The sequence below is a fragment of the Mesoplodon mirus genome (assembly GCF_964341445.2).
Source record: "Mesoplodon mirus genome assembly, chromosome: 2".
In the NCBI taxonomy this organism is placed as follows: Eukaryota; Metazoa; Chordata; class Mammalia; order Artiodactyla; family Ziphiidae; genus Mesoplodon; species Mesoplodon mirus.
The window spans coordinates 203,361,302-203,505,480 of NC_138977.1; the positions used below are offsets into that span (position 1 = coordinate 203,361,302).

General features: G+C 45.7%; 3 protein-coding genes across 7 annotated transcripts; 1 reads left to right on the forward strand and 2 right to left on the reverse strand.

Moving 5' to 3' along the window:
* Window positions 1-314: 314 nt before the first annotated feature.
* POLL (DNA polymerase lambda) lies at window positions 315-8,769 on the reverse strand. Of its 4 annotated transcripts, none has more exons than XM_082644779.1 (9): window positions 8,727-8,769; window positions 7,734-7,874; window positions 6,702-6,996; window positions 6,376-6,538; window positions 5,700-6,017; window positions 4,566-4,739; window positions 3,876-4,004; window positions 1,630-1,798; window positions 315-1,198 (listed from the first exon to the last, which is right to left on the reverse strand). In XM_082644779.1, the coding sequence occupies exons 2-9, from the start codon at window positions 7,846-7,848 to the stop codon at window positions 834-836; spliced, it is 1,728 nt and encodes a 575-aa protein (XP_082500905.1). In that variant the 5' UTR covers window positions 7,849-7,874; window positions 8,727-8,769; the 3' UTR covers window positions 315-833. The 4 variants fall into 4 exon arrangements, with proteins under 4 accessions (XP_082500905.1, XP_082500908.1, XP_082500906.1 ...); XM_082644782.1 differs by lacking the exon at window positions 8,727-8,769 and adding an exon at window positions 8,417-8,572; XM_082644780.1 differs by lacking the exon at window positions 8,727-8,769 and adding an exon at window positions 8,400-8,455.
* Window positions 8,770-8,809: 40 nt separating this feature from the next.
* On the forward strand, window positions 8,810-28,228 carry DPCD (deleted in primary ciliary dyskinesia homolog (mouse)). The gene is made up of 6 exons (XM_082635947.1): window positions 8,810-8,941; window positions 13,429-13,509; window positions 19,167-19,291; window positions 19,634-19,767; window positions 26,355-26,457; window positions 27,918-28,228. Exons 1-6 carry the CDS (start codon window positions 8,878-8,880, stop codon window positions 28,020-28,022), a joined length of 612 nt encoding a protein of 203 aa, XP_082492073.1. The 5' UTR covers window positions 8,810-8,877; the 3' UTR covers window positions 28,023-28,228.
* A 649-nt stretch (window positions 28,229-28,877) lies between these two features.
* FBXW4 (F-box and WD repeat domain containing 4) lies at window positions 28,878-113,639 on the reverse strand. Of its 2 annotated transcripts, none has more exons than XM_082635928.1 (9): window positions 112,640-113,639; window positions 96,265-96,360; window positions 92,803-92,988; window positions 92,234-92,366; window positions 85,779-85,873; window positions 39,687-39,752; window positions 30,489-30,629; window positions 29,828-29,969; window positions 28,878-29,627 (listed from the first exon to the last, which is right to left on the reverse strand). In XM_082635928.1, the coding sequence occupies exons 1-9, from the start codon at window positions 113,599-113,601 to the stop codon at window positions 29,508-29,510; spliced, it is 1,941 nt and encodes a 646-aa protein (XP_082492054.1). In that variant the 5' UTR covers window positions 113,602-113,639; the 3' UTR covers window positions 28,878-29,507. The 2 variants fall into 2 exon arrangements, with proteins under 2 accessions (XP_082492054.1, XP_082492055.1); XM_082635929.1 differs by having other exon boundaries at window positions 113,104-113,153.
* Between the last annotated feature and the right edge of the window lie 30,540 nt (window positions 113,640-144,179).

The following is a 144,179-nucleotide window of genomic DNA, read 5'->3' on the forward strand; positions in this document are numbered from 1 at the left end:
TTTAGTTCTTCCTAATGAGCCTTGCCACCTTTGTACATGTCCTCAGATAACCTGTTCTAGGGCAGGGTCCACAGGATATGCTGATGGGTAGACAGGTGTTCCTAATTCCCGACTCCATGAATTCTCCCTTTTAATGTCTACCCCTGCCCCCTTCTGAGTTGTTCAGAAGCTGACTCAGGCCCGGCCTGTTTGGAGAACAGTTAACTGGCCTCTCTGGGTTCCCATTCACCTCCTATCTCTGTCCCCACCCGGGAGAAGAAAGGCAGGCAGAGGCTGCAGCAGCTCACAGACACACCAGGCAGGTTGAATGTCAAGTGCACTTTACTGGGTCCCTGGGCCTTCCAATGCTATCCTCATTGCGCCTGGGGTGCCCCTTCCCTACACAGCCAGCTGCACAGGAAGTGGGGTGGGCGGAGGGAGCACACGTGGAGTGGCTCATTCTCCTGCTCTGAAGGGTCTTGGGTGATGTTGGGCCTCAGCTGTGCGCCTCTCCCCTGCAGCCCCCATCCCATGCTAGACCCTCCTTGGGGTAGAGAAGGGGGATGCCTGGGCCTTCAGCACAGGAAGCTGGCCTCAAACCAGGCACCAGTTCCTGCTTAAAATGGGGCAGGGGGCCATGTGCGAAACTCTCCCAGGGGCGATGGTGAGGCAGAAGGGGCAGCACCCTGTTCCTGTCAGGGAGAGGGCTGGGTAGCCCTGGGAGCCAGGCTGGCCTTTTCCATCAGGCCCAGAGGAGCTGTTGGTTGAAAGAGTGAGGTTCAGCCAGCTGAGGCTGGAGGAATGTCCAGGAGGGGCAGCCGGTCCAGCTTGGCACCCCCTCCCCCAGCCGTGGGTCACCAGTCCCGCTCAGCTGGTTCTCGGTAGGGCAGGCCTAAGAACCTGAAGACATCCTTCTCAGTGGGGGTGGGCAGTACTCGGCCAAGCCCCAACTTGAGGCCTCGGGTGTCCCGGACCACAGCTGTGCTGAGCGCATGCTCCGACAAGCTCATGCCCTTGGTCTTGGCCAGAGCCCGCATGGAGCGGTTGAAGTGGGCAGAGCCAGTAAAGTAGAGCAGGGCACAGGCAAACTCGCTGTAGGGAACTACAATGATGTCCAGTCGTCGGTGCCGCCGCCCTGGCCCTGGGAGCTGGCATACACCCAAGTACTTCTGCTGCTGGCCGTTCTCCTCCTGGCTCACCAAGTCATCCGTCAGGAACCCTGGCCCAATACAGGAGGGCTGTTGGGAGGGCAGGGAGCCAGGCCCTGGGCTGCCCAGCCCAGGGCCTCTCCTGATTATCCTTGGGTCCTCTATTCCCAGCTCATCTACTTATTTGCTGGGCGACCTTGCCCTCTCCAGGTCTGTGTCCTTTTCTGTAAAACATGCATAGTAATTCCTCTCCAAGTCCTCCACAGGGGCACAGAATGATCAGAAGAGGCACTCAAATTGCAGCTATTACTGAGCACCTCTTGGGAGGTAGGGGAAGCTGATTCATCTCTTCCCTGAAGTGGCTCTGGCCACGGGAGAGAGGTGGAATTTTCATGAAGCAGCCTTCCCCTGCTTCCTGCCTAGAGATTGCCACTTTGAGGTTCTCCCTCCTGGGGGCCACTCCTCCCCTGCCCCCCTGCTCACCCAGGGGTGGGGCTTATACCTCGCTGCCGGAGGCTGTCCAGGAGGCGGCTGAAGATGCCCTGGTGAGACCGGCCATCCGGGTGGGTGACCAGCACGTCCACATCACCGCAGGTTGCCTTCCCCCGTCGGTACGAACCACATGCCATGCACAACAGCCCAGGGTTGAAGGCCTGAGCTGCTTTCCGGACCTGAGAAAGGACAGCGAAGGGGGTGAGGGCTGTGGGCCTCAAGCCCTGCCAGGAATTCATCTCCACAGCAGCGCAAGGGCCTTCCCTGACCCAGGAGCCCACACGCCCCCTCGTGCCCCAAGCCAATCCCTGGATGCATGATCCAGCCTGAGGGAGAGAGCCCCAAGGAACAGAGGCAGAACTCCACCCTGGAGAGTGGCAGTTCTCCAGCTTGGCTAGGACAGAAGAGAAGAAAACGTGTTCACATCACCGGGGGTGGCCTGAGGAGATGAGAAGATGAGAAGATGTGCTCGGATTCTGAGCGAAGGCACCGCTCTTCAAAAGCAGAGAGACATATCTTCTCTGGGCTTCTGTCCCAACCCATGCACCCAGGTCTGTGAAACCCCACTGAGGACAAAGGGCCAGGTGCCGAGAAGCCCTCAGCCAGGTCTCCACAGCCCCAGGTATCTTTGGATTTGGAGCTAAAGGCAGAGTGTGTGAGTTGGAGCTTGAGGCCTGACAGGTGGCTGGCAGGGTACCCCGGGCCCAGGCCTCGGGGGAGATGGAGCCTAGAAATACAGCTGCATGTGTAACAAAGGCAAGGAGGGAAAGCAAAAGGGAAGCACTTCTGAGCCAATGCCCACATCCTTACTTGGAGGAATGGGGCTCGGTGGGGAGGGAGCTGAGACAGAGGGAACTGTCAGCTGAAGGATCATCCCTCACTGAGAGGGGATAAGCCCATTAGCCTCCACCCCAGAAACACTGAGGTCTTTCTTATGCGGATCTCTCTCTCTCTCTCTCTCTCTCTCTCACACACACACACACACACACACACACACACACACACGCACGCACGCACACACACACACACACACACACACATGCGCGCGCCCGCTTCCACCCCAGGACACTGAGATTTCTGGGGCCCTGGATACCTCAATTCACCTGACAGGCAGGCTTCGCTAATCCCCTCAATTCCCTTCTTGAGCCTCCCAAGAGGATGGAGGAGGCCTAGGATGAGTAATCCCATCAAAACCTCCTAAGTCTGGAGACCTTAAATGGGGAGAGTGGGCCAGGTGGGGAGCCACTTCTGTTCCAGTGGGTCAGGGCTGGAGGCTCGCTGGGGCATTCTCTATGCCCAGATACCGTGGCTGAGTGACAGGTCATCACTAGCACCAAGGCCTGGTGATGGGTGGACAAAGGGGCTTGCCTGTCCCTCCCACACTAGCCTCAGAGTCCTGTGGCTGGAAGTAGAGCTGGAGGCTAATTTCAACTAAGCTGGGCCAGAGTCTCCAGGGATTCCTACCCTATCAGAATCATAGACCAAAGTAGGAGCAAATCAGCCCCTACTCCTAATGCCAACTGAACGAATGTACCCTAGTCTCCCTCTAATCTAGGTTTTATATGAACTGAATCCCTAACCCAACTCTACACCAAACACTAATCTTGGCCGAACCTTATTTCCAGGACAATCACATATTTTAACTAAAAGCATCCAACACTAAGAAAACCCTACTCCTAATTCAGGCCTAACCTTAACTCAGCTCTTGATCTAGCTTTCCTCTAACCCCACCAACCCTAACCCAAACCCTGAACCAGCCTTGGGTGACCTGCAGAAGGTGTGTACTTCTGGAGATATAAAGCTTTGTACATTTAAAAAAAATTGTGGAGAGAAAGAGTCCATGGTTTTCATTAGGTTCTCAAAGAAGTTTGTGAATTAAAAAATGTTAAGAACCTCTGCCCTGATCACCCTAACATAGCCCAGTTCAGATCCCAATATCCTTGAGTAGTTCTGACCATAATCCATCTCTAATCTAATCTAGCCGTAACATTAACCCAGTCCTAACACCATTCTAGCACCTAAACCGGTGCTAACTCTGCCCGATACTGAGAACCCTACCGCAGAGAGCTAGTGTTGCAGCCCTTCCCTGCATAAGCCAATTGCTCTTTCCCCACTAGTCCCAATCTCTGGCCCCCCATAGCTTCCTCTGCCTGCTGGGCTCCCCTGCTGAGGGAATCAGGAGTTCTTGGCTTTGAGCCAGGCCCTGACGTTATAGTAGGACCCGGCTCTCCTTACTGGTCTGGGACACCTGCTTACTGTCTGCTCAATCTCTGCAGCCTCCTCCCTGGGCATTCGGTCCAGGAAGTCATCGTAATGCTTCAGGCCAATGGCCTGCTGGGTAGTCAGAGAGGCCTGGTTTCGGATGTCTTCTAGGCTCCGGAAACCCTGAAAAAAAAAGCCAGAAGGGAAGGCTATGAGGATCCAGGACCAATGAAGAGGCAGTGAATAAGCACACACACAAGGCTTCCATCACCCCCAGACTCCAAGGAAAGCCTGAGGCAGGACCAACCCCAGGAGCGGTTGGGTCTGTAATCAGTGGGACTTGGGAAAGGCAGGGGGCATGGAAGACACACCTCAGTCCAGCCCTGCCACAATCCTAAAACACTGGTTCATGACTCCATCGATCTGGGCATGGCTGGGTTTGGGAACCACTGTTCTGGATACTCAGCCCAGAGGCCTGGTCTCCTCAGGAAGGCCCTTGCTGGTCTGGGGGACAGAGAAATATACTTCTTGTCTCTGCCTACACCACAGATTAAGCCTCAATGATACCAAGCAACAGGGCAGTTCTGAGAGCCAAGAGAGGGATCTGCATGGGCCCTGCTCCCTTTGAGAAGTGGTCTCTCTATAGTCTGGGTTCATTCTCATCAAAGCACAGCGTAACAGGACTGTGGGACAGGAGCTCTAAGATACAGTAAAACTGAAGTGGGGGCTGGGACAGGGTGTGACCTGGTGGTACCACATCTGGGCAGTCTTGGTTCCAGCTCCCCAGATGTTGGAGAAGAGCTCTAAGACAGGCACGCTTTCACTGATGTGGTCCAGCTTCCGCAGATGCCCGCTCTCCAGGATCTCTACGATCTTTTCAGCCATCCGCTTTCCGATTCCAGAGATACTGAAGGCCTCCTAGAGGAAGGGGAGGCAGAGGCAGGAAGGAAACTGACTCCTTTAGCAGATGTCTGAGTAAAAGCCAGTACGGCCGGTGGGCAACTGATAGCTGTATAAAGCTTGGGCAGAGTTGAAGATGAGAAGTTTGGATGGAATGGGCTGGGAAACTTATCTGCTGGTTCCCAGGGGGATGGAGATCAGCACAGGAAGCAGAGGAAAGGCAATAATGACGATACTAGTCACCACTGCCATCATAACAGTGGAGCTAATATTTATGAGGCTTTACCCTGTATCAGGTCCTGCATTACAGGGGTCATCTCATTAAGTCCTCATGGGAATACTGTGTCTGTTACTATTCTTAGTCCGTTTTTACTTTTGAGGAAACTGATGCTCAGAGGGTTTAAGTAACTTACTTTAGGCAAGTTACAGTTAGTGAACGATGGGAACCAGAATTCAAACTCTCGTCTGTTGACCTTCAGAGCCTGAACTTTTTTTTTTTTTTGCGGTATGCGGGCCTCTCACTGTTGGGGCCTCTCCTGTTGCGGAGCACAGGCTCCGGACGTGCAGGCTTAGCGGCCATGACTCACGGGCCCAGCCGCTCCGCAGCATGTGGGATCTTCCCGGACCGGGGCACGAACCCGTGTCCCCTGCATCGGCAGGCGGACGTTCAACCACTGCGCCATCAGGGAAGCCCAGAGCCTGAACTTTTAAAAAACCTTTTATTATGGAAAAAATTCCAAAGTAGAGAGAACAGTGTACTGGACCCCAAGTACCCATCACCCAGCTTTTATAATTATCAAGATTTTGACAAGCCGCTTTCATTAATCTCCCTGTTTTTTTGTGTGCAAGTCCCAAACATCAGAGAATCTTAATCACTCCACCTGATCCCCACTTGTGACTGGTGCTTCCACTGACCTCTGGCCAGTAAAGAGAAGACCCCCCCAGCCCCCCACATACCCTCCCCTGACCCCCAGGTACCTGGTAGGAGGTGACAGGCTTGTGGAAGCTCTTGAGGGCATTAATGGCCTTGGCATAGCCCAGGGCCCTCCACTTGTCCCCCTGAACACTGTAGGCTTTGGCCAGCACTTCCAACTTCTCTGTGATGTGGCGGTTGTAGTTGGTTGCCTTCTGGCTCGAAGGCTGTGCACAGACCCACTTATCCAGGCCCTCAGGGGCTGGGCTAGGCTCACCATCTCCCTCAAGGGGGGTTGGGTAGCGGCCGCTGATCAGGGCTTCCAGATCAGCTGCGCTAACCTGGGTCTCTTCCCCATCACTGGTTTCACCACCAGAGCCGGGCTTGACATAGGGAAGGAGAAGAGACAATAAGTTCATGCCCCCCATAAGGAGGGCTCCTCAGAGGTGGGGGCTGAGTTTCCTAGTCAGACCCAAGAAGGACGCTGGGTCTTCTGCAGCAGATTTGGGTTCCATGTGGCTTCCCCGAGGGCCCAGCCCTAGGATCCCCAGTGATATGTGGTGGATATGGCCTGGGCAAATGCAGGAGTGATGAGTGTTGAGAAGAGTTAAATGGCTTCACAGTAAAGAGAGCCCTCCTCTCTCAGAGGCCTGGGACATTCTGAACAACCACCAGGCTCTCCCTGTTTCTGTGATCTAGTTCCCAGGAGAAGAGAGCTGTGGGGCCTGGGAGGCTCCTCACCTGTGCTTGGAGGCTTGCAACTTCCTCTGCCCTCCAGGAAGGAGATACAGGTCTGGTGGGAGGAGGGGAAGGAGAGAGGGCTGTCCTGAGCTGAGCCTCAGTAGTTCCAGGACGAGCAGAAGAGTCTTGGTCTGCTTTGCTGAGCTGTGCTTGATCCAGGTACCTGCAGGATGGTGATGGGAGGTTAAGACACCAAAGTCTCACGCTATCTCTGTTCCCAATCCTTCTCTACTCTGAAATCGTGGTTTTTTAATGTGTCCAGTTAAGACGATGAGAGTTTAATAGCTCAAGAAAACATCTGAGGAAAGACTATAGGACCAGCCTACCTCTTGGGGATGAAGATGCTGAATCCTGCTGTGTCCACGAGCCTTCTCTCCTGTAGGCACGAGCTCAGCCAGGCTGACTTCACCAGCTGAGCACCTGGGGGCAGCCAGGGCAGTCTAAGGAGGCGGAGGGCTCGCTCACAGTCCATGCCTTCATCCACCACAATGTGAGTGACCCCTGGGGCCTGGGCAGGGCATATCTGGCCACCATGCTGGACAATCTGCTTCTCAAAGAGTTCTGCCCGGGCTCGCCCAATGCCAGTGGGTACAACATGCGCCCGCACGGAGCTCAGCCACTCTGTGGAGGGGACATCCAGATACCTACTGTCATACTTTCAGACATGATCCCAATGAACCCTTCACAGTCCCCTCTCCCCAATCGTTTTCCTCCACCCAGACAGCCTGCCTTCTGGGGATTCCACCACAGGCATACAGTTAATTTCCTATGGGCCATCACTTGATGTAAGGGGCAAGGATTCTGATACGTCCTGTTTTCTGATATAACCTAGAACAGTGTCTGGCATCTTGTAGTTACCCTGTAAATCTCTTCATTTGATCATTTATTCTTTCAACACATATTAGTAGACACTTATTATGTATCAGGCACAAAGCACATGTTTTGCCATTATAAGCCTCACAGTCTATTAGATTCCCCTCCCCCAACCCAGCCCACCATGTAAGCTTTTGCCATCTATTTGTGAATTTGGCTGCAAAATAACTTATAAGTCTGGGGACCTGAGAAGGACCCCCTCCCCGCAGCAGCAGGCAGCCTCCTAGAGAGCAAAGGATTCTGCCAGTCATTTCCTTAGGGGCCAGGGAGTATTTTCTGATTTATGGAGGTCTCAGGGTGGGGTAAAAGATAAAACAGCAAGTCTCCTGTCAAAGACTGGGGACCAAGCCTAGGACAAGGCAGGTAAAAACAAACCTGCAGGCTCTGGGTGGGCAGAGTCAACTGCAATATCTGATTCTGGGCATGAACGATGTAAGAAGCCTCAGGCTCAAACACATGAGGGTTCTGAGGCTGGGTCCACTCACCTTCTGCTTCTTCTCCGTCTTCCCTCTTGGGAATCTTTGCAAGTGCTTTTGATGATGGATTGGTAAGAATTTTCTTCCGCTTGGGAAATGCCTTCAAGATGCCCCTGGGGTCCATTGAGGTATGGCTGGAGCCTGGCCTTTCTGTTGGAGGGTTGATCAGGGCAGCTGTCATATGGAAACCCAGAACTGAGGCCCCCCAACCCCTTTGACTATGAAGGTGGGGTCTCTATTGACCAGGCCTTGGGGACAGTAGCCAAGTTCCCAGGAGTCTCCCAAAACCCAACTGAACTTGGGTGGTTTAGCCTAGCTCTACACTCACCACTTTCAAAGTCAGAGTACTGGGGAAAATAAGGGGAAGAGTGGAACTATTGGGGGAACTTTTGATGGGTACCAAACGATATCATTCCTCAGGGAGTTGCTCTGAAGATTAAGTGTGCAGTGTCTGCTCCTGCTGCATCCCACTTCCAAAAGGCTTTACCAAAACGAGATGCCAGGCTAGGAATGGAACTCCATCTTTAGGAAGGACTTGGGCTCCCAAAATGAGTGGAAACTGGTGGGGACCTGTATATAATCTTTCTCTACCCCCATCACACACCCACAGAGGAAAACCGGGGTAGGGGGATGGCAGGTGGAGATTAGGAGGCGGGGTGGAGGAACGCCCTGCACCTGCCCTGGTCTCGGACCTCTCAGCACGGGGGGCGCGCAGGCCCGCAGCTGCAGGGAGATGCACGACTGCAGCAGGTGTGGGGCTCCTTCCCGGATTGGGGGAGTCTCGGCCTCACAGCTGGGGGTGAAGAAGACGCTGGCAGGTGTGAGGCACCCGCCGCGAACGCAGCTGGCGCGCGCCCGGGACTCCTAGCTGGGGGCCAGGCGAGGGCTGGACTGTCTGGATCCTGCCCTGAGGGCTCCTCCCCACTCCCCAGGTTCGGTGCCGGATGGGGTCAACTTCAGGCCGGACGGGTCACCGGGGGTGGGCAGGAGTAAATTACTTACCAGAGCAGCCAATGAGAGCAGACGAAGGGCGTGAGGGGTTGCGGGGTGGGAACAAACAAATGTCCAAAACTTCTTCCGGGTCATCCGGAAGTGACCCTAGGCGGAACGGTTGCCATGGCAGCGGCCGGGCACGCGGCTGGGCTGAGTGAAGATGGCGGGGACGGGTTGGCTGGAGAGTCTTCGGGCGGCAGAGAAGACGGCGCTGCTGCAGGACGGTAACTCGAGGCACCCCGCGAGCACCCTCGTCCTTTCCCCCAGCGTCCGGCCCTCCGCTCTGGCGCCTCCGGAAAGGGCCTCAGCCCAGGACGGCAGGGCTGGAAGGTCGCGGCCTCCGCCTAGGGCAGTTACTGCATTTGCAGATGAGGAAACTGAGGCCCAGAGAGATGAGGTGACTGGAACACACGTCTCTGGACACCCTAGTTTCCTGACTCCGCTCTGAGTTCTGTTACTAATAAATAATAATTCTTTTCACGTTCACCGTCATTTGCTTCTCACCGCTGCCTGAGAGGTGGTTGGTTTTGACCCCATTTTACAGAAGAGGAAACTGAAATCCAGGATTTTAGATCGGCCCCAGCTCCCCCAGTCAGTCATCTGTTGCTGAAAGCAGGCTGGTATCATAGAGAGGCAGGACACCTGGGTTCTAGTTAACGACTCTGCTTTTAATTTACCGTGGGCTTCCCAGTCGGCCTCTTTACTTGTTTGAACCTCATTTTCCTCATCTGTAAAATGAGGTGGATGGATTACCTGTGTTGTCTCTGAGGTCCTTTCCAGCTGTAATGTTATGTTTGTAAGTGAACCTCTAAATGTTCCCTGGGTCTTTAGAGGAGACAAAGCAACCCCCTACCCCCACCTCGTGCTGGTCCTGGAAGAGGTGGGCACAGAAGTATGGATGGAGTTCTGACTTTCTTCCACCCTAGGACTGGCCAGTGCTTCAGGGTCCCTTCCTGGACTCACTTGGCAGCCAGAATGAATTCGGTCTGAATTCCTGTAGCTTTCAGGAAACCAGCAGGGACTGACATCCACAGGCAGAGGCCAGTCAAGAAAGCATGGAAATTGAAGTCAGCTGGTCATTTGCTCATTTATTCATGCAGTATTTAGGGATGCTTTTTACTGTGTGTCAGGTTGTGTGCTAGAGCAGATAGAAAGAAAAAGACATGTCCCAGGAGTTCACATAGTGGTCAGGAAAAAAATGTAAATAAACAAAAGCGTGTGTGTTAAATAGAGGTTGGACTCTTCTATAAAATACTATGAGAGCACAGAGGTGAAAATGATTATCTCTTTGAAGGAGGACCTGACAGAAGAGGTGATGTTTATGGGTCCTAAAGGATGAATAGGTGTTTGCTAAGTGGAGAAGAGAGGATAGTTATTCCAGAAAGAATGACTCACGTGTAAAGGCACAGAGGTGTGAAAGTATATGGCTGATTACTAGGGGCATAACAAAACATTTAGTGAGGCCGAAGCATTCACCCAGTCATAATATCTCCCTACACTGTGTCAGGTACTTGGTGCTAGGATGCAAGAGTGAATAAAAGGACGCTTTTCTCAAGCGATGAGGGTAAATGGTGGAAAATGAGGAGAGATTGCAGATAAATTGAGGTATGTTGTGATGGATCTCCTATGCCAAACCAAAGATTCTGAACATTATCTCATAGGACAGTGGGGTTTTGTTTTTACTGTAAGAAGTACATAACATAAATTTACCATTTTAGCCTTTTTTAAGTGTACAGTTTTGTGGCATTAAGTACATTCACATTGTTATGCCACCATCACCACCATCCATCTCCAAAACGTTTTCATCTTCAGCTGAAACTCTATACTCATTAAACACTAACTCCCCAGCCTCCTTATCCTCAGCCCCTGGTAATCATCATTCTACTTTCTGCCTTTATGAATTTGATTACAGCAGGAACCTCATATAAGTGGAGTATACAATATTTATTCTTTTGTGACTGGCTTATTTCACTTAGCATAATGTCTTCAAACTTCATCCATGTTGTCACATGTGGAAATGAGGAAATGTCACATGTCGCTTGAGGAAATTTTGATTTCCTCCCTTTTTAAGGTCTGAATAACATTCTTCCATTGTATTTATATACCATATTTTGTTTATCCACCAGTGTGTCGATGGACACTTGGGTTGCTTCCACTTTTTTTATTGTGAATAATTACTGCTGTGAACATGGGAGTACAAAATATCTATTCTAGTCCCTGCTTTCGCTTCCTTTGGTCAAAGGACAGTGTTTAAACAAATATTTCATCAGTCAGGACTTCGTTAAGCTTTTTTGTGAGTAACATCACAAAACAACATTGTTAGTCCCCCCACCAAACCAAAATCAAAAGAAAGAAAACAAACAAAAAAAGCCAAAGGTGTGTATATGCCTTGTCAAACCTCTCCTGTAGACTTACCCTCCTAATGTGTATGTGAGTGGGCGTAGGATGCTACTAACTTCCCGCCAAGAATCACTTCTGTTGCTAATGAGAACCCAATACACTTCTTCATAAATAGTTTATGTTCATTGTGGAAATAAGAAAAATAAATAAACAAGTCACTGGTAATCCTACCATGCAGAGATAAGCACAATTGACATTTCCATACAGAAACTTCCATATTTTTTCCATGCATACAAACTCATACATATATATTTTTTTCTTTCACCAAAATATCATAGTAATAAACTTAAAATTTTTTATATTCACATACATATGTACACATAGAATATGTACACATTCTATGTGTACATATGTACACATATGTACACATAGAATCTTGGGTACAGGAAGATATTCTAAGCACAACTTCTGGATAATAACCACAAAGGAAAAAACAATTGACTATATAAAAATTAAACACTTGTTTGGGAAAACCCACCTTAAACATAGTTAAAGGGCAATTAAAACTGAGAACATTTGCAACATATATGACACGTGCTTAATATATACAAAGTTCAATCAGATTAGTAAGAAAAAGATGAATACCCAAATAAAATAGGCTAAGGCCTAAACAGGTAATTCACTAGAAACATGAACAATAAACCCTTGGAACATTGTTCATCCTTATAACCTTAAAGCCATACAGATATCCTAGTATGGTTATTACAGGATCAACTTTGGCCTCAAATGAGTTTAAGCCTGGGCTGTCATTTCCTAGCTTTATGACCTTGGACAAGTTACATGACCTTTAATCCTCAATTTTCCTTACTTGTGAAATACAAGTACTGGAGGCACATAGGATTATTGTGAGAATAAATGCAATAAAACGTGTAAAGTGCCTGGCCCATAGTAAGCACTGCATCCTGCCTGCACTTAAGACTGGACTCCAGGGGAGAAGAGAGTCAGGCCAGACACCCTCAGCTACTCACAGGGAGCACCTTATACCCTCAGCTACTCACAGGGAGCACCTTATACCCCTGTCCTGTCAGGTTGTCCTGACAGGACAACCTCTTACAGCTCTATGAGCCAAACAAATGAGTAAGGGTGGTGTAACCTAGGGGCCTACTGAGAGGCCCTGCAAATTTGGGGGTGAGTTTCCCCAGAATACAAATTCGGAATGACTCAAGGGAACTATGTCTCAGAGGAGTGAATGGACAGTGAAAAGCCTTGGTAGATCAGATAACAGTTGCAAGTTTTGGCTAGTGACTCCTTTAGCTGGTTAAGGGCCTTGGGACTCTATTCATCAAGCATACGTTAGGTACCTGTCTACTGCACATTGGTATTGTTATTAGTCTCACTGAGGAGCCTACCTATATCTACTTACCTATCTGTAAAAATAGGGGAGATTATATAGCCACTTTTAAGAAAATGCTTAGTATTATATTACATAGGTGGAAGAGCTGGTCTAAGAGACGCCATTGGGTTCTTCTGTTCTTTCAATGAAAGGTGAAGCAATGTTCATTCACTCTCTCAATCAGTATTTAGTTGAGCTCCTAAAATATGCCAAATACTATACTAAGTGATAGGGAAACCATAGGTAGGGGGGATAAAACCCCTCTTACCTTAGTAGAAGAGACAGGCAATAATCCAAAAATCACACAAATACATGTAAAAGTCATACCAAGGTAAACGCTGTAAGGAAAACACACGGGGACTAACATTGTATGGCTGTGTGATAGGGATGGCCTAGAGATGTACAGAAGAAGGCAGAGCGAGGGCACGGCTGGAGGGAGGCCTTGGTCGGGAAACCCAGTTCAGTATCCTGAGCACATAGGCTTGGTTTAAGGAACTGGGGAGAGAAAGATAAATATGATATCATTCTTGAAACAGATGCTTTTAAAAGTATAGTATGTGATAAATGCTCCACTGTAGATATGAATAAAGCACCAGGGAGGCATAAACAAACAAGTGATGAATTTTGCCAAGGTGGTTAGGGGTGATAGTTTAGGAAGATTTCACAGTGGAAGTGGCATTTGAGCTGGATTTTGAAGGGCAAGGAGGAGTTCAGCAGTTGGGAAGAAGTTTGGAGCTATTGCTGGTAGAAGAATCAGCAGAGTAAAGACATGTTCAGAGAAAGCTTAGAAAGGAAGTGAGTCCCAGGACATGTCCTAAAGTGGTGGTGGGCGATGGTTGGCAAGGAGTTCGTGGGAGGCTCTGGGAAGGTTTTTTAACATGCCCAAGGCTGTTAGTGTTTCCCAGGTAGATCTCTTGACCTGCAAGGCCCAAGGCAAGAGGAGGCTCAGGGGTAAGACACCCTCTGTTTTGTGCCTAGGGAGAAGGAAGGTGCACTATTTGTTCCCAGATGGGAAGGAAATGGCCGAAGAATATGATGAGAAGACAAGTGAACTACTTGGTAAGTGACGGGGCCCCCAGCGGGCCCTTAGGAACACTTGGGGTGACCTAAGCACAGGTAAACACGCATAGCTGAGGCTTCAGGGAGGATCCCAGCACCACATATGGAAGCTCAGGGAGACTGAAGCCCTTGAGGCAAGACTGTTCCTGAAAATAATCTGAGGTCAGGGCTGGACACCAGAGATGGAGTGGGCGTCCGCTTGACCAGTAAACCTCACTCCACCCCCAGACAAATGAGAGCGTGAGTAATTCTTCTAAGGTGGGAATGGGCATGTAAAGAAACCATTGGGAAAAAGCTTTACAGAGAAGGTGGAATTGGAAGTAAGCCTTGAAGGCTGAGTAGTGGTAAGGGCAGGCTTTCCCTGCAGTTTTTTTGCCTATTTTTTGTTTTGTTTTCTGAAGCCACATCGGGAACAAACAAGTATCAGTGGCGCAGCTTTTGACCTTGCCTCAGCAGTGGCTCTATTAAATATGTCCCTCGTTTTGGAGAAGGTCTGAATCAAAGGGAGTAGGAGGTAGAAATGGTGATTTTGCAGCATTGTCACTTTCATTCCTGCAGCCCTTTTCCTCTAAGAATACGCTCATGAATAGGGGCCGTAGCTCAGATTTCTGGGAATTATTTGATTTGTTCATTCTCTGTTCTCAGGTAAGCACATCAGCATTAACCAACTTCCCACAGCTAGGTGGCTGGTTCTCTGACCCAGGGCCTGAGGCTGTCAGCAGTGGGAGTTGGTCTCTTTATTAAATTTCACCTGAAACGCTAAGACCAATGATGGAATCATGGGCTGGGTTATTTTCGTGTCATTATTCTTGACTTTAATTTCTTCCTGGGCCTGATCGACAGGTAGTATTGGCGAGGGAATTTCTTTTTCCCTTTTTCTGACAGCTCATAAATGTGTAGAACCGACAACACGGATTACACTGGTTTGCATTCTCTTAGTCTCCAGTCTTAAAATATGTGTCCTGTGCATGTTCAGCCGCAGAGTGAAGTGTTGATCCCTTCTTATTATGAGCTGCTTGGGTTCCAGTCCCAATTGGTTTAGTCTGGTGCTATTAAAAATCTTGATGTGTTTAGCATATGACACTGATTTGGTGGAAACCAGTACAGTAGTAATATCCTCACAAACCATTGTAATTTATAGCGCTCCCAGGGGGTGACAGCCTTGGAATGCCTAACCGGTGAGCTTATGAAAGCAGAGGTCATGTAGGCTGACCACCACCATCACCAGGCCGGGGACTAGCGGCAGCTCTTCTCCCCCAGCCCCCAGCATCACCTCTCTTCTCCACACAGAGCAAATAATACAGCTGTCGGGGCTGTGGCTGTAAAAACAAACAAATAAAACCCAAGGCCTCTTAGTTGTGCTTGGACATGAAATTAAAATGAAAAAAAGTCCAGGTCCCTTCATTTGTAGCATCCCACATGAACTTGTCATTTTCCCTCTTGGCAGGTGGAGAATAGACAGTGGCCTCCAAACTCCTTTTTCTTAAAAGTAGAAATGGAGGTTCATAGGAAAACGTTGTCTGACTAAAGTTTACCTAATGATAGCAATACCGTAACTTTTATTGGGCGTCATGCTAAGTGGTTTACACGAACCAACCACATTACAGCCCAGTGTGGTAGGTTACTGCTGTCTTCATTGAACAGTCGGGAAAAATGGAAGCTTCAAGAGGACAAGCACCTTGCTCAGAATCACACAGCTGGTTAGGTACAGAGCTAGGATTTAAGCCTAGGTCTATCTGATGAAGAACCCATGCTTTAATCCACAAGAACATTCTGTTGGGAGTTGAGGTTATTTAATCCTGTTTTCTTTTCTTACTAAATCTTGTTCTCCCCAGAATGACCCGGGTAGGGGCTGGAGGGAGCAGGACAGAGATGGGCGGCAGGGAACACCCCACTCAAACCACTGGGCCCTTTGAACAGCTGATCCTTTTCTTACCCATCTCCAACCACCCCACCCCACCTCCACCAGCTTGCAAAATACTGTTTGTTTTTCATTTTTAAGTATAAATAATCCCAGGACCTGAACTGACTTTCATTTGCGCATTCTTTGAAGCAAAATATGGACGGGGTTTTTGTGGGTGTAAATGGGAATAGTTTCCATTTTTTCAGCTAATTGTACAAATTGGATAATTGGCCAAACTGGTTTTCTGTCCGAAAAACCCAGAAAGTAATTTACAGAGAGAATTACCTATAGTACATCTGTCTGGGTCGGAGCTCTTCCGGTCGGTGTTAATAAGCATAGTAGTGTCATATTTTTTTTCTACCCTCTCAATGCTATTCATTCCCACCCCCCACAGTGAATGCTGTATGTGTATTCATAGAGGAAAAAACTGAAGGGCCCCATAACAATGATCGGAACATCAAACCAGCCCTAGAAGAACACAGCATGTCCAGGGGGGCAGAGGCTGAAGGGCAGGCTGTCCCCCAGCGATTACATTCGGATTACCGGCTTAATCTGCTTTGGTATTTGACCGCCAGCCTAACCACCCCAGGCTGCATTTGGAGGATATTGAGCACTTTCATCCCCAAGCACTTCACCGGCTTTATAAATGACCCACTCGATTCCCTTCAGCCTCCTCAGGGATGGGACGTGGCAGCTGTTTAATAGCCACATAGCAATGTTGCAGTGTTTTAGGGCAGAAAAGAAGAATCCTGCATCCAGTTTAAGCTGCAGGGAGTACTTAGGAAAGGGGAATGTAATTATCCACATTGGAAGTGGGCCAGGGCTTGGAGCTCTGGGGAAAGAGGCCTTTAGGACCTCCACTTTCTAGCCCACCTGAAAGATGGGGCCTCCTTTCAGCAGTCTGGGACATCAGCCTGCTTCCTGCTGACTTAGGAAAAAGGCCCCAGGCGCTGCCTCCTTCATATATTCCCCATCAGACCCTTTACAGGGTCATTGAAAGTCTCCTTTCCAAGGACTGGCCCTGGCTCAGCCGGGAAGATATGACAGCGTCCCAGGGAGCTGCCTTGCACACACCAGTTTGGGTTTAACGTATAATCACATCAGAGTGACAGCAGGTGGAAACAGTCTTCTGTTGCCGCAGGAGCTGCCCTTGAGTTCAGGAACAAAGACGGGGCAAGAAAGACGAGACAAAATGTATTTGCATATGTGCAGTCATGCCCACGTCCATGGGAGAAATAACAAGGGCGTCACCGATTCATTTGTTGGATCTTACCTCACAAGGGAATGAATATGGAGACTTTCTTCATATTCTAACAAAGAATTTAATTCCAAGGTGTTAAAAAAAAAAAAAAAAGGCAAAACAGCCAAGGGGCCAAATTTCTGTGACCTGAGTGGCTTTCAAGGTCAGCAGTAAGGAAACCAGTAGCTGACTTTCCTCCTCCTTAGGGTACTCCTTGGGAAGGTTTCTGTTCCAAACCCAGTATTCCATGGATAAAAGAGTAGACAGGAAATCCTGGTATCAGAATTGCCTCTCCTGGCCACACTGGCATCGTGCCTCTGGACACATGATTTAACAGGGTCCATGATTACAGGACGCCTCACTTATCCAGCCCCAGATAGTTAGGTGTTTTTCATAAATTATCAATACATTTTCAAATAATTGAAGTTTTTCCTTTAAATGCTAAAATATAAAAAAGAAATAGAGCTACTTTTTTTAAAAAAGTGAACCTTTTAAAATATCATATACGCTTATTGAATGTTTATAGAATACAAGTTAGCCTTTTACTAATGATTCAAATTCTGGTCTTGAAGTTAGGAGACCTGAATTTTAGTTGTGGTTTTTGCAAGTTAGTGTATCTCTCTGAGCCTTGATAATTCTTCATACTCTCCCCTGGAGAGCGGTGGCAAGGGAGCAGGCAGGGAGGAAATGCTGTTTCCCATTTGAAAAATACAGGTATTGGACTAGATGCTTTCTAAAGGAACCTCACCTTTAAACTCTGTGATGACTGTGTTCTGTTATATCGTGGTCCCGTCAGGGTCTAAGGGTGTTTGTTTGTCCTCACACCAAAGGGTCCCACATCCTTTTTAGTTCTGTCGCTGCCCTTGATGTGAGCTATACCATCATGCTGTTGTCAGTATGCCTGGGAAAAAAATAATTTCCTGCCTTATTCTACACATAGCATTTTATACATGTCTGAGTGAGAATCTGGGAGTGATCTTTCCTACAATAAAGAGTGAGATACATGGGCCTTGTCACAGGAAACCGCCACTTAGAGGCATTTGTTGCTTCTGAATTTGCAACTGTGAACACTGCAACCCAGAAGGCTGGCTTCCAGTTAAGCGAAGTATTACATGAACAGATTTGGATATACTTCTGGTCACAGTCCATTCACTTAAGAGAGAAGAAGTATTTGTGAGAAAAAGAAAAAAGTTGCCTTTAAAGCATATTTCCAAGTTTTACTCTTCCTTATTAATTTGCATTGTAAGCTTGGAAATGTGTTTCTAGGGAGAGATTTTGGCCCTGAGACGTAATAAAATCACACTGCAGAAGGCACCAGACCTTATAAAAGCACATATTAAAGGGAAAATTCGAATTGTGCAGCATACTGTTGTGTTCAGCTTGTGTGCCTTACTTAGAGCAGTGAGGGTGTTTGGGTTTGGCACAGCTGCCCAGAAGGTCTCAAAGAAACCCATCCTGAGAATCGCATTGCAGCTCTCACCCCCCGGCCCAGAAAAAGGAGCAACTGCGACAGGACGCCAGGCACTTTCTGAGTTGTTTAGCTCCTCACAGCAGCTTCAGGAAGGCTGCTGGCCTGGAGCAACGCTGGGACTGCCACCTGGAAGACCCCCATTGCTGCGGGCAGGGAAGGAACGGAGGGGTCGCACTCGAGAAAACCCCCTGTGGCCGTGGGCGTGCTGACAGCAGTCACTGTGACAGGGCTGAGCAGGGTTCCTGAGCATCCCAGCAGGGGCTTTCAGTTAGTGTCTACTGAATTAGTCTTTTCACTTAGAATTTCCATAAAGTGTGTGGCTTAATTGAAAAAAAAAATCTTATGCAAACATCTGGGTTGTAAAATAGAGATGATTATTTGCATTATAAGAGGATGATTCCACTCTACAAAAAAATGTACATTAGATCTTTTATAAATAATGCATTTAAAATATGGTGTGTACCTAAAATTTCCTGTAAATACAACTCTGGGGCTTTTGTTTTAAGCCATGTGCACCTGAGATGAGTGAATTTCTATATTTGGGCTTTCTGAATCATGAGACAAGTCTGCCTATCAGCTTTCACCCTCTTAATTCATTTTTCCTCTGCCCATTTTTAGAGGGAAAAATGCATGTCACATTTTTGGGGATCCACATTTTCCCTGTTACTCGTAGCTACCCTTTTCCTAACATTCACATCTTCCCTTTGCATGAAGTCACACCTGGGGATTGTAGCTACCCTTTTCCTAACATTCACATCTTCCCTTTGCATGAAGTCACACCTGGGGGTTTCTAAACTCCACTTGGTGCCTTTCAGAGCTTTGTTCTAATTCCTTTTGTCTGGGTACTCAGTTGTCTAATACTGAAATACTCTCCTGAGATTTCAGAGGTTGTGAGGTCCCTGCTCAGATGGATAAAGCCAATGTAAAAGCCTGTAGCTCCCACTTTTATCCCGTTCAGTTACCTAATGTGATATCGATGATTCAGCAGAAAGAAGCAGAGTGCCTTTCTTCCCCATAATCCCACTGCTTCCTTCTCTCCTCAGTGAGGAAGTGGCGTGTGAAGAGTGCCCTGGGCGCCTTGGGCCAGTGGCGGATTGAGGTGGGAGAGCCAGCACTCCCAGGAGCAGGGAGCCTGGGGCCTGAACTCATCGCGGAAAGCAATTCCAATGTATGTCTGTCTGTCAGGTGTCTTGGGGAGGCCGGGGGAGTGGGCTGCTGGCCCTCGGGGGCAGGTGCCATGTTGTACACCTCCTCATCTCCAGTGTACCCACCTGGACACAGTGCTCCAGAAATGTTTGCTTGAATGAGTACCCGAAGGGTTTTGGCTTAGTCATCCCAGGGCGAGGGCTCCAGGCCTAGAATGTCACAGCAATGGCAGTATCAGAGGGGAGCTGTGGGGAAGAGCTGAGGGTCTCCCATTGTGTCCCTTGATAGAGCTTTGTGGGGGGGGGAGCCATCCTTTCCCAACCCCCTCCAAGAATAGTCCTCAAGTTGGCTTTGCCTTCTGCAGCCCATCTTCATGCGCAAGGACACCAAGCTGAGTTTCCGGTGGCGAATTCGAAACCTCCCGTACCCTAAGGATATCTACAGTGTCTGTGTGGACCAGAAGGAGCGCTGTGTTGTCGTCAGAACAACCAACAAAAAGTAAGTGGCATGGTGGGCACCTGCCTGCTTGTGTATGAGCAAGGTGGGGGTGGGGTTTGACCTGAGGTTAGGGCTCAGATGGCTCCCCACCTCAGAGGGCAGAGAAGCCTGCTGTCCAGCTCTGAGGGAGGCAGGAGGGCTTCACTAAAGCCCTGTAGGAGGTGCTAAAAGCTGCAGGGCTTTCTCTCTGCAGGACCAGCTTGAATATTGTAATCAGTTCCACCAGGGCAGGGAAATTTGAACAATGAGTATCTGGCCCAGTACTTGGCACAGACTGGGGCTCAATAAATATTTGTTGGATGAATGAGGATGAGGGAATCACCCGGCCATTGCCTTGTGATCTTAAGTGGTTCTGCTGTAAGGTTATTGTGCCTTGACCTCTGGCTGGATCCAGTCCATGATGAACTTGGCCTGGTAACATCACTGTTGGAGCTGGCAGGGAGCCATGACCTGGAAGGTGCACCTGTCTGAGGTGGCAGTTACCGAACTTTAAAGTACTGGTCTGGGAGCAGCAAACCTATCCCTCCCTGAACTGAGGGACAGTGAGCTGGTGCTTTGGCCTCTTGGAAGTCTCTTGCGTGAAGTCTCTTGCATTACGTTTCAAAGGGGTTACGAGGCTTCCTTTTGCTCCTCTTCTCATGGTCTGCTAGGGGAAGGCAAAATGTGCGGTTGAGGGGACAGAAGGTGACCAAAGTGGAGATCTGATCCTGGCAGGGCTGCTTCTGGGCTGATCATCTTGGAAATGCATTGAGCTCGTTTGGGTTTCTAGAGCTCGGACTGATCACAGGTGAAGAGAAGAGCCCTGTGATGACTCGGCCGTGACCTGAGTCAGAGGGATTGCAGAATAGGACCGACTCCCATGAAATAGATTTGGGGCATTGAGATGGGAGGTTTTATGAGTTACTGGTCCACAGACTGTGAAGCCACCCAACATGTCTCATGGGGTGCTAAGCTTAGGCCAGAGGTGTCCCCATCCATCCACTGGTTTACAAGCAGTAAGGAGGACCCAGCTATTTGTCCATCTCCTCAGGTGGTGTGGTGCCAGCCTCCCGTCCCATCTCCCTCAAGGTCCATGATGCCCATGGGGAAGCAGCGTGCCTCCCAGGCTCCCCTGGTGCAGCCCTGGGTTCTGCCCTCCTCTGTGGCCCCCACACCCTCTCACTTTGGCAGGGTTAAGTGGTGGGGAAGGGGTAGAGATGAATGAATTAATTTCAGGATTATTGCTGTACACGCAGCCAGCAGCCCCTGAAGTGGGCCTTGTCTATAAATACAAAGTCATAATAATAAGGATTTGCATTTATAAAGCACTTTGAAGCCCTCAGATAAAAGACAGTTTATTCCTGTTATTGTTCTCATCATTAACAGGAGTCAGTGCCTAAAGTGGAATTTAGCAATTTCAGACAACAGAGAAATTGCCTTTAGGAAAACAAACTCCGTGCTTCAGCAAACATTCCCAGGCGTAAGAGGCCCTGGGTCCAAACTAGGAACAAAAGTGCTTCTGATAACACTTGAATCTGCAGCCCAGCGGTTTGTGGGGCTGGCTCCTGCCTCCCTTTTGTCCCCAGAGGTCACTGTCGAATACAGATATCCAGCAGAAATGTGATTACCAGGGAGTGAGAAAAGAGAGGCTAGCTAGCTCACCAAAAAATTCATCTGCAGGCAGATCCTCTGGGTCCCATCTCCTGTGCGTATTCAGCCATAGGTGGCGCTCTTGGCCAGGCGCTCCGTGGCCAGAGGCCCACTCCGGCGCCCAGGGCAGGGGGAGACTTCTTTGAATTGATGGGTAAGGCCAGGTGGGATGGGGGTAGTGCCCCAGAGGGAGCAGGGCCGGGATTGGATTCCCAAAGAGGGGAGAGGAGTATGTGAGTGCCCACGTCAGAGCCTACAATGAGATCTCAGGTTCAGTGGCCCAGCCTGGCTCAGCACAGCCTTCCTCAGGATCCTCTGCTGGGAGGAAGGTGAGAGAGGCTGCTAAACCCCTAACAGGCTCTTCCTGAGCCTAGTGGCATTTTCATCTTCTACCTGGAGTAGATGTCCTATACCTTTACTACCCCTAAATATACAGAACTCAATAGCTATTCCTTTGAGCAGTGTTCAACTTTTTCAAGATACTTTAAAAACCTGTTTTCTGATCATCACACCATCCAGTGGTGGACAGGGTATGTATTTTTATTCTTGTGCTATATATGAATGATTATGTATCTATAAAGTCAACATGATGAACTGACTTACTGAAGGGATAGTTAGTGATGGTTTCAGTGCCCAGGCGTCTTCAGTTTCCATCACACTGTGGCTTTTCTGATTTGACTTCCTTCATCTGGAGGTTCCATGCCTGCCCCGATTCTGATATTCTGGATTATGGTTACCAGTAAAAGCCAGAGTTCCTCTGTCTATACCTGCCTTGTCTCTGAATAACTGGGTTGGCCATTTCTCTTGAAGGAACTGATTCCAGTGTATTATGTCCTTGGCCCCAGGTAATAGCAAGGGATCAATCAGGAAAGGAAGAAAGTGCTTTTCCAGGATCCCATTGTGGCACCATCTATTCCCAATAAGAGTGTTTGTGCAGAAAGAAGGTTCTTAGCCTCAGCCTAGAAGCTGGCAGCTATAAGTGGAATGAGCTAGGATGTGGAGTAGGAAGATGTCCTCTTGAATCTGGCCTCTGCCACGTATTACCCATAGCATTTGGGGCAAGGGTTCCTCATATATCATAGGAGAATACTCATACGTATGTCACAGATTATTTGGGAATTATGAAATCGTATATGTATACTCAGCCCCATGCCCGGTCTGAAGCAGGCCCTCAACAATTCTTTGAAAATTAGAACCTGAGGAGAGCTTGGCTGATTTGACATCGGTAATACTAACACTGTGGGAGTGTTAATAGGCATCTCTAGAAAAGAGGATTCTGTGGTCAAATAACTTTAGGAAACTCACTTTGGTAGGACTTCTGAGTGCCTTTAGTATGTGAATGTGCTCTGTGACTCTCTACGAGGGGCTACTGTAGGCAGGGGTGACCAGTTTGCCTGGAGTGTTGATGTTTAAGAAAGAAGGGGAGATTTGCCGACTGATTCTCTAAGGGACGGACTGGCTAGAGGCTTCTCTCGACCACTCTGGCCGAGCCTGTGTGCAGGTGTGCACAGCACCCACCGGAGGTGTGAGGGGCGTGGCCCATGTGACTCCACAGCCATCCTGCTTCTACTTTCAGCCTCCTCCAGAGTCTCTCTCTAAAGGCCTGGCCTCTTGTGCCCTTTCTCAGTTCACTAAAAGGGAGAATGGGTTGGGAAAGGACTGGGAATTGGGAAGGGGAGACAGCAGAGAGAGAGCAATAGGGTGCAGTGGATCATTTCTGAAATCGCCAAAGTGAAGGAGCTGTCCTTTCGGCACAGTCTTGAGAGAGGTAGAGTTGGCCTGTTCCGGTCCCTTTGACAGTGACTTAAAGTTCATCTAGGGCAGCTCCTTTATTTTTAGAAAGGAATTTGGAGGAAGAAACTGAGGCCCAGAAGTTAAGTGGCCTGTCCAGAGTCACAGGACAGGGCCAGGAGTCCTCCTGAGAGCCTTTGCTTCCACATCCATCTTTTGGACACTTTTACATTCAGAAAGGAAGCCCACTCTGTGTTAGAGGGAGTGCCCAGGAGACCTGCAGGGTGGCTGGGTTCTGGGGGAGACCACCCCCGCATATCTGCCCCCTCCTTGGACAGACGCAGGGAACCCAGACAAGGTAGTCTGTTACTTTGAGGTGAGAATATAGAGCGATGGGGGGGGGGGCGTCAGGAGATTGGGGGGATTATCACTGTAATAAGGGTATCTCCCTTTACCAGTTTTATGACTTGGGCAAGATACCTAACTTTCCTGTGCCTCAGTTTACTCTTCTGTAAAAGAGGATAACAGAAGCAACCAACCTGGGAGGGTTGTTTTGAGGATTCAATATGTGTTGAACAGGGCCTGGCACAGATTTAGCATTCATAAATGTCACCTTTCACTGTGTGGCTGAGACCAAGGACAGTGAAGGCAGGTGAGAATGGGGGTTGTTGTGCATCAGCGAAAAGTCCACCACACTATAAAGGCTTAGCTTTCAGCAGAAACACAGGGTCTCCTCGGGCAGCGATATGGCCTGTTTCTTCTTCATCCTTAAATCCCCAGCTCATAGCTCAAGGTCTGGGACACAGTTGACGCCTAAGAAATGTTTGCTGCCTACCTAGGGCTGCCTGAGGCTGAGCATTTGGACTTTTCCAGAAGCACAGTGGGTCCCTCTCTAGTCCAGGTGCTGGTGAGAAAGTGAAGCATGGTTCTTCTCAGGGCAAACCCCAAGGCCAGGGATGGAGATAAGGGAGTGTGGGCTGCTCCCTGAGGAGAGAAAGCAGATGCCCCATACTCCCTTGAAGACTGCCCATCAGAAGCCCCTGAGGAAAATGGTTTAACCTCAGCCAATAAACTAAATCCACTAGAATAGACTCATAACAGAGCTGAGCCTCCAGGCCTATTCTGCCTCCATCCCCCCACCTCGTGAGAGGTGATGGGAGTAGAACAGGGAAGCTGGGGTAAGTCATGCAACTCAAGTTCCCTTTGATCTTGTCATTGCTGTTGAGACCAAGCCCTGGGACTCTTTTTCCAGTCCTACTACCCCTGCCTGGGGAATGTGCCTTGACAGTGCCCCTCTGAGAGTACACAGGTGTGTCCCTGTCCCCCCTCCCCGGCACATAGCCAGGTAGGCAGAAAGGATGTCCCCACGTTCTGCGCGCAGCAAGGCCTTACACGGGCCCCCTGGGTTCGGCTGAGCTGTGTGTGCCCGGCTGCTTCTCTCCCGGTTCTGCTTCTTGTGTATGTTTGCAGGGAAGATGTTAACACTTCCTAACAAGCCTTTGTGTTCATCTAATCTCTGCTGTTTAACCTTTGACTCCCTCCCTATTATCAGTGTCTGCCACCTTTGCTGGCCAGACCAGAGGCCCCAGAAAGAGCCCTCAGCCTGGGCTGGCTAGGAAGAGGATGAAGCCGACATTCCACCCCGGTTTGTAGGCAGATGGATCACCTTTCCCTGGGGCAGAGTTTGGAAAATAAAGCAAACTTGTGGTGCCATTAGGATCCCCCAGCCCCCACTCCTTTTGAACTGTCAGGCTTTAAGTAAACATTCTTTTCCTGCCACGGGTCCCAGCACCTTGGCGGAGAGTGAGGAACCTGGAGGATAGGGGCCCTGAGAGCCTTCACTAAACTGAGGGATTTGGGCAGGGAGAGCAGGGCAGAGTGCTTGCATTGATGTCAACTCTCTTGAGTCCCCAGGGCATCAGGGCTTTTGAAGTGGACTGGGGGTACCTGCCACAACGACCAGGCCCCTCTGACATATTAAAAGCCCTATCCTCTCCAGGCCCCTCACTTGGGTTTGTACCTGTCTGCAGCGCTTCCCTGCCCAGCCCACATACCCTAGCAGCAGCAGCAGTGATGCCATGCCCAGGTGATAGGCCTGGTAGCCACTGGCCAGAGCCTAGGTCATACTTCCACCAAGGAAAATGCCAAACAAACAGTCCTATTGCTAGAGGTGAGGAGGCCATTGTTTGTGCTCCAGTGTAATAAGCACCAGACCAGGATCAGGGAACTTTAATCCTGACTCTACTGACAACTGGCTGTGAAGCCCGGCGAGATACTTCACCTCTCTGAGCCTGAGTTTCCTCTTTGGCAAAGGAGGTCAAATTACAGACATTATGGGTTGGATGTTGCTATCTGCGTTTGTTTTTTGTTTTGTTTTGTTTTTTAGTTTTTTGGCTGTGCCGCGCGGCATGTGGGATCTTAGTCCCCTGACCAGGGATCGAACCCGCGCCCCCTGTATTGGAAGCGGGCAGTATAACCACTGGACTGCCAGGGAAGTCCCAGGGTTGTTTTGTTTTTTTACTAAAAGGGATCATTAACTTCTGGACTGTCACCTGCCGATGAGGGGGACCGAGTGTGGTATGTGAAAATGGAGGAGTGGGGTCTCAGGCCCAGCAAAGTAGTCCAGAGCCCCAGAGATCCAGCTTCCTTGATGAGTCACATGGCTTGTTCTCTTAGGGATATTTCTCCTTCTGGATGTACTCCCCTCTCTGGCCTACAAGTAGAGTCAGGCTAACAAGGCCTTGAAAGACCCCAAAGGAGGAAAAGGTAGCTGAGGTCCTCAGTAAAGTGCCATGTAAGTGCCAACTGTCAGTCCCCAGCTTTCAAGGACAGCCCTAGATGCCCTTATTCTGTTTCTTGTTAGCACACACGTCCCATTTTCTTCGGGTGCTGAGGAGGTAGGGCCCGCCTGAGCCAATTGTATGTTCCAGGAGGCTTCCTCCACGTGTCTTTGGGAGGACTGAACCTGAAGTATGAGTCACTCTGACCCCTGGTCTAATCAAGGAATTACGACTGGCCCTGTTCCATTGCTGGACTGGCCATAAGGCCTTTCATTCTTTTTCTTCCAGGACCACTAAGCTTTAAAGTACTGGCGTTCTAACTGGCTTCCCTTCTTCCTCTTTGGCTGTGTGGGGAGAATTGTATAGAAGTTTGCGTCAGAAGGCCTGATGCCCAACTGTTGGGGTCACTTTGTTGGGTGTTCTCATGGCCTCTTGGTGTCCCCACAGGTACTACAAGAAGTTCTCAATACCTGACCTAGACAGGTATCAGCTACCTCTGGATGATTCCTCGCTGAGCTTCGCTCATGCCAACTGCACCCTCGTCATCTCCGTAAGAGTCATTCAGGCTTCTTGGCCACTATGTCAGGGAAGGGCTCCTTCTTCCCCTGCCCACTTCCCATCCTACGGGAGTCCTCAGTTCCAGCCCCAGCTACTCCTGGGCTGTGCTTGCTAGAAAACAGGCCTGTCTGCCTCAGCATGGCGTGAGCCGGTGAGGGCTCAGGAGGAGGCTGATTTTAAAATCATCGCTGGAAAAGGACAGAGGGTGATGGGGAGGGGTAAATCCACAGAACTGGGGTTCTAGATGATCCAAAGGCCTACCCCTACCCAGCCATGTGACCTTGAGCAAATCATTCAACCTTGTAGGCCTCAATTTCCTCATCTTAGAATAAAGCGGGTAGAAGGGGCCGAGAGAGAGAGAGAGAGAGAGAGAGAGAGAGTAGAGAGAGAGAGAGAGTAGGGGGAGAGAGGGAGTAGGGGGAGAGAGAGAGAGAGGGAGAGAGAGAGAAGGGAGAGAGAGAGAGTACGGGGAGAGAGGGAGAGAGAGAGAGTAGGGAGAGAGAGTACGGGGAGAGAGGGAGAGAGAGAGTAGGGAGAGAGAGAGAGAGAGCAGGGAGAGAGAGAGAAGGGAGAGAGAGAGAAGGGAGAGAGAGAGAAGAGTAGGCAGACAGAGTAGGGGGAGAGAGAGAAGGGAGAGAGAGTCGGGAGAGAGAGAAGGGAGAGAGAGAGTCGGGGGAGAGAGAGAGTAGGGGGAGAGAGGCGGGGGAGAGAGAGAGAGTAGGGGGAGAGAGTAAGGAGAGAGTATGGGGAGAGAGAGTAGGGAGAGAGAAGGGAGAGAGAGAGAGAAGGGAGAGAGAGAGTGGGGGAGAGGGAGGGAGGGAGGGAGAGAGTCGAGGGAGAGAGAGAGTGTAGGGAGAGAGAGAGTTGGGGGGAGAGAGAGAGATTAGGGAGAGGGAGAGAAGGGAGAGAGAGTAGAGAGAGTAGGGAGCGAGAAGGGAGGGAGAGAGTAGGGAGAGAGTTGGGGGAGAGAGAGAGTGGGGGGGAGAGAGTCGGGGGAGAGAGAGAGTCGGGGGAGAGAGTAGGGAGGCCGGGAGAGAGAGTAGGGAGAGAGAAGGGAGAGAGTCGGGGGGGGAGAGAGAGAGGAGAGAGAGAGTAGGGGGAGAGAGAGAGAGAGTAGGGAGAGAGAGGGGAGAGAGAGGGGAGAGAGAGGGAGAGTAGGGAGAGAGAGAGTCGGGGGAGAGAGAGAGAAGGGAGATAGGAGAGAGAAGGAGAAGGAGAGAGAAGGGAGAGAGAAGCGAGAGAGGGAGAGCGAGAGAGGGAGAGAGGGGAGAGAGAGAGATTGTAGGGAGAAAGAGAAGGGAGAGAGAGAGAGAAGAGAGAGAGAAGGGAGAGAGAGTAGGGAGAGAAAGTGAGTAGGGAGAGAGTAGGGAGAGAGTAGGGGGAGAGAGAGAGAGGGAGAGAAGGGAGGGGTGATGTGACTGAATCATGTCCTGTCCTTGGGTCCACCCACAGTACCAGAAGCCAAAGGAGGTCCTAGTAGCCGAGTCAGAGCTCCAGAAGGAGCTGAAGAAGGTGAAGACAGCACACAGCAGTGACGGGGACTGCAAGACTCAGTAGCGGACCCCCGAGGCCTGCACTTCCAGCGCTGAGTGTGGGTGAGGCTCTTCCCGTAGAGGCCTCTGAGGCTTCAAGGCTTGGGCCTTTCCGGCACAGAGGCAGCCCCTTTTCTCCCAGGAGCTGCCCAGGCTCTGTAAGAACTGGGCCTCAGGGCACTCCTAGCCCGAGTCGTGGTCTTCTCTCCTGAGTAAAGTAATTCTGAGTCACTGTGGGTGCCCTGCCCTCTTGTCCACCTCTGATGCTTCTGCCCCCAGGGAGGGTGCTGGTGATGACATTTCCTTCTCCTCTAGCCTAGGGACCTTCAATATAGAACCTTCCACATAAAGGGAGGTATGGTTCTTAGATGGAGAAGTGGATCAGGGAGCCTGACCCCAGCAGGACAGGGCATCTTCCCCAACCTGTTTGCATAAACTCAGAGGAAAACCAGGCTGGAAGGGCCCCGTGCTACCTTACCTTGTAGACCCTAAGTGAAGGGTGAGTGAGGAAGAAGTTTTTAAACTGCAGAAAACCTGGAAACAGCCCAGGATATTAAGACGCCGTGGGTGTAAAGCCAGCCTAAGGGTTGCAGCATTGTGGAGCGCTGGGTAGGGTGAAGGAGGTCACTGCAGGCGGACAGCAGCTTAGCAGCCAGGAGCCTTTCCACAGTCCCCTTCCATACCCCACAGGCGACACCCGCCCAACCACCAGGGCCAAAGGGGTGGAGGGGTTAATGAGAGGTTTTCCTGAAGAAAAGAAACGTTTGTTCTTTGAGACACTGAGCCACGAGATCTTACCCTTCCCTAGCATGCCCAACCCCAAGTTTAAATCTGTTGTTCCTTTTCCCTGGGGTCTTGCCAGCCAGTGAGGAACCAGATCTGTGAACAATCAAGCTTTATTTCTACAAAATGAACATTTTAGCATGTCTCAACAGCTAGCCTGAGGTTGGGCTGGCTCAGAACTCATTCAAAATTTCGGGGTTCCCTTTGTCCTTTCTTGATTTCAAAGCAAGACCAGGCCACACAACACCCCAGGAATGAGTCCCCAGCCCAAGAGCCTGGTCAGGGGTGGGGTCTGACTGAGGTGGAGGCTGGTGTCACAGCATATTGGCAGCCTCCCCTCTCCTTCCAGGGAAGGGGCAGGAAGGGACCAACTGGGAAGGCTGGAGCACCTCACCTCACTCTTGTGGTGAGCTGGCCCGGCTCTAAGAAGGGGTGGCCCTCTCTCCCCAGGCCAGATCCTTGCTCTGGCCAACAGGGAAGCGAGGCCCGGCTAAGTTCAGCTGAGCAGCAGCAGGTCCCTTCTTTCCACCTGGTTCCTGAGAGGGATTGCACCCCTGGGTAACCCCAGTGCCCAGGAGTCAGCAGCCTTTATCTTAAGGTGCCTGAGTACCATGGTCACAGGTCTAGGAACACAGGCGGGGCCGGGGAGGAGGTATCACTGCACCCTGCAGGCAGCAGAGGTCCCTGAGTAGCTGGCTTCTCTGGCCCACAGGCTGGGGTGGCCCTGTCACGGCGTTTGAAAGTCCAGGCCATGGAGGTTATAAGACAGCGCAGCGTAGAGGTGCCTGGTGGTGAAGCGCAGGCAGTACACAGGACTGCTGAGGGGCGTCGACGTCAGAGGGAAGGCCTGCACGGGAGGGACAGGAGTGGCGAGAGTGTCCCCACCGGGAGCTGGGGGAGCCCAAACCCAGGATTCCCAGGCCCAGTGCCGGGGGACAGGGGCCACTGTAGGCTTCCTCCCACCCCCTCCAGGCACATCCGCTCCCAGCGCAGCCCCCAATAACAAGTCCTGGCATCCAGGAGGCCTGCGGTGGGCAGGATGCTTACGTGTAGGCACGCCCTTTGGCGCCGGTCCCACAGTCGCACGACACCGTAGTAGGAGGAGCCAGTGGCCAGCAGGTGGTTCCCGTCCGTCTGCAGGCAGTACAGCGTGCTGTCGTGGGGCTCTTCCCACTCCATGACACACTTCCTGTCCGGGAGGAGGTAATGCAGGGGGAGGTTTGGGGGTGCCCTCCACCTCCACCCCGGCTTCCCCAGAGGCCTTAGCGAGCCACTCTGCCTGGGAGAAAGAGATGCCGAATCACCAAATTCCTTTAAAACCAGACTTAATGGGGGAAAGCCTCCTCAGTAAAGATCTCTTTCTCAGCAAGTCCCTGGCCCCAGGCAGGTTTATGTCTCGTTTGCGCATCACATGGCTGATGTGTGTCACCAGACTTAAGAGGCAAGAAAGGCCTCGAGAAAGCTGGGACAGAATGCTGAGGGACAGCACCCTGATGGCTCCCGAGGCCCTGGTGGCTATGGTCTCCTGGGTCACAAGGCCAGGGCCGCCAAGGTGGGGAGTCTAAGCTTGATCTGACCTTGTCAGCTGCTCTCTACCAGCCCCTGATACAGAGTCTCTGTCCCTCTCCTTTGGGCCCGCCAGGACTGGAGGGAGGGCCAGGACTGGCGTGGGGTTCTCACCACCTGTCCTCCTGCCCGGCACACTCACCGGACACTGGCTCGGAGGTCCCAGTAGCGAACGTAGGTGTCGTAACCACAGGACAGGAGTGTGGAAGGGGACTCGTACATGACGTCCAGCACCCCCGCCCCTGGGGGAAAGTCACCGCCCAGGTGCGTCATCAGCTGCCCACTGGGAAGAGAGGCAGAGCAGAGGATGCGAGCCTGTCCCACCCCGGCCCATCAAATGGCATCAGTTCCTGGGGAAATGCAGCTCTCCTTCCTGAGCTAGAATTAGATTCCCTTAGGAGGGAGGCCAAAGGAGGAGATGCCCTAGACTCCCACCCCTCTCCCCGCTTCCCAGTGCCTGCCTCTCCCCCAGCTGAAGGCCTTAGTCAGCCACCAGCAGCCCCTCCATCACACCTGCACGCTGGCTGCTTGCCGCCCAGCCACTCCTCCTCGGGACGATGAATGGGCCTTGCTGAAGGGGTCGGCCCCCCTCACACACACACACACACACACACACACACACACACTTGGTTACTTTATACGCCTTGATCCCACAGGTCATGCGGTTCTGCGCTGCCTGAGTCCAATGCCTTAATTCCTGCCTGTAATCTGGGGCTCAAACCTCACTGGGGATAAAGACCACACAAAGGGAGAAGGGGAGTCCCAAGAGATGTTAAAACAAGTAAACACCTTTGTGTCTGGGGAGAGAAATCGCTGAGAAAGCAGCTTAGCAGGCTGGTCCCTGGTGTTCCTGGCCCGGCTGGCCCCCGGCCCGGGGCTAGCACGCCTCTGTGATCACAGCCACCAGCCTGCTGGGCTCCAGCTTGCTCCCCCCACCCTTGCCCCTCTCGGTGGCCGAGAGCAGATTACCGAGAAGAACAATTTCTTTGTGACTGTGTAATTCCCTCCGTGACCGCGGCAGTGGGCAGACCCCTCGCCCCGATGCCAGACCCCTAGCAACCACGTAGGGGGGCCTCCTGGCCCTAGCAACTACCCCTCAACATCAAGTGTACCCGCTAATTCCTGTGGCTAGGGGACGGGTAGAAGCGGTGAGTTTCTGCAGAATAACGGGGGAATGAAGAAGGGGACACGCTCCAGGCCAAATCCCTCAGCTTCACCCAAGAGATGCTGGGCTCTCCCCCGTGACGTGACAGGAGAAACTGGGCTGTGGACACTTCACAGGGACACCCAGGTGAGAGGCCCCGGCACGGGTTAGGGAGGACTTTGTGGTCTCACCAGCCCAGCTTCGGCCCAGGCCAGTTTCACCAGAGAGCTTGAGGCAGATGAGGCCACCAGCCACATGTATGAACGTGGACCTTAGCTCCAGTCCTACCTCACACAGACTCCGACCCTCAACCTCCCTTCTCCTCATTGGAGCCGCCATCTTCCCTGAAGGAGTAAAGGAGGAGGCTGTGGGTTCTTTTCTGCCCAACTCTGCCCACGAGTCCTGGGCAGTGCGGTGACCCCCAGCGAGAGTACTGTTGTTCTCCAGTCAGGGCGGGGGGCGGGGGGTAGGCCTTAAGTCAGGACCCGTGTCCCCAGCCTCCTTCCAAGAGAAGCGCTTCCTCCTCTGTGTGCTGAGGGATCAGACAGAAAGCCTTCTCCCCAGATCAGCATCTCCTAGAGATCACTAACCTCAGCTCCCAAGAAGGCCCACCTTTCCAGATGGGCCACCAGCCATGATTCACCACCCCTGGGCAAGCCAGAGCCCTGAGAGGGCCTGGGGTCATATTCTTTCTGTCTCTGTCTGTCTCGTCCACTGGGTCAGGGCTATTTTGCTCCACAGTTCTCCCTCCTTCCAGATTTAGGGGCCCTGCCCCCTCCATTAGTGAGGCCTTCAGGAATGACTGAGGAGCTCTCCCCTTTAATCTGTAGAAGTAATTTCATGTTTGTCTGTTTGAAATAGAAGATGAAAGGCAGTGGAGATTGGGGGGCGTGAAGCCCAGCATGGCTCTACCTGCCCACCCCTGGTCCCAGGGTTCAGAAGGAAGGAGAGCTGGGCACCCATGGACTGAGGGTCGGCAGCAGAAGGGCCACACCCAGACCGAGTTGCCACCCTGGGCCCCTGCCCAGGCAGGGGGACATCTGAGCCACTGCTGGAAAGTGTCATGCCAGCGTGTGCAATAAGAAACACAGAACTCTACCCTCTGGGGAGACCCAACGGCCGAGCGAGCACCAGCCCCTGGAGGCCAGGACAAGTCCCCAAAGCCCCCTGTCTGCCAGCCCAGCCTGGCCCGGGCCTGAGGAGTTTCTGCCATGTTAGTTCTCTGATTCTCTGAAAGGGCCACACACACTTTAAATGGGCCAATAAAAAGATACAGTTTCTTTTGCCTCTGGGCCTGGGACCCTCGAGGCTCTGTTGTGCAGTGCCTGTGAGGTTAAGTTCAGAGCATAAACTGACACACCAGGCTCTGGGAAATGGCCCGTCTCTTCAAATAGCAGCCCAGCGGTGCCATAGGAGCCCCGCTGGGGCTTTGATTTGGGAAAACAAACAGAAATGGCACCGTGGGCCCTTCGTGGCCCCCACCACAGGACCAATTTAACTAGAAAACTCTAGCTCAACTGCTTTGGTGGAGGAAGCAAGATGAGCTCAACAATAGCCCCAAACTTTGGGGGGAAGGGGGACAAAACAAGCTGTTTGTCTCCTCAGCCCCTCCTCCGGGTTCCTTTTCTAACTGCAAGTGTGTTCTTGTAAAAACGATTAGATTGCAATTTGTATAACGTGGTGACCCCCAAATTCAGACGTTTCACCCCTTTTCTCTGGAAAGAATGTTAAGAATGCCTCTCGGCCTCTCACGGTGGGGGGCGCAAGGGGGGCGTGCAGAGCCTTGGCTGTCGGACAACTTGTGTGGGAAAGGGGCTGCCGCTTAGAGCCTCAGGCCAAGACAGGAGCAAGGGCCAGCTCTGTCACTATAGAGGGCCAGACAAAAAGTCCATTCCCTTCCAACTCCTGCGCACAAAGCCGGGGCCTCCAGGAGCCACTGAGGGCTGGGGGGCCTCCACCCCAGCCTCCCCGCAGCCTGACTCCAGCAATTCTCTCTTGACCCAGGGAAAGATAAAGACAGATGGGGCTGCCCCTGTGAGCCTGATGAATGAGACACAGGCCGGGGAGGCCCGGCTGTGTGTGGCTTCCCCCAGGAGTCCCCAGAGTACCTGGGTAGGAAAAGCAAGCGGAATGTGGCCTCATCCCAGGGACCCTTGAGGAGGGGATCAGGTGAGGGAATCGGCGCTCCCTGGCCCATCCCAACCTGCTGCCCAGGCAACTCCACTGAAGCTGGAGGGAAGTGGGATGACAAGAACTTCGTGACAGGGAGGAAGAAATTTAAATAAGATACTTATACCCACCCCCCATCACCATCTTTGCGGGGACAGCTAACTGGAGGTAGGCACTGGCCTTGAAGACCCAGATGCCCTGTCTGGGAGAGGCCCTAAGCACCAGGCTGAAGTTAGGCACAGAGGGGCAGTCCCTGGAAGCCTCCCTCCACCCTACCCCCAGTCTGGGTCCTGCAGGCCAGGGAAGCCGGGTGACCTGAGCCACTGCCTTCCTCCGAGTTCCCTCATCCCGGCCTCCACACGCCTCCCTTGCCTGGCCCGCCTGAGCTCCCAGCACAAGCCGTGGCCCATGGAAAGTCCTCCTGTGCTACACTGCCCTGAGGTCAGAGAACCCTGGCTCCACCTCCTCACCCACATCTAAGAGTGCCCGTGGCCCTCACACCATTTACAGCCACTGTGAACACACTGGGTTCCTGATGACGCTCCTTGGAGACTCTATGGGTGTTCATTCCTGCGTCTGTTTGGGTGTGAGGATACCCCATCTGGCACGTGCAACTGCAAAAGTGCAACGATGGCTTTTGGTGAGAGGGTGGAAGGGTGGCAAACACTCCACCTTCCTACATCTTCTCTGCCCCCAGGGGACAGATGGCCTGAAGGTATAAGCTGGACCCAACATGGTCACTAAGAAAATAGGAGGGTTTTGCTCCCTTCTTCCTTTCCACCCTCCCCTTCCCTTTCTTCCTTTCTTTGATCAATAACCATTTACTGAGCACCTTCTGTATACGAGGCATTGTGCCTAATAGATACTGCAGGGAGATGTGAGATGAGACTTTGAGGGAGACAGTGTCCCTTCTTCAAGGAGTTTTCAGTCCAGGGAGGGAGAGAAGTCTGTCATCTATCCAACTAACAATACAAGGGGTGGCTCAGTGGGTACCAGAAGAGAGATGAAAGAGAGTTTTATAAGGGGACAGATAAAAGAACATCTCTTCAGTGAGTGACAGGATTGTGACAGGCAGTGACAGGAGATGGGGGACCGCTCAGGTGAAGGGCCAGCAACAACAGAGGTGCAGGGCTGGGGCACCTGGCTTGGCTGGAGGCGTGGGTATGTGAGGGGCACAAGCTGGTGGGATCTGGCTTCCCGACCACGATGGGCCTCCGGGTGCTCACTGCTCAGCTGGCATGAGAGGAGGGAGTGGTTGTCCTCGTCCAGCCCCCTGGTGGGGAGGGGGAGGGAATCAAGGAGGCAGACAAGTCCCACATATAACCACAGAGTCCGTGAAGACCAGGAGAAGCCCACCGAAGCTTCGCCTGCCCCAGTCCCATCAGGTGAGCGGGAAGGGCCCTTCCCAAGCACAGGCCTCTTACATGCATGCGTGTGCGCGTGCACAGCCCCAGCACCTGCCCATGCACACGTGTTCAGACACAGTGGCTCAAAGGCCAGGCAGCCGGGCAGCCCACTTTGTACTGCTAACAAGAGGACCGTAATTACAGGAAGGGGCAGCCGGGCAGATAAAAGGATACAAAATTTCAACATCTGTTGCCATAAAGGGATAAGGAGAAGTGAAACGCAAAGTATCAGTTTGGTGTCAGCAGGCAGAGAGCCAATTTCAAAGAGTTGCGGGGGGGGACGACAGAGGGGACAAGAAAGAAAAAGGGAAGGGGTGGGGGGAGAAAGAAAGAAAGAAAAAGAAATTACAGGGTTCCTCAAAGAGGTAAAGAAAAAAGAAAATGAGAAAAGCTGTCAATAATACTTTCAAAGGAGAAGGCAGGTACTTTAAAGAGGGGCAATTCCCATAATCACCCCGACTGAGGGCCAGGCCCCCTGCCCCAGGTGGAGGTGGAGGGCGGGGGCAGAGACAAAGCCACACCTGGGTGGGATGGGCACTAATGGTGCCCTCAGAGTGGCCCAGCCTGCGCTCAGGACACCAGTTCTTTCTGCAGACAGTTAGAAAGGGTTGCATCCAGGCGCCCCTTGTCAGTCCAAACACCATCAGATGCCGTGACATATGTCTCCCATGTTCAGTCCAGGGTTCCAAGATAAGTTCCCAGCCTGAAGGGAAGCTATACCAGGCCACATGGTGGCCATCAAGGGGGCCCTATGAATACTCTAAGGGTCACCAGCTCCAGCCACAGGGGTGAGGATCAGGGAGGGCTTCATGGTGGAGGTGCTATTTATGCTGAAGAATGAGCAGGGTTTCAGTAGGTAGAGGGGGGGTATCCCAGGCACAGGGGTCAGCTAGAGCAAAAGCTCAGAGGGGAAAAATATAGGGTGTCTGTCAGAATATGTGAGAAGCTTCTTTGCCCCTGCCTTTGCTGAGAAAGAGGAGATTTAAGGGCTAAGGATGGAAATGGAGGAGTCATGGGGAACTGGGGATGATGCGGTCCTGAAGGGGAAGGGGAGATGAGGTGGGATTATGCAGGGGCCATGAACATGGTCACACACATACAGAGCAGCGCAGTACCTAGCCAAGGACTCAAACCCTCAATGCCCTAGGAGTAGCCAAGTCGCCAAAACCCACCCCTACTGACTTCCTTACCCAACAGTCCCCAGGCTGCCTTAGGACCACAGCTGGACCCACTGTGACATCTCCAACGCTGAGATCACAGGCCTCTCCATACTGGTGCCTGCCTTCCCACTGCCACTGGGGTTGCCCGTTGTGCCCTGGACTCAGGGCACCAATGGTAGATCCAGCTCAAACGTACCTTGGCAGAAAAGGTAAAATCCACAGCAAGGGCAAACCCAGGAGAAGATCACTGGCTTGATGTGTTGTGAAGCCAGTCAGAACCGCCACCCACCCCCGGGGTCTTCCAGCAGCGGGAGGCGTGCCCCACACAGATAACACCTTCCCTGGGGGTTGAGCCAAGGGCCCTGATCAAATGCAGATGGAGAACACAAGTTGGGCCTTAATTCCTCCAGACCCAAACTCAGGAACAGGATGGCTTTGGCACAGTTCCTCAGGGCCTAGCTAGGGATACTTCAGTGGTTGGCTATCTGCACAGTCTCTCAGGATAGAGCCCTTGGGGGCCAGGGACTGGACCTGAATGCCATCTATCCTCGGAAGCAGGAACACTCTAGCACATCCAAATTGGGTGAAGGACTCCATCTTTCTTCCCATCTGATTTAGACAGGTTAGAAACCCCCTGTCCTTTGGCCTGTCCCCAGCTCTAGGAGAGACGGGCAGGAAAGGAGGAAGGGAGAGGGGGACAGCCAAGTTCCTTACCATCTAGGCAATGGCTTTGTGCCCACGGCTGCTCTCAGACCTGTGTGCTCCAGCTAGCACCTCCCCATCCCTAGCCCAGAGGGAGAACAGAGTCTCTAGGAATCCTGATGAACAAAGGGCTGAGGGAGCCATGGTGACCTTGAAAGAGGTCTCCAGGCACTGTGAAAAGCAGCCTGAGGACCAGTACCCGGAGAGACACAGATGAGGGTGTGCTGGTGCCCAGCAGGCTGCCTGCACCTCTGAGCCGCGTCCCAGCCCCCACCATCATCCCGAGGGCAGCTCCTGGAGGGGCGATGATGCTCTGAGCAAAACTGCCCCTCCAGTACTCCTCCCCCTCAAGTTGTAGCACACACATAAAAGAGAAAATCCCAGAACTCCTCAAGTTTCAGCGGTGACAGGTTAAAAGCAAAGAATCCACACAGCACCAAACACCGCCCCGCAACTGAGTCCTGCCGACCATGTTGCTCCACCTTCCAGATTGGCCTGTCAGTCAGGCTTTGGCGTTATTGAAAGATCAAACTCTGTCCTGCCTGTTCATTACCTTAATCCTATTTTCTACATGGCTTTATTATCTGCTTGGGCTTCTCTGGGAAAGACAGCTACAGACGGTCGTCCTGTCCATCCGTTTCCTCCCACCGAAAGCAGATGCCTCCACCAGGGCATCTTTCCCTCAGTCCCTGCACCACTGGTCCTCCAGGCTTCCCTGGGAATGGAAGAGATGTTTAAGCAAGGCCTGGCTCCTCAGTGGTGAGGAGGGGAGTCTGGCAGCTAGAGAGAAGGGAAAGCCAAGTGAGGCCCAGGGCGGCCTTGCCTCAGGCTGGCGTAAGGGTGCAATGGCTATTTGTTGTCTGGCTTCAGTGAGAACTGAGGCCATAGCTGTCTTGTGCCCATTTTCATTTGGGTCCTTTCTGGGTTCTGTAAAGACCCAGTGTTTAGGGTTAGTGAGGTCTAGGGATTTCATAAGAGAATGCTGTTGAGGCAGCTGGTGCCTTAGGACGCTATCCTGACCATAAATCTGTGCCCAGAAGCATCCCTACCAAGGCAACCACGGGCAGAAGAGGCCAAAGACTACTCAACCTTCAAGATAAAGCTGGGTCACGGTGGGGTGGTGTACACCCTCCCTGCCCCAGCCTGTCCGCCATCCCAGGCCCAGATCAATATTGATGCCAAGCATAAGGTCCAGCTATGTGACTAAATAAAACTGACTTTCAGCAGAAATGCCCATCTCTGCAACCTCAACGGTGACAAAGCAAACAATCCAGTTAGAAATGGGCAAAAAACATGAGCAGACATTTCACCAAAGAGAATATACAGAAGGCAAATAAGCACAAGAAAACTTGTTCAACATCACTAGCTATTAGGGAAATTCAAATTAAAACCACAATTAAATAACACATCCATTAACATAGCTAAAATAAAAAATAGTGACACTACCAGATGCTGTTGAAAATGTGAAGAAACTAGATCTCTCAGACACTGGGGTCAATATAAAGTGGTAAAGGTACTCAAAAGAGTCTGGCAGGTAAAAAACTAAACACACACTTACCAATGACTCAGCAATTGTATTCCCCCACATTAATCCCAGAAAACTGAAAACATATGCCCACACAAAAGCCTATACGCAAATGTTCATAATAGCTTGATCTGCAATAGTCAGAAAATTGAGAACAACCCAAACGTCCTTCAGTGGGTGAATGCTGGTCGATGGGGAAAGAAACTTTGGTACATCCATACCAGGGAATACTACTGAGCAATAAGAAATAAAGCACGATTGACACATGAAACAACTTCTGTGAATCTCGAGGTAATTACGCTCAGTTAAAAAAAAAAAAAAGCAGCAAATCTCCAAATGTTAGATATATTATTTCGTTTATATAATACTTTCAAAATGACAGAGATGAAAAACACCTAAGTGGTTGCCAGGGGTTAGGGGCAAGGAGGAGTGGAGGAGGGGAGGAGCATGGGTGCAACTATAAAGGGGTACATGAGGGGTCTCTGTGATGGAACAAACAGTTCTTTATCTTGACTGTGGTAGCAGTTACATGACTCTACACATGGGATAAAACTGCAAAGAAATACGTACACACACGCACACCACACACAAATAAGTACAATCAGATAAAGGTCTGTGGACTGTACCAACATCAACTTCCTAGACTTGAAATTATGTAAGATGTTACACAGGTACCTTGCCTTCCTACTTTTGTAACTTCCTGTGAATCTATAATTATGTCAAAATGAAAGATTAAAAAAACCCCAACAGAATGGCAGGTAATCAGATGGGAATGTGTCAAGCCTGCCAAGGCAGAGAATTGTGAATAAAAACTGGATATATTTTAACTGTTCTGTATTGTTGTTCTTACGGATCTGTAGGCCACTTCCAAAATTTCTTTATTTTAGAAAAATCATCTCTGAGGATAGACGGGATTTTATATAGCCACATAGTCAGACACTCCTTAGAGAAGAAGTATCATACGTCCAGACTGTTGTTGTTATCATAAATTCTACATGAAATTATTTACCTATTATAAATTACTTCAACAGTCTCCTCAAGCTAACAAATGATTCCATGTGTGAAGGTGCCACAGCGGAGGCTGTCAGTGGGTTTGGGGGCAGGGTCCTTCCAGCATCCTCCTGGACCACTCGGCCAACTGAACCAGGGGCTGGCTCAGCCAGCTTTCCTCTGCTTCCCAGCCGCTCCAGCCCCACCCACCCTGGAAGCCATGGTGGGCTCAGGAATCTCTTACCTGTTGAGGTCCCAGATTCTTAGGGGTGAGAAGTGCCCACAACAGGCTGTCCCTGTCACAAAGGAGCTGTCAAACAAAAGGAGAGCAGTTAGGTCTGGCTTGTCAGAACTTGTGGCGGAAATGGCTATACAATTGGAAGTGCTGTGCTCATTCTCCAGGGGATCATGGGGTTAAGCCAGGATGAGAGAAGCAGCCAAGAGAGCCATCAGAGAAGTTGTGGGAAAACCATATGGAAGCACAGTGAGGGCTGTAACCTCCCAGAGCTGCTTGGTCAGAGGACCCATGGATTCAATAGCTGAGTTTGCTGCTTAGACCTGGTTGGGTGGTCTCTGCCCACCATAAAAATGGATCTCTAGATGTGCAACTGAGGCCAAGGGAGAGCAAGCCTGTTGGGCTTTGGTTGTATGAACACCAAGTTCACGACGCCACACCACAGAAATGGTCTCCTGGGAATAGGTCGCTGGGCGCCAGAAGGGGATGCCTTGGTCAGAGGTGAGGGAGGCTGTGGGGCTTTACCGAAGGTTTTAAGAACTGGGGGAATATGGTAACACAGTACAAGCACCAGGCAGGTATAAAGGCACCAACCTGAGAAAAGGTGAACTATGAAAGATGGGTAACAACGTGAAAAGGTGAGGGTGGGCAAGTAGGGAATGTTAGGGGCCAGGCAGCCAGGACTGCTGTGGAGTGGGATAGGAGTCAGACAGAGTTTAAAGGATAATGACAGACACTGCCAAGAGGCAGGAGAGAAGGAACACTCAGCATTTCCCAGAGTCTCTCTTAACCCCTAAAAAGTTCAACATATACAATCTGCAGAGTTTCATTTTAAGTGGAGGCCCAAACCCAGTGAGAAGAAATCTGTGCAATGAGCCAGGCTGGCCATAGTGCTAGGACTAGAACTTGAACCCACATGCCAGACCACTCCTTTGTTAGAGGATTTGGAAGGGGTTGGGAGGGGGAGCCTGCAGGAACCCTGGGCTTGAAAATCTAAACTGGAACAAGAGAGCTGAAAGCAGTTATGTCACTCAGGAGCCCTGGGGCAGGGAAGGGCCATGTCCCTACACGTCTGGGCATGGGGGGAGGAACTGGACATACTAATGACATGTTAGCAATGTGGGACAGCAGTCCATTGGCCCTGGCCTTGCCCAGCACCTGTGGCTCTCTGATCCCAAGCACGTCAGTGGGGAGGTGGATTTCCGCAGTCAGGGCTCTGAGAAGTCGATGGCTTTGGCTTGGCGGGGGGTTGGCCTGCTAGTTGCGGATGGGGAGATGTTAGGGCAGGCATTGGCCAAGCCACTGATTTACAATCAAAATTGCAGGGCAGGGATCTATGTTTCAACCCCAGGCTGACAAAAAGGCCACATGAACCACCCTGGAGCATCCATGCCTCAAGTCAAGACTTCTCTAGGGACATGCTCGGTCTTCCCAGCTTCCTCTCAACCCATAGGCATGCCAGCAGCCACTAAACTAGAGTGACATGCTAAAACAGCCATTCCATCATGCCCCAAGTGACTCCCAGCCTGGGAAGCAGCCACTGGACACTGAAGCCCCAAACTACAAAGCCAGGTGTTATCCTCACTTCCCTCCCCCACCAACATTTTTCTCTTGAGGGTAATCCATTAATAACTGGTAAAGCCAATTACTTTGGGTTGGAAACATAATAGCCACTTAGAAATCATTCGAGCGGGCAATCGGGCTCTCCAGACTTTTGAGGAGTAGGGGGCCAGGTGAGGGGCGCCAGAACAGACATACAGACAACTCTTAAGGAGGCCTATGGCAGGCCTCTGACAGGCAACAGGCCTAACTTAGCGTCAAGGTAAGTCAATGGAGAGAGATGGGAGGCACCTGGAAGCTGAATCCCTGCCACTCCCACAGCTCTGACCCCCAGCAGGCCGGGCCGGGGATGGGAACACCTGGCCCTGGACTCCTGCCCTCTGTCCCTGCCCACCCGGCCCGGCCCCGGCCCTCTGCCTCCAGGAGGAGGGGCTTTCTTGATTGCCTGGACATGACGGCCATGAATATTTCTTTCCAGAAGCTGCCCTTTTCCCTTGCTTAACCATGTGAAGCAGGGAGGAGGAGCAGGAGGGAGAGTAGAGAGTCTCCCTGGCATTTATGAGGGCTTAAGAGTTTAATCAAATATAACACTCAGTAAAAAAAAAAAAAAAGGAAAAAAAAAACCACGTATGCAACAGTCAAGCAGGTTTGGAGTCAGGTCCTGCTTGGAACGTTCACCAAGTCTCACATCCAAACCACAGGGACTGTCCAGGGACAGGGATGACAAACCTGAGCTAAACAGGCAGAGGCAGGAGCTGCTGGCTGCTTGGTGGCTTGACTGGCCTTCCTCTTAAGTCCTGCCACACCCTGATCTCACCTTCATGAGACAAATGGTATTTGGGGGGTTATCTTCCCATCTTCATTTTGAAATCATGGACTGTCTGGTGGCTCTTGTGTACTCCAGTGCCCAGCACGGCTCCTGGTCCCAAAGAGGTGCCCCAAACAAACCTGTGGGCCTCAATTGAAAGGACCTTCCAGAGCTCACAGCCAACAAGGCTGGGCAAGCTAGTCACACGAGCTGCGGTGGCGGAGGTGGGGGGGGGGTCCCTCTACTTCTTAGAGGAGTAATTCCCAAATCACCAGACTCAGACCTGAATGACACATGACACAGTCATACATCGTTGGAATAGTGAAGTCCCTCATAAGCAGTACAACCAGATAACAGATGAGAAGTACCAGCAATACCTAAAAATGTCAACACACGCATAGACACACATGCTCTCACACAAGTGCATGCACTCTCTCACCCTGAGGGTCTAAAAGTCATTCTGACTCCACAAACTCTACTCTTTTTGGACCAGAAAGCCCTTACCAGAAGCCAGCCTTCTACAATTTCTGGTCTGGGATCTAGTCCCAGACCTGCCCAGATCCCCAACCTCCCGTACTGGCCTCCTGGCCCCAACTCAGGCAAACCTGGCATCACAGAGATCATCATCAGGCCCAAGAAGTAGACATAGGAGCCCTCACATCAGAGAGACCAGGAGAGTTAGGGGTTCTGGTACTCAAGTTGAGGAACAGAAAATAGCAAGATACAGAACAGAGGAGAGGAAGGTATGAAGGAAACTTAGTTGGGTGTGGGCAGGGCAAATAGAAGGTAGATCCTGCTGCCTCTGCCTTAGTTTAGACCCTCTTAATTACATTAGGAATTGACTGAGCACTTGCTGCGTGCCAGGTTCTTTTTTTTTTTTTTAATAGGCTCTCAGCCATTTTACTTAAAAAAAAATTTTTTTTAACTTATTTATTTTTGGCTGCGTTGGGTCTTCGTTGCTGCACGCGGGCTTTCTCTAGTTGCGGCAAGCAGGGACTACTCTTCCTGGTGGTGAGCAGGCTTCTCACTGCGGTGGCTTCTCTTGTCGCGGAGCACGGGGTCTAGGCACGCGGGCTTCAGTAATTGTAGCACGCAGGCTCAGTAGTTGTGGCTCGCGGGCTCTAGAGCACAGGCTCAGTAGTTGTGGCACACGGACTTAGTTGCTCCTCGGCATGTGGGATCTTCCTGGACCAGGGCTCGAACCCATGTCCCCTGCATTGGCAGGTGGATTCTTAACCACTGAGCCACCAGGGAAGCCCGCGTGCTAGGTTCTGAGCAAGTGTTTCAAAAGCGTTTCCCTGTCTAATCCTTGTAACTCTATGTAGCAGGTAGCACTTTCCCTATTTGACAGACGAGGACACTGAGACACAGAGAGGTAACGTAACTTGCTCTAGCTCACATAGGGACCAACTAGTAGGACTAGAATTTGAACCCAGTTAGTCTGAATTCCAGAGCCCAGGGGATTTTACACCCCGTGCCCCGTAAGTTCTCTCCCTAGCACCTAGCATCATGCCTGACACATACTGAAAACTCAAATGCTTACTGAATGAACAAATGGACAAGTGAACAAACGACTCCACCTGGAAGAAGAAAGGAGCGACTGTGGGGCTCTGAGGAGGGGCAGCAGAAGGGGCGTGCTCGGCAGCTGTGCCCCGTGGCTGGCCTGGAGCTGCCCAGCTGGCCCAGGCCCCAGCCGCCTCTGAGCTGGGGCTGACACACTTTGGCAAGGGAGGCCACCAGAGCTGTCACATCATTCACCAACATGCCCATCAAGGGTATTCAGTTCTCTTCAACCCGCATTGGCATTTTAATTACTGTTGGGTAAACTAATTTGTACAAATGAAGGCCGGGCTGCCTAATAGAATATGCAAGCTCTCTGACCTCTGACAGGCACTGACACGAGATACAAAGGCCGCCGAGGAAGGCTTTTTATCTGAGCCTTATTACTCTCTATTACTCCAATTAGTCAGGCTCCAGTGCTCCTAATTGGAGGAAAAATTGCAATTAAATCAATTTTTGATGGGCTGCAAGTGGGCTCCCGAACCGCCCTGCTTGTGAAACACTGATATTATAGCAGCAAAGGTCACAGGCTTCATCGGCACCTGGGGACCCCCGAATTCCCTCGGCCCCCTCCTAAAATGCCTCAAGGAAACCTCTGCCCCTCCATCGGCTCGGCCAGCAAGGGTGGGAAGGAGAGAGTCATTAGAACATGTCAGGTCTCATCGCTGTTGCCGCCATCTGCTAACCTGTGCCACTGACATCATTATAGCGGCTAAGTCCCAAAGCATGAATGCAGTGCGAAGGTCACACAAACTCACTGGGTGAGAAGAGGCCAGGAGCAGAAGTGCAAGTGACAGCACTGTGAGGGAGGGACCAGTGGAGTGGGAACAGGAGGTCAACAGAAGTCAGGAAGAGGAGAGACATAGTCCAGGGCAGGTGAAGGGTGAGGCAGCCAGTTCCTAACATCCAGCCAACAGGGCACCCCAGGCCACCCAAGGGGAAGGGAAATAGATGTACTTGGGAAGGAAAAAAAGAAAGACAAAGGAATCTTGTTCTTACCGGCAAACATCCTACCTCGCAGTGGGGAAATATACACCTGAATGCTGTCCACAGACCAGAAGGCCGAGAGTCACATCCGTGATGGGGGCAGGAGCACACTGCGGGGCCTACCATCTATAGCAGTGCCTGCCTGTGACGGCTGGGGAGGGAGTGCATAGAACTAAAGCTTAAGAGCAGGGAGGGGAAGGTAAACACAACTTCATTCATCAAACTAAAGGATAATAAGACCAAGAAGCCTATCTGAAGCTTGAATGAGTAAAGTTTAAGGCAAATGAAAAGAAGTTCCATTTCACATAGCAACTGGCATACCACTACCTCAAAGAGATGGTGCAGACAGAAAATATAAATTCAAAAGAAGGTTAGCCAACTTCATGGGTGATTGAATCGAAATGGATTAAAAGGGAAAGAAGGATGTGCCTTGTCTTCAAGCGGTCAAGACCAAAAACTTGTTGAATAAATGATGGTCCATCTACTTAATGGAATATTACACAAATATTTAAAGTGACGTTCCCAAAGAATACAGACAAGATGTTTATGATACTATTATAAGAAAAAAAAGTAGGGTACAAACAGCATTAACAGAACTATTTTAAGAATAGCTTGTGAGGGGAAGGTAAACACAACTTTGTTCATAAAACTAAAGAATAATAAGACCAATTTTTTTTAATTACAAAGGAGGCAAGAATATAAAATGGGGGAAAGGACAGTCTCTTCAATAAATGGTGTTGAGAAAACTGGACAGCTACTTGCAAAAGAATGAAACTAGACTATCCTATACTATACACAAAAATTAACTCAAAATGGATTAAAGACTTGAATGTGAGATCTGAAACCATAAAACTCCTAGAAAAAAACATAGGCCATAAGCTCCTTGACACCAGTCTTAGCAATGATTTTTTGGATCTGACTCCACAATAAAAGCAAAAATAAACAAGTGGGACCACATCACACTAACAAGCTTCTGCACAGCAAAGGAAAACAAAATGAAAAGGCAACCTACTGAATAGGAGAAAATATTTGCAAAGCATACATCCAATAAGGGGTTAATATCCCAAATATATAATTTTGGATATATATTTATATTATACATATTACATATATATAAAGTTGCAATTTTGGATTTGGATATATATATATATATATATATATAGTCGCAATTTTACAACTCAATTGCAAAAAAACCAAACAATCTGATTAGAAAATGGGCAGAGGACCTGAACAGACATTTTTCCAAAGCAGACATAGAGATGGCCAACAGGCACATGAAAAGATGCTAAACATCGCTAATCATCAGGGAAATGCAAATCCAAACCACAAAGAGATATCACCTCACACCTGCTAGAATGGCGATTATCAAAAAGACAAGAGATAACCAGTGCTGGTGAGGGTATGGAGAAAAGGGAACCCTCGTGCACTGTTCATGGGAATGTAAACTGGTGCAGCCACTATGGAAAACAGTGTGGAGTTTTCTCAAAAAAATGAAAAATAGAACTACTATATGATCAAGTAATTCCCTTCTGAGTATTTATTTTTAAAAAACCCAAAAATACTAATTTGAAAAGATATATGCACCCCCATGTTCACTGCAGCCTTATTTACAATAGCCAAGACATAGAAACAACCTAAGTGTGCCTTGGTGCATAAATGGATAAAGAAGATGTGGTATCCATATATACAATGGAATACTACTCAGCCATAAAAAAATATGGAATCTTGCCATTTGTGACATGGATGGGTCTTGAGGTATTATGTTAAGTGACATAAGTCAGGCAGAGAAAGACAAATACTATATGATTTCACTTATATGTGGAATGTATAAAAAACAAGCAAACAAACAAATCAAATCAAAACAAAACAAAATGAAAAACCAAGTTCACAGATACAAGGAACAGACTGGTAGTTGCCAAAGGGCTCCGAGGAGGTAGGGGATGGGAGAAATGGGTGTAGGGGGCCAAAAGGTACAAACTTCCAGTTATAAAATAAGTCATGGGGAGGTAATGTGCAGCATGGTGACTATAGTTAATAACACTGTGTTGCATATCTGAAAGTTGCTAAGAGAGTAAACCTTAAAAGTTCTCATCAAGAAAAAAATTCTTGTAACTATGTGAGATGACGGATGGTAACTAGACTTATTGTAGCGATCATTTTGCACTGTATACTAATATCAAATCATTGTGTTGTACATGTGAAACTAATATAATGTTATACCTCAATTAAAAAAATAGCCTGGGTGTAGAAAAGGAAAGAGTGGAAGGAAACACACTAACATGCTTTAAGCGACTGTGTTTGGGCAACAGAGTGATTAGCAATTCTTTCTTCTTTTAAATTTTATTTTCCAAATCTTTAATGAGCATGTGCCACTTTTTAAAGGGAAAAGCATATTATTTACATCTCGTGAGAGAAAACACAACATAACCAGACATTCCTGCCCACTGACTCACGGCCAAGAACAAGTGGACTCGATAATGAGCTGCCTGCTGGAGCAGGTGTCAGCAATGGTGGTCCTGGCACACCTTGGGCTGAAGCTTTGAGATGGACCAGTAGCCTAAGGTTAGGACAGGAAGCCCCAGATCAGAAGGGAGGGATCTTTCTCCCAATTAGGTGCCGGCCAGTAGACAGCAAGACTGACTCCTGATTCCCACAGCGGGCAGAGGCCTGGAACACCTGTCCCAGTGTCCGTCTGTCTGCCTGCCTGTTTTGTCTATCTGTCTGTCTGTCTCTCTCTCTCTCTCTCTCACACACACACACACACACACGCCACCCCACCCCCAGGCCCCTCTCAGCCCATGTGCATCTGCACAGGATGGTGCAAGTAAGCCACCTAAAAGGTCAGGCTCTGCAAAGAGTGTCCAGAGGCTGGGCCTCCCGAGGCTCACCCTCCCACAGCAACTCTAACAAACAAGGGCAACAAAGCAGGCTTTCTGCTGCCCCACAGAGGAGTACAGTTCAACAGCTGGGAAATTCCTCTATAGAAACACAAAATGTTCATTTTCCATTTTAACCAGTGGTAAAAGGGCAGCCTGGCCAAGCATATAAGACCCTGGCCCAGGCTAAACAAGTGGAGGCTTGAGGTAGCGGCTGCTCTTCCCAAATAAACCAATTCCACTCAAGAAGCAGAAACTTAAGGACCTCCCTGCTGGTTCAGTGGTTAAGAATCTGCCTTCCAATGCAGGGGATGCAGGTTCGATCCCTGGTTGGGGAAATAAGATCCCACATGCCGCGGGGCAACTAAGCCCACACGCCACAACTAGAGAAGCCGACGCACTGCAACTAGAGAAGCCCGCATGCCAAAACAAAGACCCAGCCCAGCCAAAAATAAATAAATAAAAATAAATAAATCATTTTAAAAAAAATCAGAAACTTAGAAACTTGAGCAATGGAAGGGCAGAGTTAATAAAGAGAAAAAATTAACTACTTTAATTAAAAACAAAGACTCACAGTACAATGGAGTAACATATGTTCATTCAATCTATTGAATTTAACAAGATATGTTGGAGAAGAGTTTCTACACTCTATTTTCCATCTATATGGCCTCTAAACACAAACTTCATCCACTCCCAAGAAAAAGAAATGGCAATATGTTCCAGTGCTAAAGGAAAAACTGACCGGGTCAGACTTCCTGAGAAATGATGAACATCGATTCACAAAACTATGTACCTAACAAGAGGCATGGAAAAAGTAGAAATACATATGGTCTTTATTTGCAGACACTATTAACTGTCTACCTAGAAAATCCAAAAGACTCAACTAAAACTATTGCAACAAATTCCAGAGTAGGATGAGGTGGAGGGCATGCTGTGGATGATAGTGGAAAGGAGTGCAGCCTCAGGGCTGCTGTCCCTGCCACCCAGTAGCCATGTGATCTTGCACGAGCAATTTAACTGGGCTCTAAAGCCCAGTTTCTTTATCTATAAAACAGAAATAATATTAGGATCTAGGCACAGGCTTACTGTGAAAATTATATGAGATAAGATGCTTAAAGCAGTGTATGGCACACAGCAAATACCCACAGATGTGAGCTACTATACACCAGCAATCACCAACCAAAATGAAATTAGAAATCCATTCACAAAAAAGAATTACTTCTGGGCTTCCCTGGTGGCGCAGTGGTTGAGAGTCCGCCTACCGACACAGGGGACACAGGCTCATGCCCCGGTCCGGGAGGATCCCACATGCCGCAGAGCGGCTGGGCCCGTGAGACATGGCCGCTGAGCCTGCGCGTCCGGAGCCTGTGCTCCACAATGGGAGAGGCCACAACAGTGAGAAACCCGCGTACCGCAAAAAAAAAGAAAAAAAGAATTACTTCTTTACAATTTCTTTGTAAAATAGCCAAGAATAAATCTAACAAAACACAACAAAAAACCAAGACAGCCCCATATGAAAATACTCTGCTATATCCTTTACTAATGGACACAGAATTGCTGCATAAGTGGAGAGATATATCATGTTCCTGGATGGGAAGCCTCAAGATTATAACTGTCAGTTCTCTCCTAATTAATCTATAAATTCAATACAGTCCCATCCAAACAAGATTTTTTACTTAATCAGTTGATTCTAAAATTCATCTGGAAGAGAAAATGCACAAGAAGAGCCAAGAAATATTTTTACAAGAACAATGAGAATCAAGTCACTTGACCATGATATCAGTGCTAGAATAGACAAATAGATCAATGGATCAGAATAAAGAATCCAGAGTCATACCCATATATTTGTAGGGTATCAGCAGATCCTAAATGTGGCATTTAAAGACAGTGGATGAAGGGACTTCCCTGGTGGTCCAGTGGTTAAGATTCCATGCTCCCAATGCAGAGGGCGGGGGTTCGATCCCTGGTCAGGGAACTAGGTCCCACATGCCACAACGAAGAGCCAACACGCCGCAGCTAAAGATCTCACATGCTGCAACTAAGACCCAGCACAGCCAAATAAATAAATATCTATTAAAAAAAATAAAGACAGTGGATGAAAGATGAACTAATCAATAAATGGTATAAAACCATAGGACACACATTTGGAAAAATTAAAATTAGAGCCCTATCTCAGAGCAGACATCAATTCCAGATGAATTAAGGACATAAACATTTTTTAAACTACATAGAAAACCAATAAATGTGTTAGAAGAAAATACAGGAAAACAGTTTTACAATCTTGAAGTAGGATAGACATTCATAAGACAAAACAAAACTCTGAAGCCATAGGGCAAAGATAACAGAATTAACCTCCAAATTACAAAAACTTCTACACAACAGCAGACACTGTAAACAACAGGCTGAAAGGAATTACCAAATACATGCAGTAGTCAAAAGATTAATACCCAGAACATATAAAGATATCCTATAAATCGCAGGGGAAAAAAATAGATGAATGAGCAAAAATTTTCAGTGAGTAATTTATAGAAAAAAATATATACCTGGCCAAAAAAAACACATGAAGTAATGTTAAACCTCCTAGTAATCAAAAAATTGCAAATCAGAAAACAATGGCTGGATCCCGGGACCCCGGCAGTGGCGGGCTGTACAGGCTCCCCGGAAGTGATCCTAAAAACCTTCCACATCCTTTCTTTTGATACGAAGACCAGAGATCAAGTGGTGGACAATGTGTCTACCCTATCTTCCCAGACAGTCTGCCAGCAAACCATCACTAAAGCTTCAGCTTAGAAGACATGATCCAGTGAAGAATTGGGAGGGAACTTGTTATTGCAAGGAGAAGTAAAACCAGATTATGGACATTTTGTTTTCCTCGCATCACCTTGAATTAGTGTGCCGATGATGCAATTTACTTAAGATATTTTAAAAAGGAAGACTGAATTATCTCTTCGAAGAAAATGATTACACCCATTCTTTTAATTCTGAGATCCAGAAATTTACCTATTAGTCGTACTAAGCTATTAATAATTTGAACCACTATTTTTATTACTGCCTACTATTCTTTACATGGGGTCTACGATACATTTGGAAATCTGTTGTACAGAAAGTGTGATAAGAAGCCAATATTAATATGCAAATCAATCAATGTGATAAACCATATTAACAAATTGAAGGAGAAAAACCATATGATCATCTCAATAGATGCAGAAAAAGCTTCCAACAAAATTCAACACCCATTTATGATAAAAACCCTCCAGAAAGTAGGCATAGAGGGAAGTTACCTCAACATAATAAAGGCCATATATGACAAACTCAGAGCCAACATCGTTCTCAATGGTGAAAAATTGAAACAGGAACAAGACAAGTTGTCCACTCTCACCACTATTATTCCACATAGTTTTGGAAGTTTTAGCCACAGCAATATGAGAAGAAAAAGAAATAAAAGGAATCCAAATTGGAGAAGAAGAGTAAAGCTGTCACTGTTTGCAGATGACATGATACTATACACAGAGAATCCTAAAGATGTTACCAGAAAACTAGTAGAGCTAATCAGTGAATCTGGTAACGTAGCAGAAATACAAAATTAATGCACAGAAATCTCTTGCATTCCTATATACTAATAATGAAAAATCTGAACGAGAAATTAAGGAAACACTCCCATTTACCACTGCAACAAAAAGAATAAAATACCTAGGAATAAACCTACCTAAGGAGACAAAAGACCTGTATGCAGAAAACTATAAGACACTGATGAAAGAAATTAAAGATGATACAAACAGATGGAGAGATATACCATGTTCTTGGATTGGAAGAATCAACATTGTGAAAATGACTATACTACCCAAAGCAATCTACAGATTCAATGCAATCCCTATCAGAGTACCAATGGCATTTTTCACAGAAGTAGAACAAAAAATTTCATAATTTGTATGGAAACACAAAAGACCCCGAATAGCCAAAGCAATCTTGAGAATGAAAAATGGAGCTGGAGGAATCAGGCTCCCGGACTTCAGACTATACTACAAATCTACAATAATCAAGACAGTATAGTACTGGCACAAAAACAGAAATACAGATCAATGGTACAGGATAGAAAGCCCAGAGATAAACCCACACACATATGGTCACCTTATTTTTGATAAAGGAGACAAGAGTATACAATGGAGAAAAGGCAGCCTCTTCAATAAGTGGTGTTGGGAAAACTGGATAGCTACATGTAAAAGAATGAAATCAGAACACTCCCTAACACCATACACAAAAATAAACTCAAAATGGATTAAAGACCTAAATGTAAGGCCAGACACTATAAAACTCTTAGAGGAAAACATAGGCAGAACACTGTATGACATAAATCACAGCAAGATTCTTTTTGACCCACCTCCTAGAGAAATGGAAAGAAAAACAAAAATAAACAAATGGGACCTAATGAAACTTAAAAACTTTTGCACAGCAAAGGAAAACATATACAAGATGAAAAGACAACCCTCAGAATGGGAGAAAATATTTGCAAACGAAGCAACTGACAAAGGATTAATCTCCAAGATATATAAGCAGCTCATGCAGCTCAGTATCAAAAAAAAAACTACCCAAATCAAAAATGGGCAGAAGACCTAAATAGACATTTCTCCAAAGAAGATATACAGATTGCCAACAAACACATGAAAGGGCACTCAACATCACTAATCATTAGAGAAATGCAAATCAAAACCACAGTGAGGTATCACTGGTCAGAATGGCCATCATCAAAAAATCTACAAACAACAAATGCTGGAGAGGGTGTGGAGAAAAGGGAACCCTCTTGCACTGTTGGTGGGAGTGTAAATTGATACAACCACTATGGAGGACAATATGGAGGTTCCTTAAAAAACTGAAAATAGAGCTACCATATGACCCAGCAATTGTACTACTGGGCATATACCCTGAGAAAACCATAATTGAAGAAGAGTCATGTACCACAATGTTCATTGCAGCTCTATTTACAATAGCCAGGACATGGAAGCAACCTAAGTGTCCATCAACAGATGAATGGATAAAGAAGATGTGGCACATATATACAATGGAATATTACTCCGCCATAAAAAGAAATGAAACTGAGTTATTTGTAGTGAGGTGGATGGACCTAGAGACTGTCATACAGAGCGAAGTAAGTCAGAAGGAGAAAAACAAATGCTGTATGCTAACACATATATATGGAATATTAAAAAAAAAAAAAGGTTCTGAAGAACCTAGGGGCAGGACAGGAATAAAGACGCAGCCATAGAGAATGGACTTGAGGACATGGGGAGGGGGAATGGTAAGCTGGGACAAAGTGAGAGAGTGGCATGGACATATATACACAACCAAATGTAAAATAGATAGCTAGTGGGAAGCAGCTGCATAGCACAGGGAAATCAACTCGGTGATTTGTGTCCGCCTAGAGGGGTGGGATAGGGAGGGTGGGAGGGAGGTGCAAGAGGGAGGAGATATGGGGATGTATGTACATGTATAGGTGTTTCACTTTGTTATACAGCAGAAACTAACACACCATTGTAAAGCAATTATACTCCAATAAAGATGTTAAAAAAAAGGAAAAAAAAAAGAAAACAATGAAAAATAACTGCAAACACATATAGCATCTACCACACACCAGGTACTGTTCTAATCACTTTATATAATTAGTTCATTTAGCCCTCAAAACATTCCTACAGGGACTTCCCTGGTGGTCCAGTGGTTAAGACGCCATGCTTTCACTGCAGGGGGCACGGGTTCATTCCCTGGTCTGGTAACTAAGATCCTGCATGCCAGGCAGGGTGGCAAAAAAAAAAAAAAAAAAATCCTACATATTTGATGATATTTTTCTAGGTATGATAATGGTATTATAATTCCATTTTAAAAGCATCACTACCTTTTAGAATATACACCGAAATATTTATGTATATGCCTGATATCTGCTACAACATAATATGGGAAGGGAGTGTGTGGGCAGTATTGATGAAGCAAAATTGGCCAAGAGTTGATAATTATTCTACTTTTGCATATTTTGAATTTCTGCATAATAAAAAAAAATTTTTAAGTCACTATGAGGTATGTACTACCACTATCATCCCCCTTTTACAGATGAGGAAATTGAGGAATAGAGAGGTTAAGTAACTCTCTAAGGTCACACAACTAGCATGTGGGAAGACTCATGATTTGACCTCAGCCAGTTGGGCTCTAGAGTCCAGTTCTTAATCACTATTCTATACTCACTCCCAAAATTAGATATCATTTTTTACCCTCTAGAGAAACAAAAAAAAATTTTTTTAAAACCTGATGTTATCCAGTACTGATAAGTGTAAGAGGAAATAGGTATTTATATACTCTGTTTGTGGGGTATATAATCTGATATAATCCAACTGGAGAGCAATGTGGCAGCATCTAAAAACTTTTAAATGTACTAACCCCTCAATCCAGCAAGTTTTTTCTAAGTATCTTTCCTAGAAAAATATCTGACTATATGTACAAATAGGCAAGTACACAGATGCTTCCTGAGGCACTGTTGGTAATAGCAAACCACTGAAAACAGCCTAAGTGTCCATGAACAGCAGGATGGCTAAGTAAATGATGGTGCATCTATATTATTCTGAATTAGAATGCAGCAGTAAAAAGAATGTGTTCTGACAGCAAAGGACCTCTAAGCCACATGGGTCTCATAGGACGAATTCAAGTTGCAGAACGAATGCATATTGTGAGCCTAAAACAAAGCAAAACCACGTATTTGTATGTGTATACAGATACACATACACACTCATGAAATTATATGATGTCTGATGTTCGCTTCAAATTAAAAGATCTGGAGTGACATATACAGACTTCCTACAAAAAAGGGGAAGGATGGGGGGAGGGGCCACAGGAAGCTGAAGAGAATTTTAATTTTATTATTTTTTTTTGCGGTACGCGGGCCTCTCACCGCTGTGGCCTCTCCCATTGCGGAGCACAGGCTCCAGACACGCAGGCTCAGCAGCCATGGCTCACGGACCCAGCCGCTCCGCGGCATGTGGGATCTTCCCGGACCGGGGCACGAACCCACGTCCCCTGCATCGGCAGGCGGACTCTCAACCACTGCGCCACCAGGGAAGCCCCGAGAATTTTAATTTTATATTCTCGTATACATTTATATAATTCTATATAATTTATATATTTTTAAACTGAACTTTTTACAATTGGAACATATTTATATATTACTTATCTAAAATATAAAACAAAATAGAAAATGAGAAATTAAAAGGAGGATGGTAATAAGAATTTCATTTTTAAGTTGCCTGAAAGAAGAGTTGGGGACTTCCCTGGTGGCACAGTGGTTAAGAATCCACCTGCCAATGCAGGGGACATGGGTTCGAGCCCTGGTCCGGGAAGATCCCACATGCCGCGGAGCAACTATGCCCGTGCGCCACAACTACTGAGCCTGCACTCTAGAGCCCGCAAGCACAACTACTGAGCCCGTATGCCACAACTACTGAAGCCCGCATGCTTAGAGCCCGTGCTCCATAACGAGAGAAGCCACTGCAATGAGAAGCCCGCGCACCGCAACCAAGAGTAGCCCTCACTCAACGCAACTAGAGAAAGCCCGCGCACAGCAACGAAGACCCAATGCAGCCATAAATAAATAAAATAAAATAAAAAGAAAGAAGGGTTGCATATCACTGGCACCTGAATTCAACGTGATTCCGAATCTCACACAAACCACACAGTCTCATGGCTCCCTGCTGAACCTGGCTGACGCCCTTTGACAGAGACCCTTCACCTGGAGGGCTTCTGAGTGATTAAGGCCTAGAAACAGTTGCCTATGAGAACTCCAGTTTCATCCCTGCTCTTGTAGTATGTACTCCCTAAACTTCTGCTTCACAAGCACTCTCTCTGTAAAGAGGTTAACAACCAGTTTCTTCAAACAGGTGAGCTACTTAACTCTGCTGGGAGCCCATCAGGGGTCAAAGGCATGGCTTACCCCACAATGGTGCCCTGTACTAGGTACTCAAATGACTGCTGCTGCTCTGGCTAGCTAAGCACAAAATATATTTCCAACTTCAAAACGAATCCAATTTTTCCTTTTAGACAGTCCATTTTGTCATCATAGTAGTGGTCATGCCCAAGGCCTGGGTTATCAGGCTGCTAATGTCTTCTCCTGGGCATGGGTGGCCCACATGGTCTGGTGTTACTGGGGAGACAGAGGCCAGACAAGCTCTGGTGCTTTTTCAGGTTTCTTGATGAACATCAGTGGCTGGCATTTGAATAGGGGCATGAGATGGAAGGAAGACAAGAACCACTAGAACCAACTGTGGCCCTATAAACAGAAAGGAAAGTAGAGCTCAACTGGACAGATGCACAGATAACCCAGATACCAACTCAACAATTAATTTTAAAATCTGATTCTTCCTAAACATGCCCACATTAACAAACCACAGAGGGACCCTGAGATTCAGACTTGATCCAGATTTGGGCAGGAGCATTAAGTGTTTATAACACAAATAGAGAAGAGAGATGAGGACAGGTCAAAGAGGACTCTGTGTGACCTACAATCCTGAGGTCCTATGTCCCTGACCCACTGTCACATTTAAGCCCAGCAATGGAGTTCCCTAGAGATTGACTGGCCTGGCTCTTATTTTTATTCTCAACATTACATAAGCACCAATGTAGGGTATTTTCATGTGGCAAGCATCAAAGTATAATCAAGACCTTCTAGAATGAGGTTCTCTCTGAGGAATCAAAGGGCAGGAGAGCCCACCCACACTACCCACCACCTGACCGCATGGCCTTCCTCATCCACTGGCCTCATAACTCTGACAGGGCTTAAAGGGAAAGAGGCCCTGATGACTTTCCAAAAAGAAGCCCACAGTGACATCAAGCAAGCTGAAAAAAGGGAGGCAGAGGGTGTGAGTGTTGACCTATGGATTCACCACCACCATGTGCATCCCTGGATCACTTCTCTTCCATCAAAACAGGGGGAGGAGAAGGGGAGATGAAGCTCTGTACTCCTCAACCTGGTCTGATTGCTGTCGCATTTTCCACCATTACCCTGAAGGCTATTAGTGGTAGAGGAGTGGTCAAGGAGAGGGAAGCGGGTGTCATGGAAGTTGATAGGCCAGTAGGGCCTGCTATGCATCATAAATTATACACAACAGGGCTATAAAAGTGGGATCCATGAAAAGAAGAAAGGAAAAAAGAAGAAAGGAGAGGACCATGTCTATGTACACAGTAGGAAAAACCGAGCCCTCAAGAAAGAAGGTCTCTATCGTAGAGGAGGACCACCAGCTTGGTGTGAAAATTCAACAAATAACTCTCCTGTCAACTCCTTCCCTGTGATGATAGACACCAAAGGCCCCAGAGTCCTCATGCTGGCACAGACTGAGGCTTACTGTACAGGGGGAAGTGGAAAAATCATACAGCTGGAGATAGTAGAAAAGTAAGAATACTGAGGTCCTTTCCTGCAAGACTTCCATTACAGGGCTTCTCAGGAAGGCGAAGTTCCAAGGAACTTCCTTGTTTCCAGATTAGTTGGCAGCACCAGGAATCCCGAACTTGAACTTTGTTCCTCCCCAAGATTTCCTGCCCTCTCAACAACGGCACTGAGGAGGAGAGAGGCAGGAGTCTCTGTGTTCCATCCTGTTCTGCTGGAGTCCTGGAGCCTCATGCAGGCCACCTGCTAGTCATTTTCCTCTGGAGGAGGCTCATCCAGGTCAGGTCTGTGCCATTCCAGGACTTGGCTCCAGTCTCTCTCTGCCCCACTGGGAGGGTCCTGGGCCACTGCTCGTTTGTCCAACTTCCCGTGTCTACTGTCAGGTTCTTTCCCCTATGCATGTCACGTGAGGGAAGCGGCAGGTTTTTCTAAGGACACCATCAACAGCTTACAGAGGCGGAATGTCTACGCAGCAGAGCAGTAATGAAGTGAGAAAGGAGGTAAAAGGCTGTAGTGCCACAGTTCCCTCCAGACTGACTGACTGTGAGAGCTGGCGGCCAAGGCTCTGAGCTCAGTTACCATCCACATACTAGTGCCATCCACCTAGACACTTTGGGACTGGATGTCAAGGAGTAATTTGCCCTTTATGAAAATACCAGACACTGATTGTTCTGTCTGCACTATATGCTCTCTCCATACAGGTGATTCCTGAAAGACTCCCCATGTTCTTACATACTCTCCCTCCCTGGCCACAGTTAACTGGTCAAGGGGTGGGCAGCTGACCCAAGCAGGGCCACTGAGTCTCTGCCCTAGGGTTTTTGGATGCCAGTCACTCTCCATGACCTAATCTACGAGCTGCCAAACTCAGAAGCTCTTGGCAGAGAAAAAGGAAGGAGCTGAGATCAAAGAAGAAACAGAAGAAAAAAAAAAAAAAAAAGAAGAAACAGAGATGAGCACCCCAGAAGGGTAAGTCCTGGCAGCACTGTGGTCTCTGGGTCCAGATATTCCTGAGCCCTGCTGCATTTGTGCTCCTCCTTTGGCTTGGTTGCTCAGCTTTGCCCTTGGATTTATGAGCCAAACATTCCTAGTTTTATTCAAGTTAATGTGAATTTGGTTTCTGTCACTTCCAACCAATTTGTCCTGACCGCTACAGAACCTCTATTCAGTAGTCACTGGGCTTCTCACTCACCTGAATGCCCTCACTGACAGATGACCAAACGGACTTGCCAGGCACCTATGGGACACCTTGAGGCCTGGCTAAGAACAGACACCTCGACCATGAAATCAACAGCTGGTGGGTCTGCTAGGAGAGCAGATAAACAGGGCAACACCGTCTGGCCTGGAACTTCAGATGGGGGATGAGGTGTTCTCTTATACTTAGGCCCAAGGAGGGCGCCGGGGAAAAAATCTACTCTCCCACACAGCGGTGGGTGGGGAAGACAGTCTATACAAGAGCAGATAACAAGGATGCTGCTTGAGGGATGGGATTACAGTTTCTAAGGAAGAAAGCCCTGATCTTCAGAGATCTGACCTCTGGGATTCCTTTTTACAGACTGATGAGAGTGAAAGTTCTGCCTGAAACCACAAGGCTCACTCTGACAGGACAGAGTTTGGTCCACTCTCAGACCCTTCCATTTTCAACAACTATGGTGCAAGGCATCTGAGAAATAGGCAGTTTAATGATACTTTCCAGGCACTTACCTGACTTGAATAAAGACACACAAAATAATTAAAATAGTGATGAAAACATAGGAGTTAATTTTACTACACAATTATAAGTTTAAAAATACACACACCCAAAATTAAAACTTTGTAACCCCAAGCAATTCCTTTGTTACAACTTCTTTTATCTCTTTCCTATCTTGACCCAGTACCAATGGTACCAAAACCAAGGGAAAAATAAATCTGACCCTGTGAGCAATCTCAAATATTCCACTGCTGAATCCCTCTGAGTGACAAATACCAAAAAATGAAGAAGGAACCAAGCAGAAAGTTCACACATAGGATGTAAAATTTTGTTTTTCTTAAAAAACAAAAAATAAAACCAAAAAACACACATTCTGTCATACAGAGTGAAGTAAGCCAGAAAGAGAAAAACAAGGACTTCCCTGGTGGCGCAGTGGTTAAGAATCCACCTGCCAATGCAGAGGACACTGGTTCGATCCCTCGTCTGGGAAGATCCCACATGCTGCGAAGCAACTAAGCCTGCACACCACAACTACTGAAACCCACGCACCCTATAGCCTGTGTGCTGCAACTACTGAGCCCGCATGCTGCAACTACTGAAGCCCACACGCCTAGAGCCTGTGCTCCACAACAACAGAAGCCACCACAATGAGAGGCCTGTGCATCACAACAAAGAGTGGCCCCCCCACTCGCTGCAACTAGAGAAAGCCCGCGTGTAGCAACGGAGACCAAATGCAGCCAAAAAACAAACAAACAAAACAAAACAAAAACACAGACACACACACACACACACACAAACACAAATGACAAGCCAGAGAAAAATTCTAAAAAAAAGAAAAAAAAGAAAGAGAAAAACAAATACCGTGTGCTAATGCATATATATGGGATCTAAAAAAACAGTACTGATGAACCTAGTGGCAGAGGCAGGAATAAAGACAAAGACATAGAGAACGGACTTGAGGACAAGGCAGGCAGGGAAAGGGAAGCTGGGATGAAGTGAGAGAGTAGTATTGACATATACACACTACCAAATGTAAAATGGATGGCTAGTGGAAAGCTGCTGCACAGCACAGGGAGATCAGCTCGGTGCTTTGTGATGACCTAGAGAGATGGGATAGGGAGGATGGGAGGGAGGTTCAAGAGGGAAGGGATATGGGGATATATGTATACATATAGCTGATTCACTTTGTTGTACAGCAGAAACTAACATAACATTGTAAAGCAACTGTACTCCAATAAAGATGTGAAAAAAAACCCACATATACCTAAAGCAGTCCCCCCAAAAACTCTCTCACTCTTTTTTCTTTCTGGCCGCAGTGTGGCATGCGGGATCTTAGTTCTCCAGCCAGGAATCGAACCTGTGTCCCCTACAGTGGAAGGACAGAGTCCTAACCAGTGGACTGCCAGGGAATTCCCCTCTCTTACTCTTTTTTTTTTTTTTTTTTTAAACTGAAGCTGGCCCTAGGTCAGAAAGACATTTGAAGTCATAAATCAGAAATTAAGTATAAGGAAACCAGGGCCCGTTCATGGCCAACCACATTCTGGAGCATAAAATAATAAATAATATCAGATGTTATATAAAAACGCTATAAACATATCACTATATATTGCATGAATAGACACATGTGTACATGTGTTTATGTGTATCTATCTATATACACCTATAAAAAATTTGAAGCAAAACATGACAAGCATTTGAGCTTCAGGTTCCTCCAAAGACCCATCTCCTTACAGGTAGTTACTGTGTGGAGCCAGACACAGTGAGCAGCTCCCCGTTCCTGCTTCTCTCCGAGCTATTCCACGCCCACCCAAGACCCCCAAATTCCACCCAGTCCTTGCTCTCCGTAAAACCTCACCTCCATGCTCCTACTCAGGACTTTGTCAGCAGCCCTCATCTCCCCACAGCCAGCCTGAAGGCACCAAATTCTACCTCCTAATGCCCCTTACTAGGCAAATAACTTGGCATATTTGTTTTCTGGGAAAAGTCAACCCCTCGATGTTTCATTTCACCTCTTTGGAGCACTGGAATAAAGGCCAAACACATCAGGAGCCACAGGGAAGCGCTGGGGCCAGGGCAGTACCTGACTCAACGTCACGCCCACCATCAGCGCCACCAGAGCCTCCCTTAAAGTACCAACATGTGGGGTATGGTACCTACCTACCTATGCCACCTGTGATCTGTGGGGACACGTGTGCATACACACCTATAAATTACCAAATTACAGACTTCTGACGTATAAGTCTACTGCCCTCCCCAGATAAGATAAAATAAGATCACCTTATCTTTCCAAATTGTGCTTCTCCTTGGGGAGAAGAAATTTGAGGGGAAGGGTTTTGCCAACTGGAGAGTCCCACCATAAGCCATATCAGTCACGCCAGATACCAAGAAAGCATGTGCCAGCCCAGGCCACTGATTCCTTTCCTGCTGAGTCACCATACCTCACCCCCACCCAAGCAACATGAAGAAGAACACTGAGGAGATAAGCAGGTCCATCCTTCACCACCTCCCCCCAGACCATTCTCAGCCCAGGGCCAGTAGGTGGCTGCCGGCCATTCAGCCCTCAGTTGCTGACTATCCGAGGTGGAAAGCTATGCTGTGGCTCGACTCCCAGATGTAGGTATTTGGCTCCTGGGAGGACAGAGAACATGGGCCCAGTCACAGCCTTGGGAAGAGGTGCATGCCCAGCTGGGTTGTCTTGGCCTTGCCCTCCTTTGCCGAGAAGGCACACACAAGTAGACACACACACACAGCCTGTGTTTGCTCCTTTCGGTAAGGGGGCACCCAAGATGCCGCACACATAATCACACAGCTGCACCCACTGCTTGGAGTTTCCACTCCTGATGAGAGGAGAGCAGTCCGTGGGCACATGCATGCCCCACACATATAAACCCCTATGTCCCCACTGCGCCCTGCAGGAGGAGTCTCTCTCCTCAATCTTCCTGGATACTCGTGATTTTTAGTCGGCCCAGGTGTTAAGCCCCGGCCATTTTCTACCCCCTTTGGCCTGTCTCTGTCCCTCCCTCTGCCCTCCCACGGTAAGTGCTTTCAGGCCACACAATGAGTGGGAGGAGGAGAAACACTTCTATTGAGGAAGGCGTTTTGTTGTTTCATCACTAAGGGGGGGCTGGGGTAGGGGAGGAGGGGGGACCCACAAAATTTCTAATAAGCAGTTTCTCTCCTCAAAGCTAAAATGATTTTCTTTAATTGCTCAGTGGGCCAGTTTATTGGGGGGGGTCTCTGCCCACCCCCCAGCCTAATTGACTTACTGAAGTTTAACAGGGGCTTTCACCTGGAGAGACTGCAATTATTCCCCCCATCCCACATTCGTACCTGGGCTCTCCCCGCAGGGGGCCTTTGTTCCCCCTAAATACAGCAGTGACACAAATGTCCTCAGCAGCAGGGGAACGCAGGGAAGTGGTAATTTTCAGCCCAACGCAATTAGCTGAGGGCTTTTCAGCCTTCCCCTTGAATGGTGGGGAAACTTCGGCATGTGGGAACGGTGAGCTGGGGCTGCTCGGTGCAAGTCAAACAAAAGAGGCCTCTGAATTGGGCCCTGTGGTGAGCCAGACCAGGGCTGGTGGGGGCAGCTGGGACTGGGGCCTGGACAAGGGACCTACATCGTCACCCACCCAATCTGTGTCTTCCAGTCAGGGCCAGTGGCCCCAAATAGCTTTCTGGGAGGCAGAGGCACGCAAGACGGTTGACTTGTACCTGGCACCACAGATCTGCATTTACGAAGCAAAGAAGAAGGAAAAGGTGGTGGATTGAGCTGGGGCGGGACAAGGGGGGCCAGAGGACCACAGTGCTGTGTCTGTCCGGCTTTCTCCAGAGGTCCTGGGGCTGGAGCTCACATTACGTTTGGGTCTTCACGGACAGCCCTAAATCAGGAAGCTTTAGGGAAAGAGACAGGCTCCCCTGGGAGTGCAGAGACGGGAGACCCAGGGCTCCTCTAACACTTAGGTCTACTGTTGCCGTCCCAGCAGTCCCTAGTGCCCAGCTAAGCAGAGGAAAGCGAGTCCTCTGCTTAGGGGTGGCCCTGAAGCTAGGGAGGCACAGGGTGAAAGCAGCTTGTGGCTTACCTGAGGTCAGCGCCAAGGTATCCAAATATGGGCTCCAGCATTGGAAGTAACCACTGAGCCGGCAGCAAGCAGGCCTGCCAGCCTCTCACTACCAGCCCTAGGAGAGCCCTGACCCCAGACCCAGGAGAGAGAGAAGCAGTTCTCCTTGAAAGAATGAAAAAATGAAAACTAGAAACAGAAGGGCTGGGTGACAGATGAGCTGTGCATGGGTGAGGAAGAGAATGAGGAGTTGAGATCCGTGCCAGGCAAGAACACAGGCCCGGGCAGGCAGCACTGTGGGCACTGGAAAGGGCCCGGAGCTGGGACTCAGCAGGCGAGCTTTCAGTGCCAGATCGGCTGCTCACAAGCTGTTTGACCTTGGGCAAGCCTGTAACCTCCCAGGGCCTCACATTTCTTGTCTGTACAATGGGAAAGAGTTGTACCAGAGCATTGTTTTTAACTTTTTATAAAAGCAACAGAAAACTTTTGTGAGTTAGCATCTCTAATAGATGTATAAAACAGGAACCAGAGGAGCTATTCCGGTTGAGCACAGGTGAGGGGTGGGGGCCGAGCCACACCCACGTGGCCTCCAACCTTCCTGCCTTTGATGCAGACCTCAGAGCCCTGCTGGGAAATGCCAGAACCTGAAACCATCCAGGACTACTGTACTACTAACACTCCACTAAGAACATTACGACCCAGCAGAACCCAGGACTCATGAAAAGGAACAAGGCTGAGCTTCCTGTAGCACAGGCCGCTCTCTACGGCCCTGCCTCCCGGCTGCCCTCGAGGCACACCAACAGAAGTGGGATCGTGCCCCCATTTGCCATCAAAACCCTCACCACACACGACAGTCTGTGAGAGCCCAGAGGAACTATATTCAGGGGCAATTATGTCTGGGGCACCTGGAGCAGTTCCGCATGTGGCTGATAGGCAGTGGTCAGGTCAAACTTTTAACCTCTTTATCCAACATTGAGATCTGGCCATAAACACTACTACAGTATGACATGCTCCCCCCACCCTGCTCCCTCACTGGCCTGGACTAGCTCTTAGGAACGACTGTTCCTGTCCTCACCCCACCTCCAGCCCTGCCGAAAGAGGTTCAAAGTGATTCCCTGCAGAGGAGTCTATAAAGTAAAGGGTGGCTAGTCCAAACACCCACGGTTCAGAGATGTGAAAGTGGACCCTCCCCTCACGCCCTGCCAGCCCTGGAACGGCCTCCTCCTTCTGGGAGCAGCCCATACTGACCACCTGCAGGGGACAAGCAGGCCTGTTGCGCAGAACAGCTGGCTCGGCTCCAGTCACATCGGGCCTGGATTCTGTCTTCCCACCGTCTGCTGCCCCTGCATCAGCCTAGTGTCCCACATGCACAGCCACCTCCCCCTTCAGATGGATGCTCCTGCCCTGGGACTGACCACCACTCTCATGGAACAAGGCCTTGCCTGGGCAATTCCTGAGCTGGAGGCAGGCAGAGATAGGGGCCTCATTCTTTCAACAAGTACCTGAAGGCTATCCAAGCCAGCCCTGTGCTAGGAGCTAGGATGTTCAAGAAAATCAAAACTCAGCTTTAAGGTCCAGCCAGAGAGTTAAGTCTTCAGTTCATTTTTTTTTAATTGGAAACAATTCAAGACAATCAACAAGTTCTAATCCAAAATATGAGCAAGATCCCTGTGGGCTGAGAAAGCAGACAGGGTAGCACAGTGGTGAAAAACCATGAGCTCTGGAGTCAGATGCCGGGACTCAAACCCTGGGTGCATTAATTACCAGCTGTGACTTTGAGCATGTGAATTAACCTCTCTTAGGCCTCAGTTTCCTTGCTTGTAAATTGACAATGGTGACGGTACCTGTTTGGAAGGATTAAGTGAGATATAATTTCATCATTATCACCATCATCGGCTAGGCATTAGAGAGGCACCGGGGACTCTTGATCCTGAAATGGCCTAGTAAAAGGAGCCTGTATCATTCCCCTCCTGAAGCACCAGGAACAGGGTAAGAAGAGAGACCTCGGGTTCCCTGTCCCTCCCTATTCTGCAGACTACTTCAGAAAGCTACTGTCAATGCTGATGACAGACAGGACGAAGTTAACCTGGCCAGGGACGCAGGAGATCTTGAGCCAACCAGGGGCCTTAAAGGGGCAGGTCGGAATCTGTGCCCCCTCAAACTAACCACAGCCCCCTTGGCCCTCTCCCTCGCTCCAGCTCACTCTCTCCCACCAGCCTGCTGGCTGGAATGCAGGGGCCCCTGTGCCAGAAGGCCCAGGCTAGGCAGGAGGCCGGGAGGCACAGGTGGTTCTCAGAGGAGATCCCTGAGCTCCAGAAAGCATTTCCCCCACAGGCCCAACAAAGCTGGGGCTTGTTGTTGGTCAAGACGCCTTTGCTTGTTTGGGCTGCTGCCCAGACGGTGAGGCGGCTGGGGGAGGCCAGGGGACGCAGGGCTGCAGGGCGTGTGTGTGGCAGCGAGGATCGGCCAGCCCTTTTGGCACCAGCTCCCTTCTTCCCTGGGTTTCTCACTTTGTTCAGCACGGCAACCCAAAGGAGGCTGGGGAAAGCACTTCTCACTACCCAGCAAATAAAACCACAGGGAGAAGAAGAAGGATGAAAGGTTTGGGGGGGTTTTAATTTGGTTTTGGGGTATTTAGGTGGTTTTAAAAAATAATAAAAGGAAGTTGCTTCTGCAGCCCAATTAATTTCAAACCCAGGATTCAGATCATGGCCAACAGCGATCTCACAGCACCTAACACATATTATCCCTCTTCTGAGACTTGAAGTCCCAGTGGAGCCAGAGTTGGTCCCAAGAGGCCAGGAGGGATGTTTTCTACCTCCTGGATGGGAGTGGTTAGGGATGGGGCACAAGCATGGCTTCAATCAACCCTCCTACAAAACTCTGGGACTTTCAGCTCCCCAGGTCCACAAACACCCATGCAGTCCTACTAGTCATGGGTATGCATGGCTTTCCAAATGGAGGCATGACACCAGAGGCTGCCAGAGCCCACTTATTCTTAAGAATCATGTCCTCCTAGCCCCAGGCCTTGGCAATGGGCAGAGGAGATTCCAATGGGGACCTTAACTTATCTGTTTCCTTCATTATTTCCAGGAAAGGAGCCCTCACTCACAGGTCATTCTGCCTCTGTTGGCTCTCTTCCACTGGGCCCCAGAGCACTGACTCCAGACCTTCCTTGGTCCTACTACCTTAGAGAGAATGAGGGGAGGGATTATTCACACTGGGTCTTTGACAAAGGAGAGCTTTTCACACAGGAGTTTAAGGAGACGTTGGGACTGGGAATTCCTTCCCTAAGCAGCTGCCTGCCATCCCATCCAATTCCTCAAGTCTAGCTCAACCCACTCACACCACATGCCCAACACTTGATTTGGAACAGATTTTTTCCTGGTGGCATGTTTTTGTCATGCATTTTTGAAATCACAAACTATAAAAACTGTGGGTTTTTCTCTTTGGAAAAACATTAGGATACCAAAAAGCTCATTTGATTGGAAGTTTCCTTTCTTGCCCATTAAGGCACTTGGGATGGGATACAAATCTTTCAGAAGAATAAAAGAAATGACACAGATTTGCAAACACACTTGACAGTGCTGGGGGTTCCTGATTTACTGGCTGGGTGACCCACCTCACTTCAGGCTTTCATTGCTACACAGTACCTGTGCCACATACTGGGTACTGTTAGCTGCGGCTAAGTTGAGGTATCCTCAAGTCAAAGGTTTCTAGAGAACCCACTTCCCATCCACCTCCCTGCTCCTTCTGTGGAAAAGCCAAGGAGTTTAGACCCTCATGATAAAGCTGCTCAGAACCCTCGGGTCAGCTGCCACCAGCACAGGCCTGGGCCTCTGCCACTTCAACAGCTCCTGCCTCTTCTGTGCTCAGGCCCTGCATTCTCCCAGACGACCACAACTACCCACTGTGACTTGCTTGAGAAGCACATATCTTCTTCCAGAAAATGACATTTCCTTTCACTCCACCACCAATAGGAGGAAAATTCACAGAAAAGGGGAGTCCCATAAAGAAGACTGTGCAAAAGATAATCTGGAGAAAAACATAAGACCTTCAGGAAACACAGTGGTTGCCAGAAACTCAATAACCAGGTCCCTAGCTCCTGCTCCATGCTCTAGGGAAGAGAAAATGATGAAAGCCAGTGGCTTTAAGAATCCACATATATGTACACTCACTTATGTTGAGCTGTCTTCTTGAGGTGACCCCGTCCCAGGAGAAGCAGTGACATCAACATAAAGTAGTGAAGGTTAAGGCAGAGGATTCCATGTGGATCATCTCAGGTTGTTCTTGCCTGGGGGGAGGGGCACCCAGAGACCAAGGAACCTGTCTGACACCCTGACACACACTTTACAGATGCCTGGGTTCAGAGACAGGTGACAGATGCATACACAGAGAGCTGCGGAGAGAAGGGCACAGAACCTGTGCCTGAAAATTAAAAACCCAGCATTGGCTATCTATTATTCAGTTAATTTTCATTAGGTGCTAATTGCTTCCTCTGATCATCTCCCCTCCTTTTCTTTGGAGAGGTAGAAAGTGCACAAAGGGATACTTTTCCCTCTTTGTGGGGAGAAATGGGGAAAAATTAGAGGGGTCAGAGAGGAAGACAGAAGTAAGCTGCCTCGTAAGCACCTGAGAAATAAGGTGCTCAGTGAGCTCGTAAATCTCACCCAATCACCTGAAGAAAGGGATCAGGCCTCCATCAGGGATTAGGTCTACCCACCACAGGAAGACATCCTGTATATTTAAAGTCCCAGGAACCTCAAGGAGGTTGAGCTAAGTCAGAGACCTGTGGATTAAAAGCAAAGGATGGTTTGAGTGGGAAAAAGCAAAAACTCTAGTCCTTTGATGAAGTCACAAGCAGCACTGATTCTAAATGAGATTTTTTTGAACTACCATACGACCCAGCAATCCCACTACTGGGCATATACCCTGAGAAAACCATAATTCAAAAAGAGTCATGTACCACAATGTTCATTGCAGCTCTATTTACAATAGCCAGGACATGGAAGCAACCTAAGTGTGTATCGACAGATGAATGGATAAAGAAGATGTGGCACATATATACAATGCAATATTACTCAGCCAGAAAAAGAAACGAAATTGAGTTATTTGCAGTGAGGTGGATGGACCTAGAATCTGTCATACAGAGTGAAGTAAGTCAGAAAGAGAAAAACAAATACCGTATGCTAACACATATATATGGAATCTTAAAAACAAACTGTTCTGAAGAACCTAGGGGCAGGACAGGAATAAAGATGCAGACATAGAGAACGGACTTGGGGACACAGGGAGGGGGAAGGGTAAGCTGGGACGAAGTGAGAGAGTGGCATGGACATATATACACTAACAAATGTAAAATAGCTAGTGGGAAGCAGCCGCATAGCACAGGGAGATCAGCTCCATGATTTGTGACCACCTAGAGGGGTAGGATAGGGAGGGTGGGAGGGAGACGCAAGAGGGAGGAGATAAGGGGATATATGTATATGTATAGCTGATTCACTTTGTTATAAAGCAGAAACTAACACTCCATTGTAAAGCAATTATACTCCAATAAAGATGTTTAAAAAATTTTTTAAATAAAATAACAAATGAGTTTTTGTACCCCTGCTCTTAGGACCCCAGCCATGGGAAAAAAAACTCTCCCATGACAAAACAGTACCTTTTCTCAGCTTCCCTAAGAACACTGAACACCAGATAATCTGGCTGACTAAACAGAACCTAGACAAGTTGCTTCTTTGAGCAAGCACCCTAGATCAGAGTTTTCTTGGGGACTGATTGTACTTTAGACATGAGCCCTAGGGAAGCAGCAGCAGGAAAAGGAGTCAGAACTTTAAGGCCAAGCTCATCTGACTGACTCAGGTAATCATCCATGGACAGGACCAGGGAGCCTCTGCCTGGACAGAAGTTAATATGCATCCCAGCAGGCCCAGTTAAAGGCCAGCCCAGCCCAGCCCACCCCTTCCCTGGTCCCAAAGGAGAAGGGCCTATGCTTTCTAGGAAACAGCAGTTGTGTTAGACCATTGCACTGCATCTGAATTCCTCCATTTTGTAATTTTAATACAAAAGTTAAGATGGTCAAATATCAAGTCTCCCAGGATGGCAGGCTTTCTGATCAACATTCTTCTGGTCATTCCAAATTCTTCAATCTTAGTTCCAGAATTGAGGTGCCCACCCCCACCAGGGCTTTTTCGCCTTTTACTGTCAAGGAATGAGGGTGGACTCTAAGCAATCTCCACTGGTCCATCGCTCCCTCCACCTTGCTCCAAACTCTGCCTGAAATCCCTGGCGCTCCACAAAGTTAGCAAGAGCAATTCCTGCCTCTTCTTCCAGCTTAAATACAATTATACTTTTAAAAGGGAAAAAAACAGCCCAGGGAATCCCCAAAGAGGCCTGCTGCACTCTTCCCCCTTGTAATGAAGCTTAATAATGAAATGCCCCGTGCTCCAATTAGTAAGAAATGCTCATTTTCTCCAGCTGAACACCCCCTATAGATACGTCTAATTTGTTCCCATGCTTCCATCTCTCTCCTCCATCAAGTTTGCACTTAAAGGTTATGATCTGTTGGTGCCTCCCAGCCAGGCCCTGGCAAGACAACCTTGGGGAAGAGACGGTGTTTTCTATAACCTTGGAGCCCCAGCCTGACTATCCCTGATACCCCTTCCCTTCATCATCACATCCATACACATAATCTGTCTCTTTCAGGCTCTTTATGAGTTGTCCACAAAATGGAAGAGAACGGAAAGGAGAAACAACATTTGGGAAAGTTAAGGGAAAAGAAGAGTAAAAGAAAAAAAGAGGGGGTGGGTATTGCTGTGCGTACCCAGTTCTCAATGAAAGAAATGTCTTGGCCACGGAGGGACCCAAAACAGGAGCTGCTCCTTACTGGTGGGCCCCTTTGGAACTCAGGTCCCTCAAAGGTCTTGGAGCTCCAGCTTCTTTCCCCTCATCAGGCCTGGTGTGTGACTGGCACCAATTCCTGAGACAGTCTGAAGGGTGCCAACAGCAGCACAGAGGAGCCCCTGTGCTCGGGGAACCCTGGCGGGATGTCTCTCCCAGGCCACCTCATCTCAGGGGCCAGCCTGCATCTCTGCTTTCTGATTGTATGGAAAGTGAGGACACAGTCCCTTTCTAAAAACCTGACTCCTGGGATGAAGGCCCCACCCCCAGCACCACACCAGATGCCAGGACCATGGCCTGGCTATAGGTGTGGGGTGGGCAGGTCCTCCCTGACTCAAAGGTATCCCTAGGTTTCTCTCTCCCCAGAAGTAGAGCAGGCCACAACCAGGCTGATGCTCCCAGAGTCTTCCTCTCTTCAAATCATGCATAATGCATCTTCTCTCCAGCCAGGCTAGGGGCCCAGAATGGGTAAAGACACCCTCTCCCCCGGCTCCCGGCACAAGGCTATACTGCAGCGAGGCGAATGGTAAAGACCGAAGACATCCTGTTGGACCATGCCTAGTGGGTCTACCTGTTACGAGGCCCCAGTTCTTCTCACTGGGGAAAATGCCTCCCCTTCTGTCCCTGGTTTCTAGGGCCTCTCCCCTTAACTGCCGGAGATGAGCATTTGAGATTTGCCGATGCTCCCCCAGACACTTTACCGCTTTTCTGCCTGGTCCTGTTCTCCCCTGACCCTTACCAATTGCTGGGTAGTCATCTGCAGCAGACTTGTGCTCTCCCAGCACCCCTCCTGCTTGCCTCCACCTCCTCCGACCCCTGGAGACAAGGCCCTGCCCTGGCTCCCTGAGACTCACAATCTGTGCTCCTGCCGTACTCAGTCACAAGGGGGATATAACTCACTTCAAGCTTTACGTGGTAGAACTAACCGCCCCCCTCGGGGGTGGGGAGGGGGGCAAGCAAGCGTGTGCCTGAGCATCCCAAGGTGCTCTTGTTTTCCAGGCACCCCGTCGTAGTCTATGACAGACGCACGGATGGGGGAATCCTCTGCCAGCCAGAGTTGGCATCTCACCCTATCTCTCAAATCTGCCACTAGCCTCCAGGGCTGAAGACCCTCCAAGAAGAAGAGGCCCTGCAAGACAAAGACCTGAGGCCCCCAGCCTGGCCTCCCAGCCCAACACAGGCCCGCATTAAAATCAACACTCCGTGAACACACAAAACTGACAAGGCAGAGGGGGAGCACACATCGGATACAAAGATCGGGCTCTCGGGAGACGCGGCCTGTTGGTCTCCCATGTTAGCTCCAAGTGACTAAGCGCAGGGTGGGAAATAACGCCATCGTGGCCGCCAAAGCTCCCGCCTGGGCTCCAGGTTGGGCAGCCTTTTCACGGGGAGGATGCCTCTGCCGGGGGGGGGGGGGGGGAATGCAAGCATTGTGTGGGAGCCATTAATGCGTGAGCCTCTGCATTCCTTCAAGAAGCAGGAGCACACTAGTCCCTGAGCCCCCAGCCCTGTGCCCCAGCAATTGTACAGGCTTGGAACACACTGCACATGCCACCTGGTCCTTCCCCCCAGGCCCCTGGCTCTGTGAGCGGTGGGGAGGGCCCCGCCAAACACCCTGGCTTCATTGTGCCCCAGAAAGAGGGGACTAATTACTCGCCTACACTCTGGAGCGCCCAGGAAGAAAACAGAGGCCAGTGGGGTGGAGAGGGTGGGAAACGGGGGTGGGGGGGTTTGAAGAAGGGAGAGAGAAAGCCACAGGATACATTTCAAAGTTCCTCTAGCAATTTGGGGGTGGGGGAAAGAAAGCCTGGTCCCGATGTGAAATCATACAGAGGTCAGGGCTGGGTCTCCCACCCTTGTGAGAAAGTGGTGAATCGAAGACGGTTTATCAAACGATCATTTTTTTCTTTTGAAACTGGGAGGCAGCAGCTTGGACAATTCTGCAGATGTGCTTGATGAATTAGGGACAAAAATGGCCCTTCTCTGCCCCCCTCCTCCCCTCCTTCTATAAGGGCTCCCATCGGGGGTTGCTTCTCCCTCCACTGCCTCCCGGGCCCTCCCCTCCCTTCTTCAGTGGTCAGCTGAGACCCCACCCACTGCTTGCTTTTGTACTCTTGGCCTTTGGACATACTGACAAGGGCCTTTATGAGACCCCAATCAAGACCCCCATGTCACAGGTACCTAGTAGAGACACCAGACCTTTTCAAACAAGGGACAACAAGGAGAATCGGCGGGCCCATTGTCTCTCCTCTGTGCTAAGTGAGATGAAAGGGGCCCGCAGCCCCCTCCCCACCGCCCGCCTGCCAATCACCTCTAGTTATTAAGGTCACAATGTGTAAATTCTTTTGACCTGCACCTAATCAAAGATTCACCGGCCCTTTCAAACCCGAATGGGGAGGAGGGGAGAGATTCCCTCCCATAAACCCAGCAAATTCTCCCTCAATAAAATTTCTCTCTCTGATTCCTTCTCTGCTTCCCATCTCCACCCCTTCGCTTCTCTTCACTCCGCCCTCTTCACCACTAGCTTCAAACACAACTGACAAGCCCCATGGAATTACTACCCTCAAAAACCCAAGGAGGATTTGAAAGTTTCTATTTAATTCTCTTTAAATAAAACATTTTTGGACAGGCATAGTTGCCCAAGGAAGCCCAGAACCTGGGCAGTCCCTGGGCTCTGATGCCAAATCTCTCCAAATGGCAAAGTGGTCGACTGGCTTTTTTCTCTCTCCTAAATCAGCCTCTCTTGCTTTGCCCAGGATACCATCATACATGGAGAAAAAAACTGGGATGAATGCTACTCCCTCACATTGTCACTTAGCATCTCTAGCTCAGTTGCTGACCCTCCAAAACCCAGCTTACACTGAGTGGTTTTGTGAACTGAGGTGAAAAAAATTACCAAGCCCAAAGTAGGCAACCCTCAAAAAAAGAAAGAAAATAACCATAAGGTAGAACAACAGAGAACAGAATAGGAGCCAGAGGAAAGAACTTGAGAGAAAGCAAAACTTAGGATTTTTTGTGGTTTGAAAACTACAAAATGCTTAAATCAAGCAAGGAGAATAAAATGCTTGCCAATCTCCATCAATCAACATCAAGCTACGCATTTTTCTCTTACCTATCTTATCTGTCACTTAGAATAGGGAGAAGGCATAACAAGCAAGGTAGCGATACTTTATGTAAGTTGCCCCCAAATCCTCATTTGTCTACTGTCTGCTCTTGGGGATGCCTCGCTCTCCCTTTGCCTGTCTCTCTCCTTCTTTCTCTCTCTCTCCTTCTCTCTCTGCTCCTACTTTTCCTCCTGCCTCTGTGATGGTACCTTTTGCTTCTCGGTTTCTCCCTGCCCAGCTGTCTTTACTTCTCTCTGAGCTTCCTTTTGGTGCTAATCCCTCATGTTATTTAAACTGTCGTCTCCATGCCGAAGCCCTCCACATCTCAGCCCTGTGTCTGAGCTCCAGGCCACCACTCCTGGCTGTCTCTGGCCATGGCGACCTCACTGTCCCTTCACTGCCTCAAACAGAACTCAGTCTTCTCAAAGCTAGGGCCGCCTTCTGCCATCAAGCCCAGAGAGGAACTCAGGCAGGTCTCTCCCCTCTCTCCCCCACAAGCAGTCATGACCACCTACAGACTTTTTCCTGTTTCTCCTGCTGTCCTCAGGAATCCAGTCCGTTACTGCTAACAAAGTGTACTCCGGAAAAGCATCCAAACAGCCTCAGTCTCCCCCGCTCCAAAGTATCCTACACACTGTGCCACCACATTAATCATTTAAGTGCTTCAATCTGGCCAAAAATCTTCCATGGTTCCCTATTATTCTCAGATTAAAGTCAAACTATGCTCTTCAAAGCCCTCCAAAACCAGGCCCCAAAGCTCCCCTCCAGCCACATTGCCCACTACTCCTTTACACAAACTTGTCTGCTCTGAACTCCCAAACTTACCTGCTCTGAACTTCCAAACTTACATTGAGCTTCCCTATCCCTTAGTATGTCTTTGCTCATACCACTCACCTGGCCTCAAGTTCCTGTCTGCAATTTAAATAGAACCATCTTTTAAGTCCCACTTCAAATTCCATGTCATCCAGGAAGCTCTCCTTATTTAACAAAAAGACTACTGCTTTCCTCTGATTTCCTATCCATAACCTTGACAGTTGATGGCACTCACACTGCATATATACAGTGTTGTCTGAGTACATGCATTATTTTCCCAACTGGAATATAAGCCCCTGGATGGTAAAAACTGTCTCTTGTGCTTCATATTCCCCATGCATCCTTGCACACAGCAGTATTCTTTTTTTTTTTTTTGCGGCATGCGGGCCTCTCACTGTTGTGGCCTCTCCCGTTGCAGAGCACAGGCTCCGGACGCGCAGGCTCAACGGCCATGGCTCACGGGCCCAGCCGCTCCGCGGCATGTGGGATCTTCCTGGACCGGGGCACGAACCCATGTCCCCTGCATCGGCAGGTGGACTCTCAACCACTGCGCCACCAGGTAAGCCCACAGCAGTATTCTTGATACATCTATAAGGCTGGCACTCAGAGATATGCATTACATAGAAAAATAGTTCTGAGTTTGCCTTGCCTTTTTAAAAAAATTTCAGTATTAACTTTTTTCCCACAAAAGGTCCCAAGTATGAAACCATGATTAATGCTGCAAAAGCAAATGTAAGGAAGGACCTTTTCAGGGTGATGGAAATATTATAAACTGAATCATGGTGATGGTTGCACAACACTGTAAATTTGCTAAAAGTCATGGAATTGTACACTTAAAGTGGGTGAACTTTATAGTATGTAAATTATACTTCAATGAAACTGTTTAAAATAATAAATAAAATAATAAATAAATGTAGGTCTATGTATCCTTAATTTAAATAACTGTAAGGGAAAAAGGAAGGGTTCTCTCTACAGTTACCTGGTATTGAAATAGACATTTAAATGTAATTTATATTTTTTCTATTAATAAAAATAGGCTCATTATAAAAAAAACTTAAATACAAAAAAGGAAAAAGAAAGTAAATGTCAGCAGAAATCTACCACATAAGAAATAATTGAAAAGACAGTCAAATAAATATCATACTGCTTTGTGACCTTTTATTTTTTTTATTTTTATTTTTTGCGGTACACGGGCCTCTCCCTGTTGTGGCCTCTCCCGCTGCGGAGCACAGGCTCCGGATGTGCAGGCTCAGCGGCCATGGCTCATGGGCCTAACCGCTCCGCAGCATGTGGGATCTTCCCAGACCGGGGCACGAACCCGTGTCCCCTGCATCGGCAGGCGGACTCTCAACCACTGCGCCACCAGGAAAGCCCTGTGACCTTTTTTCATTCAACACTGTGTTATGACATTTTTGGGGGTCAATAAGTATGTACATCTATATCATCCTTTTAATGGCTATATAGTATTCTATTGGGTGAATGTAAAATATTTAACTAGACTCCTACTAATGGATATTTATGTGTTCTTAATATAAGTCTTTATGTATACATCTTGCATACTTGTCTGATTATTGCCTTAGGATAAATTTCTAGAAGAGGAATTTATGTGTCAAAAGGTTTTTACATTTTTATTTTGATACTCACTGCCAAACTAATGTAATTTTAAAACTAACTTTTCCTCTCTTTATTCTTAGACTTACCATTACCAGCCTGCAAAGATGGATTTTCCTGGCCACAAACCTCTAACAAGTGAAGAATCCTTTGAATAATCTTTATTTTTTGTGTTAACTTTTTGTTTTTATTCTCAACCACAGCTTACTGTGGATGCTAGTGAGACTCAAATTGGCCAGGAAAGTAGAGTGCTTCAAACACATTAACCCGTGTGTCCCTCTCTCTCTGCCAGATGTTACGAACCTCACCTTCATGCCCAGCTGACCCTTCTCTTGGGTCACTTACCATAGGACCCACTCCAATCACTCACTTGGTCTTTTCTCATTCAGGCCCAGGAAGAAAGAGGCCCAGCCTTGGCCAGGACAACTAATGCTACCACTGCAACAAAGCAGAAAATAACAGGAGAAAAAGAAGCATTCTGCAAGAGTAGAGCCCTCAGGAGAAAGAGACAGTGGGTCACATGCTCTGAGCTAGGCCCTCTCTGTAGCCCCTGAAGGCCGCGGTGCAGTGAGTTCTGGGTGAGAAGCATGTGCTAAGTGACGGTTGAGTGAATCTGGACAGCGTCCTATATGGAAACTGTGCTCCTGAGACTCCACAGAGTTTTGATCAGGCAGCACAGGACTGATCCAGGGCAAGACTCAAGCTAATCTCTCTCAAAATCCCCCAGTCAACAAAGAAAGGAGGAACGGACACTTATGGTGGCCTCAAGCAGAAAGGGGTCCATTTCACTTTACCTTGCACATCTCAGCTTTCCTTCCCTCTCTGTCCAGCCAGCACATGTCACATGTGCAACAAGCCACACACAAAGGAGGAGAAGTAACCCCCACCGTTGCACGGTGGCCTCTACGACTGGCGAATATTTATACTTGGAAAGCTCATCCTCCACACTGCCTTCTGGCCTCTCTTTGTGTCCTCCTGTCTAGCTCAGCTCCTAGAAAGAAGCCAGTATGAAGCTTCACACCTGACCACTTGCTATGCCAGCATAATGAAAGTGATGCCCATCCCCTGCCTATCCTCATCTCCACCACCACCGAAGCTTCCAGAAGCAACATAGACATCGTGTCTCCAGCCTGAAGCCAAAAGCCACACCTCTCTAGGTGGGGCAGACAAAGGCCGGAAAATCAAGAACAAGGCCTGGTGACCCCACATTCTGCTTCACCAAGCCTGCCCATGGTATTAAGAGGATCAGAGAAAGCAGAAAACAAAGGGCCTTGGCCTTCATGCCTTCTCAAAGCAGGCAAGCTCCTGCCTTCGGGAGGTGTGCTCTTTAGCCCCCAGGACCGGTGTGCACATTGTCTAAAGTGCACCAGCTTTAGACAGGGCTGCTGTTTCCAGCCTGCTGCGAAAACCAAAGTACTACACCACGACCACCATGGCCACTGTTCGAGAAGCTGGATTATGGCTTTGCTGTAGGAAGGTGCAGAGGAGGAGAGAGCAGTGCATGCTGAGCAGGGCTGGAGACCAGTGTGAACACAAGAGCATAGAAAAGGTGTGTGTGGTGGAGGAGGGAGTCGCAACAAAATATGAGTTATAGGTTTTTGTCGTTGTTGTTGTTGTTTTGCGGTACGCGGGCCTCTCACTGCTGTGGCCTCTCCCGTTGCGGAGCACAGGCTCCGGACGCGCAGGCTCAGCGGCCATGGCTCACGGGCCCAGCTGCTCCGCGGCATGTGGGATCTTCCAGGACCGGGGCTCGAACCTGTGTCCCCTGCATTGGCAAGCGGACTCTCAACCACTACGCCACCAGGGAAGCCCAAGTATAGTTATTTTAATCTCCTAAAAGTTTCTCTCTCAATACTTGAAATCCTCTTTTGCAAATTAAGGCCCTGCTGAAGATTCTGGATGTTATCACATACCAACTGGCACCCCACCTGCCCCTCCTATACTTTTCTGTGCCCCATTCATGTTTTAAATTTGCATTGCAAACTATGAAAAAGTAAAGCTTCCGCAGAAAGCAATTTCCTGGGCCAGCAGCTCTTGGACTAATACTCCCTTTGCAGTTACCGGGGATTCTGCATGCACGTACTCCCTTCCCTCCTCCCGCCAGCCCTCCCCCTCCCCCCACTCCTCCCTCCCTTGCCAGCACCTTCTGCCTGAGCCAAGCCTATCTGACAGGGCACTACAGACAGTGTCACAAACTACCCCCTATGAAAATGCCCTGGACAGAAAAAGGAGCAAGAACCAGCTGGGAAAGAGGGGAAGGATTTGGGGTAGTCAGCTTAACAGAGCACCCCAAAGGCACAGCGGTTTGTCTGTAGTACAAGGCTCATAACTTATACAAAACAGGAAATAAAACCCCTGCCCCCAAAAGTTCACAATCTGAAACTTCAAAAAAATTTCGCCACCAGGGAAGTCTCTCATAGAATCTTTACAGGCAGTTTTCCATACCAATGGTGTCAACATCTGTCACCGCTAGTGGTATACAGGGATGTCTACTGTCTTCCCTGATGGTGTGAGGAAAATGTTCCAGTTCTTGGATCCCAGGCTGCTAACCCCCCAAAAGAAACTACTACAATAATGAAACTCACGACACTCATGGATGCAGGGTAACTGTCATGGACAGGAGAATTCCTGTTCTTGGGTCTTAAGGCCATGACCAAGCTGAGCCACATGTGACTGTCCTGAACTCAGAGAGGGGAAGAAATACAGCTGACTCTGTGGACTGCCACCTGGAGGCCCCTGGAACCAGGACTCTGGTAGATGGAAAGGCGGTGGGGAGGAGAAGACACCATTTCAAAAAATTTCATTTGAAATGAAAACAAGGAACTTAAGTCTTGACTCCAAACTGATGTACTGAAATCTGCCCCAAATGGCCTGAGAGCCACCTAATGACAGGAGGATGGGGTGATCCTTCCACCTCTGACATGACCCCCCAGTATACAAAAAACACATTATGCTACTAATCCAGCCACACATTGCCTTTTTCACTCGGGCCCAGTACAAAGCCCTCTCCACTCCCTCACCCACCCCGTCTACTTACAAGAGTGAGCTCCATTGGCTCAAAAACCTAAAAGCACAGATATTTCATGAAGATCCCTCTTTTGACTGATCTGAGTGCTGCAGCTAACAGGTGGGGAAATCTTAAACATACAAGTGTTATCATGACAAGACCACTGGAACGGATCGGTGCCATAAGTCAGACAGGGCTAGAAGTTTCCGCCCCACCATCAGGTTCCTCTTTAGCCTTGACAGATCAAACTCAAGCCGAAGCAGGCTACAGAGATCAGTTCAGTCTCCGAGCCAAAGGTCTTCACAGTGAGGGACCAAAGCTGCCCGGGCTGGGCCTCTGCCGGCCCGTGTCCCAGATTAATCACCACCAGGAGGGGCTTGGACACCAGGCTGCAATCTGAGCCCAGCAGCACCTGCACAGGGGTCACCCCGGCACCTCCCTCACTCCCTCAGGCAAGACTCCAGGGCATGAGGGTGTCCACCTGTTGACTACGCTACTTGGAACAGGCAGGCCAGACGCTTAGCCATCTTCAATCCTGCAGATAAGTCACAGGTGGTTTGAGTTAGCGCAGAAGGTGGAAAGATATGGTGACTCAAGGAGTGAAGCCAGGGCTCCATGAGAAGGAAAATTCTCAGCCTCTGAACAGAAAGAAAGAGAGAAGGCCTCAATGCCCCTCTCACCACTGTCTAGAGAGAAAATCTAGCTCAAGACCAGCAGTGAGTGAACTAAGCCCTCAGAGGTTATGAACTAATGAGATTCTCCCTCAGTGTCTGGGACACATTCTCGTCAGCTGCAGATCCACTGGATGCTGACAGGAAGGAGGGAGACCAGAGCAGGGATTTCTTTTCAAAACACCCCCAAATGCTGCCAATACACCTGTGTGAAGGAAACTTAGACATAAATTCACTCTGTGAGGGTGCAGGAGAGCTTCCTCTGAATGCCAAGACCTTGGAGAACAGTTTCCTCAAATGATCTACATCAGTCAGCTATTTCGAACACCTGTACACATAGAGCTAGTGACTATGTATGGTGCATGTACACATCTGTCCATGCTAGAATGCACTCTTTAGGACCAATGGACCCTATTATAAATTCTTCTCAGATGGCAATTTCTTTTATATTGTTGCTTCTCTAAGTCTACTAGAGTAGGAGAAAGTATTCTTGAGACAAAAAAACAAAAAACAAAAGGAGGAAGATATGCATGAAGATCTGTATCTTCGAACGCTCTGTCCCAAGCACTAACTTGTGATATAAGGAGAAACCACTCGGATGGATGCACCCTTTTCCACCTGCCTCATGCCCCAGGGAAGGAAGGGTGGGAGGGGTCCGAGTCAGATTGAAGTGTGTGTCCCTTGAAAGAGCAGAGAAAAGCACAGGTCAGATAAGAGGAGAAAGAGCTCCTACACAGCGCCTTCATTTGAGGAGGAACACCCACATCCTGACTGTTACACCTTGTACCTCCAGAGCTCCATCTCCAGGAATTCCCTTTGAACTCCCGGCTGCAACCCAGAGTTAGGATAGAGCAGTGGCTACAATTACACACTTGCTTGTGGGGGGGTGGGGGGATGCTGTATGTGACAGGCCATGAAAGGTCCCTGCCTATAAAACAGACTGGAAAACAAACCCTTAATTTAAATGTTAATGAAAGTGCTGTGGAGACATCAGAGGCTTCCCGGCTGCTCAGAGAATAGCTACACCAGCCACAGAATTTATGGCTCCCCTTCACCCTCCTGCCTCCCTCTCTGCCTCATCACCCACTGAAGTTTAAAGAGTGTAAAAAAAAAAAAAAAAAAAAAAAAAAACCAACTAATTTTAACATTAACTCCATGCTTCCACCTTGGGATGTGATTGCTAAATTATCTGTTGGCAGAACACTGATCAAAGGTGGAAAAACACAGGCACATTGCACACACAACACAGAAAAGTCAGCTGCAGCTAAGGCAGGAAAATCACCTTCTCTCTTCCTAATGTGGGAAGGGTAGAAGAAATAGCGGTGCAGGTAGGGCCTGGAGCTGGGAGGTGCGGGCAGCAGGAAGAGGAGGAAGACCCTGATCTCCCATGTGTCGGCTCCCCATCTGAGAACTCAGCATACCATATTTGCTAAGTTTGGTCTGTCTCTCCATCAGACTATGCTGTCTAGTTCACTGTTGTTTCCCCAAGGTCTAGCACACTGTAATGCTTAAGAAGTATCTGGAGAGAGAAAGAGAGATAGGGATGGGAGGAGAGATACAGAAACAGAGACAGAGTGGAGAAAGAAAGAATTTAAACAGAGACTGAGGGATGGAAATGTATCCCTGTAGCAAGGGCACGGTCTTGAGGCGCGGACTCTGTATCCACAGCATCCCGCCTTCCGCAGCAGCACTCTCTGCTTCTAGTTGTAGTGCTTTATTTCAGTTCTTCCCAACTAGCCAACCTTCCTGGCCAGGGAAGGAGTCGCTCCCACAGACGGGGTCTGGGCCAGCCAGAGCTGGTTGGGTTGCAGGTCTCAGGCCAGCAGCCCAGTACGTGAGCTTCCCCGTGCCCAACATGCCCTGGGTCGTGGCAGAAATCCAGGGTCTTGAGGAAGTGAAACCCACCCCTGTGGCATTTCGTCCTTGCTACCGATGGATATGTCGGCCGGAGAGGCTTGGCTTAGCACCAGCAATGAACTCTAGGGTGGCGGGCGCTGCCCTGAGATTCAGCAGAACCAGACTCTGATTCAGTTGTATCTCTACACTGATCTCTTTCCAATCTTAGGTCATTTTAGGCTGGACCAGTGGGCCCACCTAGCATCATACAGAGCTTCCTTCTTTCTCCAGGCATCATGCAGCCCCTTCCAGCCATGCCAGCCTCTGGTCCTTCCATGCTGTCTTTGTGCCTCAGACTCTCTCATCTAGGGCCACCACATGCAGGAGACTCCCTCTAGTGTGGTCTTCAGCCTGGCAACAGGGGACACTGAGCCACTCCTTGCCTAGAGAAGGTGTCCTTTCCCTAGACAAGCCCCTGACCCTGGGAAGGGAGAAGAGACAGATCTTGATAGCTGTGGGCCAAACCATCAGGATGAGCAGCTACAATGTGAAGCACGACAAAGTCATCCATCAGAGTCTTTCTTCAGGTTATCAAGGTTAGGGATCCCCTTCAGGAACCAGCTCTTTATCACCAACTAGAAAAAGCAAAACTCAGAGGCACAACATTTACTTTTGATTTGTCTTCCCCTAACAGCACTGAGTGAGTTAGGAAGCCCAGGGCCAAAGAGTTGCTGAACCACTGGGAAGCAAAAGAATCTAAACTAAAAGTTGGCTGCCTCCTTTTTCCCAATCTTTCAAACCTCTCTGTCAGAGAAAACTCCAGATGCAATTACCTTTCACTAAAGAAGGGCATATTTCAAAAGGCTGGTCAATGTGTCTGCCGCACACACAACACACAGTAAACCCTGTAGCCACTGGGAACAAACACCCACTCTCCCCAGAAATCCACCCCCTTACCAAACAGTACACAGTGATGGCCTTCCTTCCAGACTCTCCCTCACCTCTGGGAGAAATGAAGCAAGAAGGGGCAGCTCCGCCATCAAAACCCCCAGAGGCCACAGCTCACTTTACAAATACGAATTGGTACATTTCAGGCAGACTTGGACTAATCCCCCCCAAAACAAACAGGCCATCACAGTGAGCAAAATTACACTAAATTATATTGTATATTTAATAACACAGTTAAGTCAAGTTTCTACACCTATACCACTCATATGTTTCCCTAATGACAGAGAGAAGGGATTAAAACCCAAGGGTCCTGGGAAGCCTTCCTGACCACACTCACTCACATGATAGCAAGTGATGCTCGGAGATGGGGAAAGGATTCTTCTGAGCACCTCCTTTTTCTTGGAGGGCAATAAGTATGGTTTCTGCAGAGGAAGGAGGTGCTGTGGGCTCCTCTCTCTTCCTCTCCAAGGAAAACAGGGCTCCAGACTCATTTCACCATCAAGGCACCCCCCAGCCAGCTTGGAAGGGCCCTGCAAACCAAAGATCTATGTGCACTGGCACTCCTGGGATGGTGTAAGCATTCACAGCTACACGACATAGCCCAGGCCTTGATTACATACTGCCTTCCTCCCCTCCCCCCCCTCGCTATCTCAACTCTGGCCTCCAGAAAGAGAACGTTCCCAGATCCCCACAGAGGCTTTCAAGGGCCACAGCTACTGTCCAAGATTCTGGTGGATGAAGGCATCGCAGTGACGTAAAGGCCTGCCTCGTGGGCCTCCCTCAGCACCACAGCATGTGGCAATAAGCTGGAGACCTGAGCCTCTTCTGCCCCATCCCACATGTGCCCTTCTCTGAGCCTCAATTTCTCCATATGCCAGGAGGGGAATGACCCTCTCCCTTCCTCAACCAGAGACAGACTAGTTTCAGGCACTTAGTATCATCTGGCAACCACTACAGTTGTGCCCCCATCTTTCCCCCACCACTGAATAAGATCCTCAGGAGAGCTACCCCACAGCAAGTGTTCAGTCAATACACAGGAAGCACAGAGGAAAGGGAGTGAGAAAAAAAGAGATGGAAAATAGAAGGGATGAAATCAAGTCTTTAACAGTTCTTTATTTCCTTACTCTGAGTATTTACTAACTTTATTCAGCTAGAAATAATCTTTTAATGGCAATACAGTGTACTGCATGTTTTAAAAATTCTGCTTTTCTGTGATACTTATGGAAAAGTGCTCAGAACTCTATGTGACCTCAGGAGATCATATCCTGAGACCAGTTAGGACCCACAATTGCACCCAGACGTGTGCCCTTCCACCTCCAGCATCTCAATTCAGTTCCATCTCAACCAGTCCTTTCACTCATCAAACAGCTCCCAGTTGGGCCTCCTCTACAGGAGGAAGGCTGCATCTATAAGTCATAAATCCTAAAAGCAGAGTTATTAGTGTTGGGGCAAGAAGATGGGTTGGAGGGCACATAGGAGGTAGAGGGAAAGGTCCTTGCCTGCCACCTTCCCATGAAGCCTACTGGTTTTCCTTCCGTTTTTTGAGTACCTAAACATGCCTCTAAGCACATGACTGGTATTAAATATTATCCTCCAAGAGTGTTTACAAACCAAGAACTCAAGGTCAAGAAAGGAAGAAGAGGTGACATTTGGACACAGGACAGAATACCTGCTTTCTCCCAGTCATGAACACCTCAAGTTAAGCCTAGGGCTTGAGGTTTCATGTTTCATACTACAAGTTTCTAAGTACACACATATGAAAAGAAGGCAGATAAGTCCCAGCATCAAAGATAAATATGATGAATAGCTCTGACAAATTATTTTAAATAGAAGAAAGAGACTGAGATGTGCCAGGTCTCCCAACTGTCCAGGTTCCTTGGAGGACAGCTGCTGCCCACCCACTCTTGTGTTTTTCACAAGGGGTTCACGGCCACGTCACATTAGCGACACTGACGACCACACTCAACAAGAAAGGTGGCAGGGAAGGGAACAGAGGCAGCCATGGAGGGCAGGAAAACCCCAGGGGAAAAGGAGAGGAAAGAGATTCCTGCTGAGTCCCCACCTCAAGAAGACTGAAAAAGAGCAGTGTAACTCCATGAGGGACAGGAGAAGCCCCAGGGAAGGGTGGAGATGTGAGAGCAGCTAAAGCAGATAAACAAATGCTTTACCAGCTGGGAGAGATTCCGGCTGACACAAGATTCTAGCCCTTTTAGCTTTGTAGAGTATTTTCATATTCATTATTTCAGATCATCTTCACAATAACCTAGTAAGGACTATGAAAGAAATAGTATTCATATTTGACAGACGAGGAAGCCATGGCTCCGAGGACTTACCCGAGGCCACCCTGCTGGTTGGTGGCAAAGCAGAACTCTAGTTTCCCAGAACAGACCCTACAGGTAGGAGGCAGTGTCTTCCAAGATTGGGAAAATGGTTCAGTTTACTGAAAGGTCCAAATTCATTGACACAGTGAGAAGAAATGGATCTAATGATAAGATGAAAAGTTTCCTATCCCAATATATTTTTGGGGTAAGAGAAAAAGAAGCAGAGAGAACACCAACATATACTCTGGTCATTTAGTGTAATGACAGAATCCCAAATACAAACTACTTTTTTAAAACAGTCCAAGACACCATTCGTGGACTTGGGGAAAAGGTCATCTCAAATAACTGTGGGTCATGGAGCTAAACAGCCAGCCAACAGTGAGTGAAAGAATCATCCCAGGGACAAGAAAGTACACCAAGAAGACATTTAAGGAGAATGTTAAGAAAACATGAGACCTAGGTTTTCACCAAAGATGGGGCATATCAAGGACTGAGCAGAGGGTCTGGCATAGAACATATGACTAATAAATGTTAGCTGCTGGTAACAGTAGTAGTTATAGAGCAGTGCTAGTAATATTAGGAAGCTAGGTCCTTCCTCAAAGCCAGCTTCCAAGTTGTGGCCAAAAAAGCCCCAGTCAGTTTATTGTGATCTAAACTGCTTCTCAGTGATGAAGGCAGACACTGTCCTCAACCTTTTATTGACATCATCTTCAACAGCTGCCACGCTCTATTCTGTTAACAGGTAGCCTAACGCATTCCAGAGGAGGTGGCTGGAGTAAAGGAATATGAAGATGGGGATGCTGGGAGAGCCTGTATGTGTCTTTAGCCTAATTCCATGTGCAGGAAGCACATGGACCGTCTCCAGCCTTAAGAGCATCCCTCCACCACCGACCTCACCCCAGGCCACCCCAGTCTCCTGAAGCCAGTGGGAGTCCTCAGGTAACCACCAAGATGAAGTCACCAGCCTACCTGTCACCTCCCACCCTTACACATATCCAGCACACAGACACCCAAGCTTGGCTAACTGGCTTTAAAGGGGGCAGCATTAGGAAGAAACTGAGGAGGGGCCAGAGCTCAATGGCTCCATTTTCCACCCTCTGCTCCCACACACTTAGGCCTCTCTACTCCCTGCTGGTCTTTCCTTCCCTTTTTCCTAGGATCGCTAGAATGATTTGTTCTGAACAGCGACAGGTTTATAGGTTAGCCGACACCTCCGCTCTGTGGAATTTTAATTAACTTCTCCCATCGTCAATATGCTAAGGAACGGGGTCTCCATTCTCTGAGGTCAGCAATGTGTTTCAGGTCCTGCTATATCAGCCGTCAAATTGAAGAATTAATGACGTGGCTAATCGGCTCTAATTCTTTAGGAAGAAAAAAATTTGAAAGAGAGTTGTGGAAGGGGCAGGAGGAGGGGTGCAGGCTCCTTGGGGTGAGAAGAAAAAGGCTGAAGGAGGCTGAGCCAAGAGGGGGGATCAACTCTCTCATAAAACAAGTGACTGACTTAAACCCGATGTTGGAGGGTAGCAGCCCTACAGCTTTCCCATTGATCATTTGGTGGGGAGTGAGGGGTGAAGGAAGTGGGAGAAGACACTAAACACTCTGACAGAGCAGGTGCAGAGAGGGTGTCTATGTACTCTGCTGGTGGGGAGAGAGGCCCTGCCTCGGTTCAAGAGAGCCTAGAAAGCAGAATTCAGGATGCAAAGCTCATTCAGTCACAGGCAAAACTAGAGAAACACCAGTCAGACCAAAGGGTAGGGTAAAGCCATCATCAAAATTGGCACTTCTGCTATAATTGTCAACGAACCTACTCCACATACATGACTTTGCACGAGGGCCCAACTGGACATGGGCCCCAAGCCTCTCCTGATGACGCCCACCTGACCTCATAAAATAAAAGCATTATTACATGGGATAAAACCATACACCAAAACATCTCCCTTACCTGTGCAATGGGCTGATAGCAATGGACCAGACTCGGTCTTCAGTCTGGATGGTGTGTAAGCACTGCCCCAGCCGGCCTGAGGCCAAAGGCCATACCTGGAAACAGGAGAGGAGATGCTCTCGTTGGCGTTGCCTGGGATCGGGATGAGGGTTGGAAAATGCACCAGGTGGAGTCACTGTTCGTAGGGTGGGTGGGGAAATGGAGAATCCTTTCTATCCTGTACACACAGAGCTCTGGGTAGCAGCAGAGGGACCTCTCCAGCTTCTGCCTTGCCTACTGCCCAAACAGACGCTGGCTCCCAGTCCTAACCACCCTTTCACATCCACCTGAGAGCCCTTACACAGCAGCCAATTGTATACCAGTGAATCAGAAGTTCCACATTCCTCAGCTGAGACCTGACTGAGAAGCGTGAGCAGGTGAGGCTTGCCTCTCTCAGTAACCTCCCCGTGTTTGTGGATTTTCGTTTTCCTATCTCTCACCAAGATTTTACTTTGGGGAGGTAGGGAGAGGGAGGAAGATCAAGGCCCAGTATGAGAGGACAGAGATAGAATTAGATTAGAATTAGAGAGAGAGGAGTAAAAAGAAAGATCCAAGGGAAGGAAAAATGGAAGAAGAGGACTTCAAAGTGGGAAGGTGGTGTGTTGTTGTTTGTTTGTTGATAATGCCCAGAATCCAGTGCTATTCATGTCAGCAGGGAATTTAGCACCTAGTGTCACCAAAAGTAGCAGAAAAGCTTAACTCTTTTAAGCTTCCATATCTCCTACTGGTTAAAAATATTGCTTGGAGCACATTATCTGGTCCCTATCAGTCAGGAATGTACATTAGCAGCCACTCTGGGCTTAACTCTAATCAACACTCACAGAGCCCTCTCAGCGGTCAGTGCATTTAGAAATCTCCCATTAAGCACAAGGCCCCCTCACCTCACCCTACCCCAGATGACACACACAGGGGACTAAGCCTCTAACCAAACAGAGAGGAAACCTCAAATGTACAGGGCTGTCCCCAGACAGCAGCCAAGGAGGGATCCTGAGGAGGCCAGATGGATCAGTGACCTCTCAAGGTCCCTGCAGTGCTATAAGGGGAACACAAAAATGTCAGGCAGGACCTTAGATGGAAGAACTTTCAGGAAACATTCCTTGAGTTTAAGGGGTAGGTGATGGAGTGGGGGTGGTCCTGACTTCTTAGGATCACATGATATCTCTTCTCTATAAAAGGAGAAAGTGTTTCTTAGATTTTGTGTGTCTATGATAGGGGGAGAAGGGTGTGAGTTACTTTTCCCAACACTGGGAAAAGAAAATAAACTTAACAAGAAGATCCCGAATAAGGAAGGGCAGAAAACAAAGGTAAACACCACAACTTTCCTGGAATGCCAGGATTCTGGCTCATTCTTCTGGATTAGGTCACTTTGGTAGTAACTAGATGCATCTAATGTCCTCTTTCAGACAGCCTTGGCTTGGAAGAGAAGTTTGTCTTTTCCCTGATGCAAACTACCTAGGAGGCAGGTTCTTGTTTGGTGTGGGTGACTAGAGACTCCGATTACAAAATCTCTGGGGGCAGCCCTAGGCCTGAATTCACTAGTGTCCTCCACTGAACGGGCTGGTGGATCCCTAGACTGTGAAAACCACAGAACAAGGCTCCTGGTCTCCGGGGGTGGCTCTGGAAGCATGCTGCCGATTTCCCAAGCACGATCTGGGGAGAGTGGTCCTCTTGACCTGCACCAGTAGCACGCCATCCGCCGAAACATGAGTAATGCTGGTCGCATCTGAACCTTCAGTGATCAAATTCAAAACAGACCCAACCCTGGAGGAGATGTAACTCAGGGGGGCGGGCATCTATACAGTCCTTTTAAAAAGCAGTTGGCAGGCTTCCCTGGTGGCGCAGTGGTTGAGAGTCTCCCTGCCGGTGCAGGGGACACGGGTTTGAGCCCCGGTCCGGGAGGATCCCACATGCCGCGGAGCGGCTGGGCCCGTGAGCCATGGCAGCTGGGCCCGAGCATCCAGAGCCTGTGCTCCGCAACGGGAGAGGCCACAGCAGTGAGAGGTCCGCATACCACACACACACACAAAAAAAAGCAGTTGGCAATATGTATCAAGATCCTTAAAATAACCAAAGCCTTCGACTCAGTAATTCTCTTGCTGAGACTCTATCCTAAGAAAATAATCCTAAAACGAAGAAAAACCTAAATGATAAAAATATTCCCTGCAGCCTTCAATAGCAGAAAAAGCATACATGGGCTTTAGAATTAGACAAATCTGGGTTTGAACCCTAGTTGCTACTTATTTATCTCTGATGTTAGGGATATTTTATAACTTGTTAGCCTCAGTTTCCTCATGTATAAAATGGGAAATAATGCCTATCTTTTAGGGTTGCAGTGTGGAAAAATGAAGATAAGTGTAAAGCACCCGGCATAGAAGCACAGTATTTGGCAGACATTAGGCATCAATAATGGTGGTCCTTATTACTATAGGAAAAAAATAGATACAAACATCCACCAATAGGAAAAATAGTAACTAAATTATGGTAAGTCCATTGTGAAGCCATTAAAGATGACACAAGTAATTTGCAATAATGGAAAACCTTATAAAATAAAGTAGACACAGCAGGGTATATTGGGTATATAAGATATATTATGAATGCAAATCAAAACTACAATGAGATATCACCTCACACAGGTCAGAATGACCATCATCAAAAAAAATCTACAAACAATAAATGCTGGAAAGGGTGTAGAGAAAAGGGAACCCTCTTACACTGTTGGTGGGAACGTAAATTGGTACAGCCACTATGCAGAACAGTATGGAGGTTCCTTAGAAAACTAAAAATGGAACTACCATATTATCCAGCAATCCCACTCCTGGGGCATATATCCAGAGAAAACCATAATTCTAAAAGATACATGTACCCCAATGTTCACTGTAGCACTATTTACAATAGCCAGGATATGGAAGCAACCTAAATATCCATTCACGGAGGAATTGATAAAGATGTGGTATATATATAAATGGAATACTCAGCCATAAAAAAGAACAAAATAATGCCATTTGCAGCAACATGGATGGGCCTAGAGATTGTCATACTGAGTGAAGTAAGTCAGACAGAGAAAGACAAATATCATATGATATTTCTTATATGTGGAATCTAAAAAAATGGTACAAATGAACCTCTTTACAAAACAGAAATAGAGTCACAGATATAGAAAACAAACTTATGGTTACCAAGGGGGAAGGCGGGAGAGGGATAAATTAAGAGATTAAGATTGACATATACACACTACTACATATAAAATAAATAACTAATAAGAACCTACTGTAGAGCACAGGGAACTCTACTCAATACTCTGTAATGACCTGTATGGGAATAGAATCTAAGAGTGGATATATGTATATGTATAATTGGTTCACTTTGCTGTACAGCAGGAACTAACACAATATTGTAAATCAACTATATTCCAATAAAAATTCATTTAAAAAATAGATATACTATGACCATAATTATGTGGGGAAAAATTACCCTAAAGGATAAAATGAGGAAATGAATAAATGTAAAGTGCTTATTAGCACAGTGCCTGGTTACATTCTACGTTATTATAAAACAAAAAAAGCAAACCTATGCACTGAAAAACACCTAAAAGAAAAAAAAAAAGTTCAAATGTTCCCTCCTTCATAAAATCTCCCCTTCCAAGTCAAATGTGATCTCTCCACCCTCCAAACTTTCTGACCCTTTCCCTAGAGCCTTACAACTTCATAGTCCTGGCCACTTCCAACCAGCTTCATAGCTTCATAGCTAGTGTATGCAGTCTCAACTCCCCTTAAGGAAAGGCTGTATCTTCTTCCCCTTTGAAGTCTCGCATACAGTAAGCACTTATCAGAATGAAAGAAAGAATAAAGAAAATGGAAGAAAAAGAAGGAATGATCAGACCTGGCCCTGGCCCAGCAAGAATGTAAGCTACCATCCTATCACATCTCAGGATGGGGCCAGCCTCACCAAAGCCCAGAGGGGCAATCCAAGCTAAGTCACAGTAAATCTGAAACTAGGATTGGGGGCAGGGGAAGGAAGCTCTCTGGGCAGTCCCTAGCTCAGAAGTTTTGCAAAGAAAATGTTTTGTTTCTCTTCACCCCAATAAATCTCTTTCCTAAAACATAGTCCATTTTGGGGAACTCCCAAAAAACAGGCTATAGATGTTTACAGACAAACATGACTAAGTTCTTATGTAGGTTCAGGTATTAGAAACCTGTACAAGCAGCTGGAGAATTACAGATGCCACCAAAAAGAAATGGAAAGTCAGTTATAAAAGACTAAATGTGGGTAATGTGAAGATGGTTCAGGAAGATGAAGACAGCTAAATGCAAAGACAACAATAGAAGAAGGGAACAGAAGCAGCATCCAGAAAGCCAGAAAAGATGAACTGGCCTGGAGGTCACTGGGAAACCACAGAACAGCTGACTAGCTTCCTGGAGTTGAAGAACCAGGGGGGAGAATTCTGTCACTGACTAAAAAGAAATCCTCAAAAGGAATAGGATCTACTGCAGTGACAATTCTATAATTAGAAAGTACCGATTTTAATGCTTAAAAACTCTAAACCAGTAAATAATTGTACTTAAAACATGAAACTAACCCAATATCCTAAATAAAATCGCTGTCAATCTTCAACGGTAAGCAGTCTATAGCCCTGAATTGCTACCTGTGGTCATAAAGCTAAGCTGTACACTGATCTGGGTGTCAGACCACAGAGATATGGATAAAAGAGATGTCACTGAAGGCTTCACGGGGAAGCTTGAAGCCGTGACAAGAAAATGCTAGAATGAGATGAGAATATCTAGGTTCCACATGCACAAAAGGTTTCTGTGCAAATTGACTTCTGAGCAGTGTAGCAAGTTAAGGTTGGTCTCTTTACAAGGAATGGTACAAAGACAGTGACCAATCAGAAACCTGAAGTAAGTATGGGGTGGGGGATTCGGAAGCAAGAGATAGGAAATTCAGTTTCCATGTTGGTTCAAAAGATTTTCTAGGGTGAGATGAATTGGGAGATTGGGATTGACATGTATACACTACTATGTATAAAATAGATAACTAATGAGAACCTACTGTACAGCACAGGGAACTCTACTCAATGCTCTGTGGTGACCTAAATGGGTAGGAAATCTAAAAAAGAGGGGATATGTGTATACGTATAGCTGATTCACTTTGCTGTACAGCAGAAACTTAATGCAATATTGTAAAGCAACTATTCTCCAATAAAAATTAATTAAAAAGAAGAAACCTTGATTTTAGACTTCTGGCCTCCAGAACTGGGAGGTAATAAATTTCTGTTGTTTTAAATTAAAAAAAAAAAAAGAAGGCGGCTTTCTGAATTTTTCTCAGGCTCCCTGTGCTGATGCACACATCTCTCTGACAAAATACAAAGTGTAAGGAAAAAATTAGCAAAGGGAGGAGAAACTTCCATAAATAAAAAGGAACATATTTAGTCCTTCTTTTTACATAAATTAGCAACATTTTCACATGAAGATGTAATCACTAGAGGGAACATGGAGCCAGAAAAGTTAGTAAAGATTGCAACTTCTCTCTCCCGAGTCCCCTCCCTATGTGTCCTAGAGTCCCATTTGCTGACATGGTCAAGCATTTTGCTCCTATTAGCACTGTGGAGTCTCCAGATGCTGGGAAACACACAAGCAAGAACCCATCGAGCTTCCTGCACCATCAACTGAATTATCAGCAAAGTTCCCACAGCAGTCTCAAAGGATCAGGCATGTGTGGGCCCTGGCAAGGGCTACTGGACACAGGGATGGAGAAAGTTCTTCTCTGCCTCATGGGTGAAAGCCTATTTGACCCAGACGTGGAGGAGTTGAGTCCATAAAGCAGGGTTTACACTACTTTATCAGTCTCATTCTGTTGGGCCTTGGCAGATGTCTGACTTTAGACCAGGCAACTTGGCAATGACACAACGAACAATGCCCTCCTCTAGTCGTCCTTCCACTGCTTACTGACCACATCACTCTCCAGAGAAGCAGTAAAAACACATTTTAATTATCAGCCCGATTGCTTATAAACAAGGTGGTAAAAAATTAACCTTCTCAAACAGAGAGTGAGCAAAAGGAGGGAGATTTTAAAATAAAATATTGGGGTTAGAACTCAACCCACAAACTTGAGGAAACTCAGCTCAGGGAGGAAAACCTGGCCAGGCCCTCTGTTTTTGAGCTCACGCCACATTTCAAGTGAGTGGCAAGCTTCCCAGCCACTGTCCACTCCTTTCCCAGGCCAGCTGGCAGGGACATAGCCTGGCATGGCAAGCTGCATGCCAGAGGCACATAAGTGAGTTCTTTATTGTGTCGTTTCCCCCCCCGCCCCAACTCAGTGCCCTCAGCCAATCCTGAGACTCAAGGTCCTATCCACCCTCTCCCACCCCACTCCCTATAGACAGTAGGAAATAACAGTATGTAAGGGGGAGACCACCTCACCTTGGCCGTCCTGTCTCTGGAGCCACTCACAATGATGCCCCCTTTGCAATCCACACAGTTCACCTCCTGTTCATGGGCTGAGTACTTGACAGTGAAGGTGCTATGAATCTTATGAACGCCAATCTTCCCATCTCTACAAGAGAAATAAGAAGCCAACCCCCGAGAGCCAGTTATTCTCTCTGTAGGAAAAGAACAAGTCTACAGAAACAGCCGGAGTCTCCAACGACTTCCAAATTTGCTAAGCTTTAGACAATTCAGCCCAATAAGGTGCTGAGTTTCTAGATACCTTTACTTCTTCAGTATACTTGGGGCTGAACAGAGCTGAGAGACAAAACAAATTTCCCACTTGAGAGTATCAAAACCAGTTTCACTTTTCATTAAAGGCTCTTCCTGTTTTCCTTCTCCAGCTAACCCTATGAAGTACCTGCTTTAAATGGAAAAAAACACTACCCCTTCTTCTAGTCTCCCTACTCATCCCTTTGGAGTTGAGACAGAAAAGTCAGAGGCGGGCAGAAGGTCTCTGAAGAATACTGAGGAGGAGGAAGGAAGGAGAAGCCTGCAGCACTTACCCTCCTGCACTGATAATATGCGAGTTGGCCAGCACGAAGTGGCAAACGTCCTCATCATGCCCAGCAAAGACTCCCAGGGGCCTCCGGTTCAAGCTGGCACCATCTGGGCGGAACTGATAGGCCAGGATGAAATTAGCCTGGGATATGTACAGAGAATCACCCTCTAGCTGCATCCAGGGCATCTGACTGCAGAGATGGAAAACAAAATTTAAGGATCATCAAGATAAAGCATGAAGGGACTTCCCTGGTGGCGCAGTGGTTAAGAATCCGCCTGCCAATGCAGGGGACACGGGTTCGAGCCCTGGTCTGGGAAGATCCCACGTGCCGCGGAGCCGCTAAGCCTGTGCACCACAACTACTGAGCCTGCACTCTAGAGCCCACGAGCCACAACTACTGAGCCCACGTGCCACTACTACTGAAGCCCACGCACCTAGAGCCCGTGCTCTGCAACAAGAGAAGCCACTGCAATGAGAAGCCCACGCACCACAATGAAGAGTAGCCCCCGCTCACCGCAACTAGAGAAAGCCCGTGCGCAGCAAAGAAGCCAAAAATTAATTAATTAATTAATTAATTAATTTTAAAAAAAAGAAGAAACCTCCTCAAAAAAACAAAAACATATAGCATGAAAATTCAACTTCAATCTTTGGAGAGGCTGACTAATCCCCAACTTAGCAATAACCTGCAAGGTTAAGTCTATACCTCACTCCCCTCCTTCAAAACTACCTACCCTTAGGCTACCTTTAGAAAACTAGAGTGATTGAGCTTTGTGGTGACCTAATCTTCTTTGGATTTTCTAAAAGAAAGTCAGAATAAAAGACCAATTAAATATCACTTTTAAATGGAGAATGCTTGGGAGTTCCCTGGTGGTCCAGTGGTTAGGACTCAGCGTTTTCACTGCCATGGCCCTGGGTTCAATCCCTGGTCAGGGAACTATCCTGCAAGTTGCCCATGGTGGGGCTTAAATAAATAAACAAATAAATAAATAGAGAATGCTTAAGACTTGAATTACTGGCTACCTATACTTCTTGTGGGTAGGCAGAGCAACGAAAATGCAATGATTGAGGGGTGGGGAAGGGCAAAAAGAAACCTTCCACCCAGATGAAGTAACTTTTTCATTCTGTGTCCTCACTGATCTGAAGTTTAAGTGATAAGTTTCAAGGTTCCAGGACCTCCGCACACACCTCTTTCCCAATAGATCAGTTAGGGTGTGATAGAGAAAGGAAAAGAGTGAGCCCAGGGAAGCCCCATTCCCTTGTCCTATTAGAGCAAAAGGGCCTTTTTTTTTTTTTTTTTTTGGCTGTGTTGGGTCTTCGTTGCTGTGCACAGGCTTTCTCCAGTTGCGGTGAGCAGGGGCTACTCCTCGTTGCAGTGCACGGGCTTCTCATTGCCGTGGCTTCTCTTGTTGCAGAGCACGGGCTCTAGGCACGCAGGCTTCAGTAGTTGTGGCACATGGGCTCAGTAGCTGTGGCTTGCGGGCTCTAGAGCTCAGGCTCAGTAGTTGTGGCGCAGCATGTGGGATCTTCCTGGGTCAGGGCTCAAACCTGTGTCCCCTGAATTGGCAGGCAGATTCTTAACCACTGCACCACCAGCAAAGCCCAAAAGGGCCATTTTTAAGTGAAAGGAAGAAAGCCATTTAGGAAAGGATGCTAAGGTACTGATTAGATTCTTAGATCCTCACAGAGGATACCTACATTTCTGTATTAGAGGGTAAGTGTGGCAATGGAAAAACATAGCTCCAGAGCAGTCTACTACAGTTCAGAGACTACAGAGAAATAGTTGGCTCTCACAGGCAGCTGATAAAAGAAATATACAAATAGTTAAAGATTCCCTCTACAAACTGGCAGGAGGAAGAAAGGTTAGAAACCACAGGCCAGTCCCATGGCACAGAGTGAGCCTTAAGAAGAAAGAAGACTCTGCCAGACACCATGCTCTCTGGTAGGGACTAAGCCCCTTGCACAAGGTACATCCCAGCAGCCTGTCCTACACCACATAGGGGTCCTAGAGCTACCAGGTCGCAAGCAAAGCATAGGGACAGATGATTCATCCCCATTTATAGAGACACCATCTCCCACTGCCAAGCCTGTCTGAGCAAACTGGGCTGTGTTTCTTCCCCAGACTCCTTAATACAAGTGTCATGGGAATGTGGAAAAGTTCTGCAAAGATGGACCATTAAATGCAGCTTGGACTTTGTAGTAACTAGTTTCTGCACATGAGGATTTTACAAGTGTGTGCAAATATTATATGGAACATGTGTAGAGTGTGTACAGATGCCTGCACTCTCATTCATTATGCACATTCCTCTTCAACAACCCCTTGCACGAGTTTGTGGCACACTCAAGTGGGCAGCAAACAGAGGGGTTTGGAATTCGTGTGTTTAGAGCCATCTGGTAAACAGCCATTGGCCCAGGACAAGAAACCAGGTTCATGCCAGGTGAACAGTGGAGAATCATGGGGCAGCCTGGTAACCATTTTGTGTATTTATTTACCAAATTGCTTGAAACCAGCCCAAACAGACGTCAGGAAAAAAACCTTGTTAGAGAAATAAATTCTTCTTTCTGGTAATAAAAGGCAAAAGTGAGAAGCAGAGGGTAAAGCCTTTTGTCATACAAATCCATCTTACTACCCTGTAGTTGCTTTACCATCATCACCACCACATAATTTGCAGTAACCCGTGTCAGTGAAAGCAGCAGAAATTGTATACAAGCAAGAGAAAAGGTCAGCAGATGAAGAAGCCTGCCTGAACCTATCAGCACAGGTCCAGGTCCGCTGGAATGTGGAATCATGATGTTCCCTATCCATTCCAACCAATCAACAAAGAGCACTTTTTTGGTAGGGAGTCAAATAATAACTATGAAACAATTCAGCATCAATGAAGCATAAAATTTGTGGCATTAGCAGTGCCAAAGCCATTATCTAAATTTCCTGCCATTTTTTTCCAAGCTCTACCTCCTGTAACATACATATCCAAACCTTCAGATCCTATTTTGCTTTTTAATAAAAGTAGGGGAGAGGGCTACAGGAAGCCAAGAGTGAAGGGGTAACTCTCTAGAGTAGAAAATTAAAAAAAAAAAATTGTAAAACAAGATGAGTTGAAATATTGGCTTCATTTATTTCTTTTGATGAGGTGCATTAACAGAGGTTACCTCTGAGTGGTAGGATTATAGGTAAGTTTTATTTTCTTCTTTAAGCTCTCCTATGTTTTCAAATTTCTACAATAAACATTTATTATTTTTATAATCATAAAAATATGGGATCTGTTAAAATAAATTACATTTTTTATAATCTTTTTTTAAATGTGAAAAATCGTTGTCCCTCCGATGCCCCTTTTGTGGTATGTAAAGGATCACCAGTGCCCCATCACCCAAGACAGGCACATTTATACTCCAGCTAGGACTAGATTTTTCATTTCCCAGCATTCTTTAATGTCCCAGGTAGCTTTGAAAGAGTCAAGAGGCTACTTACCTGCATTTCCACTTCAGCAGAATCCCCTCTCGGCAGCGCCCCAACCTCCAGTTCTGAGATATCTTCACCCGTTCCTTCACTGGTACACTGGCCATCCTGTGTCCAGACAGAGCAGATAATCCAATCACTACAACTCATTGCCAACCAGAGAAAATTCCCTGGACTTTTTTACAAGTCAGGACTCAGAACATCCAGAAAATATGTGAATATAAGTGAACGGGTTAGGAGACAAGTAAGAAATAACTCTTCTCCCTCCACACTAGGATAATCAAGAAAGCCAAGGAGAACAGCCTGTCCTTTAGAGTGTCCATAGTGATGCCAAAACTATCTAACAGAGAAGGGATGACAAAGAGTACTGGGACCACTGGTTAACCATGTGGAAAAAAATCCCTACCTCACACCATACAGAAAAACTAATTCAAAATAGATCACAGATTTAAACATAAAATCTAAAACTATAAAGCTGTTAGAAGAAAAAATATTAAAATATCTCTGTGGCTCAGGAAGTAGACAACAGTTTCTTAAGACACAGAAAGCAATAACATAAAAGAAAAATCCAATAAATTCAATTTTATCAAAATTAAAATTTTCTGCTCATCAAAATACACAAGCCTAAAAATATGAAATCCTCCCTGTACGTGTGTGTGTGTGTGTGTGTGTGTGTGTGTGTGTGTGTTTGAATAAGGAACTCTCTTACATTCTTGTGAGAGATGAAAATGGTACAGCCATTTTGGGAAAAGGTCTGGCAGTTTATTATAAATCCAAACATATACCTATTCTATGACCTAGCAATTACCCAAGAGAAATGAAAGCATATGTCCACAAAAGGCTTACTCAAGACTATTCATAGGAACTTTAGTCATAATAGCCAAAAGTTGTAAACAGCCCAGGCATCCATCAAAAAGACCATGGATAAACACACTTCGGTGCATATTCATACAATGGAATACTACTCATCAATAAAAAGGAAAGAATTATTGATACACACAATGATGTGGGTGAATCTCAGAAACATTCTGAATGAAAGAAACCTTACACAAAACAGTTCATATTGTATGATTCCATTTATGTGAAGTTTGATTAGAAGAATAACTAATGAATGGTGAAAAAATCAGAACAGTGTTGACCACCAGGGTGGAGATGGGAATTGACTGGGAAAGAATATGTAGAAGCTTTCTGGGGTAACACTTTATATCTAAATCTTGAAGGAATTTGGGTCATGCAAGTGTGTATGCATTTGTCAGAAACGTATCAAATGATAAACTTAAAATTTGACCATTTCATTGTATATAAATTTTTCTTAAAAAAAAAGAACCATAAACCAATATACTCTAGTCAATGTTATGCATGCATGCAAAAGTGTTTAGAGGTGAAGTGTACTGATATCTGCAACTCACTTTAAATGCATGATAAGGCAAACATAGTAAAATGTTCACTGTAGAATCTAGGTGGTGGGTGTATGCGTGTTCATTACACAATCCATTCAACTTTTCTATATGTTTTAAGTTTTTCATTCAAAAAATGTTGAAGGGGAAGTGTCAGTAGTACTTTCTGGATGAAGGAAGTTGGAGCAGTAAGAGATGAGGAAGCTCAGCAGCAACAAGAATGGCATAGTTTTGGGGTGGGTTGGCATGGTAGCGGGTAGGGAAAAGAGCTCAAGTCCCTTGTGAAAGTGCACATTTGGACGGAATTTTGAAACTGTGGGCAAGAATTTGAACATTCCATTTCAGGCCCCCATATCTCCCCTGTGTCTCCCTGGCTTGCTCCACTGGACAATACAAGGTACACTGCTTGGGACACAGAGTAAGTAATAACTTGTCATGTCTACCGAGAAAAGGAGAGAAACAAACATTTCTTCCAGTATCTACTATATCTTCACATTTACTACCCTTTACTAAAAGACAGCAAGCAAGTCCTGCTTTCAAGATTCTAAAAGACACAAAGTAAAATTTCAAAGTTAGGAAAGAAGTCACTACTTAATTAGTGCTGTTGGGTTTGTATAACATGTCCCAGCTTTATTAGAAAGAAGGGAGGGAAGAAAAATATGCATGCCTAGAAAGAACACTAGAAGATTTCCAGACTTTAAAATAGTTAACTGTGGATAGCCAACTTTGGGTGTTTTAACTTTCTTCTTTGTGTTTTAATGTATTTCCCAATTTTTCTACAATGTAATATTTTGGTAAAGATAAAAATACTCATTAAAATAATAATACTGCTTTTGATAAAACTGGATATCAATAGAGCAAAAAATTTTCATTTCATATCACAATAGATATAATAAATTCCCCCAAAATAAAAGAGTACATTTAAAAGTTTTTTTAACTAAAAGGCTTTAAAGTATTTAAATTTTAAATACTGCATAGAAGAAAAAAAGAGATTAAAAAAGAGATTAAAAAGAAAGCAACAGAGCAGGGGAAAATTAACAATTAATGCTATGGGTTTTATCCCTAAAGTTTTATCCCTAAAACTTTTAGGGGACTGATAAAAATCTATCAGGATAACACTCTGTTATCCATATCAAATAGCAGATAAGAACAGTCACATAGGGGCTTCCCTGGTGGCGCAGTGGTTAAGAATCCACCTGCCAATGCAGGGGACACGGGTTTGAGCCCTGGTCCGGGAAGATCCCACAAACCGTGGAGCAACTAAGCCCGTGCACCACAACTACCGAGACTGCGCTCTAGAGCCTGCAAGCCACAACTACTGAAGCCTGCATGCCTAGAGCCTGTGCTCCGCCACAAGAGAAGCCACTGCAATGAGAAGCCCGGGCACCACAACGAAGAGCTGCAACTAGAGAAAGCCCGCGAGCAGCAACAAAGACCCAACTCAGCCAAAAATAAATAAATAAATTTATTAAAAAAAAAAAAAAAAGAACAGTCACACAGAGTTCCCATGATAAACACTGGGGAAACATCCCAAAACAATAATAGTTTACAAACATGCACATTAAAACAATTAATATAAAGTATTACCTCACATCTATTAAGTGGAAGAACCACATACTAGCTTTGGTTTGATAAAAGGATTTGGGTTTGTTTATATACTGCTGGTAACACTCTGGTATAGCCTTTTGGAAAGGCATTCTGTCAAGAAAAGAAGTTAAATGATAGCTTCTGACTCAGCATTCCTAACACTATATCACAAAGAAATAATTCAAAAGAAAAATATTTTTTACAAAGATATTTATAGTTGCAGCTGTATATTAGAGCTAAAATCTAGAAATAGCCCAAATGTTTGTCTGTGGGGGAGAACGGTATACTAACACAATGGAACATATTGCTATTAGAAATGACAAATGTGAGCACTGCAAAACATTTTGGAAATTACTGTAACAAGTAGTGGTAATTTTAAAACAAAGTCAAATTTATAAAGGTAAAGGTGAGGCGATACTACATAAAATTATGTCTCCATAAGTAGCTCAGAAGAGGTAAACAGATGGAGTTTAGGAAGTATTTTTTTAAATATGTATCATATAATTGCTGATACTTTGGTCTTTTCATTTACCTTTAACCTTTTAATTTACTTTCATTTAAATAATAAATTAAATGAAGTTGTGAGAAAAGCACAGAATGCAGACATAGGAAACTGGGATCTGGGCCCCAGTTCTGCCTCTTACTAATGATACAACCCTGGTTACCTAGCTTTTCTAATTGTCCATATCCACACCTATGAAATAAGGATAGTATTTCACACAATTATGGTGTTTTAAAATGACAACTAAAACAAAATACAGGATAAGTTATAAATCACTTGAAAAAGGTTAATTATTTTTACATAAATATAAATACAGTAGTAGTTTATATCGATGAATAGTGACATCACTAAAGCTAATCTAATAATCATTTCTTTTTCTTCAAACTAATTTAATTATAACTCTTAGAAATTGTTCTTCTAATGTCAAACATTAGCCCTCTTTCAGGCTGAGTGATTAGGATTTGGGTACACACATGTTAAAGCTAAAATATATTATTGAATTCTTCACTGGGTGAATGTGGTCCCCAGTTTCACATTTCTAGAGAGCGACCTACACTACTAGATGGTTAGAAAACTGAGGACCATAAAAGACAGTCAACAGGATGGACCAAAAGAATTGAACTCTTAGTGAAAAAGATTAGACCCACTATCAAATCTTATCTACAAGTCCCTCCCAGATATAAAAGAGGAGATTGTTCATAGTTAACCTCTCCTCTTGAGTTAGGTCTAAGTTAGTAGGTGGAGGTGAAACCAAAAATTGAATATTCTGGATCATAGCAGGAAGGAAACAAGGGAGAAAGAATCAATATATTTCCTGAATTGGGATAAGGGCAATACTTCTCTCATCTCCCTGGTCACTTAACTGCCATTTGGTGACACTTTACTAAGGGTCAAAGCACTGCCCTGAGGGCCTGATCACAGAAGCAAGAAACTTTCAAAGTTGAACTTTAGATGCTGCTACCAAGCAGCAGGTGCAGGCATCCTCTCCCACAACCAACACCATAATCAAAATACTTGGCTCTGGTCTTTCAAATCAAATTTCAACTTTTTAGAAACATTCCATTTGGCTTTCACTTGAGAAACAGTTACACTTTGTTAAAAGCAGCTTAACAACTCAGCTTTTTTTTTAAATCCCTTTTGTTTGTTCAGTTCTTTTTGATGGTTAGTTTCCCTAGCTGGTGGTCAAATCATATCTATATTCTTATTGGCTTCAACACTTGAAAAATCAGAAGGAATTAAAAAAACCCTCTCTCTGAAGACAGGTATCCCTCCCTCCCTGTAGGGACCTAGTCCCTACAACCTAGTCAAAGGGAGTCGGTAGAACAAGTCCAAAGTGCCTGAGAAGACAGGAGCAGGTGCCCCTGGGAATTCAATAAAGACTCTTGCTCCCATCCTTGAAATGCTCTCAGCTTAGCTGTTTCTTCAACAGTTACTAGTATAAAGTGGGGGTGCTTCCCCCCAAAATGATTAGTGCCCTGTAAATAAACCTCTGGCACAGCTATTAATGCATGGAGGAATCTCTAACCTGGCCTGTGGGCCTGGTGGAACTTCCATTTTCCCAGCCCTCTTTCTCTTGCCTCAGGCTCATTTTTCCACTTGGCCCCCCTCCCTCTCAGCTTTCCGGCACTTAGTCACCATTATAGTTTGACTGCATTCCTGGGTGCATGACCTATTTTAAACAAAAACAACACAACATGCACCCACGGTAAGCTATCAGGCCCCTTAAAATCTTGGCAACAGTGAGTCCAGAGGGACAGAAATTAATCTAGGAAGTTATCTAGAGTCCCCTTTCATTTCACCTCTCCTCACTCACATCCCAAACCAAAAGCAAATAAATAAACCGAATTCGAAGAAAAATGGCTGGGGGATGAAGGAGGGGAAGTGTAAGTATATTAGAGAGATATTTACCTGCACAGTCTCTGAGATCAGAAACCTCCTGGATCACAAATCAATTTCCCTCTTTGCCCCATCTTGAAGTTTGATTCCCCTTGATGCCGCCAATGCTGCCTACCTGTGTGACTGACATGATTTCCATAAGCATAACTTCCTGCTGCCTATTCAGTAAAGGAGGGTATCTATCCACAAGTGTAGAACAAGGCCATCTCAAGGGGAAGTGGGCTAAGGACAGGAGACAGGCCTATGCAAAATGATGCTTGGGGGCTTGGAGTTTTAACTCAACACTGTCTCGATTTCTTTGATCTTCTTGCTCACCAGAAAGCAGATTTCCCCCCATATTGGCTATGCCCATCAGCTCTGCTACCAATACTACCAAATCATATCTATATTCTTATTGGCTTCAGCACTTGAAAAATCAGAAGGAATTAAAAATCTCCTCTCTCTGAAGTCAGGTAACCCTCCCTCCCTCCCTCCCTGTAGGGACCTATCACAACCTAGTCAAAGGGAGTCGGCAGAACAAGTCCAAAGTGCCTGAGAAGACAGGAGCAGGAGCCCCTAATGTATGTACAAGTATTTAAACAGTCCAAGAAGTTTCTAACTCTTCATTTATACACGTGTTAGACTAAATCCTCCAACGGCCTCAGGAGCAGAGGTCTATAATTAAGGTTCAAAATAAATCAGTGAAAAATCACATATTGTGTTAAACTGCCTATCCTTCTGGCCAGGGAATAGGGAACAGCCTCAACACCCAAGGAGAAGTGAGATTACAGGGAACATGCCCATCATGAGGACAGGACCAAAGGCAAGGAGAGCATGAAGCAGACCCACATCTCCCTTGAAAGGCCTCCAATGTCAGCTCCCTTTACTCAATTCAACCTCACCTCCCATGGCTCCACACTCTGCAACTGAACTCCAACGAAGCCATCTCTCTTTTACATTCATTCCTATCCCCATACCTTCTCCTATATTGCCAGAACCAGCCTACCTTTATCCCTGACAAATGCATGCTTCCCCCTTTGGGCACTAGTCAAATTCACCCAGTTTTCTTCAAAATCCAGTTTAAGCCTCTACTTCCCTGACTCCTCCAAACACTCTTCTCTCACGTGAACCCTTAGACTGAACCTACCATAAACTGAGGTACTGTTAGCTTTTCACAGCTGTATGTCTTGTTTGTCCAATACAGTCATAAATTCCACAGGATTGAGTCTTAAAACTCTTAGTACTTCTAAAAGTGTATCTCAACCAGTATGCTGCAGAGCAGTGGTATACCAGGAACCCTGAATAAGTGTGCCATAAAATTTTTAATGATTTATAGACTTTATTTTCATTCAACCAAAGATCCACATTTTGAAGAAGATATCTGTCAGACAAACCACGGAGCCACAATATGGCTCATGACAGAATTTGCTGAGAAAAAGAGAAAGATTGCATGTTCAGAGGAACATATATAAACTTTACCTCAAAAGATATAAGAGAACAAGGTCAGGGCAGTAAACAGTTCTACTCAAACAGTAACATACCAAAGACTGAACAAGTAAATGGACAGGTTTTTCAACTTTCTGAAACCTGCTTTTAAAAAAAAAAAAAAAAGACATTCATCTTTTAATCCTTTAATCTACTATCAAAAGTTCTAACATCATACAAAAATATGTCTTAGACACAAAGGTAAGAACTGTGGTCCTAGCATAATAGGTATTCTGATAGATACTGCTTAGGTATCTATCAGAAATACAGTTCCCCCTTTGGCAAGTCACACTTTCAACAATATCTATAGATTTTCAGGAGCCTAGACACACTACCTTCAAGCTCCAAAGGTCCTTCCTAAAAATGTACAGTATACCACATCTTCAGAAATTCAACCAAGCCCTCCAAATTCTTATGCTAGAGAGGCTCAAGGGAAGGAATCTGAACAGATGAAGTATCTTAATGTGGCACCCACATGTCAAAGCTGTCCAAAGCAGTTTCTGACGCACTGGGCATAACCCTTATTCTTTATGTGACTTTAGGATTTAGGGCCGTGTTCACATTCATTTCCTCCTGCTATTGGTCAAGTTCTATATTTGCAGGGCACTTGACCAGTGTGTGTATTCTGCAAGAGGTTGAGATATTAAGCAGGAGAAAAAAGAATTTTATGGTCAAAACATTTTGGACAATACTGAAACAAAATTAAACAGGTCTCTCTAGCACAGGACTTCTCTGAGCCTTTAATTTACCAATGGGCACTGTGAATCCCCAAGAGAGGGGATGTGGAACACAGCATTTCCCACACTCATTTAATCACAGAATCAGTTTTTCAAGAATCCCACAATACAGCTTTCAGAAAGGCTGATGTAGGGGCTTCCCTGGTGGCGCAGTGGTTGAGAGTCTGCCTGCCAATGCAGGGGACACAGGTTCGTGCCCCAGTCCGGGAAGATCCCACATGCCGCAGAGCGGCTGGGCCCGTGAGCCATGGCCGCTGAGCCTGCGCGTTCGGAGCCTGTGCTCCGCAACGGGAGAGACCACAACAGTGAGAGGCTTGCGTATCGCAAAAAAAAAAAAAAAAAAAACAGAAAGGCTGATGTAGCACTAAACAACAGCAAGAAAGATGCCACTGTTTTTTGTGAACAGGCCATCTTCTGAGTCATGAATCAGGCACTACCACAGACTCAGAAGTGGATTTTGTTCTCATACCTTCAAAATGACTTTTCCCTGGGCTCTGCATCTGAAATATGAGGAATAATTATACTGCTCTGCTTCTCAGGGTTGTTTTTTATTGTTTTTAATCTTGCAACTGTGTTTCATATTAATCACCAAAACAGGTTCTCAGCCCAAGTGGCCAGGCTTCAGAAATCCCTGGTGCCCTTCCAGCCTGGATGAAGAGATGGAGAGAACATGAACCAGACGCCACCCAGAAAGTTTTTACTCCAGTTTCTCCAGAAATCTCCAGTTTCTAGGCCATTATGATAAAGTCAAACCACAGCAAAGATAAGGAATGAATGAGAGGTTCCCCTTTAGTAACTCACTTCTGGAGGGAGGCCCCTTTTAATCACACACACCACCTGTATCTGAATCTTGACTCACCTTTTCAGTGTGGAATTTCTAAAGGAAATTCTAAGAAACATAGGAGATCAAAGCTGGATCTACAGGGAAGAAAGAAAAAGAAGTACTGGAAGAGGACTATTTCCCTTTCTCCACAGAGAAAGAACCAATTACAGAGCTAGTGAGCAGGGGAAATATCATTCCTTTCAGTGAAACAGCTTTCCAGGAAAAGTATCTCAACATATTTACTATAAAACAATTTAATTTCCCTGTCCCATCACCTGCCACCCCATCCCCATCCCCCCCCAAAAGCCCACAGGTTGTGGATTTCCTCTCATTCTTGGCAGAGTTACCAGAAGAAATATAATACCCCCTTCGGACTGCTCCCAACAGCTGCTGGAACAAGAAGGGGAGCTGGGGGTAACCTTCCAAAGCTGCCTCTAAAAATGACCATTCCCCCTGCCAAACCATGTAGCCAGTGAACATAAGACAGCTCTTTTTCTACTTCCTTAAAGGGGAGACCCCAAAAGCAACAGTGTCCCCTAGACCAAAAGACTTGCCTCCAGCCTTTCTGTTCTCCTTAACTTGACTCTAAGCTGAAACTTCTAATACCTGTTTCTTCCCTAACATGCACTTCTTTTTTTTTAATATTTATTTATTTTATTTATTTATTTTGGCTGTATTGGACCTTAGCTGCAGCATGCGGACTTTTTTTTTTTTCTTTTTCTTTTTGGCTGCGTTGGGTCTTCACTGCTGCGCGCAGGCTTTCTCTAGTTGCAGCGAGTGGGGACTACTCTTTGTTGCGGTGCTTGGGCTTCTCATTTCAGTGGCTCCTCTTGTTGCGGAGCACCGGCTTTAGGCACAAGGGCTTCAGTAGTTATGGCACGCAGGCTCAGTAGTTGTGGCTTGTGGGCTCTAGAGCACAGGCTCAGTAGTTGTGGCGCACGGGCTTAGCTGCTCCGCAGCATGTGCGATCTTCCCAGACCAGGGCTCAGACTCGTGTTCCCTGCATTGGCAGGCGGATTCGTAACCACTGGGCCACCAGGGAAGTCCCCCTAACATGCACTTCTTTTTTTTTTTTTTTTTTTTTTTTTTTTGCATTACGCGGGCCTCTCACTGCTGTGGCCTCTCCCGTTGCGGAGCACAGGCTCTGGACGCGCAGGCCCAGCGGCCATGGCTCACGGGCCCAGCCGCTCCGCGGCATGTGGGATCCTCCCGGACAGGGGCACGAACCCGCGTCCCCTGCATCGGCAGGCGGACTCTCAACCACTGCGCCACCAGGGAAGCCCTAACATGCACTTCTTAAAACAATCATCTACTACTTCACAGGACTAGCATTTTTTATTTGTTTGTTTAACCCACCAATATCCAAGTTAGGGTTCTTATCAAACTCCTATTCAAAGTAATTCCTTGTCTCTGTCCACCTCCCCAGTGCCACATTCCTCCTGTGCGCACGCACGCACGCACGCACGCACACACACCCTCCTTTCAGGTCAAAAGCCTTCCTAGAGAAAAGTCTAGGAACAAATTGCACTGGTTGCGCCGTACCCCGGCCCTTTTCCTCTTCCCCAACATCATCATACACTAAAGGCACCTCAGTTCTGTCTAGAAAACCCCCTTGCCAGGCAGCAGAGAGGCTTCCAGTTAGCCTACAGCCTCTCAGCTGAGACCACCAACAAAGAAGCTCACGAATGTCAACTGGGGGCACAGGCAATATCTCTCTTTGCCGAGGAGAAACTGGACAGAGCCTCCAGCATCATTCCCCAAAGGTGACAGCCGGGGTCGAGTGAAGACTGTGAAAATTGTACAGGGGCTGGGGGAGAAAATATAATGTAAGGAATGATTTGGAATCAGGGGCAGGAGGAGGCGGAGGCATGAACTGGCTGACCCCAAATGTCTTTTCCATCTCTAACTCCTATGATTCTTTGACCTCCAATTTTGTGCTGCGAACAAGGAATGGAAAGTCAACAGACATGGTGATGTTTTGAAAGAGCCTGGCAGTCTGCTCTTGTCATTTAGTGGCCTTTGCATGTATTTTTTAAGGTGTCTCCAAGCCCTGTCTTCATTTCACAGTTGTCACCTTTCTCAACAATTTGAGCTCATGTCAAACACCAAAAAAGAAGGAGAAGAAGAAAGAATGTACTGGCAATTAATTGTCGGCTAAAGAGGGGCAGGCACAAAGGCCCATTGGGTGGCCCAGACTCCCAGGGAGGGCAATGTGGACAATTTGGATATAAGGAAGAACTAACTCAAAGTTGAGACAAAGGAGCCAAACCTCTAACAAGAGATAAATTCTTTCTCCAGATAGTCTCATAGTCAGTTTTAGATACAGTTCAAACCTTTACATGATTCAAGATTCATAAACATATTCTTAATTAGCATAACCATCTTGCTTCTACTGATTACACCTGGAGTTCCATCTGAAAGCTGTTCAAATCTGGGCAAGATTGCTGAATAGAAAGGACTTTCCTCAAGGATAAACCAAATCTTTGGATTCTCAACCTCATCTGATGGTTGACACACACACCTGAGATAAATTCTGGAGTTTATCAAAAATCTGTTTCTGTAGATCAGAGTGGGGGGCATGTCAATTTTCACTGGAAATTCAGAACTCAACTTTTTCCTCATTTTTCCAAACAGCCAATCTCGTCTTAAATTTTCAAAATTTATTGGAGCCTGGCCTCAAGAAGAGTCTACCTGAAAGTCTCCCTATTCCATGGTTATGAGTAAGGACCAGAAACCAATCCAATGCCAGAGTCAATCCAGAGTTAAGGTTAAGTTGTCACACAAAGGTAATTCTTTTCTATGTAAAACACTCAAAAATAATTTTTTAAAAAATGTGTATGCTTCATCAGTAACCTCACTGCCAGTTTGATTTCAAGCAGCTCAAGCACAATCTCTACCTAAGGTGAAACGGCTAGACACAGAAAACTGAAACTAAGAAAACTGAGAGTATTGAAGTATTTTCAGAGATTTCATTCAAAATAAATTGTTTATCTTGTAGATTAGGAGGACTTTGGATTTCTCCATGATTCTGCCTTGAAAGCTAGGAAATCATCCCCTACTATTCAAGTTTTACAAGACTGAAAAGGATATAAGCAGCTTCCATATTCTCACAGTCTTGGAGGGAAAGGCCTCTTGCATTCCTCCAGTTTGCATTTGGAGGTACTGACTGTACTAGATCATTTCCTGCTTCCACGGGTGTATTGTTTCATTTATTTTAAACAGGTAAACTGAACTCACTTTTATTAACTCACAAAACCATTAAAAATAAGGCCTTTCCACAACAGTTGAAGATAAATACATCCATATAAGAAACCTTTCAATGAACCAGAGAACAAGTAAGTGACTGCTTCCTAGGTAAGGCAGAAAGGTGAAGGAGAGAGCCAAAGCTACTTTAAGTTGCTAATTGTTTTCTGAAAATCACTGTTTAGGCCCTAAAAGTAACCAGTGAGCAATGCCTTCTCTGTTCAGAGTTAGGAAACTTTATGCTTTCTGGGTCAAAAAAATGCTCTTAGGTGCAATCATTTTAAAACAAACAAACACACTCTGCTTATCTGTGTCCATCTCACCACTCTGGACGTTAATCATCACTGAAATAGATACCCCATTCCCCTGGCCTCAAAGAGCTCCAAGCCTACTAGACCCTGGCTGAGGAATGAATGTACATGCCAGGGCAAACACCTCAGAGCCTGACTCCCTAAACACCTATTGTTAATTCTACGCAAATCTATCACAGGCAAATGCAAGAGAGCACCCAGGTAATGCTCAAAGGATATTTAAAATAAAATTCAAGTTTGAAAACATACAGGACTTAATTTAGGAGGAAGAAGATCAAGACTGCAAAAGTATTTTTAAAAATAGATTTACATATATGGATATACTTTTTTCTTTCCATTCTTTGCTCTTGTTAATTTTACAGTATCAGAATTTACAAATAGCACCTTTGCCCTTCCACCTCTCATACTTTCTAACTTCTTGCATTTAGCCTACATTATAAACTGACGGAGTTAAATTTCACTGTTTTGTTCTTGAAGACTGAACTAGCTTAGTTTTGCCCCTACTGTTCAGGAAAAACTTACAAGACTGCTATATGAAACATTTCCTTGATTTTTATATTAAAGATATTTCTATTCCCCCAGGCTTCATTAAACTTTCAAATAAAACTGATTTTAAACCAGATGACTGACTCGAGCTGTCTTTGTGTCCACTTAAAAAAGAAGTTCAGGATACCTACCAGTGCTCACTGTTTGGGCAGGAGGCCTAAAGGGAAGCAAATTATTTGTTTGTGGTTTTAAAGTGGCCAAAATGCCTTCAAGCACAAGTATAGACCATTAACAAATCACAAGGAACCAAAGCAGTTCATCTTACTCAACAAAGCTATGATCAGTTAGGAACAGCCAAACTGAATGGGACTTGCCCTGGGCCGGAAGGTCAGTAAATCTTACTTTGTGTTTCCGAGAATTCATGAGGCTCTTCGGCAGGGAGTGCAGACCCCAAAGTCCACAGGTTCTACTGTCATGTTGCCACAAACTTTCAGGACAGGTGAGAGAAACTAAGGTAGGTGTGTGTGTGTGTGTGTGTGTGTGCGTGTGTGTGTGTGTGTGTGTGTGTGTGTGTGTGTTCTCCCCCACCTCCTGTCTTTAGGCAGCATCTCCAAGTCAAACCATCTTCACTTTTGCTATATAGACTGACTAGAGGAGAAGCCAAGCAATTAAAACGTTCCATTTTACACCAATTTATCGAGTGCCTACTATGTGCTGAACACTGTGCTATCACTTACACATCACAACATTTAAGTCTCATTTTACTGGATATGTTATTCCCATTGTTTATAGATGATAAAACTCTGGGGCAGTGAAGTTGTGTGGCTTCTGATAAAATGCAGTTTTGTGTTGTGCGTATAAAAACTTATCCTACTGTCCAGTGTGCAGTTAATTAGCCCAAAATATGAACTACAGCCCTGCCACTATACAAGCAGCCGTACTTTCATTGAACTTTGGGCCCAAGCTCCCTGATGCCCTAAGAGGGCTGGGGTACATGCCATCTCCCTCCAGGGATGACAAACACCTCTCTTGGTGGCTTATCACATCTCTGCAGCTGTCCAAAAACAGACCACACTGGTAAAGATTCTCTCCACCTGCTGTAACACGCATAGCTTTTCCCCTCAACTCAGAAAACACGAGCAGTGACCCTGCTCTTTATCAAGTGCTGTGGTAAAACAACTTCCCTAGAAAGTTGGAGATACCACATCCTAGGACATAGGCAAGAAATCAAAACACACATGGCTAATAAATAATAAAGCCAAATCACTTGGCAGTCTCAAAGCACTTTATACTATAAACTCATTTTCATTTTGTTATTATTGCTTACAGAATGCACACTCATTCACATTCTCTCTCTTTTAGAGCATTTGAAAAGGAAAGAAAAATAAACATAAATTCTTTCATTTGTTCATTCAATCTCTATAAACAAGAAAGCCAAATTTTGCCATGGCTGACTTGGGTTTCGGGCATTTTAGACAACTTCTCTTCTAGGTCAACTGACATGTTCTTTGAAAGAGTTTTTCTTACAAAAAATGAAGGTAATAAGACTTGCATGCCCCCCAAATCCCAAGGAATCATTATCATCAACAACAAAATCATACTAGAAACAATAAAAGTTAAAATTATCAGGTTCAAAATTTCCAAAAGATTGTAGCAATCCTGGCCATCATTAATAATACCCAACTGGAAAACATACTGAAAAAGAGATTGCATTCACAATAAAAACAAAATGAATAGCGTATTTAGGAATACTTAGGAATAAGTGTAACAACAGACACGTAGAAACCTTATAGTGAAAACCACAGAAACTTTTGAAAAGGCACAGAATTTCTTTTTTTTGTTGTGGGGGTGTTGAGTGAGAGTGAAGACGTCACACACATACAAATACAACAAGGATAATCTAAACCTAACAGATATTAGACTGTCAAAAGGCAGCAATATTTAAAATAGAATGGAAATGGAAAAATACATCAGTGGAACAAAATGGATAGTTCAGATATAGATCCAATATATATACATATATAATATGTATGTATGTGTGACTGTATATACACATAGCTATATAAACTTAATATCTGGCAAAGTAAGCTTTCTAAAACAAAATTTTTTTGTCTTTCTAAAGGGAAAGACAAGAATTATTTAACAAAAAGTGTAGTGGTAACTAGGTAGCTGTTTAGAAAAAAAGAAGGTTGAACTCACCCCTTATACCAAAACAAAAGTGATATTAATGAAAGTGTTAACTATTTTTAAAAATCAAATTTTAGGAAGACCAACAGAATATCAGAGAAGACTTATCAGGTCTGTGGAGAAATCATAAATTTCTCGGTTTGCAGGGGTGGGGGAGATTTAAAAATCACACAAAAACTTACAGATTCTGATATATTTAAATGTAAAACTTCTATAGGCTAAAAACAGTGAAGTAAAAAGAACAAACTGGGAAAAATATAATATTTGCATCAAAGATGACAAACTAGAGCCTAATATCTATGACCCACAAGGACTGGAATCCTTTATAACAGTAACTTCAGGACCCCAATAATAAATGTGCAAAGGCTAGGAAAAGACAATCTCACGGGTGAAACAAACACAGGGGAAAATATTTATGCTGGTCAGTGGTAAAGGAATGCAAAATAACAAAATTTTGAGATACCATTGTATGTCCACTAACATAGCAAAGATTTTTTAAATTCTTACATGAAATTGGCTTAATAATTTGTTGCTATTGTCACTGTAACTTGGTACAACACCTTTTTAGAAACCATAACCTTTGATCCAGTAATGCCAATATTGAGAATTTATCCAAAGGAACCAATTCAAAAAGACATATGTATTATACAGTATGTGACATATCTCAATAAAGCTGCTACCAAAAAGTGCACTAAATTATTCATTTCCTTGTTATCTGTGATAGCAAAAAGCTGCATACAACCTGAAAGTCTAATATTAGAGGAATGTTTTTAATCTCACGGTACAGCCCACAAACATTTATTATGTACCTATTCTGTTAGGATCAGTAGGATAGCAACTAAGAGGAGGAAGAAGTGTGCAAATGAAAAGTAATTTTTAAAACTGAATAGTTATCTAGGGGTGGTGGTATTATAGCTTTTTATGTTTTAAACCAACTTTCTTTAATGTTGCTATACTGTATTAGAACTACCTTTTTTCTTTTTTAACCCAAATTGGATGGAGTTAGGTGCAATCTGAAAGCTTTTACTCCCCCAATTCCACACTTTTTTTTTCCCTCCCTATTAACTGCTTACATGGTTAAGTTTTTCATTCACAGGTCTCAGATCCTGTGATCTGAGGCCAAATTACAATACCACGCCTTCGTGTATAGTCTATACTGTACTCATCCAACCCCCTGCCATAAGCAGGCACCCTTTTTTGTGTCATTCTGCCTCCATCAAGTCATAAACTATGGTTGACACTTGGACCAAGGGCCTTCTTTTGGGGTGTGAACCCTTTTCTCCATATTCGATTTTATCCACGCCCTGAAGCTTAACAACCCTTGGAAGGGGGTGAGAGGGTGAATGTCCACAAAAACGTCCTGAAAGGCCACATAGTGGATATGGGTCCTACACCTGGACGGGAGGAGGCCTCTAAAGCCACAGACCAGCCGGGCTCCTCTGGAGCTGAGGAACCCAGGCGGTCAACGTCTGAGAAAAGACACAATTAAAAGCTGACGGGAGTGCTTAAGATGGCTAATTGTCAGGAGCCGCCCACGGGGAGGGTGCTGACTGAGGGATGCTGTTGGGAGGCCTCCTCGGATGGGGGCCTCTGAGAGGAGCAGGGTGCTCGGGGAGGGATCGACGGAGGCCGGGTCCGGGCCTCGGAATTCGGGGTGCGACACAGCCCCAGGCCGACCAGGCCGCGGCGCCCCGCCCTTTCCCGGGACGCGGGCCGGCCCGGGGCGGGGAGCGGGTGGGCGAGCGGGCGCTTACAGGTCGGTGCCGAGACGCGTGAAGCCGGAGTTAAGCGAGGCCCGGGCTATCCGGCGCCAGAGCAGGTCGCAGTTGGTGAAGCGCCGCAGCCAGCGGCACACCTGAGCCAGGCGGCCGAGGGCCTGCATGTCCAGGTAGGAACAGATGAGCAGCAGCAGCTCCTCCGGCAGGCGCAGGAGCGCGGGCCCCGCGGCGGGGCGGCAGGCAGGCTCCCGGGCTCCCGCCTCTTCCTCAGCCGCCGCCGCCATGGCCGCCCCTGTCCCAGCGAGGCGGCCCCAAGCCTGACCCCCTCGTCCCTGTGCTCTCGCCGGCCTGGCGTCCTCCCGCTGTCCAGTTCTGACCCTCCACTCCTCCTTCTTCCCATCATATCTGCCTTTAGCCTCCTTCCGCGCCCCTGCGCTCCCCTCATCTCCCCTGACGATCCTTCTCGCCCCTTCATCTACGCTTCCGCCTCCCTCTCCTACCTTTCCCAGGCCTGCCCTCTCTCCCGCCTCGGCCCCCAGCCCCGCTGCCTCCTTCGCCTGTGGCGGCTGCGGCTTCCCTTCCGCCCCGCTTCCTCTTCCGCCTTGCCCTGCTCCTGCTTTCCCCTTCCCCTTCCCTTTCCTCCGCTTTCCCCTCGCGGCTCTCCCTTCCTGCAGTTTCCTCGTCTCCCCGCTCTCGCCCTCGCCGGGCCCGCCGTTCCCGGGGGGCCCTAAGCCGCCCTGGCTGCCCATGAGCGGCCGCGGAGCCGGCCCGACGCGGAGCCAAGCCCGAGCCGCCGCCGCCACCGCCGCCGCCGCCCCAGGAGGAGGCGACACCATGTCGGACCGGGTCACATGGGGCGGCGCGGGCCGAGGCCTGGGCCCGCCCCTCACACCCGCGGCCGTGGAGCGGCTTCGGGGTGCGGGCCGAGACCGGGGAGATGCCCCCTCCCACGCCCCAGGCCGCCCGGAGCGTGTGCAGGAAGCGCAGCTTGCGTTCATCTAGCATGCGAGGCCCGCCGAGCGCCTGGCTAAGGCCGCGAGAGGAGCTTCCGCATTCAAGAAGCACTTAGTTCTAGCCCCTGCCCTCAAGAAGCACACACTTGGGTGGCCTTCCCCCTCTGGTAGCCCTCCTCTACTTCGGCTGATGCCTCATTTCCACAGGCCACGTACCAGGGCCCCACGAACTGCATCCCTAGAAGTAGGCCGGGTTCTCACACGGGGTGTAAACCACAGTCCTAGCAATGAGCTGGCATTTTAGGCGTTTGGGGAGGTTGCAATCCTCTAGATCCTGAATCCATAACTCCCCAGTCATGTATCAGCAAGTGTTAAAGCTATTAGTCACCACGCAAGGGCAAGTGGATTCTCCAAGGTCATCCAGGAGCCCTTTCCCACACCACCGATTGCATTCACAAGGCCACCAATTTGAAGCTAGAGCTTAGAAGAATCTACTGAAGTCTAGACATGCTGTCCTGCACAGGCCCCTCTAGTCACACGTGGCTTTGGGGCATTGGAAATGTGACTAGTCCAAATCGAGGTGTGCTGTGTGAAAAACCCACCAGATTTTGAAGACTTATAAAAGAAAAAGAATGTGAACTATCTTATTAATAGTTTTATATTAATTACATATTGAAGTGATAAGATTTTTGATACACTGGCCTAAATATACTTTAATGTAACTGCTAGAAAGGTTAAAATTATACATGTGACTTGAATTTGTGGCCCACATTATTTTTTCTACTGGACAGCATTGGGGGAGGCAGTAAGATTGGGAAGTGGGGGAGGAATATGCCTATCCCTGTCTGTATCCTGTACCCCAAATCCTAACAGGATTTGAGGGGTTTATTTTGTATTTACATCTTAAGATCCATTTTCAGAAGCAAGAATGAATGAGAAATCGACTCTGGAAATTATTCAACACCCAGCATAGGCAAGGAGAGACAGGAGAGCAACGACATTGCATTATGTCACTGCAGAAGCATCATGTAACAAGGTCAGACCGGAATCTGGCTTTGCCCTAGAATTACTTTTTGATCTTAGCAAAACAACAACAAAAAACCCCACCTATCTTGGCCTTTTAGTGTTCTCAGTCTGTAGTGGAGATAATGCCTCTGCCTTACTTTCGAGGGATAAATGAGATGATCCCTGTAAAATGCTTTGAACTCCTCTAAGAAAATTCTCAATAATAGTTACAGGTCAAATCCTTTTACAAAAAATACCCTACAAAAGGAAGAAAAAAAAAAAAAAAAGGTACAACAAAGGCTTTGTGTAGAAAAAGATTTCCAAACCCCAGCCAGTGGTTTACTTATTAAAAGCAATATTTGACACATTTCAGTACAACTAAAGAATTTAGACCATCTCTTAGAAATCATTATAAAGAAATCTAATGATTTCATACTGTTAGAAGGCTGTTGAGGTAGGAATGCTGAGTATTGAGGTAATATCATCAACTCAACACTTATTGATTTTGCTACAGTTGTGTACTGTGAGCCACTCTGAAAGGGAGAGATGACTATAGCGTATGGTTCCTACATTTTGTGTTCATATTTGTATTAAACACGTTTGTAATTTCTTACTGTCTATTTTTTAACCGTTCCTTTACACAGAGTAAAACTAAGTAGTTCATCCACACTGTACCTAGTTTTTAGTGGAAGACTTGAAAGCACAGAAAATTATTTAATTAACCCAACATAAATCAAGTCAGTATTAAAATCCACAATCACACAAATGCAACTTATTCTTTACCCCATGTTGCCCTCATTGTTGGAGAAAGTAAACCATCATTTAAAATGATAAAATCACCATCTTCCACACTGTTTAAGCTAGAATTTATGGTTTGCTGATTTACAAAATAAGCCAAGGTACTCACTAGGCAGAAAGGCAAAGCCAAAATGGAAAATTGGCATATATTCTATTATTTGGTGGTGATGTGTATCCCTAAATTCCTGAGCTTAAAAAAAAAAAAAAACCCTACAGTTTAGTCTCAGCTCAGAGAAGCAGCTAGAATTTTTCATCAACCCTCCCTCCCCCACAAAACAAAACAAATCCAATGTGGGGTTTAAACCAAACTTGGAAAAAACTACATCACAAAAAGTACTTTTAAAATTCTTTTTGGAGACAGGTTATTTTAAAAAATCAGCTGGATAGGAATTCCATGGCGGTCCAGTGGTTAGGACTCCATGCTTTCACTGCCAAGGGCTGGGTTTGATCCCTGGTTGGGGAACTAAGATCCCACAAGCCTCATGGAATAGCCAAAAAAAAAAAGGATAAAAAATCAGCTGGGGCTGAAAAGATGGTTGGTAACAAAAGTAAATGCATATCTTCATGGGGAACCTGAATAATGTTTTATTATCAAAGAAAATAGATAATGTTAATAGCCAGAAAAGAAAATAGAAAGAGTACACTGGACTTCAAAACATCTTCCAGAAAAGTCATCAACTCCCTTGAAGTTCAAATCCTGGAACCAATCATAGTGAAATAATATGGGGGGGGTGAAATTTACCTTGTTTTTATAAGGCATTTTATTTTAAATTTTTTAAATTTGCATACTAATAAGTAAACTGAAAACATTGGACTACTTTTAACTTAGAATGCCAAAAACATGGAATTCATAATATTTTAAAACATAAGACTCAATATGAATTTTTTTCTTTTTTTCATTGAAGTATAGTTGATTTACAATATTAGTTTTAGACGTACAGCGTAGTGATTCAATATTTTTATATAATATATTTCACTTAAAGTTATTATAGAACTTCCCTGGTGGCACAGTGGTTAAGAATCCGCCTGCCAGTGCAGGGAACACAGGTTCGAGCCCTGGTCTGGGAAGATCCCACATGCCGCAGAGCAACTAAGCCCACATGCCACAACTACTGAAGCCCATGACCCTGGAGCCCGGGCTCCCCAACAAGAGAAGCCACCACGGTGAGAAGCCTGCACACCGCAACCAAGAGTAGCTCCCACTCACCGCAACTAGAGAAAGCTTGCGTGCAGCAAGGAGGACCCAACACAGCCAAAAATAAATTAAATTAAATTAAAAAAAAAACTTCCAAAAAAATAGTTATTATAAAATATTGCCTATATTCCCTATGCTGTATGATATATGAGACAATATGAATTTCACACTGGGAATTTAGAAATACTAATATTAGTTTACTTTTAGAATTTTTAAGTACAGATATAAAGTTCTTTGTGTATGTCCATGTAACTGACATGCATAGTAGTGATTATTGTTATAGGTAATGTATCATATATGTTTAAGACTGTGGAAAGGCTAGAATTGTGTGTTCCGTCCATTCTTATAAACATAGGTGACAATCTCAGACAGGAGCCTGTTCCCACATCCAGTACTCCTGCACCCACATGCCCCTTAGGTAAGTCCTCAGGGCCCCAGCCTTTAACTTTAAAGGCAGATTTAGTAGGGGAATTATTCTGAGGTGAATGAGAGAGAGTGAGATGATTTTATGAATGACAATTTTCAATGTCATACGTTGGCTCAGACACTTACCATTATTCCTTTATAATAATAATAGCTTATATTTATTGAGCACTTACTATATTTCAGGAACTATCATAAGAGCCTTCCATGTATTGTCTCACATATTCATATCAACAACCACATAAGGAAGATACTATTAACCCATTACTATTAACCCAGAAGATGAAACTGAGGCCTATGGTCACGTTTCCTAAATGACAGAGCAGGTATCAAATCTAAACAGTCTAACCCCAAAGCTTGTACTCTGAACTGTGCCTTCACCATACACAGCAGAAAATGGAATAGGAATAAGGCATTGAATTCAAGGTCCTCTAGGATCCCTTACAACTAATATAGACACACCTAGTAATATACTTTACTTCTGACCATCAGGCAGGTCTGATATCTAAATAAAGGCTGCTTCTAAACAATTAAAGTAGATCCTGCATGTCTCAGTTACTTTTTAAGGGTTAACCATGTAGAACCTACAGCCTCTTATGCTTTTCATAATCTTTTTGCAAAACTTTAAAAGGATTTGTAGGAACTAATATATCTTGCAAAAGAATATATAACTAAAGTTTAGTAATTCCTTCATTTTGCTTCAGCTTCAATTTCGTATGTTAAATTTAAGTAACAATGTGTGTATGGTATGTATTATGAGCCTTTTTTGTAAATTTGTCCCTACCTATATATATTCAAAGTGAGACTTTGTAGAATGATGTTAATAATGGTTATTTTTAGGTAATGGAATTTTGGGATTTTACTTTGTACTTTTCTGTATTGCTTGATTTTTTTTTAATAAGAAGCATGTATCACCTTTACAAAATCAATAAATTCTCTCAAAAAGAAGAATAGAGTTGTCATGCATCCAAACACACCATGCAACAAGAAAGTTGGAGATTTGAAGCCTAGATCATTGCCAGAGTTTTTAACTAGCCACCTAAGTTTCTTCAAACTTTATTTATTCCATTAAAATGTGTATCATGCAATAGTGAAATAATGAACAAAGTAGAGTATTAGAAAGAAGAAATAAGAGGCCTAACAATGAATACAAAAACATTTGAGGCTCTCATAAATAGAAGGATCAAGTCTAAAGTGTTGTTTTCAGAAATTACCAGGTTGGTAGTTTATATTCTGAAGTCCTGTTAGAAACACAACCAAGATCTGCTCTGTTTTTCTATGAATCCACTATCTTTGTCCTATTCCAAGATAAAATATTTTAATTTCATATGAAACAATTTAAAGTATTGTTTAAAAATAGTTACTTTATGCAGAAAAGACTAGAAGGAAATATGTCCAGATGCTAGAAATGGATGCTGATGAGAGGTGGAGTTATGGGAAGTTCTTTCTGCTGTTGGTTTACACTTTTCTGCATTTTCTAAATGTTCTGCAATGAGCATATATTACATAGATAATCAGTTTTTCTTTCTTTTTTTTTGAATTTATTTTTTTATACAGCAGGTTCTTATTAGTTATCTATTTTATACATATTAATGCATATATGTCAATCCCAATCTCCCAATTCATCCCACCACTACCCGCTTTCCCCCCTTGATGTCCATACGTTTGTTCTCTACATCTGTGTCTCTATTTCTGCCTTGCAAACAGGTTTGTCTGTACCATTTATAGACAATCAGGTTTTTTTTTTAAAAAATATTTATTTATTTATTTGCTTATTTATTTATTTATTTATTTAGCCGCACCGGGTCTTAGTTGTGGCACGCAGGATCTTCATTGCCGCATGCAGGATCTTCACTACAGTGTTGCAGGAACTTTAATTGCAGCATGTGGGAGCTTTAGTTGCAGCATGCGGACTCTTAGTTGCAACATGCGGGATCTAGTTCCCTGACCAGGGATCGAACCTGGACCCCTCGCATTGGGAGCATGGAGTCTTAACCATTGGACCACTAGGGAAGTCCCCATAATCAGTTTTTTCTTTAAAGAAAAAACCTAAGAGGTGTTTACACATAAATGTAAGAAATAATTTAATTCAATATAATTTAATTAAGCTAATTAATTTTAATATTTTTAAAAGTTCATTTTACAAATCTCTCACACAGAAGAATTCCAAATAATTTGTTATACTTCACCTTCAAGGAGGTGGAGCATAACTACCCCACCAAAACACACACACACACACACACACACACACACACACGCACATTCCTAAGAGGACTGCATGTGGTGACTTCCTTCCAAAGAATACAATATGGAAAGAGGAGGAAAGAGTAACTTTACAGTGGAGAAGGCTGACAAACACTATTTCAGCCAGGCAATCAACACCTGTTCAACATCAACAGTGGTAAGTCACATTGATAGTAGGTACCCTTGATATACTGTGATGAAAATGGTACTTTACCTCTGTGGTCATCCTCCCCAAAAACCATAATCCCAGTCTAATGAGAAAAACATCAGACAAATCCAAATTGAAGGATGGTCTACAAAATTACCTGACCAGTCCTCCTCAAAAATGTCAAGATCATCAAAAACAAGGAAAGTCTGAGAAATTGTCACAGCCAAGAGGAACCAAAAGGGATATGACAAATAAATGTAATGTGGTATCCTAGAGCAGAAAAGAGAAAGGACACTAGGTAAAAACTAAGGAAACCTGGTTAGTCCATTAATCATTACAAACGCACAATACTGATGTAAAATGTTGATAATGGTAGTGTATAAGAACTCTCTGGGCTTCACAATTTTTCTGTAAATCTAAATATATTATACAAAATAAAGGTTTTTTAAAAAGTTTATTTTAGCCTTCTGTGACTTTTTACAGAAAATCTTTGCAAAACCTGTAATGCACATGAAGGCAGTGTGTTTACCAAGTTACAGAGATTTGCAATATTATGAAACCCTATCCTGTCATCCCAAATGCAAAGGAAAAAAAGTAAAAATAATGTCCCATAAATCATCTCCAACAAAAATTAAACTGCTACTTAAGATTTCTAGTTATCCAAATTTACAGCTATACTAGAAAGATTCATTTTCCAAAGGGTAAGATGTCATTCTAAGATACTGTCCTGACTTTACAACTGTGAGAAACAGACATTTCCAAGCACCAATTTATGTATATGTTATACACACATGTACACAAAATTTAAGGACCACATGGCAAGTAAGGTAAGGGGGTGGGCAAGACAGAAATATAAAATGTAACAGTAGGGATAAAAAAGCAGATTTCTAGATTTGCCAGTTAAGTAATGTTATCATTAGTATGAGATAGCCTTCTTATGTCAATAGGTGGTGTTCAAAGAGATTTTGAACAAAATGTAGAGCACGCCATCAGCATTAGGATCTAAGATAATTCATGGGATATCAGAATTTGTGATTTTTCTGATCTCTGTCAGGACACTGAGTCATTTGGCAACAGATGACGGAAGATATAAAATTTGAAAATGAAGGGAACTACAAAATCTTGTGAAATTTTCATGATTATCTGGGGATTTCTTTGAATACATACATAAAAATAAAGTTAACCACTGAGATAAAATATATACAAATATGAGTTCTTTTTCAAGAAAATAATGATAAGTTCTAGGGAAAAAAAATTCTCTTAAGCATCTTCAGTTCTTCTGGAAGAAAGTACCATGTCAAATATGAAATTCTTATTTCTGCTCTATAATTATTACTATTAAAGAATGCCTAACTTCAGGTAAATTTTTTCATTTGAGACATTCATTCCACTGACTGAAACCACAGTGTATAATTTATTTATCTTGTCCTAGGTTTGGGGTCCTGTTAAAAATGTGAAAAACACAAAAGACAACTTTTCTGGAATATCATTCAATTACATTATTTTGAACTGATAGTGGGTTGTGTTCAGTTGTTAAATATAAACAAAAGTTTGGATGTGAATGGAATAAAGATAGGTCTTATTTAATTGGGGGATTTTTACTTTAGTTTTAAAAAACGTGTATATATATATATATATATATATATATATATATATATATATATATATACACACACACACGCTAAGTAAAGAGAATTATGACCTTTAGACCCATATTTAACTGTTATCCTTTGAGAACCTATGTCACTGCTTCTAAAGAATTATACACTCTATATAATGTGCTTTTCCCCCTTTCTTATGGCAGCTGTTTCAAACCCAAATGGAAAGGTGGATGAGAAAAATCCCCTACATTTAAAACCTACCATGAAGAGAAAAGCAGGAAGAAGTCCAAGCTAGCCCCTGGGGATCTTCCCAGGTTCAGCAGATTGACCTGAAAAAGGAGTACAGCTTGAGCTCTTCTTCCTTAGCAGCACAACCACCGGTCAGAGAGGTTTCCAAACACATGGAGTTTAGCGAGACCACCTGCTCCTAACACAGGAAAACGGCCACTGGACCACCAACTCTGTTGCCTCAAGTCAACACCAGCTCCCCTTCACAACAGATGACAGGCTTTCCGCTAGCAGCATCTCCCGGTAAAAGAGTGAGCAAAGAGAAATTAAACTTCACGTCTGTGATAGAAGCTCATGAATTAGGAGTGAAATGGACAGATGAAAAACCCGAAACTGAAGTCAGTCTGAAAGTAGAACCAAGCAGTAATTGCACAGATATCAGCCTTGGTGAGACAGAGTGAGGAGCTCAAATCCCCACTTGGCCAGGGCATGGGCCTCCAGGTGCTATGGAGTAAGAAGTAGAAAGGAACTTTTGCCCAGGTGCTCATGCCTTCCTCAAGCATGACCAATCTCAGTGGGTGTGTGGTACAACCCAGGAGGCGTAATCTATAATCTCTCAATGCAAATCAAAACTATAATGAGGTACCACCTCACACCAGTCAGAATGGCCATCATTAAAAAGTTTACAAATAGGGAATTCCCTGGCGGTCCAGTGGTTAGGACTCCACGCTTTCACTGCCAAGGGCCTGGGTTCAATCCCTGGTCAGGGAACTAAAATCCCACCAGCCATGGTACGGCCAAAAGAAAAATGTCTACAAATAATAAATGCTGGAAAGGGTGTGGAGAAAAGGGAACCCTCTACATTGTTGGTGGGAATGTAAAAAATTGGTGCAGCCATTATGGAAAACAGTATGGAGCTTCCTTAAAAAACTAAAAACAGAGTTGCCATATGATCCAGCAATCCCACTCCTGGACATCTATCTGGAGAAAACTCTTAATTCGAAAAGATACATGCACCCAAATGTTCATAGCGGCACTATTTAGACATGAAAGCAACCTAAATGTCCTCTGACAGATGAAAGGATGAAGAAGATGTGGGGTGTGTGTATGTATGTGTGTGTGTGTGTGTGTGTGTGTATATATACACACACACACACATACATACACAGTGGAATACTACTCAGCCATCAAAAAGAATGAAAGAATGCTATTTGTAACAACATGGATGGACCTAGAGATTATCATACTAAGTGAAGTAAGTCAGACAAAGAAAAATATCATATGATATCACTTATATGTAGAATCTAAAAAAATGATACAAATGAACTTACTTACAAAACAGAAACAGACTCACAGACATAGAAGACAAACTTACGGTTACCAAAGGGGAAAGAGGGAGGGAGGGATAAATTAGGAGTTTGGGATTAGCAGATACAAACTACTATATACAATAAAGGTAAACAACAAGGTCCTACTGTATAGCATGGGGAACTATATTCAATATCCATAATGGATATGGATTACTCAATAAACCATAATGGAGAAGAATATGAATATATATATATATATATATATGAATCACTTTGCTGTATACCAGAAACTAACACAACACTGTAAATCAACTATACTTCAATTTTTAAAAATCTATTTCTCAAGATCTCCACCACTCAGACCATGCAACAGAAGGAGAGGAATCACTATGATCGGGCCCCACAGCTTGCCTAGCTCTCCCAAGAGTTGATGTCAACCGAAGTTCAAGTTTCCCTGACTTGAGTCCTTAGTCATGTATGAGATAGCCTGTTGAGTTGGTGTTCAGTTAAAGGTGTATAAAGCAATATTTAATATTTTGTAGATTAAGAGAATTAAAATGAATATCAGCTATTAGAAGGAAATTCTCAATTCAGTATCCTATGTTAACCCACATAGGGAAATCAATGGACAATGGAATTTTAAATGTTGAAGTGGATGGGATCCATGATGAGATGAAGAAGAAGTAACTAAAAGTCTTGGCATCACACAACTTCCATAATGTCAGATTTTTGAAAACTATAAACCCATATTCCTTTGGGTAATTTTTTTAAGTTTTAAAGATTTTAGAAAATAAAAATTTTTAATTTTTTCAAGAGCCTTCCATGTTACAATTAAAATCCATGTTACTTATTCAGCAGTACCCATGATAGAGTCCTAGAAACAACCTGAGAAGAAACAAGAATAGAATAGACAGAGAATAGAAATGTTTGGAACAAATGTATTCCAAACTGTTTAAATACATCATGGGATATCCATAGAATAAAATAGTAAGCAGCTGTGAAAAAGAATGAGGGAGATCAGATCAGATGCATTGTTACAGAAGGATCTCTAATATACATTAAGTGAAAAAAGCAAAACGCAGAGTGTGGATAATATATTGCCATGGCGGGGGTCAGTGGGAAACTATATTTGCCTGCTTTGACTTTTTGTGTGCCAAATCTCCCTGGAGAAATACACAAAACCTAGTACCAGTGTTTGCTTCTAAGGAGGAGAAATGGGTGGATAAGGGACAGGGTTTTTTTTTTTTTTTTTACTATACACTATTTTATACCTTTTGAAGTTTAAACTATTAACTATTTGTATTACCTATTGAATAATAAGCATTATCTCTAAAAAAAGGTAAAAGAGTATTTTCAAGCATATTTTGGGAATAGTGAAAGAAATTGCCACTACCTTGCAGTGGCACTACAAGGAAGAAGGGGGTGGGGGGAATAAGCAATATGTTAACTAGGATGTCAGAAGGTAGATCAAAATTAACATGCAGATTGTGAAAACATGACAATTACTGACAGAAGGAAAAAGAATAAAGACCTCATTGCATTTAAGTAAGCAGGGATATGTTAGGAAAAAAAGACTAAACAGAGATAAAATGCTGGAAATTAAAAAATTATAAAAGTCATTTGTGAAACAAACTTCAGAATGTTGTAATCATAGTAAAATGTATACAGAGATTTTCAAATGAACCCCATTAGATCCAGAAATCAGTAAAAATAATTTCTCTTTCTTAAAATGCTTACACAAACACATCCCTAACACACACATTAAGACACACACTGTAAGCAGCCTACGAGACCATTAAGACAATTCTAGACTTTTATAGCTATTCTTTTTTAGGGGTCATTCTTTGCATTTTTACTGCCCTAAATTTACCTCTTCAAGTCACAGCAATGAAGAATTGAGCTTTCTTTCTTTTTTAGTTTTATTTCCAACCGAATCTTTTGTACATTTCTGGAATTTAAGCCACCTATGTTACCGCTACTTATCTATAACACCATTGCTTTGAGGGATTAAAGCAGGTTTCTTGTAATACACTTAGATCAAGAGTTATCTGAGTTGAGAAGAATATCCTGTTTGTGTTAAGGATGGGGAATCTTTATTTTTTTATTTTTTATTTATTTATTTTGATCTTGAGTTGTTTTGATTTCCCCTGAGAGCAGTAATCTTCAGCAAGTGATATTTTTAAAAAGCCCACACACCACAAAACATTCCAAGTGATTTTAACTCCTGAATGAGGTTGGGCTACCTGAGTGATTCTCTCTCTTCTCTTCTTTGGCAGAAAGGATTAGAAACCTCCACAGAACTTGCTCTCTATTAAAGTGGAGTGCTGTGCATTCATTGGCAAGAGGTGAATTGTTTTCAGATTACATGCGAAAGAGTGTGTGTGTTTCTTTCCCACATCAAAGACTTGGATGGAAGCAGTTCTGAGTATTGCCAGGGATGCAAGAATTGGTGCTAAAGTGATTAACAAAATTGCTTTCTTGCAAAAGAAGCACAAAACATTACCTAGGGATTAGAGGAGGAGAGGGCAAGATTAAAGGTGATGTTGAATTTTGGGTGGAATATCTTATCCATCTTTTTCAAATCATGCTTCAAGGATTCTGTGGCCCCTCCTTAAGGAAACTTGAACAAATCAAAGTCTCGCTTTCTCAAGTTTAGTACACAGGGTGCTGACAAGGTAAAATTAAAACTACTAACATAAGCGGCACTTACTTGTGACTTCCATATCTTTATCTCACACCACAAATATGTTTTGAATGTATTTTATTCAGCACACACCAGCAACTCCATTGATCAAAGATTATTTCATTTGTAATTGGTTTGTGTGTCCACCTGTTGGACTTAAATGCTAGAGTTCTATAGAATTTCTGAAGTTGTTCGGTTTTAGTGAATCTTGACTTGATTAGTATACATTCCTTTTTAAACATAGCTTTCACAGTCGAAACCTTCACCTAACCAAAATGTAAAAAAAAAAAAAAAAAAAGCCATAGAACCTATATTCTACATAGTGAAGGAAAGATCATACAGCAAACCTCACAATTCCTAGTTTAGGACATTATTTTAAGGGGTCTCTCTGAAATGCCCTATGACATTCTTTGTCACTTAGCATTTTTTCATCTCTTTCAGAAACTGAATGTAGGCCTTCCCTTCTTCCAAGAAGTCCTCCTGACTTTAGAGTCCCAATCAGAGTCAGACAGAAACATATAGGTACATGTAACTGTTCTGGTATGAATAAACTTTTTCTTCCTTTAAAACATTAAGTCCAAAAAAGGAATGAAGCAATTATATGGACAGGTAGAAAAAACATGAAGTTGAGTGTAATAAGCAAAATAAATTCAGAGCAGTATATACAGTATGATACCATTTATGAAAAAAATCTAACACAAAAAACAATATCATAATTCTTTAGGGACCATATACATGCATGTAAAAGTAAAAAATTGGAACAGAATTATATACCTCAAACTCATGGTAGTGGCTGCCTCTGGGAAGGAAGGTAGGAGGTTTGGGGGCCATGATGAAAGGGAATTTTAGCTACATCTGTAATGTTTATTTCTTTTAAAATTTCTCTTTAAAAAATTAAGATGATTCACTTACACGCAGTTAAGGCATGTGAAGTGTCACTGAAATTCTGGGCTAAAAGACATGCATTGCATGTAGGGTTTTTTTGGTCTGATACAATGTCTCACTTTCTTTATAACAATAAAACCTGTTTCAAATTGATTAAATAATTCAGGATGGTTGTGGCCTCTTCCTCTCCCACAATACCATCCTCATAAACTAGTGTACTGTGGAGGTGGAATTTATCTTTGTGTGTGTTCTGTAAAGAGTAAGAACACACCGCTGATTCTCGGTAAAAAGAATCAATAGATGAATAAATAAATAAGCGTTGTTTGCTTGCTGCCCTGCATGCAATAGTTTGTGGACATTTTCGTTTTGAAGTTGTTTCTTGAGGTTGCCTGTGTGACTTCTTCGCTTTCAGGAACTTGTTGAGAACAATCATTTTTTATCTGTCTTTCCTTTGGGGTCCTGTAAGGTCACTGGACATAAGATAGCTGTGAAATTTGACATTGTTCCAATTTAAATGCTTTACTCCAGCAAGTGCAAGACTGTGGATGCTTCGGTGTGGATTGCCACGGCCAGGCTGTTCCTGAGACTCGCCAGCCCTCCAGGCTTCAAAGCCTGCCATCCTTGATCTCACTAAAGAATGTTTTTGAATTCTATGTCCATCTAGTGGTTGCCTGCAAAGATCTACTTGGCTTTTTCTTTCTTCCTTTTCTTTCACACTTGATCAGTGAGATTCTGTTTGTGATGGGGGTTTTGCCCCCCTTGGTCTTTAATTCTTTCACAGGTGGTTTCAAAGTGTCTATCCTTAGCCCCTGCTTTCTATAAACAAGCAGGAATTCATGAACCGCAGTTACTGATGGCTGTCCTCACGGAGCAATTCTCCTCTTACTTTGAAAACAGGCTGTTTTGTGGACAGTAAAGTACAGTTCTTTTTCGTAGATGAGATTAGAGGCTTGAGGGGAGGCTAGAGGGAGGGGAGTTTTTTCCTTTCTCTTTTTTTATTTTATTTTTTAACTGGAGAGCCTTTGTGATGTAACTCGTTTTAGCAAATTCAAGAACTTTACTTATTTTATACACAGTTGCACCTTTGGTTAAAGATGACATGGCACTAAGTAGAAGATGCTGGGAATTGCTGATTTGCTCATTAATTCCAACATCTCCAGCATCCCAGGTGTAAGGTTAGGAGTTGAAGGTCAGGTGGTGACAGAGCTAATGTGGTTGCGTATCCAAGGGATCATATTATATCAATTCTACCTAAGAATTTTGATGTGCCATGGGGGTTGACATTTTCTGTCATTAAATATTCTTCAACAATATCATTTTAATGGCTGCATAGCATTCCACTGAATAAGATGTACCATAATTTACTCAACCAGTTCCCTATTGTTGGAAACAGGTGTTTCCAATGTTTTGGCATTATAAAGAGCACTCCATATTCACATTGTTGAATTTGCTGATAAATTCCTAACAGTGATACTGCTGGGTCATAGGGCATATACATTTGTTAAAGCTTTGAAGATCAGCATCCATTTTAAAATTCAGTTAAAAAGGAGGGATTGAAGGACAGAAAGAATTGCTACTGCAGCTACACACTTAAGACCCCAAGCAAACTACTACTTAATCAGTGGAGAAATTCCCTCACACAATGTAAGGAGTGCGCATTGTCTGTTAGCCCTCCAGCAATTCGTCTTTCACCATTGACCTACACTGAAACCTTCAGCTTAGGAAAAGAATGTAGAAGCCTCTTACAGGAAGGCTTGATTCAGTGGTACTCAGGGTCCTATAATAGTCTTTGTGTGAGCACTTTCCTCACTGTAGTTCACTACTGGATCCAGGACCAAGCTGAATCTTTTTCACTTTGCTCATTACTGAAATATGATGCTATCTGTGGGGTGGAAACTGCAGTATTTAAGAGTACTCAGGAATAACACAATCGAGAAAATAAGTTCAAGAGGAGGAATCATTCAGGAATAAATGACAAGGGGATAGCTTTCTCCGTTCTGAACCGCCTAATTATTAGTTGGTACAGCCTATGCCTCCACAGAGCCTTGAACTTGGAAATCCTGGACAATCTTTAGTTATGTTGCTCGCTTGCTCACAGACCTTTGCCACCCTAGGCTTCGTTGTCAGTACAAACCCCTTCACCTCGCCTCAGTATTCTGGTTTACCCTGACCTCTTTCCAGCCTTAGTGCCCTAGCATGAAACCTTCCGTTCCATCCAAACTGAAACTATTTGCTGTATTCCAAACAAGCAGTGTATACTGTGGAAGGACTTTTGGATTTGGTCCAGATAATCTGGATTTGAGCCCTGGCTCTGCCATTGCTTTATTAGGTGACCTTGGGCAAAACAATCTTACTGAGGCTCAGTTTCATCATCTGTAAAATAGGGATGACAAAGCCTAATTCACTGTGTTATTATGTATACGTTAAACTAGAAAACAGCACGTAAAAGAAGTTGCAATGCAGAGCGTGCGGGGAGTGTTTGATAGGTGACATGAATATCTTGTTTATCCTGGCCTCTGAGCATGTGCTCCCACCTGTTCTCTTTCTGGAAAAGTTCTCTTGAATCCGAATCCCACCCACCCATCAAAGCAAATTCATGTTTCAAGCTCTCCCATGAAAATTCTTAGCACTCCTTTACTAGACTATTCATTCGGCAGGCCAATCCTTCTAAATGGACTCTCTCCTGCGACAATTTTCAGGAGGTCCTGATAACAATTTTGCCCCAACACTAATCATAATTAACGTATAGTACTTTACTGCTTACAACAAGCTATAAGGTCAACGAAATGGATATTACTGTTATTATCATCCCTATTTCTCAGAGACTCAGAGAGGTCAAGTGATTTGTCAAAGGCCACAAAGCTAGTGTATGGGGCTTCTCTGGTGGCACAGTGGTTGAGAGTCCGCCTGCCGATGCAGGGGACACGGGTTCGTGCCCCGGTCCGGGAAGATCCCACATGCCGCGGAGCGGCTGGGCCCGTGAGCCATGGCCACTGAGCCTGCGCGTCCGGAGCCTGTGCTCTGCAACGGGAGAGGCCACAGCAGTGAGAGGCCCGCATACCACAGAAAAAAAAAAAAAAAAAAAGCTAGTGTATGGCAGAACTGAAAACTGAACTCAACTCGACTGATTGCAAAGCTCATGCACTTGACCTCACACAATGAAACCTACCTCCTTATTTAACTGCTAATGGACATTTGTCCCTCTGTGAAGTAATATTATTATTGAATTTTAGGTCCTTGCCTAAGAAGAAAATGGTGGTGTTCTTGGGTATAGTAACCACCTAAAGAAACTTATTTAATGTTTTCAGAGGCGTGAAAGACATGCACATGATATGCCAGTTCTTGGGGAAATGTTCCAGGTCAAAACTTTGTGTAAATTATTTCCCTGGGACTCAGAACGAAAGCTGGGCCTTTGGTGGGAAGACATCCTTTCCCTTATACACCAAGTAATCACAACTCAGAGCAGCCCTCTTAGAAATGGTTCACCCTTGGGACTTCCCTGGTGGTTCAGAGGTTAAGAATCTGCCTTTCAATGCAGGGAACGTGGGTTCGATCCCTGGTAGAAATAAGATCCCACATGTCATGGGGCAACTAAGCCCACGCCGCCACTACTGAGCCCACACGCCTCAATTAGAGAGCCCTTGCAACGCAATGAAAAATGGCGCGAGCCACAACAAAGATCCCATGTGCCTCAACTGAGACCCGATGCAACCAAGTAAATTAATTAATTAATTATTTTTTAAAAAAGAAGTGGTTCTCCCACTGCACTTGCTACCTCTTAGTTGCCCTTCTGCACCACCCCTCAAGGCTCAAGGGCTTCTGCTCAAGGGAACCATAGGTGATCCTGCTTAGAAGAGATTCTAAGGGTCATCCTATCACTACATGGTCCTCCAGCACACCAACATATCTCCTTAGCTACACATTTCATTCTGTGACAGCTCAGCAGACATTCTGCAGATTTAGGGAAGGTGTGAGTCCACAGACACCAAAGCAGAGCCATGTCTTCAGCTACCTCAGTCACTGAGTGAGCTACTGCCTTCTGTCCAGAGTGTCGGTCTTACCTGTTGTCAGTAAAAATCCCTGAAAGCCACATGAATCTTGATTTAACTGTTACCCTCGATTATGTTAATAACAGTTGCTTAAACTCATCTCTACCCTGCCCCCACCTTGGACACATGGGCATTAAAGTTAAATTTGCTGAGTTGCTTCCAGATTTGTTCAATATACATGTATTGAGAACTACTTCCCAGGTACCTTGCTAGGCACTGGGGGATAAAAAGGTTGGGGATAGAATCTTCTCATTAAAAAAATTTTTTTTATTGAAGTATAGTTGATTTACAATGTTATGTTAGTTTCTGGTGTACAGCAAAATGATTCAGTTATATATATATATATATATCTATTCTTTTTCATTATAGGTTATTACAAGATATTGAATATACTTCCCTGTGCTGTACAGGAGGACTTCGTTGTTTATCTACTTTATGTATAGTCATTTGTATCTGCTAATCCCAAATTCCTAATTTTTCCCTCCCTAGAATCTTCTCATTTTTCTCAACCCAGTTTCCACTGAAAGCCCCGCTTTGTCACAACCAACAAGCATCAAATCAGCAATGAACCCCAAGTCACACAGAGACTGTTCATGTTTGCAATCTCGGTGTTTTCTGAAACCAACATTAGCATAAATGTTAACACAGCAATGACTTAATTATACTCTAATTACTCTGAGCCAAAAACGGGAGTTTGATCTCAAGTCACATACTATTTTGGTAGATTGTTACATATAACGCCAGGCATAATATGCCTTCATTTTTACCCACGTCGTCTGGTGAAGCCCTCTCTCCCTTTTCATGATGCTGCTACCTCTAATTTTCCCACATCCACCATTCTGTCTCAAACACTAAGACCTCAAAAATCTCTCCTCCAAAGATCTTAACCTCAAGACTTACACGTTTTCCCTTATTTCTCAACAGTACCCACCTCTCCCTAGAAGTTCTTTGGCATAACATCAACTCAGTCAAATGAAATAAACAAATATTTACAAAGTGAGGAAGGAGGGAAAGATGGGGAGGGGGACAGCTGTGATTACTGACCCATCCTGCCCCAGCTTTCCCTCACTAAGAGTGTCTTTGGGTACAAGCTCAAAACGGCAGTTAAGATAAAAGTCTAGTTTCTTATGCTTTCCTAGAGACCAGCAATGAACAATTGGGATTTGAAAATTGTTTTAAATACCATTTACAATAGCACCAAAAAATATAAATACTTAGGTATAAAATCTAACAAAACATGTACAGGATCTATATGTAGAAAACTACAGAGCACTGATGAAAGAAATAAAAGAAGATCTAAATAAATGGAGAGAGATTCCATCTTAGAAAGTCAGTATACAAAAACCAATTGCTTTCCTATATACCGGGAATGAACAATTGGAATCTGAAATTTTGAAAAAGATACCATTTAAAAGTCTTGTATCTTAGAGTCATTCAGTTCAGGTGATTAGCACATTAGCTTGGTGGCTTAGCAATTTCAACTTGACTATGTCCTGTAGTCAGAAATCCTGGGATTACTGAGACCTTTCATGTAGTGGCCCAGATCACATCTTAAATTTTGAGTCAAAGCTGTCTTTTGAGGGATCCTAACCATCCCTGGATTCCTCTGAGGTACTATTTGTCAAGCCTTTTTTTTTTCCTCCAAACCTCTTTCACTTAGGCAGCCACATCTTCCCTACAGGCTCCCATTCCTCATTTTCAAACTTCCCTGCCTCTCTTGCCTCCAACTGGTTACTGAACTTTGGTCTGACACTTCCAAAGGCACCTCCAACCTCCAGCAAGTCATCCTGCCCTGTGTACTGTTTCCCAGGTAAAGTCTGGCTTCTCTATTCCTCACTCTTCTCCACCTCCGTCTCCTCCCGTGCTTTTCCCCAGGGTACAGGTCAGTCCTTCAAGAGTGTACTTACCATGTTTAAATCACTTTCTCGGAAACAAATATTTGCATATGTAAACCCCACATTTGCCATATGGTTTTTCCTACTTCCCAGCCAGAGGAACTCTCAATTTCATATATATTTTGGGAAATGAAGTTTTCCCCAGATGGTCTCTCCAAAGCACCAAAGCAAGGTCAGGGTTTATGCATTCCTTCAAAGGTTCTGGGCAGAGGTTAGAATTACTCATGTTTTCTTGGTCCCATCAGCAGTTATTTCATCAGTGCACCTGATAATGGGATACAACCTGGCTCCTTCTGAGCTAAAAACACACCAGAGTTTAAGGGAGATGTTGAACCATAAACTGGTATCTTCAGGGAAGGGAGAAAACCTGTCCAGTTGCTCAAATAATTTTAAACCAAATCCCCTAAGAATACTTCCACAGGGAGAGAGAAAGAGTTTGAATATTAGAAAGATGATGAATCAGGTGTGCCGAAAAGGTTTCTTAGTCATTCTTAGCCCTAGAAGGGGATGGGGGGGTGGCCCACATCTCTGCTGGGAAACATATTTCCCCCTTTTAAATCAGGAAAGAAAAAAACAACAACATAGCCCCAAATAGAGAATGTTTTCTTTTGTAACTGGAAGCAAACATCACTGATGGCTTTAACAGCTGCCTGCCAACATGGCCTGAGAAGCAGGCAAGCTCAAACATTTTTTGAGATCAACACATGTACAGACATACAGTATATTAGGTCAAGTTATAAATCCAGGAATAAAAGAACAAATAAACAAGTTTCAGCTTTCTCTAGGCTTTGAGTCCAATACCAGCTAAATTAGACTCTGAAGCAGAGAAATCTAGCTTCCAAGAAGGCAGGTCTCCCAGGAGTTCAAGTCAAACCTCCCTCTGGTAGGAAAAGAAGGTGCTGTTGTAGATTAACTGGCTGATGGCTGACCAGGTCCAGGCTGATGGCCCTGCCTAGCAGGGGCTTCCCTGTGTCTTAGCCTAGCAGACCCTGAGGATGTCTGCCATTGACTTGATCTTTGACCCCAGTAAATCATTTAATATGCCATGCGCCTTTGTCCATATGTTCATGTTTGGTGTAATTTGGATGAGAATTCCAGCAAGTCTGGGTGTGCCACCCATTAGGGCTAAATATTTCCCTTTGGAGCTTCTAGGAAGAGCCTTCTGGACAGCTGCATTGCAGAGAACCAGGGTGTCTGGACAAACCAAATTGAAATGCCTACAGATGGTGAGACCAGCCTTGCCTTAACTGCGACTGAAAAGCAAAAGAACAAATTTGTTCTTTGGTTACCAAAACTGAGACAAGACTTTTGTGATAGTTTTGCCTTAGGGCAAGAAACCCACTAGAGAGTCATAGGTGGGAAATACTTGATTATTCTCCCAATCCCACCACTATACTAGTAAAATGACCTTGAGCAATTCACTTAGGCCAAGGTTGTTCACACATTAATTGGTCATGAAATAAATGAAATAGATTAGAACTAAATATTTTTTAATGAAGTCAAGTTGAATAGAATAGAAAATATCAGTCCTTAGTTCACAATAAGTTAACCCCTATTGTATGTGTGTGTGGATGCATGTTTCCTGGGGTCATGATGAATAATAAATTTCTTACTGTGGGCAACAAACAAAACAGCTTCTTAGTGGCTTAGACTGTAGACAGTGGCTTAGACTGTAGGCTTTTGATTTCCTCTTCTATCGAGTGAAAATCATTCATTTTATACATATATGTATATATACATAGATATTCATACACACACACACATATACATGTATAATGAGCACCACAGTTTGTCAGGCACAGTGGTATGTGACATATACAGGTACGACAAGGCCTTGTCCTCATGGAGCCTCAGCTAGTGGGGGAGCCAGTCATAAAGTAATTACCTAATTATTTAACTACCATTGTGTGAAGAGAGTGTAACACCAGGTTCCTAACCTGGGCTGCAGGATCAGGGCCAGCCTTCTTAGGAAGTGACAAAGAAGGAGGCAGAGAGTGATGCAGGCAAATAATGGGGGTGGAGGAAGCATTCCAGGCAGAAGGACCAGCAAGTGTGAGAAGACCCTGAAGAAGAAGGAACAGTGTCAGTTCTACCTCAGAGATTTCTATGAAGACCACAGGAGATGACCGTGGAAACACTTTGTAAACGATGGAGTGTTGTTCAAATGTGACAGATTATTATTAAAACAATGAATATAAACATGCCTTAAAGATGAGTTTCGTTTCAGCAGGTGGCCCCGGGGCTAGGGTCACCCTGAGCTGGGATGCTGGCACTGTGAGGCTAAGCAGACTCCTGGGCCCACACTGCCACAAGCTGGCCAGAAACTGGATTCCCATGGCAGGTACCACGGGGCTGGTGTGGGCCACCAACTGGGGCTGATTCTGGACTGGGTGCCCTACTCCAACGGCAAGTTTAAGAAGAAAAATTAATGAAAACGAACCCCCTCAGACACCTCCTCTGGTATCTAGTGGTGCTGCCTCCTTCCATCTGAGTCTAGAGCAGCCCAAGCTCCTGGGGTGGACCGACCTCAAGGAAGTCCACAGCGCAACTCAGACTTTCTAGAGTTTTGGTGTGTGGATGCACATAGCATTAAACCTTGGTCTGAAACCTGCCCACCTGGACGAGCTCATGCTGGGGCTTGGTTACCTTGACTGAAGGCCCAGGGGCTCAGCTGACCCGGGGATCCTTTCAACTCCAAATCTAGGAGTTTTCCCAATGGCTGGCAGAAAATGTTTGATTATTTAAGATGTTCAGTGGATAATACCTGCACAATGTTTTTATCTATCACTGCCTTAACAAGTTACCCCATGACTTAGTGGCTTAAAACAACAAGCATTCATTATGTCACAGTAAAAAAAAAAAAAAAAAAAAAAAAAAAAAAGAGCTTAGTTACCTTTATTAATCTGTTCAGTGACTAGTTGAATACTGCTCAGTGTCAGATATTGTTCTAGATTTTGGGGTTACAGTAGTAAATAAGACAGGACTGTGGGCTTCCCTGGTGGCACAGTGGTTGAGAGTTCACCTGCCGATGTAGGGGACACAGGTTTGTGCCCTGGTCTGGGAGGATCCCACATGCCGTGGAGCAGCTGGGCCTGTGAGCCATGGTGGCTGAGCCTGCGCGTCCGGAGCCTTGCTCCGCAACAGGAGAGGCCACAACAGTGAGAGGCCTGCATACCGAAGAATAAAAAAAAAAAAAAAAAAAAAGAATCCACCTGCCAATGCAGGGGACCTGGGTTTGAGCCCTGGTCTGGGAAGATCCCACATGCCATGGAGCAACTAAGCCTGTGTGCCACAACTACTGAGCCTGAGCTCTGGAGCCTGCGAGCCACAACTACTGAGCCTGCATGCCACAATTACTGAAGCCCACGCGCCTAGAGCCCATGCTCCACAACAAGAGAAGCCTCCACAGTGAGAAGTCCGCACAATGCAATGAAAAGTGGCCCCTGCTCACTGCAGCTAGAGAAAGCCTGTGTGCAACAACGAAGACCCAATGCAGCCAAAAATAAAATTTATTAAAAAAAAAAAAAAGATAGGACGGCTGCCCTGGAAAGGTTCCCTTTCAGAGAGACAGACATTAAACGCAACAGTAATTTCAGAGAGCGGTAAAGTGGGGCAGAGGAGTAGAGAACAATGGAGGTAGACAAGAAGGCAGGGCTCTCGGAGGGGGTGATGACCAGCTCTGAATAAAATGAGATCTGCCAGGGCTTCCCTGGTGGCGCAGTGGTTGAGAGTCCACCTGCCGATGCAGAGGACGCGGGTTCGTGCCCTGGTCCAGGAAGATCCCATGTGCCATGGAGCAGCTAGGCCCGTGAGCCATGGCCGCTGAGCCTGCACGTCCGGAGCCTGTGCTCCACAATGGGAGAGGCCACAACAGTGAGAGGCCCACGTACCTCAAAAAAAAAAAAAAAATTAGATCTGCCACTTTCTGATGATGTGACCTTGGATACCACCTAACATTTCAGGACTCAGTTTCCTCACCTGTTAAATAAGGATACTTGTACCCATCTCTTGGGACTTCCCTGAGGATTATCTTGCCTGAGACAAGGAACTCCAGGCCTCCAGTACAAAGCTGAGCTGGCATTAAGAGACACTTCATTGCTAGATAATTGAGTGTCTACTGATCTGGTGCTCAAGATATTAGGAATATGTTTAAAAAGATATAGAATGACAAGGAGGAGAAAGTAGGTCTTCTATTTTAAGACCAGGCTGGACAAGTCCCTCAGATGGTGTCATTAGTGATCTTCCACTCTGTGCCAGTTGGGTCCTCTGGGAAGCAGATGCTGAGACAGTGAGGTGTGCGAGCAGTGTGGGGTGGGGGACAATGGTGTCTGTGAAAGGGAGAAGAGGGAAGAGCGGCCCTGGGCAGGAAAAGGCTCTAGAGGAAAGATTGCTGGTTAGAGGAGTCCTACACTGCACAGAAGAGGCCAGGCCTCGCACCCCTGCTATGCTCAGCCATTAGCCAGCGCTGTGAATAACACGGTTTCAGCTCCAAAGAGCAGCCACATGGTAAGTTCCTCCTTGAAGGGAGATCTGGGTGGTGCACCTCCATAAGTGCCACAAACTCCCAGTCTCACACCGAAGACCTTTTGCTGTCAAAGGAACAGTGCTTCCTTGGGAGAGGAAAATGAGGTTTACCCTGACTTGGGGAAGGCTGCACAAAGGAAAAGCACTCCAAGGGTCAGAGAACCCTAAGCCTGATTTTATGATACTCTGCGTCCATTAGGATGCCTTTGACCACAAGTTACAGAAAACTCAACTCAAAATGACTTGAACAATAAAGAACATTTATGGGACTTCCCTGGTGGTCCAGTGGTTAAGAATCCACCTTCCAGGGCTTCCCTGGTGGCGCAGTGGTTGAGAGTCTGCCTGCTGATGCAGGGGACATGGGTTCGTGCCCTGGTCCGGGAGGATCCCACATGCCACGAAGCGGCTGGGTCCGTTAGCCATGGCCACTGGGCCTGCACGTCCAGAGCCTGTGCTCCGCAACGGGAGAGGCCACAACAGTGAGAGTCCCGCGTACCGCAAAAAAAAAAAAAAAAAAAGAATCCACCTTCCAATGCAGGGGATGCGGGTTTGATCCCTGGTCGGGGAACTAAGATCCCACATGCTGAGGTGCAACTAAGCCCACGCACCACAACTACAAAGCCTGTGAGCCGCAACTAGGGAGAAGACTGGGCGCTGCAATGAAAGATCCCACATGACCCAACTAAGACCTGACACAGCCAAAAATAAATAAATAAATATTGGCTTGGTTCAAGATGGTAGAGTAGAAGGATGTGCTCTCATTCCCTCTTGCAAATGCACCGGCATCACAACAAACTGCTGAACAGTCATTGACAAGAAGACACTGGAACTCACCAGAAAAGATACCCCACATCCAAAGACAAAGGAGAAGCTGCATTGAGATGGTAGGAGGGGTGCAATCACAATAACATCAAATCCCATAACTGCTGGGTGAGTGACTCACAGACTGGAGAACACTTATACCACAGAAGTCCACCCACTGGAGTGAAGGTTCTGAGCCCCACACCAGGCTTCCCAACCTGGGAGTCCGGCAATGGGAGGAGGAATTCCTAGAGAATCAGACTTTGAAGGCTAGCGGGATTTGATTGCAGGACTTTGACAGGACTGGGGGAAACAGACTCCACTCTTGGAGAGCACACACAAAGTAGTGTGGTCATCGGAACCCAAGGGAAGGAGCAGTGACCCCATAGAAGACTGAACCACAACTACCTGCTAGTGTTGCAGGGTCTCCTGCAGAGGTGGGGCATGGCTGTGGCTTACCGAGGGGACAAGGACACTGGCAGCAAAAGTTCTGGGAAGTACTCCTTGGCATGAGCCCTTCCAGAGTCCGCAATTAGTCCCATGAAAGAGCTGAGTAGGCTCCAGTGCTGGGTCGCCTCAGGCTAAACAACCAACAGGGAGCGAACCCAGCCCCACCCATCAGCAAAGAGCGGATTAAAGTTTTCCTGAGCTCTGCCCACCAGAGCAACACCCAGCTCTACCCACCACCAGTCCCTCCCATCAGGAAGATTGCACAAGCCTCTTAGATAGCCTCATCCACCAGAGGGCAGCCAGCAGAAGCAAGAAGAACAATTCTGCAGCCTGTGGAATGAAAACCACATTCACAGAAAGATAGACAAAATGAAAAGGCAGAGGACTATGTACCAGACGAAGGAACAACATAAAACCCCAGAAAACAACTAAGTGAAGTGAAGATAGGCAACCTTCCAGAAAAAGAATTCAGAATAATGATAGTGAAGAGATCCAGAACCTCAGAAAAAGAATGGAGGCAAAGATGGAGAAGATGCAAGAAATGTTTAACAAAGACATAGAAGAATTAAAGAGGAAACACCTAGAAGAATTAAAGAACAAACAAACAGAGATAATGAACAATACAATAACTGAAATGAAAAATACACTAGAAGGAATCAAGAGCAGAATAACTGAGGCAGAAGAATGGATAAGTGACCTGGAAGATACAATGGTGGAATTCACTGCCACGGAACAGAATAAAGAAAAAAGAATGAAAGGAAATGAAGACAGCCTAAGACACATCTGGGACAACATTAAATGCAACAACATTTGCATTATAGGGGTCCCAGAAGGAGAAGAGAGAGAGAAAGGACCCCAGAAAATATCTGAAGAGATTATAGTCGAAAACTTCCCCAACATGGGAAAGGAAATAGCCACCCAAGTCCAGGAAGCACATAGAGTCCCAGGCAGGATATACCCAAGGAGAAACACACTGAGACACATAGTAATCAAACTGACAAAAATTAAAGACAAAGAAAAATTACTGAAAGCAACAAGGGAAAAATGACAAGTAACATACAAGAGAACTCCCATAAGTTTAACAGCTGATTTCTCAGCAGAAACTCTACAAGCCAGAAGGGAGTGGCACAATATATTTATCATAAAAGAGAAGAATCTACAACTAAGATTACTCTACCTGGCAAGGATCTCATTCAGATTCAATGGAGAAATCAAAAGCTTTACAGACAAGCAAAATCTAAGAGAATTCAGCACCACCAAACCAGTTCTACAACAAATGTTAAAGGAACTTCTCTAAGTGGGAAACACGAGAAGAAAAGGACCTACAAAAACAAACCCATAACAATTAACATTAAAATGGTAATAGGAACATATATATCGATAATTACCTCAAACGTGAATGGATTAAATGCTTCAACCAAAACACAGAGGCTCGCTGAACAGATACAAAAACAAGACCAATATATAGGCTGTCTACAAGAGACCCACTTCAAACCTAGGGACACACACAGACTGAAAGTGAGGGGATGGAAAAAGATATTCCATGCAAATGGAAATCAAAAGAAAGCTGGAGTAGCGATACTCATATCAGATAAAATAGACTTTGAAATAAAAAATGTTACAAGAGACAAGGAAAGGACTTCCCTGGTGGCGCAGTGGTTGAGAGTCCACCTGCCCATGCTGGGGACACGGGTTTGTGCCCCAGTCCGGGAAGATCCCACATGCCGCGGAGCAGCTGGACCTGTGAGCCATGGCCCCTGAGCCTGTGCATCCAGAGCCTGTGCTCCGCAACGGGAGAGGCCACAATGGTGAGAGGCCCACATACCGCGCAAAAAAAAAAAAAAAAAAAAGAGACAAGGAAGGACACTACATAATGATCAAGGGATCAATCCAATAAGAAGATATAACAATTATAAATATATGTGCACCCAACATAGGAGCACCTCAATATATAAGGCAACTGCTAACAGGTAGAAAAGAGGAAATCAACAGTAACACAATAATAGTGGGGGACTTTAACACCTCATTTACACCAATGGACAGATCATCCAGAAAGAAAATTAATAAGGAAACACAAGCTTTAAATGACACAAGAGACCAGATAGATTTAATTGATATTTATAGGACATTTCATCCAAAAACAGCAGATTACACTTTCTTCTCAAGTGCACATGGAACATTCTCCAGGATAGATCACATCTTGGGTCACAAATCAGGCTGCCTTGGTAAATTTAAGAATACTGAAATCATATCAAGCATCTTTTCTGACCACAATGCTATGAGATTAGAAATCAATTACAGGGAAAAAAAAGCATAAAAAACACAAACACATGGAGGCTAAACAATATGTTACTAAATAACCAAAACATCACTGAAAAAAATAAAAGAGAAAATCAAAAAATACCTAGAGACAAATGACAACAAAAACACGATGATCCAAAACCTATGGGATACAGCAAAAGCAGTTCTAAGAGGGAAATTTATAGCAATACAATTCTACCTCAAGAAACAAGAAAAATCTCAAACAATCTAACCTTACACCTAAAGGAACTAGAGAAAGAAGAACAAACAAAACCCAAAGTTAGTAGAAGGAGAGAAGTCATAAAGATCAGAGCAGAAATAAATGAAACAGAAACAAAGAAAATGATAGCAAAGATCAATAAAACTAAAAGCTGGTTCTTTGAGAAGATAAACAAAGTTGATAAACCATTAGCCAGACCCATCAAGAAAAAAAGGGAGAGGACTCAAATCAATAAAATTAGAAATGAAAAAGGAGAAGTTTCAACGCACACCGCAAAAATACAAAGCATCCTAAGAGACTGCTACAAGCAACTCTATGCCAATAAAATGGACAACCTGGAAGAAATGGACAATTTTTTGAAAGGTATAACCTTCCAAGACTGAACCAGGAAGAAACAGAAAATATGAACAGAACAATCACAAGTAATGAAATTGAAACTGTGATTAAAAATCTTCCAACAAACAAAAGTCCAGGACCAGATGGCTTCACAGGTGAATTCTATCAAACATTTAGAGAAGAGCTAACACCCATCCTTCTCAAACTCTTCCAAAAAGCTGCAGAAGAAGGAACACTCCCAAACTCATTCTACGAAGCCACCATCACTCTGATACCAAAACTGGACAGAGAAACTACAAAAAAAGAAAATTACAGACCAATATCACTGATGAATATAGATGCAAAAATCCTCAACAAAAACTAGCAAAGAGAATCCAACAGCACATTAAAAGGATCATACACCATGATCTAGTGGGATTTATCCCAGGGATGCAAGGATTCTTCAATATATGCAAATCAATCAATGTGATACACCATTTTAACTAACTGAAGAATAAAAACTATATGATCTTCTCAATAGATGCAGAAAAAGCTTTTGACAAAATTCAACACCCATTTATGATAAAAACACTCCAGAAACTGGGCATAGAGGGAATCTAACTCAACATAATAAAGGTCGTATATGACAAACCACAGCAAACATCATTCTCAATGGTGAAAAACTGAAAGCATTTCTTCTAAGATCAGGAAGAAGACAAGGATGTCTACTCTCGCCACTATTATTCAACATAGCTTTGGAAGTCCTAGCTACGGCAATCAGAGAACAAAAAGAAATAAAAGGAATACAAATTGGAAAAGAAGAAGTAAAACTGTCACTGTTTGCTGATGACATGATACTATACATAGAGAATCCTAAAGATGCCCCCAGAAAACTACTAGAGCTAATCACTGAATTTGGTAAAGTTGCAGGATACAAAATTAATGCACAGAAATCTCTTGCATTCCTATACATTAACAATGAAAGATCAGAAAGAGAAATTAAGGAAACAATCCCATTCACCATTGCCAGAAAAAGAATAAAATACCTAGGAATAAACCTACCTAAGGAGGAAAAAGAACTGTACTCAGAAAACTATAGGACACTGATGAAAGAAATCAAAGATGACACAAACAGATGGAGAGATATACCATGTTCTTGGATTGGAAGAGTCAATATTGTGAAAATGACTATACTACCCAAAGCAATCTACAAATTCAATGCAATCCCTATCAAATTACCAGAGGCATTTTTTACAGAACTAGCACAAAATATCTTAAAATTTCTATGGAGACACAAAACATCCTAAATAGCCAAAGCAGTCTTGAGGGAAAAAAATGGAGTTGGAGGAAGCAGACTCCCTGACTTCAGACTATACTACAAAGCCACAGTAATCAAGACCATATGGTAATGGCACAAAAACAGAAATATAGATCAGTGGAACAGGATAGAAAGCCCAGAGATAAACCCATGCACCTATGGCCAACTAATCTATGACAAAAGAGGCAAGGATATACAATGGAGAAAAGACAGTCTCTTCAATAAGTGGTGCTGGGAAAACTGGACAGCTACATGTAAAAGAATGAAATTAGAACAATCCCTAACACCATATACAAAAATAAACTCAAAATGGATTAAAGACCTAAATGTAATACTGGACACTATAAAACAGAGGAAAACATAGGACAAACACTCTTTGACATAAATCACAGCAAGATCTTTTTTGATCCACCTCCTAGAGTAATTGAAAAAACAAAAATAAACAAATGGGACCTAATGAAACTTCAAAGCTTTTGCACAGCAAAGGAAACTACAAACAAGACAAAAAGACAACCCTCAGAATGGGAGAAAATATTTGCAAATGAATCAATGGACAAAGGATTAATCTCCAAAATATATATACAGCTCGTGCAGCTCAATATTAAAAAAACAAACAACCCAGTCAAAAGATGGGCAGAAGACCTAAATAGACATTTCTCCAAAGAAGACATACAGATGGCAAAGAAGCACATGAAAAGCTGCTCAACGTCACTGATTATTAGAGGAATGCAAATCAAAACTACAATGAGGTATCACCTCACACCATTTAGAATCGGCATCATCAGAAAATCTACAAACAATAAATGCTGGAGAGGGTGTGGAGAAAAGGGAACCCTCTTGCACTGTTGGTGGGAATGTAAATTGATACAGCCACTATGGAGAACAGTATGGAGGTTCCTTAAACAACTAAAAATAGAATTACCATATGACCCAGCAATCCCACTACTGGGCATATACCCAGAGAATACCATAATTCAAAAAGACACATGCACCCAATGTTCATTGCAGCACTATTTACAATAGCCAGGTCATAGAAGCAACCTAAATGCCCATCGACAGATGAATGGATAAAGAAGATGTGGTACATATATACAATGGAATATTACTCAGCCATAAAAAGGAATGAAATTGTGTCATTTGTAGAGACGTGGATGGATCTAGAGACTGTCATACTGAGTGAAGTAAGTCAGAAAGAGAAAAACAAATATCGTATATTAATACATATATGTGGAACCTAGAAAAATGGTACAGATGAACCGGTTTGCAGGGCAGAAATAGAGACACAGATGTAGAGAACAAATGTATGGACACCAAGGGGGGAAAGTGGAGGGAGGGTGGGGGTGGTGGTGGGATGAATTGGGAGATTGGGATTGACATGTATACATTAATATGTATAAAATAGATAACTAATAAGAACCTGCTGTATGAAAAATAAATAAAATACAATTCAAAAAATAAATACATAAATATTTTTTAAAAGATCATTTATAATCTCATACAGTAAGTCTGGAGGAAGGAGGGCCCCAGGGTTGTTTAATTTAGAATTCAATGATGTCATCATCACATCGTCATTTTGGATGAAGCATTTTTCAATTCTGACATCCTCAGCATGTCACGACTGTCTCCATTAGCACCCTTCATGATTCCAAGATTGCTGCTGCAGTTCTAGGCATCTCAGGTGGACAAGATAAGATCTAGCAGAAGACAGGCCCTATCTTCCCATGTGTCTTTTTTTTATCAGGGAATTCTTCTCAGAAGCCTCCCCCCCCCACCCAGTGGACCTATCCTCATATCCCATTGGCCAGAATCTCATCTTATACCCACCTGTACTCAAATCACCAGTAAAACCAATGGGATTGCCATGACCTGCACACCTGGTGGGTCTGCAGACCTGGGATAATGAAGTTAAGAAAGTTCTTTTGGGCTTCCCTGGTGGCGCAGTGGTTGAGAGTCCGCCTGCCAAGGCAGGGGACGCGGGTTCGCGCCCCGGTCCGGGAGGATCCCGCATGCCGCGGAGCGGCTGGGCCCGTGGGCCATGGCCACTGGGCCTGCGCGTCCGGAGCCTGTGCTCCACAGCGGGAGAGGCCACAGCGGTGAGAGGCCCGCGTACCGCCAAAAAAAAAAAAAAAAAAAAAAAAGAAAGTTCTTTTATTTTTAATACATGACTTTATATACATATATATGTATACACTCACTTATATACACATATATACATCAACTATGTTGAAAT

Bases quoted from the DNA above. Each gene is read 5' to 3' on its own strand.
- POLL (XM_082644779.1), bottom strand. From the start codon at position 7,848: ATGGACCCCAGGGGCATCTTGAAGGCATTTCCCAAGCGGAAGAAAATT. The intron at 6,539-6,701 runs GTAGGCTGGTCC...ACCATCCTGCAG, and splicing joins AGCATCTTCATCCCCAAGAG to GTACCTGGATCAAGCACAGC. The intron at 4,740-5,699 runs GTACCTGGGGGT...CCCTTCCTCTAG, and splicing joins AGCCTGTCACCTCCTACCAG to GAGGCCTTCAGTATCTCTGG.
- DPCD (XM_082635947.1), top strand. From the start codon at position 8,878: ATGGCGGGGACGGGTTGGCTGGAGAGTCTTCGGGCGGCAGAGAAGACG. The intron at 8,942-13,428 runs GTAACTCGAGGC...TTTTGTGCCTAG, and splicing joins GACGGCGCTGCTGCAGGACG to GGAGAAGGAAGGTGCACTAT. The intron at 13,510-19,166 runs GTAAGTGACGGG...TTCTCTCCTCAG, and splicing joins GAAGACAAGTGAACTACTTG to TGAGGAAGTGGCGTGTGAAG.
- FBXW4 (XM_082635928.1), bottom strand. From the start codon at position 113,601: ATGAACGCAAGCTGCGCTTCCTGCACACGCTCCGGGCGGCCTGGGGCG. The intron at 85,874-92,233 runs GTGAGGTGGTCT...TCCTGTTTCCAG, and splicing joins CCAGAGACAGGACGGCCAAG to GTATGGCCTTTGGCCTCAGG. The intron at 29,628-29,827 runs GTAAGCATCCTG...CCTCCCGTGCAG, and splicing joins GCCAAAGGGCGTGCCTACAC to GCCTTCCCTCTGACGTCGAC.